General features: G+C 52.2%; 8 protein-coding genes and 1 non-coding gene across 28 annotated transcripts; 7 read left to right on the top strand and 2 right to left on the bottom strand.

Moving 5' to 3' along the window:
* The first annotated feature begins 2,271 nt into the window (after nt 1–2,271).
* EVPL (envoplakin) lies at nt 2,272–19,114 on the top strand. 2 transcript variants are annotated; one of them, XM_027080736.1, is made up of 22 exons: nt 2,272–2,502; nt 4,817–4,916; nt 5,253–5,407; nt 5,518–5,644; nt 6,399–6,524; nt 6,725–6,763; nt 6,891–7,052; nt 7,133–7,240; nt 7,437–7,532; nt 8,495–8,617; nt 9,298–9,444; nt 9,755–9,909; nt 10,072–10,169; nt 10,464–10,636; nt 11,965–12,143; nt 12,231–12,369; nt 12,501–12,694; nt 13,244–13,394; nt 14,152–14,235; nt 14,383–14,493; nt 14,599–14,691; nt 15,421–19,114. In XM_027080736.1, the coding sequence occupies exons 1-22, from the start codon at nt 2,405–2,407 to the stop codon at nt 18,859–18,861; spliced, it is 6,099 nt and encodes a 2,032-aa protein (XP_026936537.1). In that variant the 5' UTR covers nt 2,272–2,404; the 3' UTR covers nt 18,862–19,114. The 2 variants fall into 2 exon arrangements, with proteins under 2 accessions (XP_026936537.1, XP_026936538.1); XM_027080737.1 differs by lacking the exons at nt 2,272–2,502; nt 4,817–4,916; nt 5,253–5,407; nt 5,518–5,644 and having other exon boundaries at nt 5,866–6,528.
* Nucleotides 19,115–19,429: 315 nt separating this feature from the next.
* On the bottom strand, nt 19,430–22,935 carry CDK3 (cyclin dependent kinase 3). 2 transcript variants are annotated; one of them, XM_027080743.1, is made up of 7 exons: nt 22,820–22,935; nt 22,400–22,477; nt 22,200–22,320; nt 21,934–22,104; nt 21,750–21,851; nt 21,278–21,481; nt 19,430–20,274 (listed from the first exon to the last, which is right to left on the bottom strand). In XM_027080743.1, the coding sequence occupies exons 1-7, from the start codon at nt 22,933–22,935 to the stop codon at nt 20,125–20,127; spliced, it is 942 nt and encodes a 313-aa protein (XP_026936544.1). In that variant the 3' UTR covers nt 19,430–20,124. The 2 variants fall into 2 exon arrangements, with proteins under 2 accessions (XP_026936544.1, XP_026936546.1); XM_027080745.1 differs by having other exon boundaries at nt 19,430–20,141.
* Nucleotides 22,936–23,607: 672 nt separating this feature from the next.
* TEN1 (TEN1 subunit of CST complex) lies at nt 23,608–39,654 on the bottom strand. Its single transcript, XM_027080746.1, has 4 exons — nt 39,549–39,654; nt 33,851–33,947; nt 30,034–30,191; nt 23,608–23,978 (listed from the first exon to the last, which is right to left on the bottom strand). The coding sequence occupies exons 2-4, from the start codon at nt 33,940–33,942 to the stop codon at nt 23,857–23,859; spliced, it is 372 nt and encodes a 123-aa protein (XP_026936547.1). The 5' UTR covers nt 33,943–33,947; nt 39,549–39,654; the 3' UTR covers nt 23,608–23,856.
* On the top strand, nt 39,599–63,310 carry ACOX1 (acyl-CoA oxidase 1). Of its 5 annotated transcripts, none has more exons than XM_027080739.1 (14): nt 39,599–40,052; nt 40,330–40,489; nt 45,113–45,273; nt 53,862–53,969; nt 55,155–55,274; nt 55,415–55,530; nt 55,944–56,113; nt 57,035–57,197; nt 57,790–57,980; nt 58,248–58,427; nt 58,566–58,671; nt 58,805–58,948; nt 59,107–59,313; nt 60,316–62,916. In XM_027080739.1, exons 1-14 carry the CDS (start codon nt 39,944–39,946, stop codon nt 60,364–60,366), a joined length of 1,986 nt encoding a protein of 661 aa, XP_026936540.1. In that variant the 5' UTR covers nt 39,599–39,943; the 3' UTR covers nt 60,367–62,916. The 5 variants fall into 5 exon arrangements, with proteins under 5 accessions (XP_026936540.1, XP_026936539.1, XP_026936541.1 ...); XM_027080738.1 differs by lacking the exon at nt 45,113–45,273 and adding an exon at nt 51,100–51,260 and having other exon boundaries at nt 39,762–40,052; nt 60,316–62,888; XM_027080740.1 differs by lacking the exon at nt 39,599–40,052 and adding an exon at nt 51,100–51,260 and having other exon boundaries at nt 60,316–63,310.
* A 2,006-nt stretch (nt 63,311–65,316) lies between these two features.
* FBF1 (Fas binding factor 1) lies at nt 65,317–88,898 on the top strand. Of its 10 annotated transcripts, none has more exons than XM_027080728.1 (30): nt 65,345–65,423; nt 66,979–67,062; nt 67,725–67,752; nt 68,548–68,589; nt 70,637–70,730; nt 71,360–71,420; nt 72,333–72,383; nt 74,245–74,386; nt 74,916–74,993; nt 75,535–75,654; nt 75,996–76,134; nt 76,258–76,391; nt 76,988–77,087; nt 77,357–77,791; nt 79,115–79,213; nt 79,558–79,646; nt 79,816–79,874; nt 80,696–80,851; nt 80,994–81,094; nt 81,222–81,428; nt 82,109–82,216; nt 82,298–82,437; nt 82,521–82,639; nt 83,973–84,095; nt 84,414–84,599; nt 85,047–85,223; nt 85,303–85,440; nt 85,553–85,670; nt 86,030–86,139; nt 86,730–88,898. In XM_027080728.1, exons 2-30 carry the CDS (start codon nt 67,060–67,062, stop codon nt 86,811–86,813), a joined length of 3,441 nt encoding a protein of 1,146 aa, XP_026936529.1. In that variant the 5' UTR covers nt 65,345–65,423; nt 66,979–67,059; the 3' UTR covers nt 86,814–88,898. The 10 variants fall into 10 exon arrangements, with proteins under 10 accessions (XP_026936532.1, XP_026936534.1, XP_026936533.1 ...); XM_027080729.1 differs by lacking the exon at nt 65,345–65,423 and adding an exon at nt 65,441–65,459; XM_027080727.1 differs by lacking the exon at nt 65,345–65,423 and adding an exon at nt 65,491–65,924.
* Nucleotides 82,967–83,070, top strand: LOC113606708 (U6 spliceosomal RNA). Its single transcript, XR_003427670.1, has one exon. It is a non-coding gene; the product is annotated as a U6 spliceosomal RNA (small nuclear RNA).
* A 3,338-nt stretch (nt 88,899–92,236) lies between the features above and the next one.
* On the top strand, nt 92,237–97,248 carry MRPL38 (mitochondrial ribosomal protein L38). The gene is made up of 9 exons (XM_027080724.1): nt 92,237–92,367; nt 92,484–92,663; nt 94,001–94,135; nt 94,215–94,423; nt 94,972–95,044; nt 95,215–95,260; nt 96,192–96,350; nt 96,540–96,676; nt 96,899–97,248. The coding sequence occupies exons 1-9, from the start codon at nt 92,301–92,303 to the stop codon at nt 97,033–97,035; spliced, it is 1,143 nt and encodes a 380-aa protein (XP_026936525.1). The 5' UTR covers nt 92,237–92,300; the 3' UTR covers nt 97,036–97,248.
* Nucleotides 97,249–97,373: 125 nt separating this feature from the next.
* TRIM65 (tripartite motif containing 65) lies at nt 97,374–103,813 on the top strand. 2 transcript variants are annotated; one of them, XM_027080722.1, is made up of 6 exons: nt 97,374–99,184; nt 100,412–100,507; nt 100,754–100,987; nt 101,072–101,246; nt 101,383–101,448; nt 101,971–103,813. In XM_027080722.1, the coding sequence occupies exons 1-6, from the start codon at nt 98,591–98,593 to the stop codon at nt 102,543–102,545; spliced, it is 1,740 nt and encodes a 579-aa protein (XP_026936523.1). In that variant the 5' UTR covers nt 97,374–98,590; the 3' UTR covers nt 102,546–103,813. The 2 variants fall into 2 exon arrangements, with proteins under 2 accessions (XP_026936523.1, XP_026936524.1); XM_027080723.1 differs by lacking the exon at nt 101,383–101,448.
* An 8,435-nt stretch (nt 103,814–112,248) lies between these two features.
* Nucleotides 112,249–116,745, top strand: TRIM47 (tripartite motif containing 47). 4 transcript variants are annotated; one of them, XM_027080717.1, is made up of 6 exons: nt 112,251–112,998; nt 114,030–114,125; nt 114,397–114,627; nt 114,803–115,001; nt 115,448–115,519; nt 115,794–116,745. In XM_027080717.1, the coding sequence occupies exons 1-6, from the start codon at nt 112,306–112,308 to the stop codon at nt 116,432–116,434; spliced, it is 1,932 nt and encodes a 643-aa protein (XP_026936518.1). In that variant the 5' UTR covers nt 112,251–112,305; the 3' UTR covers nt 116,435–116,745. The 4 variants fall into 4 exon arrangements, with proteins under 4 accessions (XP_026936522.1, XP_026936519.1, XP_026936518.1 ...); XM_027080716.1 differs by having other exon boundaries at nt 115,445–115,519; XM_027080721.1 differs by lacking the exon at nt 114,397–114,627 and having other exon boundaries at nt 112,249–112,998; nt 115,445–115,519.
* Nucleotides 116,746–122,997: the final 6,252 nt, after the last annotated feature.

The raw sequence follows: 122,997 nt of genomic DNA, 5'->3' as shown, positions 1-122,997 counted from the left end.
TTTAAAACCCTACATCTTTCTTTGTCCCTATCCTTTCTCCTGTGCCTTCGTCTTGGGGGGCCAGGGTTTCTGCTATCTGAATAGGAGCACCCTGCAATGACAGCCAGCTCAGAGACCTGGGTGTTCATGCCTATGGCACGTCAGCCCTGTCTGGGAGCTGGGGTCTGATTCGATTTGGCTTTAGACAGGCCAGGAATTCAGCCCTTGTTTTTCTTGCAGTGAATCAGTTCGTCTCTGGGGCGGATGAGGGCCCCCTATGGTACTCACTTATTTCCAGGGGAGCTTCTGCAGACAGAAGGCAAAGCTCAAACGTTCCAGATCTCAGTCTCACTGCCTGCCCTCCACCTGGGGGCCACAGCCCAGTGGGGCCTCCCCTGGCTGCTCCCATTCCTGGGGCTGGAGTCTGGACATTTTCCCCCCGGGACCTCCGCCTCCAATGACCACCCCCTCCCAAGAAAGGCCTGGAGTTCTCGGGGAGACAGGACAGTGGACTGAGGGCTGCTGTCTCCTGTCTTGGCTCTCCTGGGATATTGCTATCACTTGCCCAATCTCAAAGATAAGAACATGAGCTGACTCTTGGGTTTGATATGAGAGGCCAGCCGTTAGGGCTGGTGGCTGAATCCGGTAGTCATTTCAACAAACGGGCCCCTTTCTGAGAACAGCAAATGGCAGGCATGCAGCTAGTGGTCAGAAGACAATTGTCACCCAGGAGTAACGGGGAGAGGGGCTGGGGCAGAGGGTGAGTGGCCTCTGGGCCAGGCTTCCTTATCTGGCTCCATCTCACCATCACACTCATCTGGGAGAAGAACAGCTGGAAACCACTACATCCCTGTTGCTACTTGTTGCGTCAAGGCCTCCTGCTGCCCTCCCCACCGCCACTACCACTGTTAGCCCCACCCCCTCCAGGATAGATGGTGACTCCTGTGTCCCTTCTCCAGGGCCAAATTCAATGGGTTGTTCATGAGATGCAGCCAAAAGGGACTCGGGCCTTTTCTGCCCTAGGGGGCACGTGGCCAGTCTCAGACCTCTGTCCCTGATCTCCCTAGTGGGCTGGGACCCTTACCTCTTCTCCGGTTGTTTTCTGTCCTCAGCTGGGCCTGCCAGGATGTCCCAGTGCTCCAAACCCAGCCTGTCTGCATCCCTCCCGCTTTGTTCCCCCTCAAACCCTCCTTCCACCGAAACTGTAATGGTTCCAGGGAATGACTCTAGATCTATAGAAGGGACTTGAGCTGGGGCAGTGAAATGAGTACCTGGAAATGGAGGAACCCACACCTGTCTTGAAGATCCTGGGGGCCACCCCAGGAGAAGGCAGCTACCAAGATGACCTCCCTGGCCCTCAATGTGAGGGAAAGACCAGTAAACTGGCACTGCTGTTAGACACTCCATCTGACTCCAGCAAAGCCGCCAGGGGCCACTTCTCGGGAGAGAGGAGAGGCAGGTAGGAAACCCAAGTACAGTGGGTTCCCAGGAGGCTCCTGCAGACCCTGGGCTCAGCAGCCCCTGAAGGCTAGTGCTGGGGGCCCTTGGGGGGAGGGGCCAGGAGGAGTCCCGGCCCCGCTGGCGCTGTTCTGAAGCTTCCGAGGATCCCAGCAATGCGCATCTGACTGTATCTGGACCCGGAGCCGTGGACAGCTGGGATAACCAGCCCACCAGGAAAAGCGCGCTGCAGGACTGTGGGCTGGTGCTCTGGGGAGCCGGCTGGGTGGTGTCCACTTTTAAAATGTACTTCGTGCCAGTTGCCAGGGGTGAATGCCCCCTAGCTGCCCCATCATGTCGGTGGAGGACGTGGAACAGAGACCTGGACGCCCTGGTGGTGAGCAGAGAGCCCGGGGCCTCCACCCGCCCTGAGCTGGCAGGGAGCAGCCCCCCCACCCACCCCCGGCAGGCTGCGAGCCGTGGGCAGGGGCGTGGGCAGGTTGGAGGTGTTTATTAACCTGGAGCCCAAGCTCTGAGGTCGCCTGGGTCCCTGAGCCTGCGCGTGCATATGCACGCACGTCTGTCTGGAGCCCTGTCCCTCCTGGGCCCCGCGATTTCCGCATCTGGGTGTGATCTCTGCCGACTCCCCTGGCTCTGGGCGTGTGAGTGTAACAAGTCCAAACCTCCTCTGAGAGTCGGGGAGGCTCGGGCGCCCCACCCTCTGGGCTGTGCCCTTTCCTCCCAAACTGGTTGTGCAGGAGCAGGCGTGAGTGGGGTGTGGGCAAGCGTGGGTGCATGCGCACAGCCCCGGCCACTGGCCTGCCTCACCTGCAGGGAGAGGCCGCACAAAAACCGCCTGCCCAGTGCCCGGCCGCCCCACCTCGCCAGAGCCCAGCTGAGCAGCCAGCGAGGACTCACACCTGCTGCCTGCCACCCGCCTGCCATCACCGGCCAAGCCCAGCCCGAACCCGCACCTTCCTTCACGACCATGTTCAAGGGGCTGAGCAAAGGCTCCCAGGAGAAGGGGTCCCCCAAGGCCTCCCTGGCCAAAGGCTCCCCCAAGGGGTCCCCCAACAAGCACAGCCGGTGAGTAGGGCCGGGGGAGGGGCTGGGGCCCGGGTGGTGCCAGACCCAGGTGCTCCAGCCACCTGGGGGAAGCAGCCCAGAGCTGGGGCCAGCCCAGTGCCGGCATTAGGTGTCCTGAGCCCGAGAGCCTGGGGCTGGACTCTCTCTCACGGGCGCAGGCCAAGCTCCAGCCCCGGCAGGAGACCAGAGATGGCCTGGGGCTCCCCACGTTCTCCAGGGGGCCTGAGGGCCACGGGTTAAGGCTGCTCTGCAGACGTGCTGGATGGGGGCCTGAGCAGCTGCCTTCCTCTGCTGGGAGGCTGGGGGACTGTCTCCCTGTCCATGGCTCTGCCCTCAAGGCTCCGCTTGGATTGTGATGACCCTTGGGACCTGGGCACAGCACAGGGTGGGCAGAAGGACTGAGGCTGGAGAAGCCGAGAGGTGGCAGATGGGGTGCCCGGAGGCAGGGCTGTGCTGCCCCCACCTCCAGGCTGCAGCTCTCCCCACCCGGCTCACGCCTCGGGCCTTGAGAGTTTTATTAGAGTTGAGATGATACCTTCACCCTGTGGGTGTGTGGAGGGGGTGCTGGAGGGAAGGCGGAGGGGCCCGTGGGCCCCGGACATCCTCAGAGCCTCTCTCAGTTCCCCCAGCTCCCGGCAGGGTCCAGCCCGGCTCTCCAGAGCTGCACAGTCTGCAGACTTGGCTGGCCTTCTCCCACTCACTGGCCATCAGGCCCCTCTGCAGGGTGGAGGTGGCGGCTCGCGGGGTCCTGGGTGTGGAGGCGGGAGCGGAGATGAAAGGCCCATCACCCCAGTAGGGATCAGGGTGACGACTCCGAGGCTGGGCTTCTCGGCAGACGGGAAGGACGGCAGTTAAGACTCACTGGAGTGAGCTGTCCTCCCTGGGGCTCCTGGGCCCTGCCCAGGGTGGAGTGTGCTTCTCCCAGGGCTCAGGACCCAGAGCTCCCGTCCCCAGGGAGGCTCCCAGGCAGCTCGGTCCCTAGGGCCCTGTCCTCTGGCTGCAGCCGCCCCAAGAGGGCTCATCATTCCCCTCGTGCAATCTGCTTGTTCAACACATATTTATTGAGCACCTACTGTGTGCCAAGACTGTTGTAGGCCCCGGGGATGCCATCGTAAACAGAACCGACAGGTCCCTCCCTGCCTTCAAAGCGCCTACATTCTAGGGGAATAAAAACTAACACTTACTGGGTGTTGACTCTGCACAGGACACTTCAGATGAATCAGTTCTCTTAACACAATGACACGGTGAGGTAGATATTACTAGAGCCTTACTTTACAGGTGAGGAACCTCAGGCACAGAGAGATTAAGTAACTTGCCCAAGACCACACAGCTGTAGTGGAGAAGGATAAAAACCAGGCTGTCTGTCAGAGTTCTTTCAGGCTGTGTCTTTGCGTCACCGCCCCTCTGCTTGGAGGAGGCTTATCCTTTGCCCCCTCGTTTAAGGCCCAGCTCGTGAAGGTTTACCTTCCCCAGGACTGTGACCTCACAGGGTGCTGTGCTCCTGAGGCTTAGACCACTCTGCCTTTTATTAGGTCTGCTCGAGCCTCTGGGCTCCAGAGTGAGCTCAGTTCCACAGCAGGCGCCCTACAGAGGCTGGGAAAGGACCCTGGCAGCCCGGTTCAGGCTCATACTCTGCTCCTGGCTGTGTGGCCTGGGGCAAGTCAGGTCCCAGTTTGGGCTCTGAACCCCCAAATCTGGAAAGGGTTGGGGTGCCCTGGCAGTCTCGTGGCTTCCCCCTGCCCCGGTGCTGTGTGTCTCCTCTGGAAGCTTGTTAGCCTGGGCACAGGAAGAGCCCAGGGCAGCGGTGGGGAGACAGGGTTGGCGTGAATGGAAGTTGGGCTGGGGGACACGCTGCTGCTCCCCTGTCCGCAGCCAGCCCAACTGCCCCTCCCCAAGATCCAGCCATTCCATGTCAGGTATTAGGGGCTGAGCCAGTGATTCACTCACTCCCCTGAGGGCTGCCTGCCCTCCATCCAGAAGGAGCAGCAGGGAGCTAGGCGGGGTTGGGGACACACTTCCAGGACAGGGAGGTTGGTTGGCTCTGCAGTGCCGCGCACACCCGGGACCCCCATTTTCTGAGCCTCCTGTGGAGGCAGCGCTTACCCGCCCAGAACTGGGTATCTCACAGAGCTTCCTACAGAGAGGCCAGAGCTCCCCAGGTCTTGGACTCCTCCCTCCAGGGCAGTGAGCCCGGCTATAGGGCACGACGGGGCAGGCGGAGGAAGGGACACCACCCGGGTGGGCAGACCTCTGCCCAAGGGAAACAGAGGGACCTTCTCTAACCACGCTGCCCTCTGTCCCCACCACCCGTCAGAGCTGCCACCAAGGAGCTGGCCCTGCTCATCTCTCGCATGCAGGCCAAAGCCGACCAGGTGGAGAGGGACATCCTGGAGACCCAGAAGAGGCTGCAGCAGGTGAGGCCTGGGGGCAGATGACGGGGCGTGGGCACGTGGGAGGCCCATGGCCATGCCTGGCGGTCCCTCCTGTGCCCACTTGTCGTGGTGAAGGTGGACAGACAGTCCAGTCCTTCCCTGGCCACTCTCCAAACACAGTGGGAGAGAGGGCTTATCCCTCCTTCTCTGTCGGGCTCCTAACCTGGAGGGTCAAAGGGGCGGGGCCCAGGCCTCCCCTGTGTCCTGAGTCCGCCCCGCAGGTGCCCATGCCCTGCCCTCTGCCAGTGTGGCCAGAGTCCCTCAGGGCGGGGCTCAGGCAGCAGCGGCGGGCAGTGAGGATGCCATCTGCTGCCGCAGGACCGGCAGCACAGCGAGCAGGGCCAGGCCCTGCAGCACCAGGGGGAGGTGGGCTGTAGCCTGAAGGAGGCCGAGGAGCTGCTGAAGAGCCTCTTCCTGGATGTGGACAAGGCCCGGCGGCTCAAGCACCTGCAGGCCGAGGAGATGGAGAAGGAGTGAGTGGGGTGGGGGCGGCGGCGGGGGGCTGGGGCTCAAGGATGGAGGCGCCGGGGGTCCGGGGGGAGCCCCGGGCCCAGCTCCGACCTGTTGGCCACTTCCTTGGCAGCATCAAGCAGCTGCATGAGCGGGTGGCCCAGGAGTGTTCCGAGTACCGCGCCCTGTATGAGAGGATGGTGTTGCCGCCAGACGTGGGGCCCGGGGTCGACTGGGCACGGGTGCTGGAGCAGAAGCAGGTCAGGAGCCATCCCCAAAGTTGGAGACGCCTCAAGGAGCTGGAAGTCACACCCAGCAGCAACCACAGGGCAACCCAGAGCTGCCTTTCGTCAGGGGCTGATGCGTGCTTGGAGCTGGGGGCAGCTAGCCATCTGGGAAGGGAGTGGGCAGAGGCGACGGTGCAGTCAGGGAAGGCTTCCTGCAGGTGGGAGGGCTCGGTTGGGTTGGGGTGAGGTGGTGAGGAGAGGACATTCCAGAGAAAAGGAAGAGACCTGGAGGAAGCCTGGGGTGCGATGGGAAGTGGGGTTTTCTGGGCAGGTAGGCAGAACCAGGTCACGGGCACCCTGAGCATCACGTGAGGAACTGTGCTTTGATGTCACGACAGAAGGGGTGCTGTGATAACAACGAGGGGACAGGGGAGCATGGACAGGGCAGGGTGTGCACAGGCTCCTGGAGCCAGGCTGGAGGTGTCCCAGCAGGAGGCAGGGCAGAGCGTGGAGACTTTTCAGAGGCTGATCCCTGAGTCCTGGGGACCAGTGAGATTCAGGGTCCTCAGTCATGCAATGCTGAGGCCTCGGCCAGGGCCACTGGAGAATAGCATGTTCCCCAGGGTGAGCTGCAGCCATTCACCCAGGCGCCCACCTCTCCACCCTCTGCCCCAGTGACCAGCTCCACCTCTGCCGATGGGGATGCCAGGGGCCAGGGGGAGGGTAGGTGCAGGAGGGCTCCCGCCCCAGGCCCTGCAGCAGAGCTGAGCGGCCAGCCTTTCTGCAGAAGCAGGTCTGTGAGGGCCTGTACGGGCCGGGCATGGTGGACCTGGAGCAGCAGGTCGCCGAGCACAACATCCTGCAGAAGGAGATCGAGGCCTATGGGCAGCAGCTGCGGAGCCCCACAGGGCCGGTGGGTGAGCTGTCGGACGCACATCCCTGCTTGGCCCCAGTCCCAGTTCCCTTTCTCCCATCCGATCCTGAGTGAGGCCTGGCTGGCCCTCTAGGGCCAGGGATGGAGGAGGGGGCATGGGAGGCCCAGGACGTGGGGACATTCTCCCCTGCACCCCATCTCTCACTACGCTTGTGTTCTCTCTCCCTTGGTCGAGGCAGGACGCGGCCAGCATCCAGAGGCAATACCAGGGTCTCCTGGTGAGCAGGGCGGAGGGACAGGCTGGCGGGCTGGTGGGCTGGCGGGCTGGGCGGGCTGGGAGTGGGGCACAGCGTGACGGTGCCTCTTGCTACCCCTTCTCTCTCCCTGCCTCTTGCCCGAGCACAGAAGGCAGCCTCGTGGCGAGGGCAGAGCCTAGACAGCCTGTACACACACCTGCAGGGCTGCACGCGCCAGCTGAGCGCCCTGGCCCAGCAGCAGCAGCGCATCCTGCAGCAGGACTGGAGTGACCTCATGGCAGACCCCGTGGGCGTGCGGAGGGAGTACGAGGTCAGTGTGCGCAAGTGGGGGCGAGGTGGGGGGACGAGGACATCCTCGTCCTCACCGCCCGCTCCCCAACTCTCTCCCAGCACTTCAGGCAGCACGAGCTGCTGAGCCAGGAGCAGTGCGTGAACCAGCTGGAGCGTGACGGGGAGCGCCTGGTGGAGCTCGGGCACCCGGCCGTGGGGCCCATCCGGGTGCGAAGGCCCACACACTCCCTGCTGCCTCGGGGACCCTAACTCCCTCACTTGGGGAGCTTCCCAGGGAGGCTGGGGAGACAGAGAGGGAGACACCAGCCGGGTGGGGGACAGTGGGCAGGGCCAGCAGAGTGGGTGGGCGGGTGGATGGACCAGGTCGGGGCACGGTCTGAGGACTCCGTGCTTCTGCCCCCAGGCCCACCAGGAGGCCCTGAAGTTGGAGTGGCAGAACTTCCTGAACCTGTGCATCTGCCAGGAGAGCCAACTGCAGCACGTGGAGGATTACTGCCGGGTGAGCCTGCGGACAGGGCCGGGCAGGGGGACGGGGGTGTGTCTGGAAGACGCCGGAGGACACGCTCTCATCTCGGGTGTCAAGGCACCGAATAAAAAAGACAGAGCTGTGTTGTTGTGACTAGTTCCCAGGGGGAAAATAATGTCACACATACATTCTCAACAGGGTGATATCACTCCTGGGGGATGAAAGTTGGTTCTCGTGGGAGAAAAAAAAAAATCTTTTTTTATGCATAAATCACAGATATACATACGTAAAGGATATACAACATATCTATAATACTAAAATTTCATGGCGACAATGGGGAAAGTAAGGAAAAAAATGTCTAAAAAACTCCTTAGAAGGGACAATAATGAAACAAGGGTTGACAAACATTGATATAATAGACTTACAGATAAAAAAGAAAAAAAGAAAAAAATTTAAAAATGTATATATACAACAGGGACTTCTTTTTTTTAATAATTTCCAGCTAAAATGGTTTATTATACTTTGAGAAAAACAAAAGCCAAGGATTTTTTTCTTCCCTTTTCTTTTTTTTAAAAGGCATTTTTCTATATATCCACAATACCAGTATCACACCCACTGATGAGAATTCCGTAATATCACCCAACTGTAGGATGTTTCTTTAAAGCACACTCCCAGCTTCTACTCTGAGGCACCCTGGGCACCCGGGGTCCCAGCCAGGACTCCAGGTGCTAGAGTGAGGCGAGAGGGGCACTGCCCTTCATCTGTGCAGGAAGGACGAAAACCAAAGTGTTTTACGACACTAAAAGAAATTAAGTTCAGTGACCTCAAAATGCCTGATTTGCAGAGCACTTTAGTTAAAAAGACTGCACTGCCTGGGTAGAAAGACCGACAGCAAGTGGCAGTTTGGGTTTAAGCGGTTTGCATTTAGCTGCTTTGCGGGGTGCCCTAGGGCAGCGGGTGCCCCAGCTCTGCCCCTGACCACCCACCGACCTCAGTTCCAGGAAGAGGCCGACTCTGTCAGCCAGACCCTGGCAAAGCTCAACTCCAGCCTGGACGCCCAGTACAGCCCTGCCCCGGGGGGCCCACCTGGCGCCCCAACAGAGCTGCTGCAGCTGGAGGTGAGATGGCCCCACCCAGCCCCTGCACCCACTCCTGGGAACGGGGCCTGCCTGTGTGTCTGGGCCTCAGGCCTCCCGGGTACGTAGTCCTGCCCGGAGCCCCAGCCTTGGGAGCAGGAGAAGGAGGTCTGCTGCAGCAGGAGGAGCCTGGTCTGTTACCACCTCTGGACCTCAGTTTCCTCATCGGCAATGTGACAGGGGCTGCCCAGAAGAGCTCTGAGGCCCCTCCAGCTCCCACTCTGCAGGCCTGGGTGATGCTGGGCAGCCCCCTACCCCACCCCACCCCAACCAGCAGGCCCTAGGATCCTGGGTGCCCTGGGAGGGGCTCCTTTTACTTTGCTGACTAAGAGACCCTGTCTTGGGCTTCCCTGGTGGTGCAGTGGTTGAGAGTCCGCCTGCCAATGCAGGGGACGCGGGTTCGTGCCCCGGTCTGGGAAGATCCCACATGCCGCGGAGCGGCTGGGCCCATGAGGCATGGCCGCTGAGCCTGCACGTCTGGAGCCTGTGCTCCGCAACGGGAGAGGCCACAACAGTGAGAGGCATGCATACCGCAAAAAATAATAGTAATAAATTAAAAAAAAAAAAGAGACCTTGTCTTCATGAGGGCCAGACCCCTCCCCGGCCCTCCTGGGGGGCACGTATGGGGCTGGCCTGAGCCCCCATTGTCTGGGTCCCTGCAGGCAGAGGAGAAGCAGCTGGCTGTGGCCGAAAAGGCTGTTGGGGACCTGCAGCTGCGGAGCCGGGAGGTGGCCCCTCTGCCGCAGCGGAGGAAACCACCCCAGCAGTCCCTGCACGTGGACAGCATCTGTGACTGGGACACGGGAGAAGTACAGTCTCTGCCTGCCCAGCTCCTCCGGCCCCGCCCACCCCACCCCTGCCCCCTCCAGTCCCTCCCCTCCCCATCCTACCCACTCCTGCCACTGCCCCCGCCCCCCCCACCCCCCACCCCTGCCCGAGCACTACCCCTCTCCAAGCCCTGTCCTGCCTCTAGCTTGTCCCTGTCCCTACCCCAGCACCCCTGCCCCAGCTCCTGTTCCTCTACCTGTCCCCGTCCCCGGCCTCTACCCACCTTGGCCTTGATCCCTTCTCCATCCTGGCCCCTGAGCCTGCATAAGCCCCTCCCCACCTGCCCCCTAGGTGCAGCTGCTGCAGGGCGAGCGGTATACGCTGATGGACAACACTGATCCGCACACCTGGCTGGTCCAGGGCCCGGCAGGCGAGACCAAATGTGCCCCAGCCGCCTGCTTCTGCATCCCAGCTCCGGACCCTGAAGCCGTGGCCAGGGCCTCCAGGTGAGTCTGCCTGGGGATCCACAGGGGCAGGAGGCAGGCTGTGGGCCCAGAACGGGCCCTGTGGTTTGAGGCCATTGCCCGACCTTCGCCTGGACCAGTGACTGCTGGGGCCGAGGGGAGAGAGTGGAGGGACGTCCTTCTCTGATCTCCTCCTTGTTCCAGGCTGGCCTCGGAGCTGCAGGCCCTGAAGCAGAAACTGACCACAGTCCAGAGCCGCCTGAAGGCCAGTGCTGCGGAGCCCTTACAGCCTAGCCAGAAGGGTACCGAGGGCTGGCCAGGGAACAGGGGGAGGCACTATTGGGACAGAGGGAGTAGACTCGACTCTGGTCACTGTGAGGGCTGCCATGGGCAGGGGGTGACCCTGAATTAAGGGTTTCTGCTCTGGGGATTCCATCTCCTGGGTTGGCAAGCCCCTGGGGATGTCCCTCCCTGCCCATGGCCCTCCCACCCTACCCCACACAGGACCCTCTGCAGGCACTCAGGGAGGGGCCAACCAAGCAGACAGGCAGACGTGAGGTAGGCTCTGGACCCTCACAGGCACTCTTTTCCCCCAGCTCCAACCAGCTCAGCCCCAGCCGACCCACAGGCCCAGAAGCTCCTGACACAGATGACCCGGCTGGAGGAGGACCTGGGGCAGATAGAGAAGCAGGTGCTGACCTGGATCCGGGCCCCGTTGAGCCACACCACACCACTGGAGGACCTGGAGGGCCGCATCCAAAGCCACAAGGTGGGTGAACCAGGGCAGCTGGGATAAGAAGTGGTCCGGCCCTGGGGGCGTGCACAAAGTAAAGACGAGGCAAGTGTGGGAGCAGCCATGGGGCCCCGAGGTGGAAGAAGGGAGTGGACAGTCCATAACTCACGCAAGCTGGTTCCCATCCTGGCTCCTCCACTGACTGGCTCTGTGACTTTGGGCAATTCACTCAGCCTCTCTGGGCCTTGGTTTCCTCATCCCTGAAAAAAGGCACAATAATACCCAGCTCGTCTGGGTGTCCTGAGGATGAAGTATAGCAAGGCCCAGGAAGGTTCTAGAGGGGCAGGGCTCAGAATAAAGGCCCTGTACCCCACGCTGGAGGGGTGTTCTGGCGAGAGTCCTGAGAGCAGCAGGAAGCCTGGAGCATCTCAGGGGTGGTTTCTCCCGGGTGGCTGGCAGGGAGCCTCCCTGGAGAGGCTGCAGGAGTATAAACATGATCACAAAAGGACTCAGAAGTGCTAACAGTGAAAGTTGCCCCTCCCCCCACCTGGGGGGCAGCAGTTTGGATTGTATCCTTCCAAACCGGTTTCTACTCAAATATATCGTTTGGATATAGTTTTTAAAAAGTTGAAGCACGTTCACGTTATTGTGCAACTTGTTATTTTCACTCTGCAGTGTTCCGTAGCATTTCAGCTGGTTCAGAGCGCTGGCTGGGGGCGGGAGGGCTCCAGAGGTGGGAAAGGTGCTGCAGATGGGGTCCTGGGGCGGCACGGGGAGGAAGCAGGAGTGGCAGAAGGAGGCACTGTGTGGTAACACGGCCTCAACGATGCCTCTGCCCACGCCAGGCCCTGGTTACCACTGCGCTGGGACCTGGCAGTCTCCAAATAGGTCCTTAGGTTTTGAAGTCACAGCGTCAGGGGTGTCGGGGGTCCAGTTTACCTGGAAAGGAGGCAGTGCACGGCATGGAGTCGGCACCAGTGGCTTATGGACTAGATGAGTGAATAACTGATAACAGAATCAACGCAATAACCCCAAGTGGATGGAGCTAGGGCTTTGCTGCCTGACCTGGAGCGAGGGGGCAGGGAACTGAAGGTTTTGTGAACAGGAGAGTGACATGAAGACCAAGGTGGGCAAGAGCTCCTGATTCACAGGGTCTCGTCTCAACCTCCCATCGAGCATTCTGTAGATGAGGAGACTGAGGGTCAGAGAGGTTAACCGCCCACAGTCATCTACCTGGGAACTGAGACTGAGCACGTCCGCACCACACTCTCGGGCCTCATGGGCAGAGTTAGGTTGACATGGCAGGAGGGCTGGGTGGAAGCCACCCGCCCAGAGCAGAGATCCTGAGCCCCGCCCCACCCCAGGGCATGGCCCAGCGGCTGCAGAGCCTGGGAGCAGAGAAGGCGGCAGCCCAGCAGGAGTGTGAGGCGTTTCTGTCAGGGCAGCCTGCGGGCCCCGCCGCCCTGCACCTACCCGTGGTCCTCAGCAACGTCAAGAACAAGTACAGTGACGTGCAGGTTCTCTGCAGACTCTACAGGGAGAAGTGAGTGCTCTGGGGATGGGGGCCGCTGGGCGAGGTCATATGGGTGTGGCCAAGGGGGTGTCTGACCCTTGGCCTCCTCTGTGGCAGAGCCAAGGCTGCCCTGGGTCTGGAGCGGCAGATCCGGGATGCGGACAGGGTCATCCGAGGCTTCGAGTCCACCCTGGTGCAGGAGGCCCCCATCCCTGCAGACCCAGGCGCGTTGCAGGAGAGGGTCAGCGAGCTGCAGGTGAGGGGCTGGGTGGCCCCCTGGCAGAAGGGGGCCACAGCCTGACCAAGCATTTGAGGGCAGGTGGAGGGTGGACGTGGCATACGACCGAACCATAAGGGTGCCTCGCGCTGTGTCCCCTCCTGCCCCAGCGCCGGCGGAGGGAGCTGCTGGAGCAGCAGGCCTGCGTGCTGGGGCTGCACCGCCAGCTGAAGGCCGCCGAGCGCACGTGCGGCGCGCTGCACAGTAATTTCCATGAGTTCTGCCAAGACCTGCCGCGCCAGCAGCGCCAGGTGCGGGCCCTCACGGACCGCTACCACTCCGTGGGTGACCAGCTGGACCTGCGGTGAGTGCTGGGCCATCGCGGCTCATGGCACAGCCCCACGGGGCACGGTGGCCACGGCTGGTGAGCTGTGTAACCTTGGACTGGCGACTTCACCTCTCTGAGGTTCAGTTTCCTGACCTCTAAAATGGGATGGAGGACTTCCCTGGCAGTCCAGTGGTTAAAACTCCACGCTCCCGATGCAGGGGGCCCGGGTTTGATCCCTGGTCGGGAAACTAGATCCCACGTGCCGAAACTAAAGATCCCGCATACAGCAACGAAGATCCCATGTGCCACAACTAAGACCCGGCACATCCATATAAATTAAAAAAGGAAGAAAAAAGGGATAATAACGGCACCGACCTCCCAGGTGGTACCTGGCAGAGAGTGTCCGGTCCATCTCTGAATGCCCAGCTCCAGCACAGGGCCAGAGTTAGGGGATCGGCATGGTGGGTCACTCAGCCCTCCTGACCTGTCCCAGGGAGGGAGGCACCCACCAGCCTCCTCCGTGCACCCCTCACCTGTCCCCTGAGGGCAGCTCTCACCTCTGCTCTGGGCCTCGTCCTCCTGCAGGGAGAAGATGGTGCAGGACGCTGGCCTCACCTACCAGCGGTTCAAGAACTGCAGGGACAACCTGAACTCCTGGCTGGAGCACCTGCCCCGCAACGAGATGCGGCCCAGAGACGGGCCCAGCCAGATTGCCTACAAGCTGCAGGTGCAGAAGGTGAGGATCTGGGGCTGCAGGCGACCTGGGAGCCGGTACCCAGAGCTGGGCCCTCAAGCCACATCCCTTTCCCGGGCCACCTCCCCATCAGGGAGAGCTGCCTGTGTGCACGTGGCCCTCTAGTGGCCAGTGTTTTAATGACCTCAAAGCTCAGACCTCAGAGGCCTTGTGTCACACCCGCCACCCCAAATGCTCCAATTTGCCCACAGAAACGGCCAACCCTTCTCTGTCTGGTCCGAGGTGGACAGCGGGCCTTATGCTCCTGAGGGTTCCAACTCCTACTGCATCCTCTTCCTCATACTTGCCAAGCCCCTATTACATGCTGGTAATGAACCAGGGGCGGGGGTACAGCCCGGCCCTCGGGCAGCCCCCAGTCTGAGGCGGAGGCCGGTGCATCCCAGGCCGGTGCATCCAGGCCCACTGCTAAGTGCTTTGGTGGAGAAGCCAGAGCGCTGTGGGAGCCCATTGCGGGACATGCAGGGGGGTCGGGGCAAGCAGTCTGGAAGGAACTGACACCCAGGCTGAGGCTTGAGGAATAACTAGCATGGCCAGGTGTGTGTGTGGAGGGGTGAAACGTCCTGAGCAGAGGCCACGGTGGAGCACACCGGGAAAAGGCAGTTTCCCGCAGAGCCCTTCCCGCCTCTGGGCGGTGCTGGCTGCCTGAGGCCCTGGAGGCGCCCGGCTGGAGGAGAGTCCAGGTGAGTGGAGGAAAGTCCAGGTGAGCGGTGTTTCCTGAATTTCCCTTCTGCCTCGGCAGAGGCTGCTGCAGGAGATCCAGGGCCGAGAGCAGGACAAGGCCATGGCCTCCCGCCTCTCCCAGCAACTGCAGGCGGCCCTCCAGGTAAGCAGTTACTTCGGCTTGTCCCTTTTATCTCCCACCCACCCACCCTCCCTCCCTCCCTCCCTCCCTCTGACAGTCCCCTCCTCCCCCTCCCCCCACCTCCCCCACTGACGGCCAGCCTGTTGTCCTTTCCCCCCCGCTGCTCAGGACTATGAGCTGCAGGCAGACACCTACCGCTGCTCCCTGGAGCCCACCCAGGCGGGGTCGGCCCCCAAGAGACCCCGAGTGGCTCCCCTGCAGGAGAGCATCCAGGCCCAGGTGAGCCCGGGCTCTGTATCCCTCATTCCTCAACACCGCCAGGCTCCGCGGCCTCTCAGGCGGGAGCTGACACCGCCCTCCCCCACCTCCCTGTGGCCTCTCCAGGAGGAGAACCTGATGAAGGCCTACACTGAGGTTGCAGCCGTGCACCAGCAGCAACTGCACCAGCTGGAGTTTGCCGGAAAGATTCTGGAGAAGGTATGGGGGTGAGGCCCATCCGCTCCTGCACTAGGCAGCCTGGCCCGGTGGCTGACCTGGCAGACGCCCCTTCCTCTCCCCACTGCAGCCTGCAGCCCCGGGACAGCTCAGCAGCCTGAGGGAGGTGCTGCTTCCTTCCTCCCCCAGCAGCTCTTACAGGCTGGTGACCATGTCAGAGTTAGTACCAGGAGATGTCATTCAGTGCGGTCGCAGCTTCGCCACTGGGCAGTGCTCCAGTGGGGACGGGAGAGAATCCCCACGAAGTCTTCAGCCTAGGATCCAGCCCCAGTGGGCGAGAGGCCACCTAGGTCTCCATCCCTGAGAGACCAGGAGCCAGGTGCTCTCCATGACTCTTGGTGACTGGCCAAAGGACTGGCCAGCTTCTTCCCACCCAGAGGTGTACTCCAGGGTCCCCCAGAGGAGTGCAGGCCCATTTCTGGGAGCCTGGGTGGAAGTGGAAGGGGGAAAGTTGAGGAAGGGAGGACCTTCCTATTTGCACGTTCTAGTGCAAACGCGGCCTGAACGCTGCCTTGAATCCTAACATCCTGGGCATTGATGGAGCCTCTCAAAATCCCGCCTCCAAGCATCCCAGGTCTTCAGTTCCACCTCCCAGGACCTACTAGGAAGTCTCAGGAAGCAGGGGAGGGTCCTGATCTCAGGAGGGTGTGGTGGGCTTATCCCTTTCCTCCCCTCACCCCAGGACTCCCCCCTCTTCCTCTCACCCTGCAGAAGGAGCTCAGTGAAGACATCCAGGTGACCCGTGACTCACGGCAGGGGTCCGAGAGCCCAGCCCGAGCCCGGAGGGAGTCAGAGGCCCTGAAGTCCCAGCTGGAGGAGGAGAGGAAGCGGGTGGCCCAGGTGCAGCGCGAGCTAGAGGAGCAGAGGAACCAGCTGCTGCAACTGAAGACCCAGCGGCCCTTGGAGAAACTGGAGGAGAAGGAAGTGGTGGAGTTCTCTCGGGGCCCCCAGCTGGAGAGCAACCTGTCCAGGGTGAAGTCCCAGGTGGAGGACGAGGGCAAGAAGCGGGCTGGCCTGCAGGCAGATCTGGAGGCGGCGGCCCAGAAGGTCATGCAGCTAGAGAACCAGAGGAAGGCCACGCAGCCTCACCTGCTGACCAAGGAGGTCACCCAGATCGAGAGGGACCCTGGCCTGGACAGCCAGGCGGCCCAGCTCAGCAGCGAGATCCAGCTCCTGCGGGGGGAGAACTCCGCCATCTTGGCCCAACTGGAGGCGCTGAAGACGGAGCTGCTGGCCCTTGAGCAGAAGGAGGTGAGCGTGAAGGAGAAGGTCGTGCTGAAGGAAGTGGTCAAGGTGGAGAAGGACCTGGAAATGGTCAAGGCAGCCCAGGTCCTGAGGCTGCAGGTGCAGGAGGACGCGGCGCAGAGGAAGGGGGCGGAGGCAGCCGTGGCCGGGCTGCAGGCTCGCATCGCGGAGCTGGAGCAGGCAATCCGCTCCGTGCAGCCGAAGGTGATCGTGAAGGAGGTGAAGAGGGTGGAGCAGGACCCAGGCCTCCTCCAAGAGGCGTCCAGGCTGAGGAGCTGCCTGGAGGCGGAGAGGCGGGAGAACGAGGCGCTGGCCGGGGAGCTGCAGGAGCTGCGCGGCAAGCACAGCGCGGAGGAGAAGCAGAAGCCCAGGGTGGATCTGCAGGAGCGTGTCCACGAGATCTTCCAGGTGGATCCGGAGACGGAGCAGGAGATGGCGCGGCTCAGGGCCCAGCTGCAGGAGACTGCCCGCAGGAGGGGCAGCGTGGAGGAGGCGGCGGGGCGGCTGCTGCCCGAGCTGGCGGTCCTGCGGGCGCAGAAGCCCGTGGTGGAGTACAAGCAGGTGACGCAGGAGGTGGTGAGGCACGAGAGGAGCCCGGAGGTGCTGCGGGAGATGGACCACCTGAAGGCCCAGCTCAACGAGCTGGTCAACGGCAGCGGGCGGGCCCAGGAGCAGCTCATCCGGCTGCAGGGGGAGCGCGACGAGTGGAGACGGGAGCGCTCCAAGGTGGAGACCAAGACGGTGAACAAGGAGGTGGTGCGCTATGAGAAGGACCCGGTCCTGGAGCAGGAGGCCCAGCGGCTGCGCCAGGAGCTGCGGGAGGCGGCCCAGAAGCGACGGACGGCCGAGGACACGGTCTCCGAGCTGCAGAACAAGTACCTGCTGCTGGAGCGGAGGCGGCCCGAGGAGAAGGTGGTGGTGCAGGAGGTGGTGGTCACCCGGAGGGACCCGAAGTGCCGCGAGGAGCACAGCCGGCTGAGCCGGAGCCTCGATGAGGAGGCGGGCCGGCGGCGGCAGCTGGAGCGGGAGGTGCAGCAGCTGCGGGCCGCTGTGCAGGAGGACGAGGGCCTGCTCAGCTCCCGGGAGGACTGCGGCAAGAAGCTAGCCGTGGAGACGGAGCTGCGGCAGCTGACCCTGAGGGTCCAGGAGCTGCAGAAGCGGCCTCCCACAGTGCAGGAGAAGGTCATCATAGAGGAGGTGGTCCAGCTGGAGAAGGACCCGGACCTGGAGAAGTCTGTGGAAGGCCAGCGGCGGGACCTGGACCAGGAGAAGACCCAGGTGACCGAGTTGCGTCGGGAGTGCGAGAAGCTGCAGGTGCAGATCGACGTGCTCCAGAAAACCAAACCGCAGGAGAAGACCATCTACAAGGAAGTGATCAGAGTGGAGAAGGACCCGGTCCTGGAGGGGGAGCGTTCCTGGGTGTGGGAGATGCTCAACAGGGAGCGCGCAACCCGGCAGAGCCGGGAGGAGGCGGCGAGGCGCCTGCGGGAGCAGATAGAGCGGGCGGAGGCGCTGAGGAGGACCTGGTCGCAGGAGGAAGCCGAGCTCCAGGAGGCCCGGGACCAGAAGAGCCAGGAGTGCAGGCAGCTGCAGGAGAAGCTGCGGGAGCTGGAGATGCAGAAGCAGCAGCAGGTGCTGAGCCTGCAGGAGGAGTCGAAGCTGTTCGGCCGGAAGGCAGAGAGCGAGCGGCAGAGGGCAGCCCAGCGGGGCCACGAGCTCTCGCGGCTCGAGACGGCCATCCTCCGCGAGAAGGACCAGATCTACGAGAAGGAGAGGACCCTCCGGGACCTCCACACCAAGGTGAGCCGGGAGGAGCTCAGCCAGGAGACCCAGACGCGAGAGACCAACCTCTCCACCAAGATCTCCATCTTGGAGCCCGAGACGGGGAAGGACATGTCCCCGTACGAGGCCTACAAGAGGGGCATCATCGACCGAGGCCAGTACCTCCAGCTGCAGGAGCTCGAGTGTGACTGGGAGGAGGTCACCACCTTGGGTCCCCGTGGGGAGGAGTCTGTGCTCCTGGACCGCAAGAGCGGGAAGCAGTACTCCATCGAGGCCGCCCTGCGCTGCCGGCGCATCTCCAAGGAGGAGTACCATCTCTACACGGACGGCCACCTGCCCATCAGCGAGTTCGCCCTGCTCGTGGCCGGGGAGACCAAGCCCTGCTCCCCGCTCTCCATCGGCACCATCATCTCCAAGTCCCCACTGGCCTCCCCGGCCCCCCAGAGCACCAGATTCTTCTCTCCCAGCTTCTCTCTCAGGCTCAGCGAGGACAACTTCCCCATCGCCGGCGTCTACGACACAACCACGGACAACAAGGTCACCATCAAGATAGCCGTGGCCAAGAACATGCTGGACCCCATTACCGGGCAGAAGCTGCTGGAGGCACAGGCAGCCACGGGGGGCATCGTGGACCTCCTCAGCCGGGAGCGCTACTCTGTGCACAAGGCTGTGGAGAGGGGACTGATCGAGAACAGCTCCTTGCAGAGGCTGCTCAATGCCCAGAAGGGCTTCACCGGCATCGAGGACCCCGTCACCAAGAAGAGGCTGTCGGTGAGCGAGGCCATCCAGAAGGGCTGGATGCCCCAGGAGAGCATGCTCCCGCACCTGCGGGTGCAGCACCTGACCGGAGGGCTCATCGACCCCAAGAGGACGGGCCGCATCCCCATCGCGCAGGCCATGCTCTCCGGCATGATCAGTGAAGAGCTGGCCCAGCTCCTGCAGGACGAGGCCAGCTACGAGAAGGATTTGACAGACCCCATCTCCAAGGAACGGCTGAACTACAAGGAGGCCATGGGGCGCTGCCGGAAGGACCCCCTGAGCGGCCTGCTGCTCCTCCCAGCCTCGCTGGAGGGGTACCACTGCTACCGCTCGGCCTCCCGCACTGGCCTGCGCTCCCCGCGCTGACGGGGGCCAAAGCAGTCACAGGAGCGTGTGTGAGGGGGGAGGGTAGGATGCATGCACCCCTGCCCCCAGAGCAGCCCGATCGAGGGGCTGGGTCTTCCCTCTGTCTGACTGACTCTCGGTGTTGGGCTCCCTCCCCTGACTTTGGTGCCCAGTCCATCCCCTGACCTGGATGGAGATCAGCAGTTCTGTTTTCCTCCCTCCTCCCTCACCTCAGTGCTTCCAATAAACGAATTCTCCTGGCGTCCTGTTCACATCTGGGAACGTAAGAGTCGACTCGTCTGCGGCATGAGCACGAGGGACAGCACTGCTTGGGTCCTGGGGAGTGGACACGCCCAGCTGGCCCTGCTGGGGACGGGGTGCTTTCGGAGGCCTGTGGCTCCTCTGACTCTAGGAAGGACCTGACGGGGGCAGGCCACGGAGGATGATGCCCTCCCCCCTCCCCCTACCCCCACTCCCCACCGGCTCAGGGCTTCTCAGTTCAGGCCAGGAACTGTCTTCAGCCCGCTGTCAACCTCCCCCTCGTCAGCAAGTCCCTGGTGTCCCCCTGAGCAGAGAAACACTGGAAAACTCAGGAATGCATCAGTTTTATTTCCTGTTCTTAAAGCCAGAAGCAAACAAACGTTAAGCATATCCCAGGTGACGAGACAACTAGTTAGAACACCCAGCCTGCCCCAGGATCAGGAAAATGTCCTCTCTCCCTCACCCCGCTTTCTGTTTAACTTGGGACCCTTAACTGGAACTCAACTCTTCCCCAAAACATTTTAAATCCAGAAGACCAGCCGGGAGAAACTCTTTCCCCCGGGGTCTGGCTCTGCAACTGAGGGCCGGGCAGCGGAAGGGCACTAGGAGGGCTTGCTGGAGGCCCGGGCAGGTTTCCTACTCTCCTTAGCACCTGCCATTCTGGTGCCAGGGGACCCAGCCTCTGACGGACCCCCTCGGACATGGCGCTTCTGTGCCCCCATCTTGAAACGGCACCGGCAAACCCAACAAACAACCCAGGAACTCGCTAACCTGCTGGCAGGACAAACCCAAACTCAGCCCTCTGACGGCTGACGCCAAATTGCTCTCTCCCCAGATGTGTCCTCTTTCTTGGGAAGTGAGTAGGGAGGCAGGGGGGCAGCAGCTGGAGAGAGGCTTTGAGGCCTCACACCTTCTCAGCGGCAGAAACCCTCCAGCACACACTAGCGCGGGGCCAGGGAGGCCTCGGTGGACGAGAAGTACGGATGCACAAGGGCGGCCTTGGCCGACATGCGCCGGCTGGGGTCATACTGCAGGAGTTGCTGCGGAGGAAGAGACAGACTGGGCCCGGGGGTGGCCAGGGCCCCAAGCCCCAAAGCAGAGCTGCCGCCACACCCAGACGGCACAAAGCCAGTACCTCCCAGCTTGAGAACCAGTTCTGGACGCTCCCGGAATCTGGGGACAAAGACTTCATTCTAGTCCAGCCCTAAGTCACCCCCTGTCTCCTTCACGTTACTGAGGCCGAGTCAGGCTCCCCCCTTCCTCAGGGAGCCTTCCAGGCTCCAGCCTAGTTCTAGTTGAGACAGACTTTTCTCTAGGTATCAGGATGAGGGAACCAAACCTGTCCAGGGAGCATGTTGAGGGTGGGGCAGAAACACAAAAATCCCTAAACCTGGCCAGGCTGTGGAAGGACCCCCCTGCCTTAGAGTAGCCAGGATGGAGGGCTAGGAGGCTCCATGGGAAATCCACTCCATCCTCCTGGCCCTGGGTTGGGAGACGCACACAGCCCTCTGGAAAGCTGGATACAGAGCCTGAAGATGAACTTCCTGCCCTGCCTTCCTCTGACCCAACACCAGACTAAAGAGAGAAACGTGCTCTGAGTCTTTGTGGGCAAGAATGGCTAGCTCTGCCTGAGGCCCTCTGGGCAGCCTGGCCTGGGCCAGCCCAAGGGGTCAAGAGGGTACAAGCAGAGGGGTGAGTGAGGACTGGGGCAGGGGCCGCGGCGAGCAGCGAGCAGCCTGCTCTGAACAGCCTCGTGTGAAGAGTAACCGCTGTGGAACGCACTGCGGGAGCACCGAGGCAGTGGGCGGTGTGGTCCCTTCTGGGAAAGCTTACAGCTTAGATGGGGTAATAATGTCCACGAGAAAAAATTACCAAAACACAAGGCAACTAAGAAAAAGGGCACATAGCACAGCATAAAAACAAAGCTAACTAGAGGAGAGAAGTTTTAAAAGGGATGATGAACATTGGACCTATCATGGGAGAGGCTTCCAGGTGGAGCAATGGATACACATGGGGACAAGCGAGCTCTGTATAGGGGTCAGCAAAGAGAAGAGCTGGGACTCAGAAGGAACCAGGGCTGCATAAGAGGCTGGATGACAATGGGACACTTCTAGCAAGAGCAGCAGCTGGCGTGAGGAGGTCTTTCTCAGCCTCCCTGCCGCCCACCTGTACCTACCATGAGCAGGTCCTTGCCCTCTGGCTCCAGGTGGGGCACGATCTCCTCCAGCCCCTTCCTGGTCCACTTGGGGAAACTGCCCTTATAGTCAGGCAGCTGGGTGACTCCTGGCCACATGGCTTCATTGGGTGTCCCCAGGGTCCGAAAGATACGAAAGAGTTGGTCAATCTCAGAGTCGCCAGGAAACAGGGCTTTGCGGGTCACCTGGAACGGGGAAGGGGAGAAGGTGTGGGGTCTACTCCCTTGTCATGCAGAATCCAATACCAGAAAAGAGGCCAGACCAGGGAGGCACTTCCAAGATATCTTTCCCAGGGCTGTGCTAAAAGTCCTGGCCTTTTCTGGAAAAAGACCTTAGCCAGTCCCAAACACCCCTTAATCCACTTCTAACAGGAGAATCAGAGCCCCTTCTACCCCCCACCCCAGAGGACCCTGTCTGTGGCCTCCCTGGGGCCATGTCTGGCCCTCTCTCTACCATCTCTGCAAAGATGCAACCAATGCTCCAGACGTCCACAGCTGTCGAGTAGAACCTGCTTCCCAAGAGGATCTCGGGGGCACGATACCAGAGTGTCACCACCTGTGGGGACAAGAAAACAGCGTCATTCAGGGTAGCTGGGTGCACGGGTGACATCCCTTCTCTCCCCTCTGTCCTGCGGTACCTCATGGGTGTAGGAGCGCAGGGGCACCCCGAAGGCCCGAGCCAGTCCAAAGTCAGCCAGCTTGATGGCTCCCAACTCATTGATGAGCAGATTCTGGGGCTTCAGGTCTCGGTGGATGACCCGATGCGAGTGGCAGAAGTTCACCCCCTGCAGCAGCTGGAAGAGGTAGCTCTGGAACAGCAAGCATGAGAAGGAGCTGGCTGAGCGGAGGCGGGGCCGGCTGAGCAGGCGTTCGCCGCAGGTTGCCCCCGTCCCGCCCCCGGTACCTTGACTACATGCAGGGGGAGCTTGGAGGCTGGGGTGGAGTCCATGTACTTCTTCAGGTCCTGGCTGAGGAACTCAAACACCAGGTAAAGCTTCTTCTCGCTGTGCACCACATCCAGCAGCCTGGCCGGGCGACACCAGTCAGCATGCGGCTCCCAGCCGGGCTGGGAGAGGCCCACTTCCCCGCTCCTTCAGGCCTCACCTGACGATGTTGGGATGCTTAAGCTCTTTGAGCAGGGAGATCTCCCTGATGGCAGTGCTTGGGACCCCCTCCGTCTCCCTGGAGAAGAGAGTGGTACAGCAGTGGAGGCAGCAGCTGAGCAGGCCCTTCTGCTGGGGGGCGGGCGGGGGGTGTCACCTGTGTTCCTTATTCCCTAAGGATGCCCACCCCCTCCCCAGCGATGGGGCTCTGTGCTCCTCGGCACACACCCATCACCCCCACCGGCCGGGGGCAAAGCCTGGTCGGGGTGAGGACGCATGAGGGCTGCACCTCCGTGGCCCCCGTGTAACTGGGGAGCACTCGGAAAAGGAGTGGAACACAAAACCCTGTGATGAGGGACGGATGGGTGGGCTGTGGGTCACCCACGGACCAGGGGGTCTCAGAGGCCGTCCCAGAACTCACAAATCCAGCCTGATCTTCTTGAGAGCCACGAGCTGCCCGGTCTCCTTGTTCTTGGCCTTGTACACCACCCCATAGGTGCCCTCTCCGATCTTCTCCACCTTCTGGAACACATCCATGCCCGCAGAGCCGCCCTGGAAACAGAAGGCGCCTGGGGCGTTCGCCCCCATGCCCAGCACCCCCGCTGCCCCTCCAACCTCCACGGCACAGCCTGTCCAGGGCCCCCAGCCCCGCCCCCGCCCCGGCTCCTGAGGCCTGGGGCCCCCAGGGCTCACCCTGCTCTGCCTGCCAGGCCGCCCAGGCCCAGGCCCGGCTCCCACCACCCACCAAAGCCCCAGCCCCAGCCCCAGGCCATGCCCGAGAACCTGGTGTGGCGCAGGGATGCCCCTCGCCCAGTCCAGGCCAGGCAGAAAGCCCCAGGCCCCAGGAAGCAGCTGCCCTGAGCCGGGCTACGGAGCACAGGAGGGCCCAAACTTCTTCTGCCCCAGCCCCCGCCCCCGCCCCTGCCCAGCCAGGCCTGGACCCCGGGGGGAAGAAGGCTGCCCAGAGGGGCCGCCCAGGGGGGGCCGGGGTCAACTCAGGACAGAGGTCAGAACCTTGGCAGGAGCAGCACCCACTGTATCCCGGGCCCCCCACCAGGTCCTAAGCGTCCCCAGCGCCCTCCCGTCAGGCCCCCAGCCCAGAATTCACCACAAACCCTGCGCTCCCGCAGCCTCACTGCCGGGCCGGCTGCCTGCTCCGAGGCTCCCCCTGCTGGCCCCTGCCGGCGCTGCACCACGTGCACGCACTGCTACGTCACACCACATGGCTTTATTCACGAGGACCTTCTGCAACCCTCCAGGATCCACACGGGGCCCATCCCCCAGGGCCCCAGGGCCCGGCCTCTGATCTCTAGGCTTCCATTTCTGGGGCAATCCCAATGAACAACCCCTCCCCTCTTCTCTCCAGGAAGCTCCTGCATCTTCTCGGCGGCAGCTCCAGCGCGGGGGCGGCGGCGGGGAGGGGGTGGGGCGGTTTGCCAGGAGCTGCTGTTTCGCTTTCTACTGGCTGCTGTCCCTCTCTCGTTGGTACAGCCTCTGCTCCCGGATGGCTTGTTCTAACAAGGGGAGATTCATTCCTTCCACACAAGTCAGCACCCGGGCCTTCACCACGCAGTCTCCATCTGAAAGACACAGACACCAAGGCACAGGCAGTGTCAGCAACACACCCTGCAGATGCATTCCAGCCGTTTCCCCTCGACTTGTTCTCGGGCTTGGGTTTTGACAGAAGAGTCTGACAGGGCACAGGTGAGAAGGATGGTTTACAGGATGATGACCATTTGTCTACTTGGGCCTCAGAACTGCGGGCCCACCATGCACTACAGGCACGTGGCTGAAACTCAGGGGGTAGCCTGAAAATTCCACTCCGGCCCAGAGAGACGTAGCCTCTACTTCCCTCTTTTGTCATCTTAACTCCTACCAGCTTCTCTGTAGCTCCCAAGTGCCCAGAGTTGAGGAGCAGTCTCAGTCACCACCCTAGTTCTCCATTTGTACCAGGGGAAGGGCCCCTTGGCTTCGTAGGGGTCACTGGCATTGGAAATTGGAGCAAAGAGAACCCCATATTTAATCAATCCAAGGGGAGAGTCTGGGCAAGTCATCCCATCCTGGACAAGGGGCTGCAGGCGCTTCTAGCAGATGCTGTGGTGAGCTGATGGAAAGGTTTGTCAATGTTCAGGTGACACCAAATAGGAAGGACATCTGGGGTTTGCCCTTATAGGTTGTTGTGGGGTTTTTTTGCACTATGTTCTCTCTGCTCTCTGGGCACGTCAATGAATACATTCAGTGTTCTAGAACATTATGCCGTCCTTTTTTTATGCCATTTTGAGATAGAGGCTCTCCCTGGTTAAAGTCTATGCCTAACTTTTCCTCTAGTCTAGGCCACTTTACTGATTTAACAGAGCCCGGGGGCAGAATTCAGAGAGCTGGACTGTGTAGATTCCAGGCTTCAACACAGAGAGATGAACTCATTTGAAACATGAGGTTGCCTGTGTGTCGTCAGCTTCTGTCGGCCCCAGCGCTGGACTGCAGGGGCTGCATGGCCTAGAGTGGGGTGGGGGGGAGGGCATGGGACAGTATGTGGATCTGTGGATGGATGTAGACTGTTGATTCTCATCACTCAGGCCTCTTCAGGAATAACTGGCTCATCTATACTAATCAGTCAAACAGGATATTTGCCTAAACTTCATTTGGCACTGAAAGGCCTAGACCTTTTCTTGTGACACATGTGGCCCTAAATGGTTTTCACAGAGCAGCTGCATGTGTTCAGGATGACACAGGGAAAGCAAGGACAAAATCAGAGTGCTCTAATTCGCAGTTAAAAATCTCAAAATAGAAGCATAGGTCAAATGTTTCCAAACTTCCTGTATGAAGATTTTCTTAGTATTGGACTTAATTTCACAGAACTTTCCTTACAATAATAATGCCTGTCAGCTCTTTCCTCCCCTCAGCCTGGGGAAACGTTCTCTTCGAGATATAGTGGAACATGTTTCTTCCTGTGAAGAAAAGTTATTAAAAATGGAAGTGAACTTTAGAAGTATGATTATCACAGGAACAAATTTGGCAATTCTGTTAGTCCATCTGCAAAAGGTCTGTGTAAATGGAATAAAAGAACAGCATTTGAAGAGTGCTGCAGGGGAGGAGAAAGGAGTTTACGAAGCCAGAGAAATAGTCATTTAGGGGAATCTCTTCTTGCAAAGAAAAAGAACCTGCGGCAAAGGAGAAGGGCTGAGGGAATTCCCTGGTGGTCCAGTGGTTAGGACTCTGCGCTTTCACTGCCGAGGGTGTGGGTTCAATTCAGAATGCAGTGGGTTGAGGTGTGAGTCTGAGATAAGGAGGGGTGATGTGGAGAACAGATCTTCTTTTAGGAAGTTTGACTGTGGAGGGAGGAGGGTCACAGCTAGGTAGGGATAGAGCTGAACTTGACATTATTGTTGCTATTATTTTAATACAGAAGAGGCTTGAGCGCTTTATATGCTGGGAGGGAAGAACCAGTGGTATCAGGTTAAGGATTCAGCTGAGAAAGCAAAGCCCCTGCAGGAAGGCAGGCATGCATCACAGCACAGGGGCTGTACTGCAGGCAGGAGGGACCCTCCTCTCTCCCAGACTGGAGGAAAGGGGCTACTGATGGGTGTGGATGCATATAATTTTAGGATAGGCTGCAGCTGTGGCCTCAATTTTACCTGGGATGTAGGAGGTGAGGTAATTTGCTGGAAGGGACGGGGAGGTGATGACGAAGGGGGTCCTGCGTGAATGCCTGAAACAGCTGTTGCGGGTCAGGGGGAGGGGGGACCAGCCAGGACATGTGGAAGGAATTCTAGGCAGCGTGAAGGGCCCGGAAGAGATAAGAGACCTTGAAACCGTTGTGCTAGGAATCCCTGGAGCTTTGTGAACTTTCTCCATCAACAGTTGGGTGAGACCTGAGAGGGTGGGGATTGGGGTTTAATCAGGGAGGAATGATGGAAGATGAGGGGTTGGAACTTCTGCAAGGAAAGTGGTTGAAATGATAGTGAGGTCAAGCTGGAGAGGAGAGAAGGTGGTCCCGATGGGTGACGAGGCAGAAGGATACTGAGGGTGGAACCTAGTTTCAGGCGGCAGAGGGTCCGGGTAAGTCAGGCAGCAGTGGGGCAGAGGTGGCAGAACTGGTGCTGCAGAAGGAGCTGGCAGGATTTCCGCCCCACCTCTAGGTTCTGTAATGGGGCCTGGGAGGCTCCACATGGGAGGGCAGGAGGGGAACTGCTGCCTGGGGGGGAAAGCCAGGTTTCAGGCAAGTCCCAGAGAAGGGGGCTTGAAGGTTTGAGAGGACACAAGGAAGGCCTGTGAGGGCAGGAAGCAGTCAGGTGAACGGAAACCAGAACAGGTGGGATTTATGGTGAGAGCTCTGGGGCAGCTTCTTGCTGTAGGCGAGTAACCTTCAGCCTGGTATTCCACGCGGGCCCCTGGAGCAGAGCGGGGCCGAGGCTGTGTCCTCACATCTTAATCCCTGGACTGGAAGCCCTCGGCCCTGCGGGGTGTCCTGGCCAGCTGGTGTTGGCACATGGCTGGCATTTCTTCTCTTTCGTGTGCAAACATTTCAGAAAGGTGCCTTGAGGGGGCCTCTAGTCCATCCTCAGAACTGCCAACCTTGCCACGGGGCAGGATCCGTGTGTGGTTGACCTTTGTGTCCCCACAGGACTTCAGACCTGGCCGGGGGCCAGACAGGCCACTGCAGGTTGGAGGTCAGCGATGGCTGCCAAGCTCAGCCCACACTCTGCCCTCCCTCCTCACCGTCGTCTTTCTTTCCTTGTGCCAGTCTCGAATGACGAGCATGTAGTCTCAGAAATTAGAAACTGAGGGGAAACATTTTTTTTAAGGAAAAAAAAACCCTATACATTGTGATGAAAATAATGGTGAGTGGTAAACTTGCCAGAGCCTAGGAAGAATCCTGCTGGGTCTGAGGCTTGACTACTGAGGTTCCATGTTTTTTGTTTTTTGGCAAGAACACGTCAGAGCAGTACTGTCTGTGCTCTCCTGGTGCATCACACCAGAGGTACACGATCGATCGGTCCGATTTTTGTAATGTTTGATCACCTGAGCTACAGTGTTCCCGGCAAGCTTCCACCTAATGATTTGAGCGGCCAGTGATAACGATCGTTGCCTGGATTTATTATTTCCTCGGGGCTTTTAACATGGTGACTTTAGAATTTAGTTGTTTCTCCTGCGTTTATTCACTGTGATTCTTCTCTAAAGAACGTTCCCTCCTCCAAACATTTGGTTTCCCTGAAATACAATCCGTTCAGAAAAAGGTAGGATAAACTCAAGGGAAGGAAGAGCAGGTTTAATGCAACCAGGAGGAAGCAATTAGCTAATTCCAGACCCAAGTTCTCCAATAAATGGCATTACAAAAAAGAAAAAAGGAAGACCAGAACCATTATAGAGACTTGGGATATGTAACCCAAAGGCAATGCACGGACTTTGCCTCCTGCTTTTAAACTAACTTTTTGTAAAAAGCCATTTTGGGGCCGAGGAGGGGAATGAACACAGACAAGGTATGTACTAGAGTATATTAAGGAACAGCTATTCATTTTGTTGGGCATGATTGTGATATTAGAGATAGACATTGAGGTATTTATGGGTAAATGAAATGATGTCAGATTTGCTCTAAAATACACCAGCAAAATAAGTAAGTAAATGCGGGCGATGATGACACAACAGTGGAATGTGGATCACTGCTGAATTTGGGTGACGGGTACATGGAGGCTCATTCTACTTTTGTGCTTGTTTGATTTGAAACCATTAAATTGAAAAAGTGATATGGGTTGAATTTGTAAAGTTTTTTCCATTTTTCTTCCCACAAATAATTCTAAATGTCTTCTCCAGGTCCCACCCTGGTCCTGGCCTGATGTCCCACCTTAGTATCAACCCCTCTCTGTATCTGCAATCAGACCTTTGAGTTACAGATACTGGGCAGTTGGCTCCTGAGAGCTCCCAGGACTCCCCTGTAGGGGCCAGGAGTGCAGGAGGGAGTCTCAGGTGAAGTGGGCTGCAGTCAAAGTGGAAGTGATTTATTCAAGGCCCTTTGTACCCGTTTCCACCCCTCCTCCTGATACTTCTCTCAAATCAATGATGAAGCCAGGGACTCTGAGCTCAAAGGCTTAAGCCTGAATAAAGATTAACTTTTATTAAATCAAACGTAATTAAAGTAAGCCCCGTTTACTTTTTTTCTAGTGCATTTCATCCAGAGTTAAAAACCACTGCAACTTTTAGAAGGTAAGTTGGCAGTGTAAATAAAGAAACATAAATGTTCATATCCTTTAATGTAGCAATTCCACTTTCAGGAAACTACCCTAAAGAAATCATCAGAAAATGGACAAAGTTTGGGAATAGTTAAAGGCTATAACTACAGCATTTTTAATATATAGCTAGATAGATTGTTTAAACTGTTTTTTCCCTCTGGCTATAAAGCAATACATTTTCATTGTCAAATAATAAAAGTATAAGGAATCCCACAGCCCCACCACCCAGAAATAATTACTATTAATGTTTTGGTAAATAATATTTCAAACTTTTATGTGTATAAAAAATGTCTAGGGCTTCCCTGGTGGCGCAGTGGTTGAGAGTCTGCCTGCCGATGCAGGGGACACGGGTTCGTGCCCCAGTCCGGGAAGATCCCACATGCAGCGGAGCGGCTGGGCCCGTGAGCCATGGCCGCTGAGCCTGCGCGTCCGGAGCCTGTGCTCCGCAATGGGAAAGGCCACAATAGTGAGAGGCCCGCGTACCGCAAAAAAAAAAAATGTCTGTTTAACAAAAATGAGATCATATGATACATACTGTTTTGTAAACTGCTTTTTCTCAGTAAAATACTACGAACATCTTTTCACGTCAACTGATATAAATTTACAACACCGTTTTTGATGGCTGTATAATATTCTCCTGGCTGAATATCTCATAGTTTCTTTAACCAATTAATGTACAGTGTACTTATAAGAGCAAAAAATGGAAACAATACAAATGTCTAATGCTTGTGTGAATTAGTGCACACATCTAATCTGTAAAATATTATATAGCCATTAAATACTATATCTAGAAAAAATTTTCAAGACATGGGGGAATGCTTATGATATAATGTTAAATTAAAATAACCAGATACAACATGTTATAGTTACATAAAGCAGGTGAAGGAAAATGGCACAGGGACAGCCGGAGAGGGAAGCAAAGAATACAAGTACCTAGGTTTTAAAGGGCAAGCTTCAACCCTTGATGCCATAGAGATTCTCCCAGGTTGCTTCTGTTCCTTCCCTTGTGTTTTATTTCTCTTACCCTGACTTCCTGGCCTGTTACTCCAGCCCCATCCTCTCTGAGCCGTAGTTTTCTCATCTATGGAATAGCCATAAGATGACTCATTAAGGGCTGGTGAGCAGATTCGAAAAGATTTAAGCAAACCTGCTAGTACCAGGCCTGGCATGTTGTAGGCCTTCAGAAATTAATGATTTCTCTCCCCGCTTTCTCGGTTCCCTACGGCAGGTCCACCTCAAGCCCAATCACGTCTCTTTCCTATGAGTCCCTATAACTCGTGGGCTGATTTGGAAGGAATGTTAACCCCAATGAGGGACCCCTGCTGGGTCAGAAGCCAAGCCCAGGCACCCAAAAGACTGCCCCACTCAGGACCCAGAGTGAAAAAGGGTGTGTGAAGCCAAGGCTTACCCTTCTGGTGCTCCAGCTCCCCAAGGACCATGTAGAGGGAGCCCACCTGGGCTTGGAACGGTTCCACCAACTTGGTACAGACGAGGATTGGGTGCTGGTCAGATCTGTGCTGAGCCATCAGGGTCACTCGGGACTTTGTCATGTCGTAGCTGTACAACCTGGAGGTCAGGTAAGTGTGATCATTTCCATCCATAGACAGAACCAACCCAAAGTTCTAAAGGTTCTGGGAGGCCAATACATCCATGGGAAAATGTTCAGCCTCACTCGGGTCAGAGAAATTAAAGTGGCAGCAACAGGAAAGGTTAATTAGGTCTACATAACTGAGGTATAAATTACATGCATTAAAAGGTATAAATTACGTGCATTAAAAGGGACCTGTTCATTGACTGTTGACAGAAGTATACACTGTGTAACCAGCACCCCCATCAAGCTTTGGTACATTTCCATCACCCCCAAAAGTCCCCTTGTGCCCCTCTGAACTCAGTCTCCCCACCTCCCACCCAAGGCAACCACCGATCTGCTCTTGGTCTCCACAGGTGAGTTTTCCTACTCAAGCACCTCATGTAAATGGAATCCTGACAGCATGAATTCTTCTGTGTCTAGCCTCTTTCACTCAGCATAATGGTTTGGAGACCCATTTATGCTGTTGGGTAAATCAGTAGTTTGTTCCTTTTTATTGCTTGGTAGCACTCAGTTGAATGGATCAATAAATTATTATTATCCTCACCAGCTGATCTGGTTTGCTTACGGACTTGTGCTGACATACGTTTTCATTTCTCGTGGGGAAATACCCAAGTGGGATTTCTGGGTCATATGGTCAATCTGTCTGTTTAAAGGAAACTGGCAAATTGTTTTCCAAAGTGGTTGTGCCACTTTCCTTCCCCCAGCAACATATGAGGGTTCTAGTCATTCCAAATCCTTGTCAGCACAGGATACGGTCAGTCTTTTTAGTTTTAGCCACTCTAGTGGGCATGAAATACTGTACCATTGTGGTTTTAACTTGCATTTCCCTAATGACACATGATGTTGAACAAATTTTCATGTGTTTATCTGCCCTCTGCATATCTTCCTTGGCAGTGTCTTGTTTAAATCTTTTACCCATTTAAAAATTAAGTTCTTTGTCTTCTTATTGGGTTATATGGGTTCTTTGTTTATTCTAGGTACAAATCATTTGTTGAATATAGATAATATACACACACATGTTCACTTATTTTTTACCAGTTCGTGGCTTACCTTTTAATCTTCTTAATGGTAGCTTTTGATGAGAAGCTTTTAATTTTGTTGAAGTCCAATTTATTCATTATTTTTCTTTTATGGTTTTTGTTTTGGTTTGTTTTGAATATTTATTTATTTATTTGGCTGCGCCAGGTCTTAGTTGCGGCCTGCAGGATCTAGTTCCCTGACCAGGGGTCGGACCTGGGCCCCCTGCATTGGGAGCTCTGAGTCTTACCCACTGAACCACCAGGGAAGTCCCTATGGTTTTTGTTTTCTGAGTCTAAGAAATCTTTGCCTATCTCAAGGTGTATGTGAAGGTTTTCTCCTGTTTTCTTCTAAAGATTTTATAGTTTAGCTTGTTCATTTATGATCCAGTCAGAATGATTTTTTTTTTTTGGTATGCTGTGGGGTAGGGATCAAGGTGTTTTTTTACCCCCATAAAAATATCCAGTAGTTCCAGCACCATTTGTTGAAATGACTATATTTTCCCCACTCAATTAAATTGATGTCTTTGTTGAAAATCAATTGCTTTTGGTTAAATAAATAGATGTGGTTAAATAAATTATGGTATGTCTATGCAATGAAATAAAATGGATCTATTTAAAGTGATGATATAGATTTACATATTTGGCATGGAACTAGGTCTACCATACACAGTTAAGTATGGTACAATATAGTAACATAATAGGATCTCATCTAGCTTAAAATATTTATACATGTATGTATATATATATGTCTCCAAGATGGTCCCCAATGATTCTTATCTCCTGGCATCCGCATCCCTGTGTAGTCCCTGCCACCCTGACTAGCGCTGACCTGTGTAACCAATAAAACATTGCAGAGATGACCTAGAGTGATTTCTGAGGTTAGGTCATTGACATTGTAGCTTTCTCTTTGCCCTCTCTGTTGAGTCACTCCTTCTGGGGAAAGCCAGCTGCCATGTTATCAAGACTCTCAAGCAGCCATATAGAAAAATCCGTATTGAGGAAGTGAGCCTTCTTGACAACAGGCAGCACAAAATTGCCAAACATGTGAATGAGTCATCGCAGAATCAGACCCTCCGGGTCCACGCCAGCCTTCAGATGCTGGCAGCCCCGGCTAACATCTCGACTGCAATCTTCAAAGTCAATCTGAGACAGAACCACCCAGCGAAGCCACTCCCACATTCCTGACACTCAGTAAGTATGAAAAAATAAGCATTTATTGTTATTTTAAGCCACTTTAATTTTGGGGTGATTTGTTACACAGCAATATGTGACTAACACAGTATATATGTATATACACATATTGTGTATATACACACCCACCCACATACACACACAAACACACATGAAAAAGCAAGTAATCACCAAAAGGTTAGTGGTGGGTGGTTGTCCACACAGTGGAATTACAGGTGATTTTTACTTGCTTGCTTTCTTTTTTTTTTTTTTTTTGCTGTACGCGGGCCTCCCACTGCTGTGGCCTCTCCCGTTGCGGAGCACAGGCTCCAGATGGGCAGGCTTAGCGGCCATGGCTCACAGGCCCAGCCACTCCGCGGCATGTGGGATCTTCCCAGACCGGGGCACGAAACCATGTCCCTTGCATCGGCAGGCGGACTCTCAACCACTGCGCCACCAGGGAAGCCCTTTACTTGCTTTCTTTACACCCTTACGGATTGTCTACATTTTTTACAATGAATATGTATTAATTTTTTAGCATTTAAAAATTATTAGGAACTTCCCTGGTGGCGCAATGGTTAAGAATCCGCATGCCAATGCAAGGGACATGGGTTCGATCCCCAGTCCGGGAAGATCTCACATCCCGCGGAGCAACTAAGCCCCTGCGCCACCAACTACTGAGCCTGTACTCTAGAGCCCGCGAGCCACAACTACTGAAGCCCGCGCGCCTAGAGCCCGTGCTCCACAACAAGAGAAGCCACCGCAATGAGAAGCCCGCACGCTGCAACTAAGAGTAGCCCCCGCTCGCCGCAACTAGAGTAAGCCCGCACGCAGTAACGAAGACGCAATAAATAAAAATAAATAAATAAATTTATTTTAAAAAACAATTAGATAAAAGTATGACTATTTTAATTTTTAAAATAATTTTTAAAATATATAATAATAAATAATTTAAAATGTAAAAATAAGTGATTTTTTAGTAATTAAAAATATGTACTTTAGGGGACTTCCCTGGTGGTGCAGTGGTTGGGAGTCTGCCTGCCGGTGCAGGGGACACGGGTTCCAACCCTGGTCCGGGAGGATCCCACATGCTGCAGAGCGGCTGGGCCCATGCACCACGGTGGCTGATCCTGGGCAGCCGCGGGCCACAGCAGCTGAGCCTGCGCGCCACAACTGCTGGGGCCCGTGTGCCTGGAGCCCGTGCTCCGAACGGGAGAGGCCACCACAGTGAGGGGCCAGCGCACCGCAGCAAGGAGTGGCCCTGGCTCGACGCGGCTGGGGGGAGCCCACGTGCAGCGGCGAGGACCCAACGCAGCCAAAAATAAATAAATTTTTAAAAAATATATATATATACTTTAAAAATAATTTTTAAAATATTATAATTTTTAAAAGACTTTTAATTTTTTTAAAACATCCCCCCCACCATGTGAAAAAAACATTCTCACCTGCCAAACGTTCTCAGTGTGTCCCCATCAGGAACTTGGCCGGCACTGACCTCCCAGGGGAAGTAATAGATCCCAGGTTTGGGCAGCATCATTGCTCCTGTAACCAAATAGTGGAGATGGATTTTTGAAGATTCCTGACAAACCAAGCCAACCACAAGATGGAGATTAACAGACCCGAGACCAGCAACAACTGAAAAGGTAGTTCCAGGGGATGATGTTTCAAAATTTAAAAAGATGTTTTGATAGGTTTATGCATTCACATATTTAAAAAAAAAAAAACCAATATACAAAAGATCTCTGTGGAAAGTGTATGATTCCCACTCTAACTCCCATGCGGCCCGTTCCCTCCCCAAGCCCCTAAACCTGGGATCGGTAAAAAGGCAGACAGTGACATATGACCTCTGTCACAACTACCAAACTCTGCCATTACAGTATGAAAACTCGCAAAGACGATAAATAACGAATGCGTGTACCTTATTTCCTTCAAACTTTATTGACAGAAACATGTCGTGAGTTGTCTTGGCCTTTGCTGCTGTTTGCCAAGCCCTGCCCTGAGGGGACCATTTCCATCAATTTGTATTTAGCTTTCCATTATGCAAATAAGGACAAATATGCATATATATTTATTTCCCTTCTGTACTATAGTATACATACTGTTCTTGATTTTCTTTCACTTAATATATTTGGACACTTTCATAGTTATATATAAAGGGAGTCTTCACGTTTTTTAAATAAACTTTTTATTGGAGAATGGTTTTCATTTATTTTTTTAAATAAACCTGTAAAGATAGTACAGAGAATTCCTATAAACATCACACCCAGTTTTCCCTATAATTAACATCTTACATTAGTATGACACGTTTGTCACAATTAATCAGCCCCTATCAATATGGTACTATTAACTCAACTCCATACTTTATTTGGATTTCACTGGTTTTTCCCTAATGTCCCTTTCCTGTTCCAGAGTCCCCTCCAGAATCCCACATAACATTTTCTTTTTTTTTAAATAAATTTTATTTGTTTATCTTATTTTTGGCTGCGTTGGGTCTTCGTTGCTGCACGCGGGCTTTCTCTAGTTGCGGCGAGCGGGGGCTACTCTTTGTTGCGGTGCGCGGGCTTCTCATTGCGGTGGCTTCTCTTGTTACAGAGCACGGGCTCTAGGCGCACAGGCTTCAGTATTTGCGGCACGCAGGCTCAGTAGTTGTGGCTCTCGGGCTCTTAAAGCGCAGGCTTAGTTGTTGTGGCCCACGGGCTTAGTTGCTCCGCGACATGTGGGATCTTCCTGGACCAGGGCTCGAACCCATGTCCCCTGCATTGGCAGGCAGATTCTTAACCACTGCGCCAGCAGGGAAGTCCTAGAATCGTTTTTAAAGTAATTTTTCTACTCTCACCACGTATAAGCTAAGCTATAAGTAACTATATCATTAAATTTATTTTTTTTTAATTACCATGCAGTAGCATTTGACTCTTTGTGGGGTTAGGGTTGGGGGAGATACTCTTTTGTAAATTTTAACCTCAATTTCTTCTTCAGACAAAAGCTGCTATGTGTTTGTTAAGACACTTCTGTTAAATAAGCACAGCTGGCTCCATAAATCATTATCCATACATTATCACACATTCAAGAAAGTTTCTGAGAAGACATATCAGGACAGGCTTCTCTTGTGGGTCAACTGGATTTCAAATACTCTCTCTAGGAGTCTGAGTAATGGTACAACCTGTACTTCAAGCCTTGCCCTTTTCATTCCCCAAGGCAAAATATTCTAGGACAAAAAAGTCCCTGGTATGAAGAAGAGAAATAGGCTTCTTTTTAACAACTGGGAAGTTTGAAAATACTGTACAGGAAGGATGGTGAACCAATCTGACTGCTGCTTTCATCTTTTCTGAAGAAACTGTCAAGATTGCTGTAGTGGGATTGAAGGTCAGAGAAGTAACACTTATAACTAAGTTCATCATAGCTTTTATCGGCTTTGGGTTTGTTTCTTGGGGACAAGAAACTTGATGGTATACATTTACCATCCCAGAATTAGAATAGGTTACTGGTTTATCATAAAAGGATATAATTCAGGAACAGCCAGAGAGAAGAGGTGCATAGAACACGGTAGGTGGGGAGGGGTGTGGAGCTTCCATGCCCTCTCTGAGCTTTGCCACTTTCCCAGCCCCTCCCTGTGTTCACCAACCCAGAAGCCATTCATCAATGTGTTTAAAGTTACAAGTCTTTGTTAGTCTATATTATACAATGAAACTCCAACATTAAAACTCGAGTGATGCCACATGATTTGACCTATGGCCTCAAAAGATTCTATCACCTGGGGATTATTTCCAATTTTAAGTGTAATCTCAACTAAATGAATTTTACGGTAACCAGATAAAATGATTATTTTACTATGCCTTTAAAAGTTTTGCAATCACCAGAGTAAAAATGAATTCAGGGAAGAATCACCACTGGATGCAAAAAGTACTGGGTAAAAGTTTGATGAAGAACCGGCATATTTACATGGTCTCAACAGTATCTCCCCCACCGATTACTTATTAATTACAAAGGAAAAAATGGTCCACTTCACAGTGAAGAAAATTAGCAAATACAGCCTTCATGTGCCTTCTGCATGTGATGCACTAAGAAGGACACATTGTTTCTGTGATATTCCTGTACAAAAAAAAAGTATAATCTGAATCTAATCACCAAGAAATATCACACAAATCTGAATTGAGACATTCTACACAGCAACTGGTTTATATGCTCTAAAAGTGTCAAAATCACAGAAGATAAAGAAATTGCTCCAGTTAAAGGAGGCGAAAGTGATAGGACAACTGTTATGGGTGGAACTGTGTCCCCGCAAAAAGAGATGTTGAAGTCCTAACCCCCAAGGACCTCAGAATGTGACCTTATTTAGAAAGAGGGTCTTACAGAGGTAACCAAGTTAAAATGAGGTCACTACGGAGGGCCTAATCCAATATAACTAGTGCCCTTATAAAAAGGGGAAAGTTTGGACAGAGACAGACATGCACAAAGGGAGGAGGCCAGGTGAAGGTGAAGGCAGAGATTGGGGTGATATGTATACAAGCCAAGGAAGGCCAAAGATTGCCAGCAAACTATCAGAAGCTAAGAGAGAGAGGCACAGAGCACATCTCACTCACAGCCTCAGAAGGAAGCAACTCTGCCGATGCCTTGATTGTGGACTTCTGGCCTCCAGAACTGTGAGACAACAAATTTCTGTTGTTTAAGCCACCTGGTCTGTGGTACTTTGTTATGGTAGTTCCAGCAAATTAATACAACTAAATATAATTCATGATCCTGGATTGGACCTTGGCTGGGAGAAAAACTTGTGATAAAGGACTTTATTGGACAATTGTAAATTCACAGAAAGGTCTGTAGATTAGGTAATAGTATTGTATCAATGTTAAGTTTCCTTAATTTGATAACTGCTGTTCTCCTGTTCCCTTCGTCCATTTAGGTGGGTCCTTGGGAGGGAGAGGAAGTAGACACAGGAGGACGATGTTTTAACCAGAACCAAGTCCCATGGCTTTAATACCACCTCCAAGCCACCCTTCTCCATCCCTGATCTGCTCAAGCCCAGGAGTCATTCTTTGTTTTTGTTTTTTTTTTCCAGGAGTCATTCTTGATGTGTCCCTCTCTCTCATGGTTGCATCCAATCCATCACAAATTTCTGTCAGTTCTACCTCAAAATACATATTGAATCTATCCACTTTCCTCCATCTCCATGGTCACCACTCCATCCAGGCCTTCACCACCTTTATAACTGGTCTGTTTCCACTTTTTTCCTTCTACAGTCCATTCTCTTCATAACAACCAGGTTGATATTTTATTGTATTTTTAAAATAAATTTATTTTTTATTTATTTTTTATTTATTTAGTTTTGGCTGCGTTGGGTCTTTGTTGCTGCACACAGGCTGTCTCTAGTTGTGGCGAGCGGGGGCTACTCTTTGTTGCAGTGTGTGGGCTTCTCATTACGGTGGCTTCTCTTGTGTGGAGCATGGGCTCTAGGCGCTCGGGCTCAGTAGTTGTGGCTCACAGGCTCTAGAGCACAGGCTCAGTAGTTGTGGCGCACGGGCTTTGTTGCTCCGAAGCATGTGGGATCTTCCTGGACCAGGGATCAAACCATGTCCCCTGCATTAGCAGGTGGATTCTTAACCACTGTGCCACCAGGGAAGTCCCCAGAGTGATATTTTAAAATAGAAAACATGCCACAGGAGTATTTTTTCCTAAAGCCTCAAGCCTGAATCTTATAAAGCCTCTAGATCTAACCAACAGCTTATAGAAAATACAGAAATAGAGGAACGTGTTAAAGATATCACAGAGAGGGAAATTGTGGGCAAGTCACACGAAAAACAACCTAGTTTTTTCAATAAATAAATCGGAGAAAAAAATCAATGTCTAGTGGAAACCTATACATTAAAAGAAGCTTAAGATTCTTATCAACCAACTGCAATGTGTAGACCTTGTTTGGACCCTGATTTGAACGAACCAACTGCAGACAATTTTTTACAAAGCAATCAGAGAAATCTGAATACTGATTGGATCTGTTGAGGAAGGAGATAGATGGGCCCCTGCGCCGGACAGCTGGGGTTTGTCAAGTGGAGTAAAACTGAATCTTTGTTCTCACCCAGACACTCCAAGAAGAAAGCTAGTGGCAGAAGCTGAGCTCTGCTGAAGTAAAGAAATAAGATGACCACTCCTGAGGTCAAGGAAAACTTCCCTGTCTGCACATGCGCAGGAAGGCTCCTTGGGATTCAAAAAGGGAAGGGGTGGCGCAGTGGTTGAGAGTCCGCCTGCCGATGCGGGGGACGCGGGTTCGTGCCCCGGTCCGGAAAGATCCCACATGCCGCGGAGCGGCTGGGCCCGTGAGCCATGGCCGCTGGGCCTGCGCGTCCGGAGCCTGTGCTCCGCAACGGGAGAGGCCATAACAGTGAGAGGCCCACGCAAAAAAAAAATTGATGCGTCAGTTTTACAAACAAGTTTTTTTAAAACTATTAACACTATTAAAAGTGTATAGTTTTAAAACGGGATTAGTATGTTGTTTAAAGTTACAAAGGTAAATGAGAGATAAAGGAGATGGGTAGCGTGCCACATCTTCGTTACCATGGCATGAGGTCAAAAGGTAACAAAAATGAGCAAATCAAGAAATAGCTTGGAAGAATTTTACTTCGATGTTCTTTAGGAAACAAAACTAGAAACAATTTATTATGGTTAAAGTGGCTGCCTCTGAGGATGGGGAACTTCTGCTTTTCATTACAAATCCTCTTATACTAGCTTTTTTCAACGTGTGCTTTTACTACTTTGATGACGATAATTGTGAAAACAAAAAAGTCTCCTTTCAAAGACCTCTAAGCACACTGCAACTCAAGTCCAATTCCACACTCAGCTCCCCGCGGCCCACGCCTCTGGCAGCAAAGATGCCGTTATCTTAACAAACGATAGTTGGAGCCTCTACCCGGTGCGACCCTTGTTCCCGTCCATTTTTTCTCCAATCTTGGAAGGTTTTGGGAAACGCTACAACCTCCCCGATAACTCCGACAAGCACGAGGGTTCCCCGCCCCAAGCCTTGAGTTTCCTCCCCCATCTCATTCCCGGGGATGCCTCGGCGCGCGGACCCGGAAGCGGCGGCGCGGCCGCGTCCCGAGGCTCAGGCGCAGTCCTCCTCAGCCTCGTAGTCCCGCCCCTCACCAACCACTCGCGAACCTTTCTGGGCCTCCTGGCCTTGGGTTCCCTCTTTCCGCCCAGCGTGGCCACGTGACGAGGGAGGGGCGGGTTGCGGAGAACGCTTCGCTTTCCCCCCGGGGCAGTTTCTTGATCTTCTTCCAGGGTCTCCTAGCTGGGCGCCGCTCAAAGGCTCCCCTGGCCGAAAACAGGGGACCCGCCCGCCCCGGCGCCGCCTCCGCCTCGGCCGCGCTCTGTCACGCGCGGAGGGGCCGCGGTGAAGGAGAAAGGGAGGGCCGGGGCGGGCCGAGGCGAACGGGGCGGGGACTCGCGGTGTCCTGGGGAGGCTCTTAGGGCTGGGCCCGCTCTGGAGGTGCGGACACTCGCTGTCGCTGCTGCCGCCGCCTCGGCCTCAGCTGCCTCTGCTGGCCGTCACCATGAACCAGGACCTGCAGAAGGAGCGGGCCGCCGCCAGCTTCAACCCGGAGCTGCTCACGCACGTCCTGGACGGCAGCCCCGAGAACACCCGGCGCCGTCGAGAGATCGGTGAGGGCGGCGGGCCAGGCCTCCTTCCTTCCCCGAGCAAAGCTTGAGACTCCCTCCGGGAGGAATCGGGGGACGCTGTAGGGCGTAGGCCGCAGCCTCTGGCCCAGCTTTAGGGGAGCCTGGACCCCCATTTCCAGGGGCGGCTGTGGCGGGGGGAATCCCCTATAACGAGAGGGGGACCTGTGCCCGTGAGTCTGAAACCTGCTGTGACCCAGGGAGCTTTAACGGAGCCCTGAATTTCTGTCTTCCTCTTGATATCCTTTTAACTCCCTACCAGAGAACCTGATTCTGAAAGACCCAGACTTCCAGCATGAGGACTTGAATTTCCTCAGTCGTAGCCAGCGTTACGAGGTGGCTGTTAGGAAGAGTGCTACCATGGTGGAGAAGATGAGGAAGTTTAACATCGCAGACCCTGCTGAAATCATGTGGTTTAAAAAGTAGGTATGCCTTAGCTTAGATCGAGTGCCTAAGCCCAAACTTCAGATCCGCAATCTGCGGTGTCCTTTTTCATCGTGCTTGACGTTTGAAGACTCGAATTGGCATATTTTCACGCCATTTTAAAGTTATTTGTGTCGAAAATAATGTTTACTTTTGTATTTAAGCCTTTGAAAGGGATGGTATTTGTAAAAAGTTGATCATGGAAATGCTATAATTTTCTATCTCGAGAATCATACAAATTCGGTCCAGATGTCTCAATTTTGAGTGATTTAAATACAGAATGACTTTGCTTTTTGTAAGAAGGAGGCCTGCTAAATTTAGAAGCTGCATTTGGAAGGATGTTTTCAGTTGCAAGGACCAAACATTAAATATTTTGGAGCAGTAACAGGTCGTATTTTCATATGCGTGTAGATCTTGAGTTTAAAATAATGGAAGATGTGGGTGGAGGAAGAAGAACTTTAGTCATACCTTAGAATGAGTATAAAGTATTCTAAGAACCCAGCATTGTTGAATCTGGTGATGGTATTTAAATGGCTCCCCTGTCATACAAGATCTCATAAAAACATGCCTTGGTCCTACTGCTGAAAGAGGATGTTCTTTTTTCAGACCATCTGCTTTTTGTTGTGTTTTTAGAAATAAAACACACTTTTTTTTTTACCTTTATGTAAATAAACAGTATAATTATATGATCTTAGTACAAGATTTCTTTGACTTTCAGCATCTCTTACACTTCTCGCTTATTCCTGGGCATTTCCTGTTTTAGGCCTCTACATTTTAGAAGAACTCCAATATTTTCATCAATAAAGAATAAATGGTGTGAATGGTACATATTTAAGAGCCAAGAAAAATGAAATATGTTACAAGTTCTGCCTTTATGTAGCAGTAGGCATTCCTCCCCATACTACTGCTGCAAATACATATGGTATATAATTATTTTCTATTTGACCTGGTTATTATTGTCAAGAGGAAATGATTTACTCCAGCCCTTAGGACCACACTCAGAACTCCTTTCCATTTTAGTTACAAAAATAGTTAATTTGGTAGTCCGTCAGAGTACTTATTAACTTCCAAATGCTTTTTTTTTATTTTTAAAGTTTGTAACTCATGGCTGTGAGGATATTGAGGTGGAGTAACTCCTAGAAGATTATGTTTCTAATTTTCCTGAGTTCGGTCTGTGAACTTTAAAAAATTAGTAAGATTTTATTCTTCCTTAAAACAACACAAAAGAGGAGGTTTGTTTTGTTTTACTTTAAAATGGCTGATGCCGTGTGTTTCAGAGTTGGTTAGAAGATTTCATGATCTGTGGTGGTGCACAACGTGTAACCAGATTCCGGTGAAGTCACAATGAAATAAAGTCCTTTATGTGAGTTAAAGATCAGTGGACACCAGCCAACTGTTTTGCGTATCATTTTGTATGACATAGACCTCACTATTGGCGAAATACAAAGTACAAACTTTGGCATACCCTTTGACATCTTTCCAGTATTTCTGGGATGTGACAGGGAGATCCATGTATGTTAGAGAAGGGGATTGAAAATTAGTCTTGGCAATTACTGAACGCCATCGATTGTCACTCACACCCATGTCTTATGTATCACTAACAAAGTTAACTATGATGTACCATTAATTGTGAGATGCATCAGATTTCTTAAATGCTAAAATTGGCTGTGAGGAGAAGGATGCTATAATTAATGAAATATAGTAATATTTCTCTGGGGATTTGGGGCATTTACTGGTCTCTTTTACATCCAATTTCTCTATCACAAAATAAAACTCATGAGAGTATGTTGAAATTGACTAAAGTATTAGTAAAGTACTTTGAGATTTCTCAACTTGAGCAATGAAAGAATTCATCTCTCCATTCCTTGAGAAAATAAGACTTTGCTGTTTGGGGAATAGGAGTTACTTTCCTAATCCCCTTTCCTGTAAGTTTGTCTTTTAACTATACTATTTGCTATGCAAAAACTGTAAAATATTCTTAAAAGTACTTTAAAATTCTGATGAGAATCATTCATGGTTTCTGTTATCCTTATTAGGTTTTTAAAGCTAGTTGCTTGAAAAGCATCTTCAGGAAGGATTAAACATAACTTAAAAACAAGCACTCAGATTTTGTTCTTGAGTTAACTTTCTTTTTTTTTTTTTTTTTTTTTTTGCGGTACACGGGCCTCTCACTGTTGTGGCCTCTCCCGCTGTGGAGCGCAGGGTCAGCGGCCATGGCTCACGGGCCCAGCCGCTCCACGGCATGTGGGATCTTCCCGGACCGGGGCACGAACCCGTGTCCCCTGCATCGGCAGGTGGACTCCCAACCACTGCGCCACCAGGGAAGCCCGAGTTAACTTTCAAGTGGCTTCAAAAAAAAAATCTCAGTATGTTTATGAAAACATAAGTATTTGACAGTCTTTATTTTGTGTCATGTATTTTTCCCTCTCAGTTTCCTAGAGTTAATTATTTCGTGTCAGTGTCATCATTTTACCAACCCAGAGCCTCCTCAATTCCGTCAAGGGATTGGGAGTGTCTTATATTGCCACCATTTTTAGCACCTAAATTACTGGTTTTATTTCTCAGAAATTCTCGCAGGTTCATTTGCTCCTTTAGTAAAGCATGGTTGTGAGGGAGTGCTGTGGTGCCCTTGCCGTTGAGAGGCCAGTTTATACATTTATCTCCTCGTTACTTGTCTCCACTTTAGTGATGAATATGTTTTGCAAAGAGCCTTACTTCTCTTTGTAGTACAGCAGCAGGAAGTTGCTGCGGATTGGTATTCCTATACCTCCTTTCCCCTCTTTCTCTCCTTTCAGTTTAAGGTTGTTTTTTTTTTTAAGGTATTTTTTTTAAATTTATTTAATTATTTTATTTTTGGCTGCGTTGGGTCTTTGCTGCTGTGCGTAGGATTTCTCTAGTTGCAGCGAGCGGGGGGCTACTCTTTGTTGCGGTGCACGGGCTTCTCATTGCGGTAGCTTCTCTTGTTGCAGAGCACGGGCTCTAGGGCGTGCAGGCTTCAGTAGTTGTGGCACGTGGGCTCAGTAGTTGTGGCTCACGGGCTCTAGAGCACAGGCTCAGTAGTTGTGGCACACAGGCTTAGTTGCTCCACGGCATGTGGGATCTTCCCGAATCAGGGCTCCAACCCGTGTCCCCTGCATTGGGAGGTGTATTCTTAACTACTGTGCCACCAGGGAAACCCTCAGTTTAAATTAATATTTGATATTTGTGTGAAAATCATAGAACCTTAGGGTTAAAAAGCATTTCTGATGTTGACTAGTCCAGGCATTCCTTGGATGTTTGAATCTGTCCCCAGCACCCCTGAAAGGTGGTGGGATGGTTTCAGGGCCTCCCCAGATGTGAATTGGCAGCCTACCCGCCCCTTTCCCTTAATTCATGCTCTGCTTGTTGTACAAGCCAGGATAGGCTGGCGGTGACACTGCTTCCAATCCATCCCTTGAAAAGTCATGAGGGTCAGTTAGGTGGTACTTACTTTGTACCCTAAGCTCTTTTTTTTTCTTTTTTTAAATAAATTTATTTATTTTTATTTTTGGCCGTGTTGGGTCTTTGTTGCTGCGTGCGGGCTTTCTGTTGCGGCGAGCGAGGGCTACTCTTCCTTGCGGTGCGCGGGCTTCTCACTGCGGTGGCTCCTCTTGTTGTGGAGCACGGGCTCTAGGCGCGTGGGCTTCAGTAGTTGTAGCACACGGGCTCAGTAGTTGTGGCTCACGGGCTCTAGAGTGCAGGCTCAGTAGTTGTGGCGCACGGGCTTAGTGGCTTCGCTGCATGTGGGATCTTCCCGGACCAGGGCTTGAACCCATGTCCCCTGCATTGGCAGGTGGATTCTTAACCACTGCGCCACCTGGGAAGCCCCTGAAGCTCTCTATATAGATAGATCTGACAGAATAGACCCCTAAAAAAGCTACAGCACAATGTAGCCGAGGCTGACTAGTGTACGTAACTCGTATTTTGATCATCTCACAGATTCTCTTTTGTGAGAAAATCGTTGAAGACTGAATTTCATTATGATTAGAGTTCCCTTAATCTGGAATAATTTTCAAAGACCGGTTGTGATAAATTTTTAACACTCACATTACCTACTTAGCCGTTTCTAAGCTCTGAAGACCTGTAGAGATGTGTGCTTTGGCCCCAGAACGTATATGTACCATCCTGGACATTTGCTTCAGTTACTAGGGAAAGATAGTATAAATTATTCTTCTTTGGGACATTTTGTTAACAGGTCAACAAATAAGTGTTCTGTGGAGTGTCTTTTGATTTTCAAAACAAGTAAAACCTGAAAATAATCCAAAAACAAATAGGCAGACCCTCCAAAAACTCAAACCAACAAATAACACCAACAGTATGATAAACAAAAGGGGGTTGAGGCTAAAACATGGTAGAATTTGCTTCCTGGATTAAGTATGAAATTCAGAATTCTGGCCCTGAAATGACTAGGGGGAGAAGAGATTCCACTAGATTCTGCTGTTGGCTTTTTAGGTAGTAAATGATAAATATTAGTCTTAATTTCCTAAGAAAGAGGTTTAAATTTTTCTAACCTTCATCCTCAGGGCCACAGCCATCTGGCAGGATTGGTAGTAGAATGCAGTTTCCAGAGTAAGGCTGAGATCCTTTTCTTTTCTCTCCCGTAGACTACATTTGGTCAATTTTGTGGAACCTGTGGGCCTCAATTACTCCATGTTTATTCCTACCTTGCTGAATCAGGGCACCACTGCTCAGCAAGAGAAATGGCTGCTTTCATCCAAAGGACTCGAGATAATTGGCACCTACGCCCAGACGGAAATGGGCCACGGTTAGTCCACGTTTGAGGCTCAGCGGGTAACCCACCTCAGGACTTCAGTTAACAAATGACTCCTGGCAAAACGAACAAACAAAAATGACTCCTGGCATTTGACTTTTTTCTGCTGCTACACATTTGGGATTTTATTTTTAAATTGTTAAATCTTAAATAAAATTCAGCCTCTTATTTTCTGATAGTTTCTTTCCCCTTAAACTGGTCCAAGACTCTGGCCTGAAGCATCTGTCATTGTTATTTTTTAAGGCTCGTTACCATTGCTGCATACATCCGTTAAAATGGGTGTTGAGCAGTTTGGAAAGATGGGGTTGAAAATACGGCAAAGCGCCCCATTGTATTGGTGTCTGATTAAAGACTTAGTTGCAAATTCTTAAGAGGGTTCATGCCTCAGCAACATCTGGAAGATGCTCTGCTTTAATGAAGTTAAAGATGTGGATTTTAAAGGGGCAGAGGGTTAGAGTGGTGAAGGTTGTGAGATGGTTTGGGAAAAAGTCCACGATGCTCTTCATTGCTTTTTATTCATTTTTCTGTTCATGTCCATGGACTTTATATTACCAGTAATTCTTGGTTAAATTGTTCCTAAAAACCTGGCTACTTTCAAAAAGTTTTGTGTTTAGTCTTGTGAAACAGGTTTGTTTTCATAGATGAGGCCACTGACAGGTTTGAGTGTCTTGGAATTTGAGCTGCCCGGTTCATAATGCTTCCCTTATGTAAATAAAGGAAAGTAAAGAAAAAGAATGAGAAAAGGATGCAGATATCAGGAAGACTTCATTTTTGTGTTTGATTTGGTGCTTTTTGGTTTGCAAATTGGTTTAAGGAAATGTTCTTTCCCATAATGCCTGTGGGAACTGCAGATTCTGGTCATGGTACAGTTTTATGAACACCCTGCCAAACACCATGGCCATCTTCAGGATGGTCAACACTGAGATGACAGACCTGAAGGAAGGTGTCCTAACGGAAGGAATATCACATTCCTACAATGTTCCTCTCTTGGAGTGTGCCCTCGTGTTTTGTTATCTTGAGATAGCTTTGAAATAGGGGGCATAAGAAGTAAACTGTTGTGAGGCTAAGTGAGTCTGATCTGTGTATCTCTTGTTGGTCTAATCCTTCTGCCTCTATCTATAAGGTACATTTCAAATGTATATTTGAAGGAAGAGAGGAGGAAATGAAGACTTGAACTTCACTGGTTTGAGGAGCCCAGAACGTTGGACTGAGGTCCTTTGTTGCTCTGGGCGAGTTTGTATTTGTTAGAGTTTTCTTTCCCTTATTCCTTCTAGTTTTCGAATGCTTTTTTGTATTCGAACCAACTCTGTCTCAATCTTTATGGTTTATTTAGAGAACAGAGTTTTAAGATTAGGTCTTGTTTCTTGCTGGAACTTTGTCAGTTCATATTAGTTGTGCTTCACTGACTGCTGTTCTTTTCCAGAGAAGCCAGTCAGTTTGTTGGCTAATTTGCATCCTGTGACAGTACGGTCTTATGTAGAATATATAAAAAGTACTTCAACACCAACGGGATTGGAAATAGAGCAACTTGTACAGGATGAAGATTTGACCATTTAAATTCTGAGACTTTGGAACATTGGTCAACAGTGATTATCTAAGTGTTCTCACAGAATTGGCTATAACTTCGAGTTTGGGATTCTTTCACCTTTGGGTAGCCGCTGAGAAGTGAGAGACTCAAAATTTCTCAGGCTTATTCCAGAATCCTCAAGAATCTTAAAATTCAACCACTTGCAGAAAGTCTAGGTCACCAGTTTTCTCTCTTCCCTCAAGAATTGTGTCTTCCCTCCTCTAAATACACACCTGTCTGTATAGGCACACAAGCCCCAACACACATTTGGTCTGTGAGTGCGCGAGCCTTAATCAAAGGCAGAGGCCTGGGCCAAGGAGGGCACCCTCTTCCTGGGGTTCTGGTGTTAAAGGGACAGTCTGGGACGTGGTCCAGGGGTATTATCCTGACCATACGTTTCTCCAGGTCACAAAACAAGTAGTGTGTTTGGTCTTCACAGGTATTTGATCATTTCATGTTCTGGCCACTTAATAGGAATTCTTCTTGCCTTTTCTATTATTGTTATTGTTATTTTAATTATTAAGGAAAATAGAGCTTATGTAGTACATACTTACCATCCTTGAAGATGGTGGTGCAGATTCTTTGCAAATTCCGATCACTAATACTCAAATGTGAAAATACTCTTCCTTTGAAACTTGAAAAATAAATAGTAAACTCGATTTTGTAAGTCACTAATCTTTCTCTCCCTGTATCTCACTGCTCTGTCTCTCCGAGAGTCTCCTGTCTTCTTTTTCCAGGAGGGATTCTCTTACCTTTTGGACTTCCCATGAGACTTGCTCCTTGGGTATTCTAATTTCCCCACTGTCAGTAATAACAATATCAGTCTCTTTACAGAAACTGTGTTCTTTGGGTTATGCCTTTGGAATATCTTTCTCAGAAATGAATTACTACATCTGAAGGGAATGAACACTTCATAGCTTCTGTTGCTCAAGACATGGAACAAGTTTTGATGTACTTAGTGTACTCGTGTCTCCATAGTCCTATCAACGTGATTACTTTGTTTTTTTGCTACTTTTATATATATCTAAGAGTTAAAGTTTTAATTCTTCTAGTGCTAGTGAGCCTTGATGTTACATGTTTAGCTTACTGTAAACTGGGTTTTTCTCCTTTGAGTATTGAATACATAGAATCTGCATATTGATCTTACAAGATTTTATTGTATCCTTCCAATATTTCTTTCTGTTGCCTCTGTTTGATTAAGCATTTTGGCCTTATGTATTCAGTGCATCCTTCTCTAAATAGGTATAAGTTTTCTTTTTCCCGTATCTTGGATAATTATCTTCTATTTTATTCCCTTTTTTGTTTGTTTGATTTGTGTTTAATGCTTTGACTTGTGTATGATACAGAGATGAGTGAACCCCATACTATTTTTGTGTTTATTAACTAGTAGCTCTTTCCCCTCGTTATGTTCTTTCTGGTTCATCTTAGAGTTTTGTAATAGTTTCAGTTTATTTATGGAACCTTAAATATATTACATTAATTTTTTTCTTTATTTTTCTCCTAGCATCATAAGCTTGGCTCATTGTTGCTTTTTAAGATATTTAAAAATCTGATAGAATAAGCCTACTATTGCTATATTTCAATTTATATGTATTTGGTGTCCTTGCATACTTATTCTCCTAGATGAATTCTGATTTCAATTTGCCAAGTTCGAAAACATATCCTGTAGGAATTTAAAACCCGTTGCCTTAAATCCCTGTATTTTCTTGGGAAGTATTAATTTTATTTAGTCCTCTCAGCCAAGAATTAGCAATTTCTTTCCTATTGTCCATTTTCATATCTTTTATTCATCCTGTTAGGCATTTATATTTTCTCTTAATTAAATCTGTAATATTCTGAGCTAAATTACTTAACAGATTTTTTAAATATTTTGTTGCTGTTATAAATCACCTTTCTCTTTACCAGGGTTTTCTATTTGAATGGTTCTAATGGATAAGAATGAGTGATTTTTTTTTTTTTAATCCTGGTTTTTCTAAATTCATTTATTATTGATGGTGTTTTGTTTTTGTTGATTTCCTAGGATTATAATCATATTGTCCGTGGAGATGCTATTTTGATTTCTTCCTTTCTCATATATTATTAATCTAATAATTTTGTCCTCAGTATTGACTGCTAGCCTTCCCAGCCCTGTATCATGTAGGAGAGCCTGGGAAGGCCTTCTGGTGTTACGGTTTTGAAAGAATCGACTCCAGCTCTTTACCAAGCAAAATGTTGGTGCTTTGCAATTTTAAAATAAATTAATTAAAAATAATATATGATCTTTATCATGCATAAATGGTATAGCAAATACTTGATTTAAATCAAAAACTATCCAGGTCACTTTCTCCTTGTAACATTTCTGCATTTCATCCACTTCTGAATAATCCTTATCCTAGTCACAAGAGACATTTTTCTCCTGAAAACATTTTTTTGCTTCAAGACAGTTTCTGATTATAAGTAGTTTTACCCCTGCCCTCCTGAGTGTACTCTGTGGTAACCCTTGGTGCCCCTCATTATTCCCGAATACACGCCCACCCATGACGAGTCTGGGCGCCTCTGAATGGCCTCTCCTTCACCAGGAATCGCTCTGGTTTCTAGTCATGGAAAGTAGCCTCTCAGCACCGCGAGTGGCTGGCCCCAGGCCACAGCTTTCAGTCCTGCTTCAGAGTTTTCTTCTTTTAGCTCCTAGGCGCACATTAATTTTTCTTCCTACACATCATTCTTTTAAAAACAGCACAGTTGACATTCCTGTCTGTGCGTGAAAAGTACTCTCTCATCCCTGGAATGTGTTTTTCCAGGGATTTCCACTTTTTTTCTTTTTTTTAACTTTTTATTTTGAAATGATTACAGATTCGTAGGAAGTTGCAAAAATAGCACGGAGACGTCCCGTGAACCTTTCACCCAGTTTGCACCAGTGGTGACATCTTACAGGATTTCCACTTTGATGCTTCCGAGTCTAGATGTGATTTTGGCAAGTCTTTCTAGTGTCCCCACTGTTGTCCTCAGCCCAGGTTGCACTAGAAGACGTGATTAGGAGATGAGATTCTTGTCCTTGTTTTGCCATTATCTTTTTGACCTGAAGACACATAATTCGCCTCAGCTTTAATTTCTCTGTAAAATGAGGAAGTTATTCATGCATTCTTCAATCTTTATGTAATTGGTTAGCTGAAAGCTCAGCCCACCCCCCGCCCTCTTTGGAAAACATCACATGTCAGCCCCTGCCTAGAGCACCCTGTCCTGATTATTCTCCTCCTCAAGTGGAACAATTGGAGAAATTTTGAAACTGAAATGTTTAGGCTCATTTCTAAGATAATGAGCACAGGAAGAGTAACATAGAATTGATTAATTTTGAGCTGGAAGTTAAATAAAATGCCAGTAGCATGCAACAATACAAAGCCATATAGAACTATTTCCTATTAGAAATAAATTCACATAAAAGTCTAAGGCACCTGCAAATTTTAAATGGAAAAGAATGACTTTAGAAAGTGGATTTAAAATGACAACTAACATGTTTATTATCATTTGTGATAATTCCCATATAATTGTAATGGAGAGCTTGTTATGCATGAATCTGTTATTTGTAAATGTTACGGTCTTCACTAAAAATCACATGTCTTTTTATTTCTGAAATTAATTATTGGGATGAAGAGCACTGTCAATTTTTGTATTACATTGTTTCAGTAGCACGTGGCTGGATATTTGTGATGGATCCAAATGAAATGACCAGAATTATGTGAGGAATGTGGATTAATGCTGGATGCTTTATGGACAAACAGAAAAGATTCTAGCCTAGAAGCATTATTGGAATTAGATCCTGGAGAAACTTTTGTCCAAAAGAACCACTATGTTCTCCTGTCTCAACTTTTCATTAGAATAAATAAGTCACTGTACAACTTAAATTCTCCATTCCATCCAGCATTTTCAGGTTTTTTATTTACTTTAATTGCAAGGCTCGAATCCTCTGCCTTGCGCACATGGTCTTGTGCTGCACAGGCTTTGGCATCGGTAGCCAATCCCTACCAAGATTAATTAATTTTAGAGATGAGTAGCCTTAGAAAATACTTCTCGCCAACATAAGAAAAATGGAAATTGCTAAGAGTTATAAAGTAATACAGACAGGGCAGTGCTTCCATCCATGATAAAGTCCACCCATTAATTCATACTTAACAGAAGGGTTTTTTTTCTCCTTCCTTTGCTCTGTTTGTTCAAATTGCTGATTCTCTCACACCTGATGACTCTTCTCTCAAATGCCCATCCTTGGTATTTCTTTGAAGCCTTGTGCACCGAGGGCAGTCTGGGCCTCTGGATCTTCACTTGGGCATGTTCCTGCCCACCTTGCTTCACCAGGCAACCGAGGAACAGCAGGAACGCTTCTTCGTGCCCACCTGGAACTTGGAGATCATTGGCACTTATGCCCAGACAGAGATGGGTCATGGTACGGTGCATTCAGTCTACCTTCTGGGTTGGGCGGGGCTCTTTGAGCTTAGCATGCATGGAGTGTCCACCACGTGTCAGCAGTGGCATATCCACGTGCTGTGTAAGATCTGTTTAAATGCAGTCTTTCTGCAGCGGCCAGGGTTTTCACACATACAAGTCTCGGCATAGACAATGCTTTGGTCGGTGGAAATAAAAGCTTATATTATCACAGACATGCTGATTGATTATTCATGGTTCCCCTTCAGAAGGTCAAGGATTACAAGTCAGGCCTTCCTTAATAAGTGATTTTTCAAGTTTACTGAAGTTGTACGGAATTTGTGTGTATATAGAGCCTGAACCCATCTCTTTTTCTTCATTACTCTCTGGTTATCTTTGCTACTGATACCTTAATGAACTTGCACAGATTGCAGAAGAAATACAGATTAATAGAATGTGTGCTCTTTGACTTGCTGAAGGGAAATGAGTGGCTTATATAACCAAAACATGCAGCATTTTGTACCTTGACTTTATTTGTGCCTTGATTCAGTAAATTCAGTAAAGTTCTGAAAGTGGCTTTGGCCACAGTTTAGAAAAAATAAGATAAGTTGTACTTCCGGGCAGTTGATTTCATACTCTGTATGTACTGCCTTTCTGCTTTTTAAAATATATATATATATATTTATTTATTTTTGGCTGCGTTGGGTCTTCGTTGCTGTGCATGGGCTTTCTCTAGCTGCGGAGAGTTGGGCTACCCTTCATTGTGGTGCATGGGCTTCTCATTGCGTGGCTTCTCTTATTGTGGAGCACGGGCTCTAGGTGTGCGGGCTTCAATAGTTGTGGCACGTGGGCTCAATAGTTGTGGCACGTGGGCTCAGTATTTGTGGCTCGCAGGCTCTAGAGCGCAGGCTCAGTAGTTGTGGTGCACAGACTTAGTTGCTCCGCGGCATGTGAGATCTTCTCGGACCAGGGATGGAATCTGTGTCCCCTGCATTGGCAGGCGGATTCTTAACCAGTGCACCACCAGGGAAGTCCCTGTACCACCTTTCTTTTTCTTTCCATCCCTCACCTGTCTTTTCCTGGATGAACTGGATGGGGCTGGAGGTGGTGGCTGTGCCTGGTAGCATCCGTTCCACATTGGTATCTGTGTTTACCATTTGTTTACTTCTGGCTTCTCTTTTCCTACTCAGACATTTCAGAACAGCTGGTCTAGTGTATATTTTCCACTTGCTCCTTATTCCTGTACAACTTCATCTTCATTTGATTGCTAATTTGGCTTTCAGCTTCCGTGGTAAATAGTATTTTAGAGGATTTTCCTAAAACTCGAAGTGGAATACTGTTTGGTTCAGTTGTGCATTTGAAAACGTTTTGTCATTACCTGTTCTGTTTAATATGCTACCTCGTTTTCTATAAAAGTTTCTTCTTTGGTGAAAGGAGTCTTAGTGTCTGATTCCTTGATTCCCACACAGGGAAAGGTTGTGGATCACACATAAACTGTCCATTTCTGTTATTTAACTCGGGAGTTTCTAAGTGTTTCACAGTTTAAGTGTTTAATGAGATCTGGCATTATCAAAGCAGTTTGGTAAAAGGTTCTCAGCATTGGCTACAGGATAGTATTACTAAGGAGGGTGTCACTTAGAACATTTTTCTGTAACTTTTTTCAAATAATTTTGGCACGTTTGTATTAGGATTTAAAACACGAATCCCTGTCTGTCTCCATTATACATAAAATGGAAACTCTTCTTAGTCACACTAGTGAACCAGCCAGGAATAAGTTAAGGCTTAGTGTTGAGTCTGCAGGGTGAACTTGGACCTTATTATTGGACTTTTAGAAATTAAAAAAAGTGACTGTTCCAGGTCTTTTCTGCATAATGATTATAACTTTTTTTTTTTTTTTTTTTTTTTTTTGCCGCACTGCAAGGCATGTGGGATCTCAGTTCCCCAACCAGGGATCGAACCCGCGCCCCCTGCATTGGAAGCGCAGAGTCTTAACCACTGGACCGCCAGTGAAGTCCTGGTTATAACTTTTTAAGTTCTTGTTTTCCTTTCTAGCATTCATTCTGAAATAAATTCTCAGTTTACAAGAACTTTAGCCGAGTCTCTTCCTGTCACGTGTTCTCATTCTTTGTTATAATACAGAATTCCAGAACACTGCATTGGTGTGGTAGACGCAATACCAATGAGTTGAAATTGGCACACTAACAGCTTAGATATGCCTTTAAAAGGTCAGTTAACTTCCCTGTTAAATTCGTATCCTGTGACCTTACGAAACTATGATTCTAATGTGCCTTTATTTTACATTTTCTTTTGGGTGATCTAAATACATGTTCCGTGTCCACTGCCACAGAAGTGCACTAAACCAAGTACAGAAATGGAACGTGCTTGACATTCGTATTTTCAGCTTAACAGGAACAGATCAGGAAATGACATATTAATTAATTAAGCTTAGGAAATTACGTATCTTGGTTATCAACCATTTGTAGTTCATCTGCAGATGTTTTATTGTTGTTAGATTTTGTTACTCTCTGAGATGCTAGAGCTTTAAAGGACTGGGCAGGAGATTTTACCCTGTACCTGTTTTTTCCTGTATTCTATCTGAAGTAGGTGTAATTCATTTTCTTAGGAACTCATCTTCGAGGCTTGGAAACCACAGCCACTTATGACCCCGAAACCCAGGAGTTCATTCTTAACAGTCCTACTGTGACCTCCATCAAGTGGTGGCCTGGTGGGCGTAAGTGAATTTTTTAACAGTTATTGGATGTTTTAAGATTTATTATAACGTGTTTAGAATGTAGAGCTTATATGAGAATATAATTTTGAAATATAGAAAAAGCTTCTTAGAGCTTAAACCATTCTAAGATATTTCACATTCTCTTGTGTTGCATGTTACAGATATTTATATGTTTTACAAAGCGCAGAAAGGGCAGCTATCTTACTCTGCTTTTCGTGGTTTTTCATTTAAATATTCTCGTGTGTTAGCATAGTTTCCATAGTCATCATTTAAAGTAATTTAGTTTTCCCTGTTTGGTTAGTCATTTCCATACTGGAAAGCATTTGAGTTGTTTTCAAATTTTTATTATAAATAGCTTTGACATGAAATTTATTTAATATCGTCTTCCATTCTGAGTTATTGTTTTAGGATATATATTTCAGATGAGATTAGTGGTTGAAGGATTTTGTTATTCACGTTATATATTTTGATATGGGATGTTACGTTTTGATAGGAAAAAACTAGCATGCAAAAAAAGAAATATTTCTGGATGCACTAACCAAAAATCTCTTAAAGCAGCTGTATCCCATAGTACTTTCTGCAGTGATGGAATATTCTCTGTCTTTGCTGTTCAGTGTGGTAGCTACTAGCCACTTTCAGCTTTTGAGCACTTGAAATGTAGCTAGCTGACCTGAGGGACTGAATCTTTTATTTAATTATAATTAATTTAAATGTAAACAGCCACGTGTGGCTAGTGGCTACTGTTTTCGAAAGCCCTGCCTTAAGGGAGAAAAAGGATGTAATTTAAAGTAATGTTCTAGAATTATCCTAAAAATTTATTTATGTAAATGAATGAAAAATAAGTAGAAAAGCCTACTTTTTAAAAATGCTATCAAATTAACATACTGTACACTTTAACTTAGACGTTATATGTCAATTACATCTCAATTAAAAATGTGTTTATATATATTTAAAAAATGAAGGATCGCTTTGCCAAAATTCAATGAATTTTAATAACTATCAGCTTAACTGGATTTCCTTCTGAAAACTAGGCATGACACTGTCATAAGAAAAGCTCTCTGGGCACACTTTATTGATGGAATCTAGTGTTATATTTAACATATGCTTTTTTTCCCCCTCTTTTGTTTCTATGAAAATGTAAAAATGTTTGCTCACTTCCCTCTCTTGTTCTCTTTGATGTTGCAGTTGGAAAGACTTCAAATCATGCAATAGTACTCGCCCAACTCATCACTCAGGGGAAATGCTATGGATTACATGCCTTCATTGTACCTATTCGTGAACTTGGGACGCATAAGCCTTTACCAGGTTAGAACTGTTCATCTGATGTTGAGGTGAAAATTAAACCAATCACTTTCTTCTGCAAAAAGTATAATACATAACTAAAGAAGAGGAGGGAAGCCAGGAATTCCAGAGCATAAACACCTTGTGACTTTCATCTGCGGTAGGTATTACTGTTGGAGACATTGGCCCCAAATTTGGCTATGATGAGATGGATAACGGCTACCTGAAGATGGACAATTATCGCATTCCCAGGGAAAACATGCTGATGAAGCACGCTCAGGTATATTTAGACAGAAAATAGGAGGAGAGGTATCAGACGGGGATTTCAGTGGCTGTTGATAATCACGGGGTTAGAAGGATCTGTTCTTTTAGAAGGTACTAACAGATTTTTACTTCTGAAGCTGCTTTTATTATGACCATGAAATCAAAAGCAGTTGGCAGGTATGAAGAGCATGTTTTGTTTTGCAAAACCAGTGGGGCTCAAACTTTAGCATGCATTAGAATCACCTGGAGGGCTGGCTAAAACCTAGAGTGCTTAGCCCCCAGAGTTTCTGATTTAGGAGGTCAGGGTGGGGACTGAGCATCAGGTGATGCTGATGCTGCCTTTCTGGGGACCACACTTTGAGAACGACTTGCCTAAACTGCCACTTGGTTTTAACAGAGGGAAGCATCCATCTCATATTCTTTTTCCAGGTGAAACCTGATGGCACATACGTGAAACCCCTGAGTAACAAGCTGACCTACGGGACCATGGTGTTTATCAGGTCCTTCCTTGTGGGAGAATCCGCCCGGTGTCTGTCTAAGGCATGCACCATTGCCATCCGCTACAGTGCTGTGAGGCATCAGTCTGAAATCAAGCCAGGGTAAGGGTGGAGTCGGAGATGAGCTTGGTACTGAAGACCTGGCTTGGACCCCATCCAAATATCAAAATTCCCAAATGTGTTGTGGAGAAAGTGCATTTGCTGTAAAATTAGCTAGGATGGCAGCGTACTGAGTCTGAGAACCTAGACTTCCCTTAAGTGGAAAGTTGAGAATAACCACCTAATTATTACTTTTAACCTTCTAAGAAAAACAGTAATATTATTTGAGCTTTATAAATGAAATGTTGAAAACACTGAAGGTGGTGTGAAGATTCTAGTTGCTACTAACAGTTACAAATCGGATATAGTGAAAGTGACATTAAACTTGATTCTCTGTTGTGTTCGTGGACATGGTTTATTCTTACAACTGCCTATTACTTGGGCATGACTCTTTGATAAACTTTTTACTCTTAAAGAAGGAATAAAGAAATTGATAAGAGCAGACCTGCTTAGACTTCAAATATTTAACTCAGTGCATTGGGTCTCCTCAAATTGTGGTCAGAATATAGTTTATTCAGCCATCTAGACCCCTTTAATGTTGTCTTCCTCCTGTGAAGTTAATGAACTTTGGTTCCGGAAGTTGCCATGAGATACAATTTTCTTAGATTGGAAAGACTAAGAAAAATATGAAAGTCAGCTAGAAAATCCTGTCCAACTAAGGCAGCTCATCAAGGTGGTTAAGCACGTGGTCTTCTATAGCCAGATACCCTAGATTTAAATCAAGGATCTGCCACTTATTAGCTCTCTAGGTTCTTAACCTCTCATTTTCTCCATCTGTAAAATGGGGGTAATAAAAGTTAACCTCACAGGATCTTTATAAGGATTCGATAAATTAGGCTTTCAAAGTGCTTAGACCAGAACCTGGCACATAGTAAGCTCTGTGTAGGCATTTAATTTTTTCTCCCCTCTTTTTATATGCTTTAGTGAACCAGAACCACAGATTTTGGATTATCAAACCCAGCAGTATAAACTCTTTCCCCTCCTGGCCACTGCCTATGCCTTCCAGTTTGTAGGCGCATACATGAAAGAGACCTATCATCGGATTAATGAAGACATCAGCCAAGGGGACCTGAGTGAGCTGCCTGAGGTCTGCGTCATGTCTTGCTCCCTTGTGGGCACCCTTCTAGGTCACATTTGCCCATTGGATCATGTCCAGAGAAAATTAAACATTGGGATATCTTGAAAAGAATCCATATATTCTCAAAATACAGAGAGAGTTTGCTAATTGAGAGTGGATCAAAGGTGAAGATGCGTGGGTTTGTTTTTAAGTTTCAGAATTACTGTACCATGTTGGTCATTTATTAATCAAAGGAACTTAAGTGGCGCCACTTTTGCCAAGTAGAACAGTTCAGAAGGGAGTGGGGGAATGTTGCTGGCTCAGGCCAATCAGATGAGCTTGCTTTTCAGTTTACATGGCATAGAAAGTGATTTTGTTTGCTGTTTGTTTGTTTGGTTTTTTTTTGGCTACGCCACGTGGCTTGTGGGATCTTAGTTCCCTGACCAGGAACCCAGGCCCCTGGCAGTGAAAGCGTGGAGTCCTAACCACTGGACCGCCAGGGACGTCCCTGCCAAGTGATTTTGAAAGTGACAAGTCCTGTTAAGTGAGGCTAAGTGTGTCTCATTGGAATGCGGGCTGTCAGCACCACAGATGTTCTGATGGCCTGTGCTTCCCTCTTCAGCTTCACGCCCTCACTGCCGGGCTGAAGGCTTTCACGTCCTGGACGACTAACACTGGTATTGAAGCATGTCGGATGGCTTGTGGCGGGCATGGCTATTCTCACTGCAGTGGACTTCCAAATATTTATGTCAATTTTACCCCAACCTGCACCTTCGAGGGAGAAAACACTGTCATGATGCTACAGACGGCCCGGTGAGAATCTAATTCATGATTTCTCATATGTGTTCTCAAGAGTGTTTGAGTCCTTTCCATTGGTTCTTATTCCCATGTTTTCTCTTCTCATTATATTTGTTCCAGAAAGATGTCATTTTTGCCTTCCATCCTGACCCACGGTTTTTTCTTGGGGTCAGGCTAGTATGAAACAGTTGTCCCACAGCTTAAAGTCATTTCAGGAGTTCGTTTTATTTCTGTTTCACGAGAAGCATAGTTGCTGAAAGCATGTGTCCTGGTGACTTTCAGGTTCCTGATGAAAAGTTATGACCAGGTGCACTCAGGCAAGTTGGTGTGTGGCATGGTGTCCTACTTGAATGACCTGCCCAGCCAGCACATCCAGCCACAGCAGGTGGCCGTCTGGCCAACCGTGGTGGATATCAACAGCCCTGACAGCCTGACAGAAGCGTACAAGCTTCGTGCGGCCAGGTGAGTACACCCTCAAGAGCTGGGACAGGGCCACAGGGGCCTCTGTGGCCAGGGGCTTGATGGGAGAGGCGGGAGGCACAAGTCCTAGCGATCACTTCCTTGAGCTCCAGTTTTCTAGTTCTTTTCTTTTTTTAACAGATTAGTAGAAATTGCTGCAAAAAACCTTCAAACTGAAGTGATTCGCAGAAAAAGCAAGGAGGTAGCATGGAACCTAACTTCCGTTGACCTCGTTCAAGCAAGTGAGGTCAGCGATGGTCCTCTCTCCCCCTCCCCTTCTCCGTCCTTCACCACCCGCCTCATTTTCTTAGTGCAGAAACTGTATCACTGTTGAGTCTTTTTCAAAGGTTCTTGCACTCTGGTGTTTTCTTTTTTTCTAGGCACATTGCCACTATGTGGCAGTTAAGCTCTTTTCAGAAAAACTCCTCCAAATTCAAGAGAAATCCATCCAAGCCGTCTTAAGGAATTTGTGTCTCTTGTATTGTCTGTATGGAATCAGTCGGAACGCAGGGGATTTTCTTCAGGTATTTTCTAAGTTTAAGTCCTTTTATTAATGTATTTCTTAATTTTTTATAGAAAAATAATTGTGGTTTACTTCGTGGTTGTATGTGTATATATACACGTATGAATAGATTTATACGTACCTATGTAATATCTCTGTTTGCTTGCTTGTTTCTTTTAGGGGAGCATCATGACAGAGTCTCAAATCACCCAAGTGAACGAGCGCGTAAAGGAGTTACTGACTGTGATTCGCCCTGACGCTGTTGCTCTGGTTGATGCATTTGATTTTCAGGATGTGACACTGGGCTCTGTGCTTGGCCGCTATGATGGGAATGTGTACGAAAACTTGTTTGAATGGGCCAAGAAATCCCCACTGAACAACACAGAGGTAAAAAAAAAAAAAAGTCTTTTCACCTTTTGAAATTGTTCATTTAAATATTAAGGCAGGAAAGGCCTCTGAGTGATCATCTGTGAAAGCTTTGAAAGCTCTCATGGCCACTTCGGACAGTCTCTTTATTTGAGCAGCAGGTTCTGAAGGGAACAAGGTCTTCCTGCAGTGTGCAGGTTTTTAGTTTTCCCCAACTATTTAGCAACAATTGAAAATTTTCAAATGTATACACAAATAGCATACTCCAGTGCATCTCCCCCGTACCCTTTGTCCTGTTTCAGCAACTGTCTGCTCATGGCCAGTTGCATTTCATCTGAACCTCCCAGCTAAGAATTATTTTGAAGCAAACCCGAGATATCAGATAATTTTATTCATAGATATTTCAGTATGTATCTCTAAAAGATAAGGACTCTTCTTAAAAAACATAAACACAATGCCATTCTCACACCTAAACAAATTAACAGTAATTCTTTAATATCATGAACGGCTACCCAGCCAGTGTCCAGATTTCCCCAGTTAGCTCAATTCTTCTTTTCTCCCCACTTCAGATTTTTTGAATCAGGATCCAAATAAGGTTCAGATAATTTCTTGATTAAAAGTATGCTATTTTATTTTATTTTACTAATATATTTATTTATTTTTGGCTGTGTTGGGTCTTTGCTGCTGCGCGCAGGCTTTCTCTAGTTGCGGCAAGCAGGGTCTCCTCTTCGTTGCAGTACGCGGGCTTCTCGCTGCGGTGGCTTCTCTTTTTGCGGAGCACGGGCTCTAGGCACACGGGCTTCAGTAGTTGTGGCTCGCAGGCTCTAGAGCGCAGGCTCAGTAGTTGTGGTGCATGGGCTTGGTTGCTCTGCGACACGTGGGATCTTTCCAGACCAGGGCTTGAACCCGTGTCCCCTGAATTGGCAGGCGGATTCTTAACCAGTGCGCCACTAGGGAAGTCCAGGTATGCTATTTTAAATTGCAAACTCCGTATCAGTAATTTTTTCTCTCCCTTCCCTGCAGGTCCATGAATCTTACTACAAGCACCTAAAGTCACTGCAGTCCAAGCTCTGAAGTGTCTTGAGGACAAGTTCAATCTCCCGAAAGTAACTGTACTCTACTCCCCTTATACCTGTCACACAAATTCGTGTGGAATCTGTATCAAATTTAGAAAAGCTAGAGCAAATGATAAATTGACCCTTTTCTTTTTATAAATGAAAAAAAAAAAAGAACAGATTTGAGATTAAAGGAAAAAAACAGTTGTGTTTTACAAGTGCAATTAACACTGAAAGAGACCTGTTAAGCGTTCAGAAAAAGCTTTAAGAAATGCCGTGTGACTCCATCTGCAATGCTGATCCCAGGAGGCCAGGCCTTTTGATAATTCCTAGAATTTAACTACTAAGTAGTTAATTATTTTCACATCTTAATTGCTAATCACTGGATATGCAAGTGTTCTTAAGCAAAGGTATTTTTTAAGTGGGGGTAGAACCCTTCCAAGCTTTCCTGCTAATTGTCCTACCACTCCTGCCGTGGGCGCTGGCTAGAAAGCAGGACTGAAGAAGAGGGATTGGGGAAAGAAACTAATCAGGAAACTTGGTGTGTGTGTGTGTGTGTGTGTGTGTGTGTGTGTGTGTGTGTGCGCGCGCGCGCGTGCTTGATACATTGACATATTTCCTGCCTGTTTGCCCTCCTTTGCTGTTGTATAGTTCCTGTCTGCCTGTTCACAGTAGCATTTTTCTAACACAAGGATTTCTTCAGCACAGGCTACTGCAGGATCACTGCCCCATGTGATTAGGAACTAATCTTCCATTCGAGGGTTCCCCTAAATTGTTGCTCTCGTAGCAGTATAACTCGCTTCACCCCGACTTCTTGGGAAGGGGTAGACAGCAAAGTTATCTCTACATATAACTTCTGGCAACTGGTGGGATCTCCAGATCAGTGGTCTTGATCTCCCTCTCTCTGTCTCCCTCTCTCTCCCTCTCCTGAGAGAGATGCAAAAAAAAGGAGAAAAAGAGAGTCACATTTCCTTCTTAGTAGAATAAGGGCAGGAAGAGCTATCAGTTATGGTTACTGTAACTTTGGTGACCATATTAACTAACTTTCCTGGAACAATCCAGATTCCCTCTATTCTGTCACTTTGGTGCAAGCTGTTAAAATGCTCGGTGGTTACAGTGTCTGGCCTCACAAAAATAAAAGCACCACTCGCCGCCTCTTACACCCAGGAGTCTCACAGAGAGATCCTTTGACAAACCACGTGTTCTGATTTTTGGATCAGAAAATATAATCATTGAAACTGTGGCTAAAGGATAAATGGAAGTTCCATAGAAAATCCGTTTCTTATTGTATATCTGGCATTATTTTCAGTATGTTTCTGGGAGCTTTTTCTGACTTGCTAAATTGTCCTTTCAGCTGAAATCTAATTTATACAATCATTCTATATTTAAAGGCTAAACATGTATCTCTTAATGAATTTTTTCTTAAAATCAGTGTAAAACAAGTCACTTGATTTTTTGTTTTTGTTAACTCTTTGTGACATCTGCCTCATGAAACCAGTTGTTCTAACATCAGTCTTGAGAATGTAGTATGTAATTCAGTGGAAATGTAGTTCCTGTCTTGGGACCTGCCATAAAATCTATCCCCATGGAACGGGTAATAGGAGATAAGGTCCAGCAGAAGAAATACTGTCAGTTGACACAAGCCGTAATCTTTCCACCAGGAGCACTGATTGGTCATTGTGTTAAGACTGAAGTGAAAAAGCACTGTGTTAATCTCATTTGGGTGTATCTTTGACTAGATCAGATTCTGGGAAATAACAGAGAGTAAATTCAAATTCCTTAATATTGACCTGTTAAATGTAGAATAGTTTCCAATTAGGGGTTAAAAATCTTATTCACAGAGGGATATCCATAGTCAGGATCTAAGGTGTTTGAAATGACACCCACCCAATCCAGCTGCATAGATCTGGGATCTAAGCAGGTTGGAACAGGTGGTGACTCTGCAGAGCCACCTTCAGTCCAGCACCTTGAGTTTCATTTAAAAACAATCTAATATTGACGGTATTTTTATTCACATTGGAATGTTTTGTCTTGAACTTTGTCCTCTGTAATTAAAGAATAAAGATATCGTAAAACCTCACTAATTTGTTACTATCAAGATGGAAAGAACGTGCCACATAACTAAACATAAGTTTAAATTATGAAGAATTTTAAGATGCAGGTGTAGGTAACACTAAACAAAAAAAGGAAGGGGTGAGAACTGCCTAAGCAGATAAGGCTGAATGGGCCGTGATGCTGTCATTGCAGCGTATCTGAGTGCTCTGTCCATGCAGGAATACAGGTTTCTTGGCTGCTCGTAAGGAAGCAGCAGACCCAGCCTGTTGTCCCTTAGAAGCCAGACTTTGCCACAGAGAAGTTTGGTTCTGTTGGGTTCTTTTATGAGCCGTTTTCACAAAGAGTACAGATAAATTTCAACCTAATCTCCAAAATGATAATAAATCTCAGTAGAATTAATGAGATTTTTCTGTTAGATGATACTTATATAAGCCTTTGAAGTTTCATAGAGGTTTTTTCTATTTGTAATGGATGAAGGTTGATACTTCCTCACGTATTTGGAGTTCTACTTCATGCTCTACTCAGTAGATCCCGAGGTGTACTTAAGTGTTTGGATATTGGTGACCTCAAAGCACAGTTGGCCCCAAAGCCTTTGGGGGCCTTCACGTTCTTGTCTTCAGAACATAGTACTGCTAAGTAACAGCTTATCTTCAGAACATTCACTTAATTGCAACATTAACCACATTCAGGTACTTTCTGAGAACTCACTGCTTGTAATTTCAGATGCCATATACCTAGAGGTGTTTAACAGTTCCTAAAGTTACCAATGTTAGATCTTAATTCTTGGATTCTCGTCAGTGCAGGGCATGGTCGGGGAAATATATTCAGGTTCATCATCCTCGAGTCCTCTGGGGAACAAAAATTCCTTAGACGATTGACTGTTGGTCAAAGTTCCTCCTACCCCTTTCTGAGTTTTTTCCATCCATCCTAGTAGAAAGGGAGAGGATTAGATGCAGATGGCCTGTAACACCCACTAATCTTTTTATACATGTGGAAGGAATTACAGCTTTTCTTCGAGCAGTAGCTCTGCTGCAGCTGGAGAGAGGACCAGTGCCAGGAGAATGATGATTCTGCTTGAGAGAAGAGTTTTTTTGAGTCTCCTCAGATAAAGGTTTTGATCATTTTCATGGAATAACAAAGAGATCATCTCAGCTAATTGAATATTTACTGATCCATTCCTGGAGGATTAGACCAAGTCATTGTAAATGATGAAAATGTATTTTCATTTTAAAATATTGGTGGAGTTTTGCTTATAGTTGTCCAAACTAAAACTTTCAGTACCTATTTTTGTGGTCCATGATAGTAAACTTAGAAACATAAGGAAATTTTAGAGTTACTGGATGTTAGCTGTTGCAGACCTGCAAATTCCTAGATTTGAAGGGATTTTTGTTTGATTTTGATTTTGCCTTAAATTTAAGTGAGCCACTGATTATCTCTGGAAGATCACGGATAATTGGGAGGGGTTTTAAGAATTCCAAACCAGGGACTTCCCTGGTGGCACAGTGGTTAAGAATTCGCCTGCCAGTGCAGGGGACATGGGTTCAAGCCCTGGTCCTGGAAGACACCACATGCCGCGGAGCAACTAAGCCCGTGCACCACAACTACTGAGCCTGCGCTGTAGAGCCCGCGAGCCACAACTGCTGAAGGCCGCACACCTAGAGCCCATGCTCCGCAACAACAGAAGCCACCACAATGAGAAGCCCACGCACCGCAACGAAGAGTAGCCCCTGCTTGCCGCAACTAGTGAACGACGGCGCGCAGCAACAAAGACCCAATACAGCCAAAAATTACTAAAAAATAATAAATTTTTTAATTTATAAAAAGAATTCTGAACCAAAGTAACTTGTTCTGCCACATTACTGTCAACTGTTTCACAGATTAGGTAACAAATATGTGATCTTACGCATAATATTCCAACTGATGATTGCTACTTTGTAAACACCATTTTATTTCCAATTGCTGTGGATTCGAGGAAATGACTTGTATCTTTTGGAATGTGTAAATTACTTTGCTACCTTTTCCCCTTTAACTCTTGTGGTTTGAGTTTGGTTCCTAGCTGACGAGATGCATTTAGCATGTATTGTTACCCATCCCTGGCAGGACGTGTCAGTGAGGGTGGGGGTACCAAGGAGGCGCGGGGGGTCCAAAGCGTGAGAATCATGGTTGGACAGCAGTGACCCACCAGCTTTGCTGGGCCTGCGAATAAGCCAAACCACTAACCTCTCCTTTTGTAAAACTGAAAAACCCTTAATAAAATCTGTAATCAACACAAAAAGTGTCTTTATTAGGTGATGGTGTTGGGTTTCATTCTGGCTTCCCAGCTTTGATTTTCATAATTGAACAGGAAAGTCACAGCTACTTTCCTAAGCTTTGGGGTGTGGAATAAATGCATATTTATAGTTTCACCACGTCCGTCTTCTACTCTTGACACATTTCTCACGCCCTCCACCTCTCCGCAAGTCAGCGCTCAGAAGAGAGCTGGAAAAAATTGATTTCCGTGCGCAAGGGGGGATGCTAGTTCCCCGACCAGGGATCGAACCCATGCCCCCTGCAGTGGAAGCGCAGAGTCCTAACCACTGGACCCCCAGGGAAGTCCCTGGAAGTGTTCGGTCGTGGAGCCCAGGCCCCCGGCAGTTCCCCAGGGAAACCGGGAGGAAGAAGCTCACCGGCCTTGGATCCCGGTAGCGACCGCTTCGCAAAGGAGCGTTCAGGCAGCTCCTAGCAACGTGTCAAGCCGCAAACAACAGGCCGGGCGCCAACTAACGGCCGCGGCGAGCCACCCTGGGAAATGTAGTTCATCTCGGTGCCCCAGGTTCCCTTGGCTCCGGCAGGTGAGCGGGCCTAGGACTACAACCCCCAGAACGCTTCGCGCCTTGCCTTGCTTCCGGAGGCCGGGCGACTGAGAGATTGGCGATCTAGAGGCTCCGAAGCGGGAGGCCTGATTGAGCTGGGCTCGAGTGGAGCCTGGAGCAGCGGATATGTCTGGGACACGTCCAAGCGGCTGCGCCTCCAAGGGGAATGGCGCGTAACGGGGGGGATTCAGGGGCTGGAAGGATCGTAGGTTGCGCTCGGGATCGAGACGGGCTGGGCGCGCGGAGGGGGTGGCGCATGGAGGGGCGGGGAGTCTCGAGACCGAGGGGGTGATTCCGGGAGGGCGCTAACTAAGGGGCGGCCTCGGGATCTTAAAACGCCTGGCAGGAAGTTGGCTGAGCAGATGCAATGACGCGATGGTCTTTGTGGCCCTGAGGCCTTTGCAATGCTCCCTTAGAAATTCCCACGGTCTGGGAGGCTGGGAGAGGATCGCTAGGAGATGGCAGACGCCCCTGGATGTGATAAGAGACAAAACGTGTTGAGACTTGTAGGCCGTGAACATTGCATTACAGAGAAAGAGAAACACAACCATTCAGAGTGGCCCCTATACAGTAACCTCACATAAACTTTGCATTCTAATAACAGGACAGGCCGACACCAGAGAACTAGAGAGGCCCACCTCCCACTCCTTTCTTCCAAGCTGTGCCAAAGGTCAGTTTTGGCAACGTTGAGGAGGAGGTGGGAGAGAATGATAATTCTGGGGAAAACAGTTCTCTATTAATGGAGTGAGTCGGATTTACAGTTAGTGTGAAGGGAAGTTTTTCCACCGACAGTGAAAATACTATCAAGGAGTAACCAGCATTTGCAGCCGCTCTTTGCTCTGAACGCTGCCAGGAAAGTAGTCAGGGTGTTGCCTGGGAAGGTGTATTGGCCTTAGTGCTAGGCACCCACCTCCCTCCTGAGATGGGTACCTGCCATTTTCCGCATTCTCTTTCAGAGTAAGGGATGAGGACCACTGCACTTTTTTCGAATAATCTCCAGGCCTCAAAAAGTTACCAAAGGGACTTCCCTGGTGGTCCAGAGGCTAAGGCTCTGCGCTTCCGATGCAGGGGGCCTGGGTTCGATCCCTGGTCAGGGAACTAGATCCCACATACCGCAACTAAGAGTTCCCACGTGCTGCAACTAAGACCCGGTGCAGCCAGATAAATAAATAAATATTGAAAAGAAGAGAAGAAAAGAGAAGAGTTACCCAGAACACTTCGCTTCTCATCTGAATTGCTCACCCTACAAGGAATTTTTTAATTTATTTTTGTCTGCGTTGGGTCTTCGTTGCTGCATGCGGGCTTTCTCTAGTTGCGGCGAGCGGGGGCTACTCTTCTTTGCGGTGCGCGGGCTTCTCATTGCGGTGGCTTTTCTTGTGGAGCACGGGCTCTAGGTGCATGGGCTTCAGTAGTTGTGGCACGCGGGCTCAGTAGTTGTGGCTCGGAGGTTCTAGAGCGCAGGCTCAGTAGTTGTGGCTCACAGGCTTAGTTGCCCCACGGCATGTGGGATTTTCCCGGACCAGGGCTCGAACCCGTGTCCCTTGCATTGGCAGGTGGATTCTTAACCACTGCACCACCAGGGAAGCCCTACAAGGAATTTTTAATTGATGGAAATGTTTTGATCTCTTGAATGGGTAAAGTGAGAGAAGGCTTGATCAACCTTGGACTCAACCACTGTTAAATCCAAATAATTTTTAAGCAGCCACTTTAATTTTCTTCACTAGGGAGGATGAGCCTGATGGGCGGAATTCAAATGAGCTGGACAGCACTGTGAAGGAGCTGCAGACAGCCCCCAGAGCCTTGAGATGGTAGGCAGAATGCAGAGTAGGTGTGTGGAAATGGGAGCCTGTGCTCACCCCTACTCCCACCTCCAAGATCTTAACTGCATGAAGTACTTTGGGGGCTGGGTGGGCCCAAAGAAGAGTGATGGTTAGGAGCATTGATAGCAAACTTATTAATGGGACTTCCCTGGCGGTCCAGTGGTTAAGACTCCACGCTTCCAATGCAGGGGCGTGGGTTTGATCCCTGGTCCAGGGAACTAAGATCCTGCGTGTCATGTGACTCGGCCAGAGGGGAAAAAAAAACTTCTTATTAAACAGTAAGCAAGCATCTTTTTTGAGCCTCTGAATGTTCATCTGAAAGCATCCTTACATGAAAACTTTACATCCTGGCTGGCTGGGAGGGTTTGCGTGTGGCGTCTGGAAATCTGAGGGAAAAAGAGAGACTTCTGCCCACCGGATGGCACCCAGAGTGGTGTCCACTGCTGGTTAGTGGGGGCCCTTTTCATGCTCTGAATGAGTCTATTCTCAAAAACTCAGAAAACCATAAAGGGCCTCTGTCTATAAATGCCATTGGTGCGCCTTTTCCTCTGGTGACTTGGCAAAAGGCAAAGCAGTTCATTCTGCATTGTTGGTTTCAGTACACGTTCACTGTGTCATCTTGTTAACGTGATTTGTTTTTCCCATTTTAGGCACCAAAAACCAAGAAGGGATTGAAAGGTGAGTGGAGATGGAACACCACCCTTACGCCAAAAATATTTCCCCCACTTTGGGTCCACACATAACTTAGACGTGTCTGTCTGAATGTTCTCAGTGTGAGTCTTGCTTATTTCCCCATAATCCCATAGGCAGCTTTGGTTTTCCTAGGGAATTCCTTATGCTGCCTCATTGGCCCTTGGAGTAATTCAGAAATAAACAACAGATGGGACTTGGGGGGAAAAAATCCTTCTTGTTGAAGTATTTGTATCTAGAAGTATACCGTTGGGGTTAAGGGTGGTAAAGGCACTGAAGCTTGAGCTGAGAACTAATTCGGTACTCGCACCTGGGTTTCCCCTACATGCTGCATCGGAAAGTGGCCAAGGTGGTGTGTCTTCAAACCAGCTTGGCAGGGGCGGGCGCTCAGCTGGAAGGGGACAAGGAGACTGGTGGTATGAAAGAAGCTTGTATATGTGCCTAGAAATCCTGAACACTTTCCCCAGAGAAGCATCTGGGCTTTGTTCAGAGTCTGGAAGACTGGCTTGTTGGCCAGTGTGTCACGTAGCATGTAGGTTCTACTGAAAAATCTTCACCATCATCCTTTGAGAAAGTTATTTTCAAATTCCACCCTGGGGTCTTTCAACAAAGCATTGTGACTTGTTGCCAGGAGTTAGAAAACATCTCATGGCCAGTGAAGAGAGAGCCAAGCCTAAGTCCCAACCTCTGAGGGCTCTGAGGTCCCGGATGAGGTCTCAAGACATGAGGCCCTAAGGACCATTCTTTCCTCCTGAAGTCACAGTGGCCCCTTTTCTGTTCCAGGTTCCATCGATGATGTCCTTGGTGACCTCCTGGGAGATGAGAGTAAGTGCCCCTTTGCTGGAATCCCCTGATTTAGGCTTGCTCTTTTTTTTTTGAATTGAGATAAAATCCACATAAAGTTCACTTTTTTTTTTTAATTTATTTATTTTTGGCTGCATTTGGTCTTCGTTGCTGTGCGTGGGCTTTCTCTAGTTGAGGCGAGTGGGGACTACTCTTCGTTGCAGCGCACGTGCTTCTCATTGCCGTGACTTGTCTTTGCTAATGGAGCACGGGCTCTAGGTGTGCGGGCTTCAGTAGTTGTGGCACATGGGCTCAGTAGTTGTGGCTCGCAGGCTCTAGAGCACAGGCTCAGTAGTTGTAGCGCACAGGCTTTGTTGCTCCGTGGCATGTGGGGTCTTCCTGGAGCAGGGCTCGAACCCTAGTCCCCTGCATTGGCAGGCGGATTCTTAACCACTGCCCCACCGGGGAAGTCCAAAGTTCACTCTTTTAAAGTGTACAATTCAGTGGCATTTAGTATATTCACAGAGTTGTGCAACCATCACCACAGTCAAATTCCAGAACTTTTTCATCACCCCATGAAGAAACTCCATACCATTAGTGTCACTCCTCATTCTCCCCTCCCCGACCCCTAGGCAACCACTTATTGAACTTTCTTTCTCTATGAATTTGCCTAGTCTGGGCATTTTACGTGAAATGGAATCGTACAGTGTGAGGCTTTTGCATTTGGCTTCTTTCACTTTCCGTAATGTTTTCGAGGTCTGTCCACATTGTAGCATTCCTCTCTTCATTCCTTTCCACGGCTGGACGATAATATCCCATTGTATGGTATATCTCGTTCTGTTTGGTCATTCGTCAGTTGATAGACATTTGGGTGGCTTCCACATTTTGGCTAGGCTATTATGAAGAATGCTGTTATGAACCTCCAGGTACAAGCTTTTGTGTGGGCATATGTGTTCAGTTCTTTTGGGTGTGAATTTAGGAGTTGAATTACTGGGGTATGTGGTAACTCTATGTTTAACTTTTTGAGGACCCGCCAAACTATTTTCCACAGCACCTGTATCATTTTACATTCCCACCAGCAGTGTAAGAGGTTTCCAGTTTCTCCACATCCTTGCCAATACTTGTTATTTTCATTTTGATTATAGCCATTTTAGTGGGTGAAAGTTGCATCTCGTGATTTCCATGGGCATTTCCCTAATGACTAATTGTTGCTGAACATGTTTTCATGTGTTTCCTGGCCGTTTATATCTTTGGAGAAAGGTCCATTCAGATCTTTGCCCAGTTTTCTTTTTTTTAAATTTTTATAAATTTATTTTATTTATTTTTGGCTGCGTTGGGTCTTCGTTGCTGGGCGCAGGCTTTTCTCTGATTGCGGTGAGCGGGGGCTACTCTTCATTGCGGTGCGCGGGCTTCTCATTGCGGTGGCTTCTCTTTGTTGTGGAGCACGGGCTCTAGGCGCAGGGGCTTCAGTAGTTGCGGCACGCGGGCTTAGTTGCTCCACAGCATGTGGGATCTTCCTGGACCAGGGCTCGAACCCGTGTCCCCTGCATTGGCAGGCGGATTCTTAACCACTGCGCTACCAGGGAAGCCCTGCCCAGTTTTTAAATTGGGTTGTTTATCTTTTTATTGTTGAGTTGTACGAGTTCCTTCTATATTCTGGACATTAGTCCCTTACCCTGTGTGTCCGTGTCTGCTGCACTGAGAAGCAGGGCTTCAGGGTCATGCACAGCTCACCAGGGACAACAAGGTCGAGGTTCCCCGCACCTGGCCCATAAGAACCCACAAAGCACAAGCCCGTGGACGATGGCAGTGCCTTGCTGTTCCTGCATTTCCATGGGGCTGCGGTGGCATGGGAGTAGCCTCTTCATTTGGCACCAGTTGGGTTGACTTCCTGCTTGGAAACATACCGCTCCCTCCCCCATTCTGGCTTTTAAGGGACCTGCCTACAGGGCCAGTTTCCTTCCTCCAAAAAGGCCCCTCTTTCAGTAGGAAGGTGTGGGAGACAGCTTGGTGGGGAACTTGCAATCCTTTTCCCCTTGACTCCAGTTCTCTGTGACCGAATCACATCTTTTGTTTTCTTTTTTTCCAGCGACACCGCCTGAGAAGCCTGTTAAACTAGCTTCACGTGCCAGAGACGCCACAGGTGCAGCTCAGGCGCTCCCTCCCTCAAGGGCTAGAGCAAAGTGAGCACACGGGGCTGGCCTGGGCATCCAAGCCCCGTTTCAGGCCCAATGCTCCTCCCCCTCCCCCACCCACCGACCACTTTCCACTCACTGTGGGCCCCGCTTGTAGTGTCACCACCTCCCGGTCCTCCCGTCAGCTCCTGGGCAGTGAAGGAGCCTGGAGGAGTGTGAAGAGAACTGAACTGGAGGTCGGAGGTTCTGGCTTCTAGTCCTACATCGGTTATTTACTGTGTCAACTTGGGCAATTCCTGAACCTCTCTGAGCCTCAATTTTCTTACCCTCAGAATAAGAGGATAGGCCTAGATAGGTGCCTCCCAGATTGTGTCTGTCCTCCTGAGAGTTGCGAGATAGGGAGACACTTTGTGAGCTCTCTGCCCTCCACCTTCATTTTAGCCCAAGCAGTTCTGTTTTTCTCTCTTACCTGTTGTTTTTAAAGGGCTCTACTGCTTTAAAAAAGTTTTAAAATCACTGCATTAGGTGACCTGTGAAATTCCTTTGAGCAACTCTGTTCTTCCAGAGAAGAGTCTATTCAGGTTCACTTGGACTCTTTAAGCCACTTCTCCCTCCTTAGAATCATCTAGTGCCCTGGGGACCATTCGTGGGTGGGTGCTGACTCTGCCCCTTTGCAGGTCCCTCTTGGAAGATGATGCCTTCAGCACCAGGGCAGGCCTGGCAGGAGCTGATGCTGAGGTGAGCCTGGCGCATTCCCTGCTCCTCACTGACCCTACTTATCCCCAGAGACAGTGAGATGAGTGTTGTGCCGAGGGGCTGCCCACGGAGGTTTAGAAGTCCCTGCGAAGCCAGTTCGTTCTTCAAAGGGCTGCTGGGGCTTCCCTGGTGGCGCAGTGGTTAAGAATCCACCTGCCAATGCAGGGGACACGGGTTCGAGCCCTGGTCCGGGAAGATCCCACATGCCGCGGAGCAACTAAGCCCGCGAGCCACAGCTACTGAGCCTGCGCTGTAGAGCCTGCGAGCCACAACTACTGAGCCCTCGTGCCACAACTACTGAGCCCATGGGCCACAACTACTGAAGCCTGCGTGCCTAGAGCCCGTGCTCTGCAGCAAGAGAAGCCACCACAATGAGAAGACTGCGTACTGCAACGAAGAGTAGCCCCCGCTTGCTGCAACTAGAGAAAGCCTGTGCACAGCAACGAAGACCCAACACAGCCATAAATGAATGAATGAATGAATGAATGGCTGCTGAGTGGACCCAAGGCAGCATCCTTTTCCTTTCTACCAGTGAGATGAGCTAGAAAGTAGAGCTCCGAGCAACTGCTTTAGGCTCGATGTTGCCACTTCTAACTGTGCTTCCCATAATAAACTCCACGCTGTCCAATCACGTGGATGGAAAGTAGCCTAATTTGAGTCCTATGATGGCTGTGCACTTACTGCTGGGAGGACCGGAAAGTGGCAGTGCTTCCTGGGTGTCCACAACTGGGCAGGCTTGACTTCCTACAATACCTGAGCCCCAAGTGAGGGCAGGACCCTCCAGTTTATGCCCCCTGACCCAGCTCTGCTCCTGCCCTAACAGAAGCAAGGCAACAAGGGCCCTGAGCTTTGTTGGACCTTGACTAACACACCTCGTTACCTCCCATCTTGTAGGTTTCAGACATCTCCGATGCAGACCCGCAGGCTCTGCTCCAGGCCATGAAGGTAAGGAAACAGCTTGCACGATGCGGGGAGCCGGGGACACGGGGTGGGATACTATTTTGTGCCAAGCCTTCATTCTCCCTCTCATTTCTTCTTTTACAATTTGTATTTCTGAGCCCCACCTCATGCAAGAATGGCATTCATGAGCTCTTACCCTCTCTGCCCCTCTGGGTATACATCAGTTTTCCTGGTTTATGGAAATTCACCCACCCAGAGACACAGTCACGTCACAGGCCTCTGGTGAAATAGGGCTGCCTTCCCCCGTGAGGAAAGGGGGAGACCGTTTCCCCTAAATCTTATTCTTTTTTTTTTTTTTTTGGCCACACTGCCCTCACCAGGGATTGAACCCGGGCCATGGCAGTGAAAGCCCAGAATCTTAACCACTGGGCCACCAGGGAATTCCCTCCTAAATCTTGCTCTTAATCTTTCTCCAGATTTCTCCTCACATCCCCTGCCAAGTCCCCTTTAGTACAGCTGTCCTGTTGTCAGATCGAGCCCCAAGCTGATCTTTGCAATGGAATTTTAAGACATAAATTCATAAGCACCATCTCATGGGGCTCGGGTGGCCTGGCTGGGGTCTAAAATGTTGAGTGGTCCTGTTTTCTCCCTCCCCTTCTGTCCAGCAGCATCCTCCCACCTGACCTCCGCTTCATGTCCCTTCTGGTTAACCCATGCTGCCACAGGCCAGGGCTGAGCGCTTGCTTTCAGCCCTGTGGGACCCTGAAGGGTTGGAGTCTGTTTCCTTCTTGGCTCCGGAATCAGCTTCTTTAACCTCAGTTTGAAATTGCTCCTCCCCAAGACCAGGCAGCTGGGCCCCCTGGGCGTGACCCTCGAGTCCTCTGACTAGTCGATAGTGGTGGCTCTGAGTCTCTCATTCCAGAACCACGAGCTGAACCCTCCACCCACTCTGCTTACCTTTGGTTCCATTATCTTTCCCAACTCACCTTTCTTCTGAATAGTTGTCTCATTCTTTTGTTTCCTCACATTTCTGCCAATCGCCCTTGGAGCGCCAACCGCACTTATCAAAATCGCCATGCTCCCAGTCTGTACCAAGGGCTTGTGGCAACCAGGGAGTCCCTGACCATCTTCCTCTCCCAGCATGCTTATGGTGGTTTTTAATGCCCTTACCGTAGACCATTCATTGACCCAGAATAGCATCCTTCTCATACCTCTGCCTCTGTTGTCAGTTTGCTTCTCCCGACCCAGGCAGGCTAAGGAATCCAGATGAAAAAGACATTTTTTTAAAGGCTTTGTATTTTGCAGGCTTCTTCATGCCTCTTTTTTTTTTTTTTTTCCAGGCCGAGCTGCTCGGCTTGCGGTATCTTGGTTCTCTGACCAGGAAGCGATTGAACCCGGGCCCCCTGCAGTGGAGGCACGGAGTCCTAACCACCAGACCACCAGGGAATTCCTGAGATCAAATTTTTCTTGACTTTGGACAGAGGGTTATCTTCTTGCCTCAGGTCCCTTGTCACTGCCCAGTGGTAGTCCCTTGGGGAGTCTTAAACCCCAGGATCCTGCTGTTTTGTTTCTACTGCAAATAGCTTTGACATTCGCTAAGCCTTTGTGAGAAGCTGCTGAAAGCAGGTTTTAGGCACCCTCTCATTCTAGCATCAAGGCAGGAGCTGCCGGTGGGGCTGATAGGAGTACCAACCTGAGACCTTTCAGCTTATCTGAGATCGACTATGTTGAGTCTTTGGGCTTTGGCCCTGCCTCTGTCCGTGTTCAGTCCCCCACCCCAAGTCCCCATTTGTTCCATATGGAAGTTGGAGGCAACACCCTCACCAGGCTACTCAGAGCATGAGGGTGTTTAGCACCCACTGGCTGAGCACCTGTGGGGATTCCTCCCCCCTCCCTGCTTTTCCAGGATCTGGATGAAATGGATGCTGACCTCCTGGGTCTGAAGAAGTCTAATCTAGCCTCAAGCAAAAGGTCTGCAAAGGGTTCTGGGAAAGAAGAGCAGCCTAGTCCTCTTAAACCTGCTGGTGTGTTAACAGCCAATGAGAAACGTGAGTGAGACATAGGTCCGCGAATCAAGGGACATTTTGGGGATGTGGGAGGTGCTTAGAGGGTAGCTCTCAGCCCTGTGGGTTTTCTCTGCCTGGGATGGAGAGGCCAGGAGCTCATTGTGTGCGTGTGTGTTAGAGTATTTATAGTGGGGGAGGGAGACAGGTTGAGCTTTCCTCCTTCCTACGGCTCTTCCAGTCCCTCTAAGTCCAACATGGCAGCTCCTGGAGAAGCCATTTGAGTTAAGTTGGAGAATTTTATGGTAGCCTGTGCATCTCCCAAACCTATGTCCCTGTTGGAGCAACTTGTGAATAGGGGGCCAGAGGTAGCTTCCAGACCACATTTCCCGGCCAGAAGCCTGTTTGAGAACCGGAGAGGTGTAGACCCATCCCATGGCTGTGTCCACGGCCACAAGCCCTCAGCCTCCAGGTAGAAGTGTGCGCCAGCCCAGTGGTCCCAGTCTTGGTCTGGCAGAACGTAGGCCAGGAGAGATCCAGGCCTGTGACCTTGCCTTCTCTTTGCGCCCTGCAGGAGATGCCATTCCCACCAAGAAGCTATCTCCCTCTCCCACCAGCCTTGGGCATCAGTACAGGAAGTTCTCCTTCGAAGGTACCACAGGCCCTGCAGTCACACCTCTGGGGTGCTTCAGTTTTGAGAGTGCAGTAGGCTGGGCGACGCTTACTTGCTTGCCCGAGGCCGGGCCACTGTGTATGTCAGAAGAGGAGCAGAGAGCTCCTGCCGCTGGTTTTGTTCCTCATGAATTCAGGGAGGGACTAATTATGTTCTACTGGCTGGCATGTCTGGGGCACTTATTTGCAAGGACTTTGAAGCCAGGTGTCAAACTGAAGCCTTCATAAAGTGTGGGGAAAAGTTCCTTTTCCTTCATGAATGCGTGGAAGTTTTACTTCTCTTCTCATGCCTCAGTGCAGGCCCTGAAGCCCGGGCCACTCTCCCTGCTTCCTCTCCCCTGGCCCAGCCTGGTCTGTGTCCGAGCCCCGCTAACCCAGGCCCCCAGATGCCGAGCGGCTTGTATAGATATCAGAGCGGCTAGAAATCTCCAGTAGAGCAATAACTCCCCTAGCACAGCACAGCGCTTGTTTTCCTGAACGAAGTGTGCAGTCTTCCCTTTGCTTCCCCTTCTGGCCGTGAGACTTGGAAGACCCGTTGGCAGGACTTCTCTCTGATGATGAGGAAGGAATCGCCAAGAAGCTGCCGGGGACGGAGAGTAAAACAGCTTCCGTAAAGAGCCCAGCCCCGGCCAGAGATCAAGGTGGGGTGGGCGTGTTACCCATTCCCGGGGCAGGTGCAGTTGGCTAACTGAACTTTCCCGTGCAGAGCCAGACACCCCACCAGGCAGGGACCACAGGTCTCAGATCCTGGACCAAGAGGTTATCAGTCTCTGGGAACGGGGAGGGGGGATGCAGGAGCCCGGGGGTGGGGCTGTGGGAGTGGGGCTGGGGAAGCTGGGTGCTGTGGGCAGACCAGACACTGCCGTGCCCGCTCTTCCACCCAAAGGCCAGGGTTGCAGGGAAACACCCCCCTCGACCCATTCAAACATCACCGTTGCAGCCAGAAGGCTGTGGGCATTGTGCCCTGTGTTCTGTCCCTTAGCGCCCTCTATCACTCTAACTCCTGGGAACACTCCAGTCCGAAAGAAAGAAGAGTTGCTCTTTGACGATGGGGACGACATCATGGCCACCCTGGGGTTTGGAGACAGCCCCAAAGCGGAGAGGAGGCACACGGGAGACCAGTAAGGGTCCCTGTGAGCGGAGAGTCCCTCCCTGGCCAGGGAAAAGTGAGAGGGAGGGTACAGTATGGGTCCCCCAGGAGCCCCTTGTGTTCACATGTACCAGCCCTATGTCCCATCCTGCAGGGAAGGGCCCCTCCCTGCCCGCTCCAAGCTGGATGAGCTGCTGGGTCGGGGCACTGCCACCAAACTCCTGGCCCGTCCGGGCACCAGGGAGCACAGGGAATTCAAGCTGGACAAGAAGTATCAGCGGCCACAGGGTGAGGAGCTTGTGGGGCAGGGGCGGTGGGGAGTGGACCCCCAGAACAGATTTTACCACAAGCCATGATAAGAAATAAGCTTTACATCATGACACACATTTAATTATTCACGTTTATTACTGAGACAAAAAATGTCAGGAAATAATAGTCACCACATTCAATTTATGTGTTCTTTGACTAATAAATACATTGGTTGCGACTCATTGAATTAGTATTTCCACCTGCTAATAGGCAGCAGCTCACAGTTTGAAAAACACTGCCCTGGACCAGTGTTCCTCCGTTCAGAGCATCGGCCCACGGGCCATCTGTTGAGAATCACGCTCGTGACACGCACGGCTCACCACGCCTCACCTGCAGGGGGTCTGCGGCAGGGCCCGCTGGTACACTCTTAACAGCTCCTGGGTGATGTTTTGTAGGCTGGAGCCTGAGTGTTGACAGACGCCCAGCCCCTCACCCTGCTTTCTCCACAGCAGCTTCCCTATCACTCGTCTTACCCATCAGGCTGCCAGTTCAGCTTTTCTTAAACAAAGAATTCTGCAGCTGCAGAGAAGAGTTTGAGTCCCCCTGCTCTAGATCACAGGTTCCTTCATTCACAGACAAAGAAGACCCCGGGGGTGACGAGGACTTCACCTTTGGGGCCTATCAGCCCACCGTGGGCTCCTCCGAGGGCCGGCAGTCCCGCCGGCAGTCCGTCAGGTAAGCGGGGCCTGCAAGGAACTTGGCCTTGGAGGCAGGTTGCCCGCTGGGAAAATGGGCGGAATCCAAGATGTCTTTCATGGGTGTTCATGGTGTTCTACGGACATCACTCAGCTTGCCGCGGCTCTGGCTGTGCAGGGCCCCGGGCATCACGACTTCTTAGCATGGGCCCCATAGTCACCCCCAGCAGTGGAGGGAAAGGCCCGTCAGTGGCCTCTTGGGACAGGCTGCTTGCCCTGCCTTAGACCCCCCACTTCTCTGTCTTGAAGTAGGTTCTTTGAAGGCGGCACAGACCCCAAGGGAGAACCAGGCTCCAGACAGAGCACCCCAGCAGCATCCAGCCCTACCCAGCCCAGGAGGGGAGGTGCTGACTGGCTGGGCCTCAAGGACGAAGGCCTGGACCTGCTCCCTACCTCCCCGACCAGGGAGGCTCGGAGGGGCCCCCCTCCCGCCAGCCAGCATTCTGCTCCCAGCCACCACTCTGCCCCGGCCGGGCTGCCCTCCTTGGGGGCACAGCCACCAACCGAGGGTACCGGTTCTCCTGCCGAAGGCAGCCAGCCTTCCCAGCCAGGAGCGTCTGGGAAGAAGGAGGAGGACTGGCTGAGCCATGCCCTGTCTCGGAAGAAGTCCCAAGGTCTGTCCGGAGAGGAGCACGACGCAGCCTGTAAGGGCCAGCACTCGGTAGGGGCGCTGCCTTCCGACAGGTAGGGGCTTGGGCCGCTGTCCCTTTAATTTTCTTTTTTTTAATATTTATTTATTTGGCTGTGCTGGGTATTAGCTGCAGCACGAGGTATCTTTGTTGCCACGTGCGGGATCTTCGTTGAGGCGTGCGGGATCTTTTTTAGTTGCAGCACGCGAACTCTTAGTTGCGGCAAGTCGGATCTAGTTCTCTGACCAGGAATCAAACCCACTCCCCCCTGCATTGGGAGCGCGGAGTCTTAGCCACTGTGCCACCAACGAAATCCTAGGGCTGCTGTCTCCAGTGGAAGGAGGACCCTGCTGTCTTGGTGCCTCAGTCGGGAGTGCCCACAGCGTGCCTCAGAGCAGAGCACCGCCTCTCGGCCGTGCTTCTCCCCTTCTTTAGGTGCTGGGGAGAGTGTCCAGCTCCCTGCCTTTGCTCAGATGAAAGCACGAGGGAGCTGGGGGGCTGCCGACGCTCACTCCCTGACTGCTGTGGGGACAGGTGCTGAGCTGATCGGGCAGGAGACCAAGGGCGCCCTTATGGCAAACACACAGCCATCCCGGTGCCTCTGAGCAGGGGCTCTGTCCACAGCGCCCTCGGGCTGGTGGGACACCCAGTGTCCAACTGCCCTGCTGACCGAGCTAAGGCAGGCAATGCGTGCGCGGGTCGGAGCCGCTCGTGCTCCTGGGGACCCGCGCGTGCTCTTGGGGACCCGCTCGTGCTCCTGGGGAGTGTTCGAGAAGGGGAGGCCGCAGGATGTGAGCGGCCCTGAGGGGGCTGGCGAGGCCGGGACTGTCCAGAGGAAGCAGCAGGATGCTCTGTGGCTGGAACGAAGGGGAGGCGAGGCGGGGCGCTCATGTGACAGGCCAGGGATGTCACCCAGCCCTGGGGTTGGGGTGAATGAGGAGGGCGGTTTGGACCTGGACCTGAAACCGAGGTGATCCCGAGAGCCGAGAAGGAAGGGGGAGCACCAGACAGGAGAAGCGAGGAGCCCAAAGGGTGCTGGAGCCGGCGGGAGGGTGAGTGAGCAGGCCCTCCGCCAAAGCTGAGCGAGCCGCGTGGACCGGCGCACGGCCTTGCTGCCCATAACAGGCCTGTGGTCGCTCCTGGGACATCATCAGGGGCTCCCAGTGAGCACTGAGGCCAGGATGGGCTACGGAAGGCCAGGCGCTCAGACTTGGGAGGAGAATTACCAAGACGGGATGGTTAGGAACAGGAGGAAGGCTGAGGGGAGGCGGGAGGAGGGGCGGCCACACAGCTTCACTCGTGGGCTTTGTCCCAGCCCGTCTTGGTCCAGCCTAACCCGGACCTTCTGCCTCCTTCACTTTAACATTTACTTCCTCAGCCAGCCTGCTGCCGGCACCCAAGGGCTCGAGCCAGCAGCCGCCGGGGGGACCCCAGGCACGCCAGCACAGAGGCCGCCTGCCCGGCCTGCCGCCTCAGGGTACATTCATGGCGGGGCTGCGGCTAGGGGAGGTGCGGCGGGGTGGCCCGGGCCCCCTTCCCTAGAGCGGCGGACGGCTGTGCTGGGCTCCTCGTGGTCAGCGTGGCGTGTGGTATCCCAGACCACGTAGCAGGCCCACGGAGTAAGGGGCCCACGGAGTAAGGGGGTCCCCGTCCCCTTTTCCCAGCTGAGACCTCACTCTTAGTAAACTACCAGCCTCCAGGCCTTTGCAGTCAGTGACTTGAACCTGACATTTTCCTTTCCTGCTGGGCCAACCCTCCCCTGCTCCCGGCGTCCTACACAGAAGGCTCTTCAGCTTGCCACCCCCATTCCTGTGTCCTCAGGTCCCCCGTGACTTGGAGCCCCGCTGCCTCGGCCCTCCACGCGGGTGACCCAAAGAGGGGAGCAGCCCCTGGAGATTGCTCCGGCACTGGTTTGTCTTCTGCTTTGTTCGAGGGGTGTAACTCTGGGCAGAGGAGAGACACTGAGAGCTTCCTTCGGGGGCCCTGGCAGACGAGGGAAGCTGGGCTCTCCCGAGCACACACCCAGCCCGCGGGGCCTCCCTGCACCCCCTGCTCATTGCTCTGCTGTTGATTTTTCAGAGCCTGCAATTGGTTTCCCAAGCTCCCAGGAAGCCCCAGGGCTCTCTGTGCCTGTCCAGGTAGGGAGGGTGAACCAACAGGTGTAGGTTTCGGGCCCATGGAACAATTCTCACGTGCTCTGAGGCAACACCTGCCAAACCTGACAAGCTGCTGGGAGGCACGCGTCGTGCTATCAGCTAGCTCCCCCGGCGCTCCCCGCCAGCACTTTCTGTGCCACTCCCGGGCAGGTTTGGGCGCGGATTCGCCAGCGTCAGTAGGGAAGTGAGGTGGCACCCGGGTGGGGGCAGCTGGGAAGGCTCTAATCAGAAAGCAGGGCCGCGGGTGTCCTGCTGCTCTGTCTAGAAAGCCTCCTCCATCCTTGCCCTCCTCCCACTGCACCGCCTCTGTTTCCCAGGTGCAGCGGCGCCGGTGACCCCCGGGCCTGAGGAGGCCTAGCCCCACGGGGGCACCTCCCGGGTAACCCGGAAGTGCCTTTGAGATGGTGGGTGGTGGGCAGCCTTCGGGAACCAGAACGGCTGTCTGCGTTGGGGCTTCAGGCCTGACAGAAAGGGCCAGGGTCACAACCTTTTGTTGTAGCCAAGGCTCTGCTGGGACTCGGCTGTTTATCCAGGGATCTGGAACCCTTTCTGGGAGGATGCTGTTCTGAGGGCGGAAGGGAGACTCATCTTCCCCAGTGAGACCTGCGAGGGGAGGGGCAGTGACCATTTGACGCTCCCGGGCCTCATCCTTGGCCTCTCGGTGTCACGACCTTGTCCCCGTCTACAGCCCCAGATCAGACACAGGGCCTGGGAGGTCCAGTGAGTGAGGGCCAGAGGTGGGTGAGCTCAGCTGAGTCCCTGTCCCCTACCTGACAGGGAACATCCCTCCCCTTCTCCTCCAGTCCCTGCTCCCAGAGTCCCTGGCCTGGAGCCTGCTGCCCGGCTCCGAGTACCAGCAGCAGCTCCTGGCGGCACAGGCTCAGCTTCAGAGGGGCACTGCCGAGCTCCAGGCCGACCTCCTGCAGAGCCAGGCCCGGCTGGCGGAGCTCGAGGCCCAGGTGCGGGGCAGAGGGGCAGCCGGCTCCGGGGGCAGGGCTGAAGTGGGAGCGGGCCACGTGATGGCCGGACGGCTTCCCCAGGCGGTCTGAGGGACCCTGCCCCCCACAACACACACACCCCGTCCCTCCCGCCGTCTCCCAGGTGCGGAAGCTTGAGCTGGAGCGGACGCAGCACATGCTGCTGCTGGAAAGTTTGCAGCAGAGGCACCAGGCAGACCTGGAGCTCATCGACAGCGCCCACAGGTACCCCCCGCTCCTCCGGCCCGGACTTCCGGTGGCTCATGGCCGGCCCCCGCTCCCGTGCTCTGAGAGGCCCTTCGGGTGGCCGCCGGCACCTCCTGAGCCCCGCAATTGGGTGTGCTGTTGGCAGGAGCCGAGTCAAGGTGCTAGAAACATCGTACCAGCAACGGGAAGAGCGTCTGCGGAGAGAGAACGAGGAGCTGTGTGCCCAGTATCTGTCGCGCTGCCAGGAGGCTGAGCAGGCCCGCGCCGAGCTCACAGCCCAGCACCAGCGGCGCTTGGCGGCCACCGTGCAGGAGAAGGACCAGGAGATGGAGCGGCTCCGGGAGCTGCAGCGGTGAGGGGGAGGCCCGGGGCAGGGGGGCTGCCTGCAAGGGTGGCCAGGGAAAGCCAATTGCTGTGAGACCCCAAGCCATGGGCTCAGCAGCCTCTGGACCGAGGCTCAACCCCTTCCATTCTGGGAAAGGACCTAGGCCGAGCTCACTGCCGCATCGCCCCACCAGTGGGACCCATCACTCCTACAGAGCAGGGAGGGCATACCGGCAGGGCCCAAGGTCACTAGCTGTTCGGGCAGGGCCTGGCAGCAGTAAGCAACCCGAGGGCTAACTCAGCACTGGTGAACCCACTCACCGGCCCCATTTCTCGAGCCTAGTAACTAGTTGGCCCTGGAAAAGGTCGTGCCTGGCGCGTTGATCTGGTTACCTTTCTAGATGAGAGCAAAACTAAGAAAAAGCACGTGAGGGAGTTGGCCGACGGGGGCACAGCCGGCCTTTTCACACGGCTCAGACTGGCCAGGCACGAAAGGGTTGTCGGCACACCTGTCGAGTGTCCTTTGCTGCATAACAAGGAATCTGCCCCCAGAGAGTGGATGTGGCACTGAGGCAGCAAGACAGATAAGGCGGAGGAGCCGGGGAAAGTGAGGCAGTGCCCGGAGATGGGGAGGAGAGGCCCACGGAGCATGGAGCACCCGGAGGCAGGCCCCTCCCACGCAGAGCCGCCCTCCCCGCTGTCCCCCAGGGCCTCCATCCTGGAGATGCGCAAGGACCACGAGGAGCAGCTGCAGCGGCTGAAGCTGCTGAAGGACCGGGAGATCGACGCCGTCACCAGCGCCACCTCCCATACGCGGTAGGCGCGCCATCCAGGCCCTGCCCGCCTGGCGCGGCCCTGCTGGGCTCCACAGGCCGCCGTGACCTGAGCCCCCCGCAGGTCCCTGAATGGCATCATCGAGCAGATGGAGAAGTTCTCCAGCAGCCTGCACGAGCTGTCCTCCCGCGTGGAGGCCTCGCACCTCAGCACTGCCCAGGAGCGGGAGCTGGGGATCCGGCAGCGAGACGAGCAGCTCCGAGGTACCGCAGGCCACACGTGCCTCTCTCCTGTCCCCCGTGGTGGGAAGGTGGACGGGCAGTGAGTGCCCTGTGGCCGCCCCCAGCACTGCAGGAGAGGCTGAGCCGGCAGCAGCGGGACATGGAGGAGGAGCGGAGCCGGCTGCAGGAGGTCATCGGGAAGATGGAGGCGCGCCTGGGCGAGCAGAGCCGGCTGCTGGAGCAGGTGGGGCGCGTCCTCCTGCCGCAGGGCCTGTCTCCCCCGGGCACCCAGAGGATGGCAGCTGTACTCTGACCTCACCTCCTGGGCCTCGGGACTCTCCTCTGGAATGTCTCTCCTGCCCTTTCCTGCCTCTGCAGGGGCTCCCACCTCCCCACCTCCAGAAGCGCCCCAGGCCTACCCCATCCAGCTCCTACCTGCTCATCAGGGATGCCTGGGACTTTTGGAGAAGTGCTCTTGCCTTCTGAGCTGTAACAGATAACGTATTTAAACTCCCTACGTATCTTCCAGGTATGAGAGCGAGCTTCGTTCTTTAGAAAATCATGGCTTTTCGTGCTCACGTCAGCAGCACATGTACTAAAACTGGCACAACACAGAGAAGATTAGCATGGCCCTGCGCAAGGATGACGCAAATTCGTGAGGTGTTCCATATTTTAATAAGCGTGCTTAAACAGTTGGCTGTACTTATGGGGACTTCCCTGGCGGTCCAGGGGTTAGGACTCCATGCTTTCACTGCAAGGGGCCCGGGTTCAATCCCTGGTCAGAAAACTAACATCCCACAAGCTGGGCAGCACAGCAAAAAAAAAAAATTAAAATAAAACAATTGGCTGTACTTATAAAAAAACTCAAATTGACCCCTACCTTATGCCAAACAAAAAAGCAATCCCTGATGGAATTGATCCAATAAATATTTGATGAATTCAGAAATAATAATAATACCTTTTCCTTTTCTGTACAAGGTTATAAGGTGATACATCTCGTTGAAAAAATTAAAAGAACAGGCAACAATAAAGAAAATAAAAATTACCCACTAGCCAGAGATAGCCATTGATGACATCACATGTATCCTGTAGACATGAGTACATAGACACAGATGTGTTTACATCGTGAACCACATTTATTCAGCCCTTCATTCGGTGCTGTATTCAGCGCCTGTCTCGGGCCAGGCTTGTGTGTGCCCTGAGTCCCCTGGCATACGGGGTCATGCCCACCCTGGTGCTCTTTCCCTGTTGGATGACAAGAGACAGGCAGGCAGTGCTGTAGTTGGCGATTCAGGGAGCAGGGATGTTGCTGTTCTTTGGCCCTTTGGAGCCGCAAGGTGCCTCTCTCAGCAGCGGTTCCCGAGCCATCAGCCTCAGCACAGTTAATCCCAGCAGCTGGGCCCCGGCAGGCCTCAGGCTCCTTCCCATTTTCACCGCTCAGGAAAGGATGTGTTTGTGGGAGAAGCCAGAGGAGGGTGGTTTGCACGGCTCCCCAGGGCACGTTCCGGCCTGAATGGGGGCAGGCAGAGCATCCAGGGGGGCGCGAGCCCTCAGCCCTGACCCTGCCCGGCCCGCAGGAACGCTGGCGGGTGAACGCCGAGCAGTCCAAGGCCGAGTCCGCGCAGCGCGCTCTGGAGGAGCAGAGGAAGGTGGTGGCCCAGCAGATGGCCGTGGAGCGGGAGGAGATGGAGAGGGCCAGGGTGAGCCCGGCCACAGCGCGTTCAGCTCCGTCCCTGCCACTGCACCCAGGGGTGCTCACCTGTGCCCTCACGCCCTCGCCCCAGAGTGCCTGCGCCCAGGGATGCTCACCTGTGCCCTCACGCCCTCGCCCCAGAGTGCCTGCGTCCAGGGATGCTCACCTGTGCCCTCACCCCAGAGTGCCTGCACCCAGGGATGCTCACCTGTGCCCTCGCCCCAGAGTGCCTGCGCCCAGGGATGCTCACCTGTGCCCTCACGCCCTCGCCCCAGAGTGCCTGCGCCCAGGGATGCTCACCTGTGCCCTCACGCCCTCGCCCCAGAGTGCCCTGCTGGAGGAGCAGAAGTCCGTCATGCACAAATGTGGGGAGGAGCGGCGGCGCCTGGCGGCCGAGTGGGCTGAGTTCTGTGCACAGCAGAAGCTGAGTAAGGAGCGGGCCGAGCGTGCGGTGGAGCGGGCGCTGCAGGTGGACACCCAGCGGGAGGGCACCCTCGTCAGCCTGGCCAAGGTAAGACCCAGAGCCTCCCCGGACAGCGGGAAGCCCAGGCAGCCCTGCCCCTCTCCCCACCCCTGGGCCTCACAGCCCCTCCGTCAGGACGTGTCAGCTTAGTAAAGAGCGCAGCGGTAACGGGAGTATAGGAATTAAAACAACAGTCATCGTAATAACTACTTCCTTTTATCGTATCATCGCAGGTACTTTCTACACATTTGCTCATTAACTCCTCATCACGTTCCCGTGACTTAGATATTCCAGAAATCGGATTCCGAGAAGTTGAGCGCGGGGGCGAGGGGCTGCAGCGGGGCTTGGCCCCAGGTCTCCCACCACCTCCTCCCAGAGTCAGGGCGGAGCCGAGCCACAGCCATGAGGCAGGGTGGCCAGCGGGTCCTCGGAACCCTGAGCAGAGCCCAGTTCAGCTCCGGGGAGGAGGCTGCAGAGAGGCTTTGCTGTCTCCAGGAACAGGCAGAGCTGAAGCTCAGGGCAAGTGAGCTCCGGGCCAAAGAGGACCAGCTGGCGGCCGAGAGGGAGGCTCTGGAACAGGAGCGTCGGGAGCTGCGGCTGGAGAAGGAGAGGGTCGGCGCCGCCGCCCAGCGCATCAGGCTGCGCGCTGAGGAGGTGGAGAGCATGAGCCAGGTGCCCAGCGGCTCAGCCCCTGGGCGTGGGCAGTGCACCCACCCCACCAGCCCAGCTGACCCAGGCGGCCTCCCCGCAGGTGGCCTCGCAGAAGTACGAGGAGGGGGAGCGGGCCCTGCGCGAGGCCCGGCAGGTGCAGGCGGAGCAGCAGGCCCGGCTGCAGCTGGTGCAGCGGCAGCAGGAGCAGCTGCGGCAGCAGGAGCGGCACGTGCACCAGGCAAGGCTCTTCCTGCCTCCCGCTCCCCCCGCTCCCGGAGCATCCTTACCCCCACCCCTGCCCCCAGCCTTCTGCCCTCACAGCTGTGTCCTCTCTGGGGGGACGGGGACAGGAGAATCTGAGTCTGGCCCAGCAGCGGCTGCAGCTGGATCGTATCCGACAGGACCTGCCCTCCGGGCCCGTGGGGCTGCTCTCCAGGGCCCAGGGCTCGGCAGCCTCTGGTCTGAGTGGTAAGTGGCTGCAGGCGGGTGGGACTTTGGCTCGGCCGGCCCACTTGGCAGGGCAGGGCCAGCAACACCCTGCCCACGCCTCCTGTGTGCTCAGGTTAGGGGGCAGCTGGGTTTTAAAGTCATCTTGGGTTTTTTGTTTGTTTATTTATTTCTGGCTGCGTTGGGTCTTCGTTGCTGTGCGCGGGCTTTCTCTAGTTGCTGCGAGCGGGGGCTACTCTTCGTCGTGGTGCGCGGGCTTCTCATTGCGGTGGCTTCTCTTGTTGCGGAGCACGGGCTCTAGGCACGCGGGCTTCGGTAGTTGTGCCTCAGGGGCTCTAGAGCGCTGCAGTCCCTGACTCCGTCCTCCTTGGCCTTTACAGCCATCATGGCTCCTGTCCCCCCGGCTCCTCAGTGCAGCCAGCTGCCAGCCAGCCTGGGCCCCTCGCACCTCTACGCCAAGCTGGTGCTGCTGAAACACACAGCTGAGCAGGTGAGCTTCCCAGAGCAGATGCCGCCCCGGCCCAGGCCCACCTACTCCCCCTGGACTTAGGGCTCCTCGTGTTCACACTGGGGACAAGCAGCTCAGGCAGAGGCAGGAGGGAGCACAGCCTGGCCCCGGGGAGGGCTGAGCCGACCCCCTGGAGGAGAGCAGCAGCGCAGACTGCTTAGAGGACACGTCTCAGAGATGCTCACCGCGTCACTGATGGAGCATTTCCTACATGCCAGGCTCTGTGCCGTGCCTGATAAGCTTGTACCCTCCCACAGCCCTACCAGGCAGGTCATGTTATTGTCTCCAGTTTACAGACAGGCTTTGAGGGATGAAGTCACGTGCGAACACGTGGCCCCACTGGGCGTGAGCGCTGGTGTCTCACTCCAGTGCGTGTGCTCGTTCCCTGCCCCACCCCCACTGACTCCCAGAGCCAGGCTGAGCTAGGATGCGAGTGAGAGGGGCCCCGAGGGAGGGCTGCTCGGCTGGCACCCAGGGTCCAGCTCACTCTCAGTCCAGCAACCCCGCGTCCCTGCGCACAGAAACGGGGCAGGAGGGAACCAGAGGGTGGTTCACTCAGCCCTGCCTTTCAGGACCGTGACTTCCTGGAGAACGAGCAGTTCTTCCTGGAGACCCTGAAGAAAGCCTCCTACAACGTGACGTCGCATTCAGCCTGAAGGCCCCACTGCCTCCTCAGCAGAGGCCTGACTCTAGAACCGTCCCACTGCCCACTGGCCTCCAGCGCCGAGCAGGGGGGCCAGGGAGAGCCCTGCAATGCCCAGGGCCTGATTACAGCTCTTCCTGTGGACAGGGTGCCAGCGCGTTCTTTCTGACACTCTGGCCCGTGCGGAGGCAGGCAGGCGCCCCCGTGCCTCTCAGACTCCCCAGGAGGCAGCAGCCTCTGGGGACACGCGAGGCTGAGGACATCTCAGCCCGACGACACCGTCAGCGACGGCGTCGGTGCTCCAGCCCCGCAGACGTCCGGCTCAGGGCCCAGCGTCTGACTGGGCTCTGTGGGCCCCTCGGCCCCTCAGCCCATCGATGGTCTGGGGATCTTTTCGCCTGGGCCTCTTCTGAGGCGGGGGGTCTTCTCGACTCCCTTGCCACAAGGAGTCTGCTGCCCTCCCTGCCTGAGAGGCCAGCAGAGGGAGCGCCGGGTCTCCTCCCTGATGGGGACATAGAGTCAGGCCGCAAATTTTCAAGAGCCTTCTAGCCTCCTGGCCAAGGGAGTGGGAGGTGCTGCAGGGGCAGGAAGGGCGCTGTGCCCGGAGGCTTTTACCTCACAGACTGACCTGCCCTTGGGACTCAGCCAGCCCTTCCTGCTCCCAAGCTGGCACACAAAGCCCCCGCCTTGTTCCCAGCTGCCGCGGCAGCGGACTCACCAGCACAGACGCTGGCCTCATCGGCGTCTTCTAATGCGCTCCGCAGAGGCAAAGAGGGGGCTGCGGGTGACAGTGGGGTGTGGGGAGGGACAGAAGGCTTTTCTCCATGCTGTTCACTTGCCACAAAACCCCGGCCAGTGGGAACAAAGATGACAGAGCAAGAGCCCCTGCCTTGGAGGATACAGAGCGCCGAGGACCATGAGGGGCCGCACCCCGGCTGCTGTCCCAGGTGGGGGGCTCCGCCCTTCTCCACGTGTGGGCAGAGGGCCAAGGCCGGCCAGAGGGGTGCCAGGAGAGGGGTGGGAGGATTGGTAGTTGTTTCCTGCAGACCCAAGGACTCAACTAATAAAATCACAATTAACCTCTAGAGCGGCTTCTCTCACCTCCCATCAGAGGGGACCGTCTGGGGAGCAGGAAGGTGGTGGAGGAGAGGGTAGTGCCGAGTGGGGTGTGAGCGGGCACAGGTGCATCTCTGCTCTTTTAGAGCAGCTTGCAGAGGGAGCTCATTTATATACAGCCTCTTGGACCCACTAAATTGCTATGTTCTTCTTTTTTTTTTTTGGCCGTGAGGCTTGTGGGATCTTAGTTCCCCAACCAGGGATTGAACCCGGGCCCTCAGCAGTGAACGCTCAGAGTCCTAACCACTGGACCGCCAGGGAATTCCCTAAATTGCAGTATTCTTAATGATTGGATTCTTAGAATCTGCCATGGCTCATGAGAGTTTGAACCTATTTCTTGGAAATGTTTGCTCTGTAGGGCTGTTATTTGCTGTAATAACTCTCCAGCCCCATACTCCCCTGGCTGGACCACAAGCAGGAGAAGGGTGTGATTATCACCCCTACTTCGCAGATGAAGGGACTGAGACTCAGAGGTTCAATAATCTGCCGAAGGTGACGCAGCAAACAGCAGAACCTGGATTTGAGTTCTGCTTGGACAGATTCCAAAGCCCCAGGCGCTCAGCCACATCACTGCTGGCTCCTTCTAGAAAAGCTGCTGCACACGGTGCTTCTGTGAAGTAGAAGATCCCCGAGCCGCTGCGTGGGGTGGTGCCCACACAGAGGAGGGAAGCATTCGCGTCCCATTAGAAGCCTTGTCGAAGCTTGGAATTCAATCCTCTCAACACACACTTAACGAATTCCCACCTGTGTGAAGGGCCGGAGGTGGGTCTGAGGTTGGGCCCAGCCTGGGAGCAGCTGGCATTTAAGCAGTCACCTGACAGATATGTGGGCAATCACAGGCACATATTGAGGGAGGGTGCAGGGAGACCCAACAGGAATGAGTTTAGAATTAGGGGGCAGGTCGAGGAGGCTCTGTTTACCTTGTTAAAGTTTGAATTTTTATCTTCAGGGCAATGGGTATTCATTGAAGGGTTTGTTGTTTTGTTTGTTTGTTTGTTTGTTTTTGCGGTACGCGGGCCTCTCACTGTTGTGGCCTCTCCCGTTGCGGAGCACAGGCTCTGGATGCACGGGCTCAGCGGCCATAGCTCACGGGCCCAGCCGCTCCGCGGCACGTGCGATCTTCCCGGACCGGGGCAGGAACCCGTGTCGCCTGCATCGGCAGGCGGACTCTCAACCACTGCGCCACCAGGAAAGCCCCATTGAAGGGTTTTAAACAGGGTGGAACCATCTTTGTGTTTTAGAAAAAGTACTGTGGCTTTGGGTGGAGAACAGACCAACCAGAGTGGGGCGAGAGTGGGGGCAGGGAAGCGGGCAGAAGGCTGTCTGCCGTGGTATAGGGGAGCCGGGACAGCACAGCACCGGGCGTGGCACTGAGGGACCTGGTGCCTGATGTGCAGGCAGGGTCAGGAAGAAAGACGTGTCGAGGACGACCCCCAGGTTGCTGTCTTGGGCAACTGGGTGCCCATGGAACAGCCAAGTAGACACTTTCCACGGGCACTTAGTTACGGTGACACGTTACCCAGTGCCTGTAACTGCTCTGGATCCCTGTCACTGGCGTTGAGGTGTGGCAGGTGGCTTACACACCCCCTTTTCATTAACGTTCTCCCACGCCACAGGTGGGAGACGGCTGCACACAGGAGTGAGTGTTAACGTATCTGCTGATCTTTCTTTTTCCCTTCAAAATTATAAACAACTCCTCAAGGTCATAAACCCAGATGTTCCCTGTAGAAAGAGAAATATTGGTGGAAAGTAATGATGATCAAAGACACTGGCTGGGCTAATACTTCCAGTTTCAAGAGTTATTCATGTTTATTATTTGCCTCAAGTTGATACCAGTGGGAATCCCTGCTAGGCCTTTCAAACAGTTAAAATCCCAGCAAGCCCCATTCTTAGAGGGTTCTAGGGCAGCGAGAGAACAGGAGTGTTTTTCAAAAGTAAGGAATAATGGACAAATAACAGTCATCTGATTGACTAGCAAGCCCTGTGCCTCTGCCCCGGAGGTCCCATGAGTCTTCATCTCTAGAGGGGCAGGCTGGGGTGGGGGTGGGTTTAGAGGCATGTAGAAGAGGATTCAGAAACAAAAGGAGAAGATAAAATAGCAAAGGAGGCCAGATTCAAACACGCGCAGGACATTAAGCATACAGGAGCCCTGTGTTCCTCCCGGCCTGAGGCACAGTCCCGGTCTGCTCACAACCTTCAGCTCTGCTCTTCCATCAGCAGAATTTCACAAATTAATAAGCAGTGCCTCCAGGAACTTCCCTGGGGGGTCCAGTGGTTAAGACTCTGCGCTTCCACTGCAGGGGGTACGAGTTAGATCCCCGGTCGGCGGTCGGTCGGGGAACTAAGATCCCACATGCCACACGGCGCGCCCAAAATAATAAAATAAGTAACATCTGAATAAAAATGAAAATATTAAAAATAAGCAATGACTGGGTCTTACGGGCCTTAACATACAGTAGCTGTGCACTGATGGGTGAGTTGGCAGTGACAGTGAGTTTAGCTGTTTGGTTGCTGTTTATGAAAACCAAATTCAAGGTGTGGCCACTTCCTGCTGAATTAAGAGACCCCGCCCCCCCATGCCATTTCAGTGTGAATGTGAGGGTCAAGCTTCTGCTAGTACCAGAGCAACTGAATGGGTCAGCAGCCCTGGTTGAGACATCAGGGAAGGCTTCCTGGAGGGACCACTTCACGGGGTCTAGGAGGTAGCCAAGCAACAGGGGGAAAGGTAAGGAGTGCAAGGCAGAAGTAACAGCATGTGCAAAGGTCCGGTGCCAGGGGGAGAAAAGTGCTAAGTAAGTGAAAAATGTGAAACCGAGTCCCTGTAAAACCATGTTCCCTTACCGAGTTTATGATTAATCTCTCTATCCAAAACTTTATTCCCTTTCTTATCCCCTCTGATCTCAATCCTGTGCTAACTGAACAGTAATCAACCAGAGTCAGATGACTAAAACTGCTGCTGTTGATAACATCGTTAATGTACTAAAATTGCTATTATTATAGATATCTCCATTCATGTGCAAACTCAGGCCGTTTCTCCAGGGCAAGATGAGCTCACAGACCCCCCCAAGCCATGGACTACCTGGCCAGAGAGTCGTAAACCAGAAACATCCTGATTCCCAAAACTTTGATTAAGAAATGTAGGGACTAAAAAATTAAAAAATAAAAAATAAATAAAAATTAAAAAAAAAGAAATGTAGGGACTTCCCTGGTGGTCCAGTGGTTAAGACTTCGCCTTTCAATGCAGGGGGTGCAGGTTCCATCCCTGGTCAGGGAGCTAAGATCCCAAATGCCTTGCAGTCAAAAACCAAAACATAAAACAGAAGCAATATTGTAACAAATTCAATAAAGACTTTAAAAGTGGTCCATATTAAAAAAAATGTCAAAAAATGATGATTAACCCCAGCTTCCTTTTTCCTCCCCTAAAAAAACCCCCACAAAACAAAACTCAAAGACCAAGTTGGGGTGGATCTGAGGTTTGTCTCCCACTCCCTTGCTTGGTGTCCTGCAATAAATCTACTCTGCTGCAAATCCAGTGTCAAGAGTCTGGCTTTCTGCATCACAGGCACAAGAGCCCTTTGCTGGGTTACAAAAGGTTGGTGTCACAGAAGCTTGAATTCCAGGACAGAGGGACCAGAGCAGAAGCGGGTCCAGATCACCAGGGGTACCAAGTTTCATCTTGTTAGAACTGAATCCCAAGAACAACACAACCCTGAAAAGGTTTAGGCAAAGGCAAAAACTTGGAGGTGATCAAAAGCTAACACATATCCCACAGTTAAGTGCTTTATATATGTTAATTAACATTTAATCCTTCTAACAATCCTATGAGGTAAGCACTATTACTACGTGCTTTTTTTTTTCCAAATGAGGAAACTGCAAGGGCGACAGCAAGGTCACAATCTGGAATCTGAACCCAAGTAGGAGGACTCCTGAATCCCTGCTCGCAACCCCTTCCCCTGCCCGTGCTGCCGGGGGTGCTCAGGATGCCGCCTTCAGGGACTGGGTGACCCTTGAGAGAGAGCAGCACCCAGAGCCCCGCAAAGCGCCTACCTCGTTGAGCCGAGGTGGCTGCGGGCCCGGCCGACCGTCCCCAGTCTGTGCCGCCCCCTGGTGGCTGGACGCGGGAAGGGGTCCGGACCGCTCGCAGCTCCGCCTCGCCGTTCACCGGTCACTTCCGGAGCCAGGGCGCTCGAGGTCCGCAGCCACCTCCCGGAGGGAGGAGCTCGCGGATCCCAGGAAGTAAGACTGCTGGGCCTAGGAGGGGGCGTGGCTCCTATGATGCTGGGGCGGGGCCTGAGGGCGGGGCTTCCGCCGTGCGCTCAGGCGCTGCTGCGGCCGCCTCTTTCAGGTCTTAGGAGCCGCGGCGGCGACGGCGGCTTGGGGGAAGATGGCGGCGACCTGGTGGCGAGTCGCGTTGTACGGGAGTCGGAGGTGGCGGGGCTTCAGCACCTCAGGTGAGGGCTCTTGGAGGTCTCCGTATAGCCGAACCCTGGGGATCAAGACAGCTCCCGCCCCCGACCTCCGTGGGGCCGGGCCGGGGCCGGCCTGACGTCCCGCTCTCTGCCCGCAGCCGCCCTGAGCCGCCGGACCGCTCCTCTGGGGCCCATGCCCAACGAGGTCATCGACGTGAGCAACCTGGAGCGGCTGAAGAAGTACCGCAGCTTCGACCGCTACCGGCGCCGGGCGGAGCAGGAGGCTCGGGACCCGCACTGGTGGCGGACCTACCGGGAGCATTTCGGAGAGGAGTCAGGTGCGGGGCGACCGGAGCTGGGCGGTGACCCCGTCGCCTTGGGACTCGGGGGCGCCCCGCCGGCGTCCTCCCCGAGCTTGGGGGAGGGGGCCTGCCAGCGGTCCCGTGCGCACCGGTGGCGATTTAGTCCCACCAGGATTTTTCACACCTTTCGGTCCCCCTACTTTGGAACATTCCCTTCTCTCATTATTAGAGTTCCACCTTGGATATTTCTACACCTAAAGCCCTTTCCTGACCAGCTGCCCACGGCCCAGTTCCGGGTTAGAACGCCCCTCTCTGCTCCTACAATACTGTTCATGTAGCCTTGGCCACACCGTATCCTGACTCTTTTCGCTGCCTCCCTCCCAGTTCATGAGCTCCCTAAGGGTGGGGATCCTGCCTGTCTTGACCACCATTGGATCCTTGCACCCGCACAGTGCTTGGCACGTAAGTGTGCAATACTTTGCTGAATTAAATTGAAAGCCCTGGGCAAGGTGACTCAGGGACCCTGCTCCTGAGAGACTGACTACACTTAAGGAGTTTGTTCTTTGGAAAGCGTTTATAAAGGCATTTTAATGATGGTTAAGGGCACACGTGTGGAATCTTACTTAAACCCAAGTCAGTCTCTTGGGAGTGACTTCCCTGAGGTTCAGTTTCCTCAACTATAAAATAAAACGATTGTGTCTGTGTCACAAGATCGTTGTGAGGATTAAAGGATACAGTTAATCGGAATTCTTAGACTAATGTCACTCTTGATGTGGGCTCAGTGTCTGTTTCTTATTGTCATAGTCTAACGTAAATGGGAAAGGGTGCTGGATTGAAAGTTTTCTAGGGTCTTGCTCCTCAGAGTGTGTTCTGGGAACAGCAGCATGGGCATTACCTAGGAGCTTGTTAGGAATGCAGAGTCTCAGGCCCCACGCTAACTTGCTGATTCAGAATCTGAATTTAAACAAGTTTCCCAGGTGACTTGTGTGGTTTTGTGCATTAAGTGTGAGAAGTGCTTCTTTCCTTCTAGCTTCAGCTCTGAATTCTGCCAGGTACACAGGTGCGAGTCCATGGCCAGCTGTGAACAGGCTTGAAGGTGATCCCAAGTATAATTGGGATGGCCATCCGCCTCGATTTCCCATGACCGAGACAGATGATGTAACCTGGTTTAGGGATCAGTCTCAAGTTGTATCCAATTTGCTTAGCAACTGGACCCTGTTCATGTCTGTGAAGCTGACTACACAGTATATTTTAGTTTTGTGAATTAAATGGTAAGCTTTAGCAGCAGAGCTTGCCCAGTGAAAGGAAAGGTATGGACAGGCAGCTTAACCAAGACCTGATCCTACTTTCTCTAATACCCCTTCCCTCCCCAGATCCCAAAGACAAGATTGACATTGGGTTGCCTGCACCTAAGGTCTGCCGGACCCAACAGCTGTTGGAGCGGAAGCGGGTCCTCCAGGCACTGCGGGCCAATGTGGAGGAGGAACGGGCCGCTCGCCTCCGCACAGGTAAGCCTTCCCAGGGGAGAGGGTCCTGGGTGTGTCCCTGCCCTGACCCTAAATCCCAGCTGGCATCATTCCTTCCCAGCACGCATCCCACTGGAGGCAGTGAGGGCTGAGTGGGAGAGGACCTGTGGCCCCTACCACAAGCAGCGTCTGGCTGAACACTACGGCCTCTATCGAGACCTGTTCCACGGGGCCACCTTCGTGCCCCGAGTCCCCCTGCATGTGGCCTACGCTATAGGCGAGGACGACTTGGTGCCTGTGTACTACGGCAATGAGGTCACTCCAACTGAGGTAACTGCTGGCCTGTGCCCCTCCCCACCCTGTGTACACAGACATATCCCACCATGGGGCCACAGACAACAACTCCTTTTTGAAAGCATTTATAGAGGCAGTTTTTATGGTGGTTAAGGACACAAGCACGGCATCTGTGTAGACTGATCTGGGGTCTTCTTGTTCTCTGTCTCCTCTTTTTGATTTCCTGATAAACAACACCATGATACAGTAATTACAAAGAAGAGGATGTAAAGTGAAAGGAAAAGAAGCCGCATCTTGGCATACTGCTGTGACTGACCCTCTGTCTTCAGAGTGCCCTCCTAGCCCCTGGTCCTTGGCCTTCTTGTGGTTCAGATCTCGGGATAGTCAACTCTGTAGAGTTCTATAAGTCTATAAGTCTCTGTTTGCCCACCTGCCTCTCAAGGGGCTGTCACGGGCATTTGTTTCAGAATGGACTCTTCTTTCTCCAAGGTTTCTCAGGCTCCTGACCTCCAGAACGAAGGTCTGTTTAGAACAGCTTGTCCATCCCTGATGGGGTGACAGCTCCATCGTTCTTTCCCCACCAGGCTGCCCAGGCCCCGGAGGTGACCTATAAGGCAGACGAGGGCTCCATGTGGACACTGCTGCTCACCAACTTGGGTAGGTGTCTGGGGCTCACTGGGACTCCTGCCTCCTTCACCTCCCGGGAGCCAGGGCCCTGGGGAGCTGGGGGAGGGGCCAGATGGAAAGCTCCAGCCCCAGCTCCTTCCAAGGGAGGAGGTGGGAAGGGGCGGCAGTTCCCGCAGTCAGTGGGGTGTGTTTATGTGCAGATGGACACCTGCTGGAACCGGATGCCGAGTATTTGCACTGGCTGGTGTGAGTACCTGGGGTAGGGGAATGGGTCGGAAGCGTTCCAGGAGGCCCTGGCACCCTGGAAAGATCTGCACCTGAATTTCAGTCGTGGCTCCACCATGGACTAACCACCATCTCCCATCCCTGGAGGTGGTTCGTCACCTCTGCTTCCTGAGGGTGTCAGGGGCCCTGTGATCCAGTGGCTGAAGACAGGTGCAGAAGGAAAGCAGGCAGCAGTGGGCCTTGGCCTCTCCCACAGGCCTCCTGGTCTCCCTGAACTCCTTTCCTTACCTGTAAAACGAGGATGATGCCACCACGTGCCTTAGCCACCCTGAGGGGCTCTGTGACAATCAAATGGGAAAGGAGTCCAGGAGAGGCCTCTGGTACCTGTGGGCTACCTCTTGTTTTCTCGGTGGCCTTTGGTTCTGAGCACCAGGCCAAGGGGAGGAGGTCAGGCATTTTTATTCAACTGCAGTTGTAACAGGACCCTCTGGGGAGTTGTAACTGCCTGTGTAACAGGACCCTCTGGGGAGTTGTACCTGGGGCAGGTACAGCGGCCATCCCAGTGCCAGGCTGGGCAAACACTCCCTGACAAACCTAGAGGCTTTGGGAAACCGGGAGAGAAACAGCCCAAGGTCGCATGGCTCTCCAGCGTGCACGGCTGTGGCATCCCCACAGCTCCCCAGGGCCAGTCAACGGGCTGCTTGACCTAGCTCTCATCTTGACAGTTCCTGGGGCCCTTGTCGGCCTCTGAGCCCCTACTGTTCCCTCCACAAGTTTGCAGTCCATCCGAGGGTTTACAGAGCTCTACTTCCTACTTGATTGTACAATAGAGATCATTTTAGGGTCTCTCTTCCCGGGGAGGTATATCAGTCTCTAGGGAGCACACGGGTGGGGATGTTCCTGCTGCCACCTCCCGCGAGTGGTAATTAACAGATGCTTTTTCTCCCACCAGAACCAACATCCCAGGCAACAGGGTGGCTGAAGGACAGGAGACGTGTCCCTACCTGCCCCCCTTCCCTGCCCGAGGCTCCGGCTTCCACCGCTTTGCCTTTCTGCTCTTCAAGCAGGACAAGCCAATCGACTTCTCTGGGGACACCCGGCCCTCACCCTGGTAATCTGTGCCCCTCCCCCACACACAGCTACCCCCAGCCTCAGGCCAGCTTCCCAGCAGTGGTCAGTCTTTCTCAGTTCTCTCTCGTAACTTGAGCTGTGCTAGGCAGACCCTAAGGGGCTTCTCAGCATTGCCTGTGGGGCTCTGGTGCCCCCTTCCCCACTCTCTAATGCTCCGCTCTTCCTCCAGCTACCAGCTTGCCCAGCGGACCTTCCACACTTTTGATTTCTACAAGAAACACCAAGATGCCATGACTCCAGCTGGCCTGGCCTTCTTCCAGTGCCGCTGGGATGACTCGGTCACCCACATCTTCCACCAGCTCCTGGGTAAGGGCAGAGTGGGCTGGAGGAGGGGGCGGCTGGCCTGAGCTCACAGACCTCTCCTGACTTGCCAGGAGGAGCGCCTGTCAGGAGAGGGCCACCAGCAGGCGTGCCACTCCTGGGGTGGGCTGGCTGGGTGGTGCCAGCCTGGGCAGTCCCACCTGGCAGACGCGAGAGGGGCTCAGGCCAGCAGCAGTCCACACACACGCCCCTTCACTCTTCTTGCAGACATGCGAGAGCCTGTGTTTGAGTTTATGCGGCCGCCCCCTTATCACCCTAAGCAGAAGCGCTTCCCCCACCGGCAGCCCCTGCGCTACCTGGACCGGTACAGAGACAGTCACGAACCCACCTATGGCATCTACTGAGTGGCTGGAGTGCCACCCCCCTCAGAGAGTGGACTGGGCCTCTCAGGCCACCCTGTCAGGCTCCACAGGCGGGAGCAATAGAGACACAGTGCCAAGGGGGGCAAGCATTGGGGTTCTCCGGCCTGCCTGAGGCAGCCCCTCTGCTGCCCTCCCAGCAGGCCCAGTGAAGAAGGCTGGGGAGTTGGGGGTATGAATATATTGATTTTTGCTGTAGCTGGTCTGGGTCTGTGTTCTGGGAGCAGCCAGAATGCCCCCTGGTGGGACTCTTGCTTTATGGGTGGGAAGAAGGCTGCCTCCCACCCCAGGAGGTGACCCCTCACCTCTGTTTCCTGAGGGTGTCAGAGGCCCTGCGATCCACTGGCTGAAGACGGGTGCAGAAGAAAAGCAGGCAGGGGACCCTGGCTGCTCCCACAGGCCTCTTGAAAGAAATTTGCCAGCCCTGGGCATTGGCCCCTTGCCGGCTGTTCACAGGCTCCTGGCCTCCAGATGCTTTGAATAAGAAGCCTTGTCAGGTGGGGCAAAGGCAGGTCTCAGAGATCTCTGGGCACGCCCCCTGCTCAGGACCCAGAAAGCTCCCGAGTGCTTGCTGGATGGTTAGGGTATTTCTCCTCTCTAAAGGCAGAGACTGCCTAGTAGCCAGTCAGGAGATCAATGCACCTTGTCCAGCAAGAGAAACTTCACATACTGTCACCCAGAAGACAATACGCTTGCTGTATCAAAGGGAGAGGACGCCCCGCCTCAAAATTAGGCCAGCTCCTTTGGAAAGAAAGAGTTAACCCTCCTCCAGCTCACGCTGGCCCAGCACACACTGCCCCCAGGGCAGGTGGGTTAGCAGTCAGGATCCTTCTGTGCTCAGCTGCAGGGGAACCACCTCTCTAAAAAGTGAGGTTCCAGAACAGTTGGGACCTGCAGACAAGGAACTCTCCCCAGCAGAGGGCTGACACCCAGAGGGGCTTCCAAGTGCAGGTTAAGCTTGCTTTAGTTTCCATTAAAGGGGGTAGGAAGGAACCACTGTTTTTTGGTCTCTGTCTCTTGGTAACCAGAAATTTCCACCTCACTGTTTGCTTTAAAAGAACCGAAATTAGGCATAACCTAGAGAAGGGAGACACCCTAATCCGGCAAGTGCCTGAAATTCAGCTCAAGGAAAAAGTGCAGCAGGGCCCCTCGGGTCAGGAGAGAGCATTTAATGAGCACTAGCTGTGTGCCCCATGCTCATTGCCAGGCATTCCCATGTGCGGTCCTGTTCCATTTAATCGCCAAAACCCCTGGGAGGTAGATAACAACAGCCCTTGTTGTTGTTAGTAGTATTTGCATGAGATTTTCAGATTAGGGGCTCAGAAGAGGTTCTGGTGGTGGCCCTCAGCCAGGAGGAGGCCAGGAGGCCCGATGGGTTTCCCAAGCCTCTTGTGTCCAGATTCCCGGCACGGGAGCTGCTGGACTGAGGATCTAGGGAAGCAGGATGGAGGTCCCAGAGAGAGCTGGACCCCAACTCCCAGTTTCGGGTGGTAAAAGGCAGGCAGGGGTGGCTCGGAGTTGACAGGGGCCGAGCACCGGAATGGGAAGCCAATCCCGCAGCCGTCGGCGCAGGGTGGAGCGAGCGCACTGGGAGTGGCGGCTGGTCGGGGCGGAAGAAGGGCTGTCAAGTTCGTCTTCCCAGGCGGGTCCTGGCTCCGCCCGCCGCACCTACACCCGGGCGCCGGCGGTCCCTTTAAGAGGCCCCGGCCTTCCGCCCGTGCGTCTGGGGCCGCCCGCCGCCGCCATGGCCGCGCCGTGGCTGGAGGACAGGCTGACCTGTGCCATCTGCCTGGGCCTCTACCGGGACCCGGTGACGCTTTTCTGCGGCCACAACTTCTGCAGGGCCTGTATCCAGGACTGGTTGGGCCGCAGCGAGAAGGTGTGCCCCGAGTGCCGGGAGCCCTTCCCCGACAGCGCCGAGCTGCGCCGCAACGTGGCTCTGAGCGGCGTGCTGGAGGATCTGCGCGTCCGGCCGGCGCCCGAACCCGGCCCCGGCGCGTGCTGCCCCCGGCACGGGAGGCCGCTCGAGCTTTTCTGCCGCACCGAGGGCCTCTGCGTGTGCAGCGTGTGCACCGTGCGCGAGTGTCGCCTCCACGAGCGGACGCTGCTGGACGCCGAGCGCCGAGAGCGCGAGGTGACCCTCGGGGGACCCCGCCCTGCTCTCTGCGCCCGGGCGGGGCTGGCAGCTTCAGCAGCTTCGCTTGGTCCTGTTTTTATTCTGGTTTGAAAGGAGGTGGTGGTCAGAAAACAGATGCTTGGAATAGAGATGTTAGAGCTGGTGACGGGTCCAGGGTGAAGTTACAGGGGTGAGTGGCCGAGATGGAATGAGGAGGTCAAGGAGCCCAGAGCCAGAATGTGGAGGATAATCCCTGTGGCTGCTGAAGGCACAGAGTAAGGACAGGGTGTTACTGCTTGTGGGACCAAAGACCTTGCACTAAGCATCGAAGTTTGCAGTGGAGGGCAGCAACAGGGAGAGAGGGGGGAACAGGTGGTACAGCCAGCGGCAGATGCACTGCAGGAGCTAGAATTTGGCTAGGGAGAGGGGAAGTGACGCTGGGGTGTGAGGGGCTGGATGTGTGCCCTTGGGGGAGAGTCAGGGTGAACCAGAAAAGTCTGCCCTGCCCCCTCCTAGTTCAGCATGTTTTACCGTGCCGGAGGCGGTGAGGCCTGAACAGAGGCACAAGTGTTGCACTTAGGAAGACCTGATTACTTTGACCAAGTTGTCAACTTCTCTGACCTGTGAATCGGGGATAATATCAGTCCTTCCATCAAAGTGTTGCTGGGACAAGAAGAATCAAGACAGGCTCTTGACCTGGTACAGGGAACCAAATCCTAGCAGATGCGCAGTCCTGAACTACGAGAGTATAGCATTTTGATCCTCGAGGAGACCAGACAGGTCACAACCAAATAGGGGTGCCCCCTTCCCCCTCATGTCCAAAGCTGGGCCTGAGGACTGGCCAGGCATTTGGAAGAACCCAACTCATACCTGCGGTGCACTGCCCACCTGTCAAAAAACTTCGGTGCTTTGGGTCGTCGCCCCTTCCCCTCAAGGCCGCGTAAGCTCCCATTTATTGACTGGGGGTAGTGGGGGGCTACTCCGCCCCAGGTTGCTCGTCTTCAGCCCAAGGCCTCTGCACCACCCTGCTCCGGGTGGGGAAGGGGCCTTGTCCAGGCCTCCCTGGGACTCTGACCCAATTCTCCCGGGGCACACACCAAGGCTGATGCTCTGCGTGCTGGCCTCACCTGGGGTGGCATGAGGAGGGGATGCCCAGCATCTGCAGGTGTTTTGACTGGCTGAGGGGGGAACTTCACAGCCGATCCTGGACCCCTCTTGTTACTTGTCCCCCGGTGGGCACCACAGGCCCAGCTGAGAGCCACACTGGAGGTCACCCAGCAGCAGGCCACCCAGGCTGAGAGCCAGCTACAGGAGCTGCAGCAGCGAAGCAGCCAGATCCAGGTATGAGGCCTGTCTGCTCCACGCCCCCCACGTCCTCATGCCGTGTCCTTCGAGCAGCCACTGGCCGGTCCCTGGGATACCGGGCAGTAGGTGTAAGCTGCCTTGAAAATGCCTCCTGGCAGCAGGAAAGGAAGGGCTGAACAGAGGGAGAGATTCCAGGGACCATGGCTCCCCACATTCCCACCCCTCAGGCCAGCGGGCAGCCCAGGGACTTGGCTGCCCTCGACTTCTCCTGTGCCCACCCAGAGCTCAGCCTGCACCCTGACCTCCGTGATCTCTGGCAAGTTCAACCGCCTGCTGCAGGCCCTGGAGATGCAGCGGGACTTGGCCCTGAGGAACATCGAGGTGGCCAAGACACAGGCGCTGGAACAGGCCCGGGACGAGAAACAGCGACTGCAGGGCCACCTGGAGGCCTTGTCTTGCTGTGACCACAGGATTCGCAACCTCCTGGAGCAGTTGGACGACCGGACCTTCCTCCAGGTACCAGGCCTTGGGGCGGCAGGGTGGGGACCGGGGTGCCTGCCCCTCGTGCTCTGGCTTACTGCAGCTGTCCCCGGGGCTCAGGAATCACAGCTCCTGGCGCCCCCAGGCCCGCTCGGGCCACTGACTCTCCCGCACTGGGACGAAGATCAGCAGCTGGGCGGCCTGAAGGAGTCCCTGAGCCAGCTGTGTGCCCTCCTCCTGGAAGAGGGGGGCCACCCCGGAGCACCAGCCGAGGCTGCTGACTTTGGCTCCATGGGTAAGGCTGACCCCAGATCTCTCTCCACCCCTCTGGGCCCAGCTGTTCTTCCCACTGGGGTGGTAATGGAGTCAGGGCCCAGCCCCCATGAGCTCCCCTCCAGGTCACTCCCCTAAAACACTGCTTTGCCCCCTAGAGGCCCCGGGTCCCCCGGCACCAGTCGCGAGCCTCGTCTGTCCACTGAGGAGGAAACTCTGGCAGAGTAAGAAGGCCCATCGCATGTGTGTGTGCACCTGTGTGAGCGTGTGCGTGTGAGTGCGCTGTGTGTACACGTGGGTCTGTGCGTGTGCACGGCACGTGCTATGACTGCTCTGTACAGGAAGTCTGTTTCCCTCCCCTCCCTGGGGCTAGCCTCGCCCCTCTGCACACCTGTTGCAGGATGCACACCTCTTACACGTGCAGCCCGTGTAGAGTTTAAGGAGATTCTGGGCACACAAATCTGGGACTGATCACAGTTCTTCCACTTTACGAAGTTAGGTGACCTTTCTGAACCTCCGTTTTCTCATCTGTGAAACAAGGCTGATGGAAGGTTCCACCTCAGGGGTTGCATGGAGGGTCGGATGCTGAGATGATGTCCACGTTAACTCAGCTTGCAGTCGCCCCGGCAGATGTCTGGCGATCCGCCCGTGGACCTTCAGTTGCTGTCTCTCCCCTCTGGGGACAGGATGGTGGCCAGGCACAGGCACCCTTGCCCGCTCACCTTCCGTCCATCTCTGCCCAACAGATTATCGCAACCTGACCTTCGACCCCATCAGCGCCAACCGTCACTTCTACCTGTCTCAGCAGGACCGGCAGGTAAAGCACTGTCGCAAGCCCCGGGGCCCAGATGGGCCAGGCAGCTTCGAGCTCTGGCAAGTGCAGTGTGCCCAGAGCTTCCAGGCCGGGCAGCACTACTGGGAGGTACGTGTGTCCAACCACTCGGTGACGCTGGGCGTTGCCTACTCAGAACTAACGAGGCGCAAGCTGGGGCCCCACACGGACAACATCGGCCGTGGGCCCAGCTCCTGGGGGCTCTGCATTCAGGAGGACAGCACCCAGGCCTGGCACAACGGGGAGGCCCGGCGCCTCCCGGGGGTATCAGGGCGGCTCCTGGGCATGGATTTGGACCTGACCTCTGGCTGCCTCACCTTCTACAGCCTGGAGCCCGAGACCCAACACTTGTATACCTTTCATGCCATCTTCTCCCGGCCCCTCCACCCCGTTTTCTGGCTCCTCGAGGGTAGGACCCTGACCCTGTGCCATCGGCCCGAGGCCAAGCTCCCTCCAGGGCTCCAGGAAGAGGCCTCAGGGCTCAGCTGAGGAAGGCACGGGATGGAGCTCAGGGTCAGGACCGGGTGCCACCAGGCCTGTGGGCCCAAGAACTGCCCCAGCCCCTGGCCTGGGGGCCTGAGGCCACAGCTCTAACGGGACCAGTTGGTGGCCAGAAGACCGAGTCAGGACCAGGCTGGGCCACTTGGAGAGAGAGGTGGGTGGAGCCTCCAAACTGGAGTTTACTTTTCCAGCCTCTCTGAACGGGACGGGGGCTAAAGGAAGTAAAATGGGAGCCCAGTTCTAGGCACTGCCTGGACCTCAGAGGCTAGTGCAGTGCCCAGGGCTCCTGGTCCTTCAGGAGAGCGAGTGTGGTGCGGGACACACCACAGGGTGGGACAGACAAAATCATACATGCAACAGCCCCAGAGGAAAAAACGATTCCTAGAGGAAATCTTGGGAAAATTGATATTTACCTTTTCCCTCCTCATCTTTATCTCTTTTCTTTTTGTTATTTTCCTTAACATTTCGTATAGTTTGGTCTTTTTTTCTTTTACTTTGTACATCCTTGTGATCGTATTCTATAAACAATTGTGTTTTCTGCGTGTTTTACTTAACAAGCATTTTTCACATTGTTATAAACCTTTCTCTGAATGACTACAGTATAGACAGTCATTCTAATGACAAAGACAAATTCTAATCAGAATTTGTTTACCCATTATTGGACATTCAAAACGTTTTATTTGAGGGCTCTAAAAATATGGCCGTGATGACTGTTTTTGAACAGGAAGCTTTGGCCATATTTATTGTTACGTACGTAGGCTACATTTCCTAAAGAGGAATTGCTCAACAGAGAAACAATGAACACTTGAAGATTTTTTATTTTTATACAAAGGACCAAAATAAAGAAACCTTGAGTCAGACCAGCTAGTGCCCCTGCCCCCCCCATCCCACCAGGCAAGTTGTTGTGGCAGAGCCTCAGCTGCCATCTTCCCCACCTTATCCCCAGCGGGGGTGTGGGGATTAAGCACAGTCATTCGTGTAGGTGCCAGCACACTGCCAACTCCTTTTATTTTGGTTTTTGCTCTTTGGAACATGTTTCTGCGAAGATCCTTGTACATGTTTTTGCTTGTGTTTCTGGAAGTGAGGGTGCTGGGCCATAGGGGAGCAGTAGTTTTGTGCTTGAAATGTTCCACTTCTTGATCTGGGTGGCGGTTCCAAGGGTGTTTGCTTTATAACTTTTCCCGCTGCACACACATGTTTTATGTACTCACGTGTAAGTATCTGACAATAAAAGTTTTATTAAAGTATAACACATACTCCAAAAGTTACATAATATTTTTATATAAAGTGTACCTCCCTCCCCACATGGTAACCTGGCCTCAGCCGCTGCCACAGTCGCAGACTCCATCTTGTGGCCTCACTCCTCAGCCGTTTGGCTCTCTGTTCAAGGGCAGGGCCAGGCCTCTGATTGGTGCAGCCTGGGCAAGGAGCTTCCGGTAAGATTCCTAAGGTGGGGAGGTCCCCAAACATGGGAAGGAGGTTGTGACACTGGACAGCCCAACAGTGTGACAGCTGGGTTAACAGCAGGAGCTGAAAGGCCGGGCAGGGCAGGATGCAGGACTGAGCTGGCCAGGTAGCCATCATCACTGGCTGTCCCGGCGCACAGATTCTAACTGTCCCTCTTGATCCCAGAGCCCCAGCACCTGACACAAGTGTCCAGCCAGCCGAGCCCATGTTCTGAAAGGGGCAGAGAAAGGAAGAACAGCCCCCTTTCTGCTTCCATGGTGGGGAGTGCCTTGGGTCATTTATTCTGTGGATTTACTTTTTTATTGGGTTGTTAGTCCTTTCCGTGTTGCCCTGTGGGAAGGTTCTATATTGTGATCATTAACCTTTGTTTACATATAACACTACTGCCATTTTTCTTTCTTTTTTTTTTTTTTTTTTGCCGTGATGCTTGTGGGATCTTAGTTCCCCAACTGGGGATTGAACCTGGGCCCCCGCAGTGCAAGCGCTGAGTCCTAACCACTGGACCACCAGGGAAGTCCCTATTTTTATAGAGTGGTATGGAGAAGTGCTTCCCAAGTAGGTCTGGAGGCAAGCATTGACAAATCTCCTGGACAGCTACTTCAGATTAAATTCGCTGGGTCCTCCGGATTCTAACAGGACTCTCTGCCTCCTCTCCAGGAAAAATGCCTTGGTGTAGAGGGAGAAAGAAGCATGGGCTTTGGGGTGTAACTTTTACAAAGAGGACACATTTGATGAGCCTAGGGGTGTTGCCAGCATCTCTGCCCCACTCCTCACGGTTTCTGGGTGTCTGTGAGGCAGAATCAGCAGGGTGGGCACAGGGACAGAAAAAGAGCAGGGGAGGGTGGGAGAGATTTTAAAAGACAGGGGCCTCTGGGCCAGTGGAGTTGGAGGGAGTTGGATTGGAGGCCAGAGAGGGGAGTGGTAAAGAGAATAAGAGGCTGCTTTTGCCCAGGCAGTAAGGGATGGAAGGGAGCAGCGTGGTGACAGTAGGAAATGTGGCTTCAAGTAACAAGGGGCTGGAAGCTAGAAGACAATGGAGCCAGGCCATTGAGACTCTGAGGGGGAAAGATTTCCATTTAGAATTCCATACACGGGACTTCCCTGATGGTCCAGTGGTTGAGAATCTGCCTTCCAATGCAGGGGACACGGGTTCAATCCCTTGTCGGGGAACTAAGATCCCACATGCCACGGGGCAACTAAGCCCGCGCACCACAACTGCTGAGCCCACATGCTCTGGAGCCCGCGCACCACAACCAAAGATCCCGCATGCCACAAGAAAGACCCGACGCAGCCATAAATAAATAAATAAATATTAGAATTCCACACGCAGCCAAACTGTCAATCATGGGCAAAGCCTGAACCAAGACATTTGCAGACACTTCCGCATCCATTCCCAGGAAGCCCCCAGAGCACCCACTTTTCAAAAATGAAAGAAATCAGTGAAGGGAAAGGGAGACCTGGGATCCAAGCAACAGGGAGCTCAACACTAAGGAGAAGCGATAAAGAATCAAAATTTCCAGAAATACGAGCACAGACATTCACGTATTCAAGGCTTATAAGCACGTGCTTTAGAGACGAGGAGGTAAGTGCTGGAAGAGACGGTTAAGAGTTGAACCTGGTTGTCCACGGGAGCAAGAATCTGGAGGAGGTAGGACATGGGACTGCCAGTTTTTGTTATAAGCCTGATTAAATTGTTTAGTTTTTAGATACTCCTAAATATAGTACTTTGAAATAAACAAGTGTTTTAAAGCACGTCAGTAGCATAAAGAAGACGTGCTACTGTGGGACATGTCTTGGATCCCATTTCCATTTTTTTTCAGAGATGCAAGCAAAGCCAGGCGTGGCTTGCTAAGTGCTATCATTTGCTCAACTGCTTTTGCTTGTTTGTTTTTGTTTCTGTTTGACTTTTTTGTTGTTTTTTTTTTTTGGTAAGCAGTACTGCAGCCAGACAAGGTCATTTATGATATGAGGTTTAGGATTACTTTCAGGTTGCACCTTCTGGGTTTAAATTCCACCTCCTCCACAGGACTAGTTATGTGACCTCTGGCAAGATATGTAACCTATTGGAATTCTATTTCCCCTCCTTCGTGACAGTCCTGGCAAGGGCAGAGTGAGATGCAGGCATGAGCAGAGTGTCAGTTGCCCTTTCCCCTTAAGAGCCAAGTCATTTCAAGAATAATGAATATATTGGGCAACTTAAAGCTACCGTAATGGAAATGAAGTGTCAAAATGCAGCCACCCTGGCAAATCACATCTCCAAGCTTTCCTGAGGGAGCACATCTTCCTGAACAGGCTGTGGGGTGGGGAGCAGAGGGCTGGCTGGGCCTCATCCCTGAGCACCCCCAAACCTGAGTGGCACCCTTCTTTCCCCTCCAGAGCCAGGCGGGTCTGTGGTCTCAGCAAGCCCAGGCATCCTCGCTGCCAGGCTGCCGAGCAGGGTGGCGCTGATGCCTGAGCCTCTGAACTGTTGCTGGGTCTCGGCAAACAAGGGACCGTCCAGATCAAGTGCTCCTGGTGGAAACCAACTTATGGAACTCATTACCTGCCTTCCTGCCAAACTAGGCACACCCAGCCTGGGTCCCTCTGCTGCTCTGCCCAGAAGATCTTTTCCCACCCTAGTTTCTGCATGCCTGAGCCCTAGCAGTCTGTGAATGCCCAGCTCAAATGCTACTTCCTCCATGCAGACCTTCATGGTTTCCTGCCCTCCCCCCACTTCCCACAAATCCCCCAGGAGTGGATCCCACCTCTCTTAATACGTAATAGATCTTAGTTTTCTTCTCTCTTTCCAGGAGGCTCTGCATAGCATCTTTCTAAATTAGACTTTTTTTTTTTTTTTCTTGGCCGTGCTGCAGGATCTTAGCTCCCCAACCAGGGATTGAACCCAGGCCATGGCAATGAAACTGCCACGTCCTAACCACTGGACTGCCAGGGAATTCTCCCTAAATTAGACATTTTTAACCCGGGGTCTTAGGGGGGAAATCCTCTTTATTTTCACTGTCCTCTAACAGATACTTAGCATTTCTATTACAAATGGAGAAAACACACTGCAGTGATATTAGCAACAGCTGTGACTTGTCACCAATAGAAATTACAGATTTTTTTCAAAAAATACCTAGAGACAAATTACAACGAAAATACGATAATCTAAAACCTATGGGATGCAACAAAAGCAGTTCTAGGAGGGAAATTTATAGCAATACAAGCCTACCTCAAGTAACAAGAAAAATCTCAAATAAACAATCTAAACTTACACCTAAAGGAACTAGAGAAAGAAGAACAAACAAAACCCAAAGTTAGCAGAAGGAAAGAAATCATAAAGATCAGAGCAGAAATAAATAGAAACAAAGAAAACAATAGCAAAGATCAATAAACCTAAAACCTGGTTCTTTGAGAAGATAAACAAAATTGAAAAACCATTAGCCAGACTCATCAAGGAAAAGAGGGAGAGGACTCAAATAAAATTAGAAATGAAAAAGGAGAAGTTACGACACTGCAGAAATACAAAACATCATAAGAGACTACTACAAGCAACTCTATGCCAATAAAATGGACAACCTGGAAGAAATGGACAAATTCTTAGAGAGGTATAACCTTCCAAGACTGAACAGGAAGAAATAGAAAATATGAACAGACCAATCACAAGTAATTAAATTGAAACTGTGATTAAAAATCTTCCAACAAACAAAAACTCCAGGACCAGATGGCTTCACAGGTGAATTCTATCAAACATTTAGAGAAGAGCTAACAGCTATCCTTCTCAAACTCTTCCAAAAAATTGCAGAGGAAGGAGCACTCCCAAACTCATTCTATGAGGCCACCATCACCCTGATACCAAAACCAGACAAAGATACTACAAAAAAAGAAAATTACGGGCTTCCCTGGTGGCACAGTGGTTGAGAGTCTGCCTGCCAATGCAGGGGACATGGGTTCATGCCCTGGTCTGGGAAGATCCCACATGCCATGGAGTGGGGCCCGTGAGACATGGCCGCTGAGCCTGTGCGTCCAGAGCCTGTGCTCCGCAACAGGAGAGGCCACAACAGTGAGAGGCCTGCGTACCGCAAAAAAAAAAAAAAAAGAAAATTACAGACCAATATCATTGATGAATATAGATGCAAAAATCCTCAACAAAATACTAGCAAACGGAATCCAACAACACATTAAAAGGATTGTACACCATGATAAAGTGGGATTTATCCCAGGGATGCAAGGATTCTTCAATATATGCAAATCAATCAATGTGATACACCTTATTAACAAATTGAAGAAGAAAAACCATATGATCATCTCAATAGATGCAGAAAAAGCTTTTGACAAAATTCAACACCAATTTATGATAAAAACTCTCCAGAAAGTGGGCATAGAGGGAAACTACCTCAACATAATAAAGGCCATATATGACAAACCCACAGCAAACATCATTCTCAATGGTGAAAAACTGAAAGCATTTCCTCTCAGATCAGGAAAAAGACAAGGATGTCCACTCTCACCACTATTATTCAACATAGTTTTGGAAGTCCTAGCCACAGCAATCAGAGAAGAAAAAGAAATAAAAGGAATACAAATTGGAAAAGAAGAAGTAAAACAGTCACTGTTTGCAGATGACATGATACTATACATAGAGAATCCTAAAGATGCTACCAGAAAACTACTAGAGCTAATCAATGAATTTGGTAAAGTTGCAGTATACAAAATTAATGTACAGAAATCTCTTGCATTCCTATACACTAATGATGAAAAATCTGAAAGAGAAATTAAGGAAACACTCCCATTTACCATTGCAACAAAAAGAATAAAATACCCAGGAATAAACCTACCTAGGGAGACAAAAGACCTGTATGCAGAAAACTATAAGACACTAATGAAAGAAATTAAAGATGATACCAACAGATGGAGAGATATACCATGCTCTTGGATTGGAAGAATCAATATTGTGAAAATGACTATACTACCCAAAGCAATCTACAAACTCAATGCAATCCCTATCAAATTACAAATGGCATTTTTTATGGAACTAGAACACAACATCTTAGAATTTGTATGGAGACACAAAAGACCCCGAATAGCCAAAGCAGTCTTGAGGGAAAAAAACGGAGGTGGAGGAATCAGACTCCCTGACTTCAGACTATACTACAAAGCTACAGTAATCAAGACAATATGGTACTGGCACAAAAACAGAACTATAGATCAATGGAACAGGATAGAAAGCCCAGAGATAAACCCACACACCTATGGTCAACTAATCTATGACAAAGGAGGCAAGGATTTACAATGGAGAAAAGACAGTCTCTTCAATACGTGGTGCTGGGAAAACTGGACAGCTATGTGTAAAAGAATGAAATTAGAACACTCCTTAATACCATACAGAAAAATAAACTCAAAATAGATTCGAGACCTAAATGTAAGACCAGACACTATAAAACTCTTAGAGGAAAACATAGGAAGAACATTCTTTGACATAAATCACAGCAAGATCTTTTTTGATCCACCTCCTAGAGTAATGGAAATAAAAACAAAAATAAACAAATGGGACCTAATGAAAACTTCAAAGCTTTTGCACAGCAAAGGAAACCATAAACAAGACGAAAAGACAACCCTCAGAATGGGAGAAAATATTTGCAAATGAATCAACAGACAAAGGATTAATCTCCAAAATATATAAACAGCTCATGCAGCTCAATATTAAAGAAACAAACAACCCAATCCAAAAATGGGCAGAAGACCTAAATAGACACTTCTCCAAAGAAGACATACAGATGGCCAAGAAGTACATGAAAAGCTGCTCAACATCACTAATTATTCGAGAAATGCAAATCAAAACTACAATGAGGTATCACCTCACACCAGTTAGAATGGGTATCATCAGAAAATCTACAAACAACAAATGTTGGAGAGGGTGTGGAGAAAAGGGAACCCTCTTGCACTGTTGGTGGGAATGTAAATTGATACAGCCACTATGGAGGTTCCTTAAAAAACTAAAAATAGAATTACCATATGATCCAGCAATCCCACTACTGGGCATATATACCCAGAGAAAACCATAATTCAAAAAGACACATGCATCCCAGTGTTCATTGCAGCACTATTTACAATAGCCAGGTCATGGAAGCAACCTAAATGCCCATCGACAGAAGAATGGATAAAGAAGATGTGGTACATATGTACAATGGAATATTACTCAGCCATAAAAAGGAACAAAATTGAGTCATTTGTTGAGACGTGGATGGATCTAGAGACTGTCATACAGAGTGAAGTAAGTCAGAAAGAGAAAAACAAATATCGTATATTAACGCATGTTTGTGGAACCTAGGAAAATGGTACAGATGAACCGGTTTGCAGGGCAGAAATTGAGACACAGATGTCGAGAACAAACATATGGACACCAAGGGGGGAAGTGGCGGGGGGTGGGGATGAATTGGGAGATTGGATTGACATGTATACACTAATATGTGTAAAATAGATAACTAATAAGAACCTTCTGCATAAAAACTAAATAAAATTAAATTAAAAAAAAACTTACAGATTTTTCATTGCACATTACAGAGGTGACAGAGAACTTGAAATATGTTTACATTCATCACTATTTCAAAAATACAGTAATTCTTAGGCCTCCATCAGATCTTGTTATTTGTTCTTGTGTTAAAGAAACACATATATTACTTTATCACAAATTTCTTTCTTTGTATTTTGAACCTGTATTTCAATGTAATTGGTTGCCATGGAATCTTCTGCATTTTATTTTGTGCATTTAAAAGCATTATTCTGGAAAGGCTTCTGAGACTACACCAGGCTTCAAGAGGGCCCCCTGGCAGAGCAAGAAAGGCTAATCCCCACCTCTAGGTGGATCAATCCTCTCCACCACTTTATTCCTTCCACTTTGGCCTCTCATCAGCAGAAGTCTGCAGGCCTGGGGGTAGGAAGCATTGCCCCAATTAGCTATATTCCATAATTTATTCAAATTGCCTTAGTTTCCCCCTAACATCCTTTTTCTCTCTCAGGAACACGTCCAGAATACACATTACATTTAGTTATCATGTCTCCTTGGGCTTCTCTTGGCTGTGACAATTTTTCAGACTTTCCCTGCTTTTGTTTGATGACCTTGACAGTTTCAAGGGGTTCTGGTCAGGTGCTGTGTAGTCTGTGTCTTATTGGGATTTGTCTAAAGTTTTAGTCATAATTAGAGTGGGATTATGGACTTCTGGGTAGGAAGACCACATCATATCAAGGGTACTTACTGCCGACATGACTTATCACTGTTGACGTTGACCTTGATGTGGTTTTCATCAGGTTTCTCCATTGTAAAGTTACTCTTCTGCTCCCTTTGGAAGAAAGTCACTATGCACCGTCTATACTTAAGGAGTGGGAAGCCATTCTCCACCTTGGAGTATTTACCAAAACTTTTTGGAATTCCTCTGAATGGGAAATTTGTCCATTCTCCCTCATTTATTTATTTATCCAGTCATTTATTTACACCAGCATGAACTCATGGATGTTTATTTTATACTTTGGGTTACAACCCAATGCTACTTTTGTTATTTTGTTGCCATTCTATTTTTTTAAATTTAACATTATCGAGGTATAGTTTATGTATAATAAAATGCACCATTTTGAGTGCATAGTTGAAGGAGTCTCAGCAAATGCCTCCACTTGGGGAACCCACATCCCTAGCCCCAGGCACACCACATGAGTGTCGGTGGACCGTAACTGAATTCCCAGGACGTTGGACCTGGAGGATATCAACTTCCCATTTCAAGTTTAGAGAAGCCCAAGTTTCCCACCCGGGTTAAACAGGGGCAAAAACATGCGCATATCAGCAGTTTCCCCCCACCCCCGCCTTCAGCAGCTCAGCAACTTTGCTTAAAGGTGCTGCGGAGGGGTCTGGAGTGCAAAGGTGCCTGCGGAACACAGTGGGGTCACCCAGCCCCTCCTGGCTGGCCACGGGGTGGGGGAGTTTATGGGGGGTCATGGAGGAGTGAACTCCTTCCCTGCTTTCAGCGTGTCCCCCGCATTGCCTTCTCAGCTCTCTGCCCTCTCTCTCTCACAGCCCTTTCGTCCAGGAACCCTTAGGGGTCAGACGGGGCCCAGAGGCCACTCCGCGCTTTCCGGGCTGGGGCTGGGTGTCAGGGCCGGCGGGCGGGCCTGTGGCGCTGGGGGGCGGTCCGAGCCGGGCGGCGGGCGGGGGCCGGATCCTTGGCCTCGGTCCCAGGGGCGGCGCCGCATCGCGAACAGTCCGGGTCCCTCCCAGACGGGAGCAGCACAGGCGGTGCCTCGCGACCGAGGAGCCATGGACGGCAGCGGCCCCTTCAGCTGCCCCATCTGCCTGGAGTCGCTCCGGGAGCCAGTGACGCTGCCCTGCGGCCACAACTTCTGCCTCGCCTGCCTGGGCGCGCTTTGGCCGCACCGCGGCGCGGGTGGCGCCGGCGGGCCAGGAGGCACGGCCCGCTGCCCGCTGTGCCAGGAGCCCTTCCCCGACGGCCTGCAGCTCCGCAAGAACCACACGCTGTCTGAGTTGCTGCAGCTCCGCCAGGGCTCCGGCCCGGGGCCCGGCCCCGGCCCGGCCCGGGCCCCCGACCCGGTGGCGCCCAGTGCGCCGCCCAGTGTGGCGCCCAGTGCGCCGCCCAGCGCCCCGGAGCCGTCGGCTCCCTGTGCGCCGGAGCCGTGGCCGGCGGGCGAAGAGCCGGTGCGCTGCGACGCGTGCCCCGAGGGCGCCGCCCTACCCGCCGCGCTCTCCTGCCTCTCCTGCTTCGCCTCCTTCTGCCCCGCGCACCTAGGCCCGCACGAGCGCAGCCCCGCGCTGCGCGGACACCGCCTGGTGCCGCCGCTGCGCCGGCTGGAGGAGAGCCTGTGCCCGCGCCACCTGCGGCCGCTCGAGCGCTACTGCCGCGCGGAGCGAGTGTGCCTGTGTGAGGCCTGTGCCGCCCAGGAGCACCGGGGCCACGAACTCGTGTCGCTGGAGCAGGAGCGCGCGCTCCAGGAGGTGGGGCGCGGGCGCGGAGGGCGGGCGGGCGACGGGCCTCGCGTGGCGGCCGAGGGCCGGGGACCCCTCACCCTCATCCTTAATTCCCTCCTCTAATCTGAGGATTTTTGCGGTCCCTTCCAGCCCTGACGGCCTCCTCTCGCTGTGGGACATTGCGCTCGGGACAAGAATGGGGGTTGGAGGGACCCAGTGAGAACTCGAAAAAGATGGGCGGGCTGGGGGCCTGAGGCTGGAGCGGGGGCCCTTGGGGGTTTAAACAGCCGGGAACCGGGTTAAGCCCACGTGGTCCCAGGCGGCTGATTTCCGCCGCGCAGCTGCTGCGCCGGCCGGCCGAGCTCCTGCAGATCCCCGTTTGCCTGGGCTGAGGGTTTGGATGGGTGTGGCAGGCGAAAGGAGTGCTGCAGAGGGTGGTCCGAGCACACAGACCGCTCTGTCCAGCTGTTCCGGGGGCCGTGGCGGGAGCATGTACACGCTGCCTGGCCGATTACCTCCGCCCCCAGTTTCCTTTGGCCCCCAGCCCGGTCTTGGCGCCTCTGCCTTGGGATTTTCCGTCTCTCCTGCCTGGCGTGGTGACTCATAAGACCCAGGGGATTTGCCCGGAATCCCTATTTTTCAGGCCTGGGCTGGGGGCACAGACTCTTTGGGGACAATGATGCCCGGGACAGCTGAATGCCATCTTGTGCAGGGCCCCCTCCTCACTCTCTTTCTCTGCCTCTTCCCCGCTGAAGGAAGTTCTCAAATGCATGTGAGCAACACTGAGGACCGTAGATGGCCCTCTACTTGCACCCCAGTCAAAGGGGGGAGGCAGGCAACCCACAGCTGGCCAGCCTGCCCTCTCCCTGGGCATTCGGGAATGGCACCAGCCTGGGCTTGAGGCACCTCTGGCATATCATGGCCACTCCCAGTCCCACCTATACCCAGATACCACTCCCTCCCAGGTCACCCCTCTCCTCCCCCCTTGGTGAGACCTGGGACCCCAGTGCAGGGTTGTGACCTCTGCCAGACCCCATACTCAAGGGTGTCATTCACAGGCCGAGCAGCCCAAAGTCCTGAGCGCTGTGGAGGACCGCATGGACGAGCTGGGCGCGGGCATCGCACAGTCCCGGCGCACGGTGGCCCTCATCAAGGTCCGATCCCATCCTAACCCCCGCCCCCGTTCACTCCTGCAGTATCCTCCTGGCAGTGTGAGCTTTCAGCATGGTACCGTCCACTCTAAAGAAGCCCACGCTCAAGGCATTGCCCGGCTCCAGTGAGCACAAGTGTCTCCCCTGACCTGACATAGATCCAGGGCAGCTGGGGCTGGTGCTTCTGTCCCCCCGAGAGGACAGGGGGGGAAAGTGGGGTATGGGAAGTGATGTTCTTTGCCTTCATCACCGCCACCTCTGTCCTCCTGTGCAGAGTGCAGCCGTGGCAGAGCGGGAAAGGGTGAGCCGGCTGTTTGCCGAGGCTGCAGCCGTCCTGCAGGGGTTTCAGGCAGAGGTGCTGTCCTTCATCGACGAGGGGGAGGCGACCATGCTGGGCCGCTCCCAGGGCGACCTGCGGCGGCAGGAGGGACAGCGCAGCCGGCTCAGCCGGGCCCGCCGCAACCTCGGTCAGGTCCCTGAAGCCGACTCGGTCAGCTTCCTGCAGGTGAGGGCAGCTCTGCATGCCAGAGAGGACGTGGAAGGGGGTAGGCGGGAAGCGGAGGGAGAAGGCAGCGGGTGCCTGGGCTTCAGGGCTGTGCCAGCCCCCTGGCGGCGCCGTGTCACCCCAGCCAGGAGGAGCTGTGGCCAGCAGGGCCTTAATGGGCGTTTGTCTGGCACAGGAGCTCCTGGAGCTCAGGCTGGCCCTGGAGGAGGGGTGCGGCCCTGGGCCCGGGCCCCCAAGGGAGCTCAGCTTCACCAAGTCATCCCAGGCCGTGCAGGTGGTACGAGATGGCCTGGCTTCAGCCTGCACCAGCCAGTGGGAGCAGCTGCAGGGGCTGGGCAGCGACGAGGATGGGCTGCAGAAGCCAGGCACGGAAGGTGGGTGCCCCCCGCAAGTGACTCATCCTTCCCCAGACTCCCCGCACGGGCCCCCAGGCCTGGTGCCCGTTCAGGAGTGGAGGATGGAAACTGCCAGGCTCAGGGTGGGACCCAAAATCCTGCCGATGGCTGGAGCACAAGTCAGCCCCTTTGGCCACAGCCCAGGGGGCAGAGCAGGCCTCTCCTAGACCACCCTCTAGCTTCAGAAGGGCTGAGGCCCAGGGAGGAAGTGGAGCGGGGGCAGAGCCCGAGGACCAGGCATGTGTGTGAACACAGTGTACCATATTTGGGGGTGTGCCTGTCCCCAGGTGGCCTGGGGTGCTGGGAGGAAGGGGGAGGAGGGGAAGTTCAGTCATAGGTTCGGTGGGGGGCGGTCACCTTGCACAGCAGCCCAGCCACGGGCAGCTGGGGAGACCCCCTCTGCACTGTCTCTTCTTCTGCAGCAGATGCTGAGTCCCAGGACCCCGAAAGCGCCAACAGCCTGGAGAGTGAGGCTCCCAGGGATTACTTCCTCAAGTGTAAGTCGACACCTGGGCTCGCCCCACTGCTCATAAGGGGCCCTCCCAAGGCTTCTGGGCTGGGCCCTGGCGCATGAGGTCTTCGATTCCTGTCCCTCATTCATGCAGTGAACTAGGTTAGCTCATGGGGTGCTCCCCAGGGTGGCCTGCTTGCAGAGGGCCAGTTGCAGAGGAGGGGAGAGGCTGTGTTTGGGGAGGTGGGCCCCTAGGGGAGGGACTGTCCCACCTGACCTTGGACCTGAGCCCTGCATCTCTCTCTGTTCCGTGGGAGCAGTTGCGTACATCGTGGACCTGGACAGCGACACGGCAGACAAGTTCCTGCAGCTGTTTGGAACCAAGGGTGTGAAGAGGGTGCTGTGTCCCATCAACTACCCCGAGTCGCCCACCCGCTTCACCCACTGCGAGCAGGTGCTGGGCGAGGGCGCCCTGGACCGGGGCACCTACTACTGGGAGGTGGAGATCATTGAGGGCTGGGTCAGCGTGGGAGTCATGGCTGAAGACTTCTCCCCGCAAGAGCCCTACGACCGGGGCCGGCTTGGACGCAATGCTCACTCCTGCTGCCTGCAGTGGAACGGACGCAGCTTCTCCGTCTGGTTCCACGGGCTGGAGTTGCTCCTGCCCCACCCCTTCTCGCCCACCGTCGGGATCTGCCTGGAATATGCTGACCGAACCCTGGCCTTCTATGCCGTGCGGGATGGCAAGATGAGCCTTCTGCGGAGGCTGAAGACCTCCCGGGCCCGCCGCAGTGGCACCCCAGCCTCCCCGGTTGACCCCTTCCAGAGCCGCCTGGACAGCCACTTTGCGGGGCTCTTCACACACAGGCTCAAGCCCGCCTTCTTCCTGGAGAGCGTGGATGCCCATCTGCAGATCGGGCCCCTCAAGAAGTCCTGCATATCCGTGCTGAAGAGGAGGTGATGCAGGGGGCACGGGGCCTCCTCCCGCTGCAGTCGCAGCTCCTGGGAAGCTTGCTTCTCTGCACCCCTGCTTTGCCCCAGGGAAGACACCAGCCTTGGAGTCCCACACATTCCCCAGGCTTCTCATTTCTAGAGGCCTCCACCTTCCATATACAAGGCCTTCCACCTCTCAGGGAGGAGGCTCCCCAGACCCTGTCCCCCTGCAGGCCTTGTTTCTGGGAGAAGGGTTACCCTGACCCCTCCTCTCCCAGGTTCTTGGGACAGTGCCTGGGACATAGTAGGTGCTCAATAAACAATTGTCGAATGAATGACTCCCTTTTCTACCCTTCTCTCCACCCACCAAGGATTCCCAATACTTCTCATCTTTCAAGAGCAGGTCTTGAAAGGCAGGACAAGGGAACAAGCCCCTAGTCCCAGATTCCTATTGGGAGGGAGAACCCTGGCCCAGGAAGAGGAGGCTGAAATGGGGTGCCTACCCTTCGGGGCACACCTGCTTCCTGGTTCTGGACAGGGAGAGGTAGAGGTGGCTTCTCCCGGAGGGGTCCAGCCCCACAGTCATTCTGGCTGCCCGAGTGTTTGCTCCGGACAGCCTGGTTCCCACCCACTGTTTTCATCCTTGATAGCACAGCCTCGTTCTGGACCTGCCTAATGGTGTTTGTGCCCAGGAGTAAATACAGACGTCACATCCCCAAGAGCAGGGCATAACTCCTGGGCATGGGCAAGAAAGTTTGAGACCTAGAGCTTCTTTCATACACATACCTTCTCAGCCCATGAGAGATGTGGTTGAACTGACCTCCGGGTGCGGCTGGAGCGGAGAACGTCTACGCTAAAATGACCTGTGTCCTCCTTTGGAAGCTGCCTGCCATCTCCGCACCAGCTGTGCGGCTGGAACGGTGCTTCGCCTCCATGCGGGGGGAGACCCTGGGCCCTGGGCCCCAGCAGAACCTCCATCTCTCTCCCAAGAAGGCCCAGTGCCCCTGCTGCTCCAGAACCCCCATCCTAGCTTGGGATGCCCGCGTTCTGCTTTCAAGGCGAAGGCTTGCTCCCTGAGGCTACGAGGTGAGTGTGTTCCCAGGCCAGCCCCCTCCTCCTGGGGTTGTCTGTGACTCAGGTGCACCCCAGGGAGGGCCGTGCCTGGAGAGCAGAGGCAGGCAGAGAGCCCAAGGTCGGGTGGGACAATGGGTGAGTTATGCAGCCAGACGGCAAGGCCATACAAGTCCTGCCCTGGCTGCCTCACCAGCTAAAAATAACCCCTCCCACAGAGCCTGCTGGTGCCCCAGAAGCCAGGATGTTGTTTTTCCGGGCGGGGCCTGCTGGCTCCTGGGGCTCTGTGTTCTCAACACGGTTTCCTTGACAGCCAAGGGCCCCAACTCCCCGGGCCTGGGGTGGATGGGGGAGGCTGCTCCTGTCGCTGTCACAACGTGGACCAATGGGAGCCTCCCACCTTTCCCAGAGCCCCTCCCACCCCCCACCCTGGCACGCCCCACCCCACACACTCCCCTTACAGAGAACCCTCGGGTCCCTGATCCTGCAAGGTCTGGCATGTCACGGAACGTGAGTTAGATGGACATGGCCCCTACACAGGACTGCGCTTCCTGGTTGGAATTCGGGCCTGACTAGTCAAGTCTGCAGCCACAAAGGCCCTGCCACTTGCAGAGTGACTGCCAGCTTCCAAAGACTCATGGAACCTTGTGCATCTTTTTTTTTTTTTTTGGCTGCGTTGGGTCTTCATTGCTTCACGCGGGCTTTCTCTAGTTGCCGCGAGCGGGGGCTACTCTTCCTTGCAGTGTGCGGGCTTCTCATTGCGGTGGCTTCTCTTGTTGCGGAGCACGGGCTCTAGGCACGTGGGCTGCGGTAGTTGTGGCTCACAGGCTCTAGAACTCAGGCTCAGTAATTGTGGTACACGGGCTTAGTTGCTTCGAGGCATGTGGGATCTTCCCGGACCAGGGCTCGAACCTGTGTCCCCTGCACTGGCAGGCAGATCCTTAACCACTGCGCCACCAGGGAAGTCCCGAACCTTATGCATCCTAATCCTACTTCCCAGTGTTGACAGATTTACAGCTCAAAGCAGGGGACTGGCTCACCCAGGGCTGCACAGCTCGCAAGGGGCTGGCTGAGCCCGCCCCTAGGTTTCAGTGTTAGCCCCAGAATGGAGTGTTAGCTGCAACCCTGAACTTCCTCTGTGACTCTAGGAAAATACTAGAGCCGGAGAGATGGGGTGTATGTGAGAGTCTGTGTTTTCGGGTGTATCTCTTTGCCTATGTGTGTGTTTGTGTGTCTGTGTGTATCTATGTTATGTCTCTGCCTCTGTGTGTGTGTCTGTGCTTGTATGTTGTGTGTGCATTAGTGTATAGGTCTTCATGCCTGCCTGGGTGTATGTCTGTGTATTTGTGTGTGTGGATCCAGCCCAGTGACTTTTCAAACATGCTCTGAGGACACCTGGAGTTCTGAAGAGGTATAATGAGGCAGGGCAGGCTGGAGGGGTGGGAGGGGAAACCAGGGGTCGAGCCCCTCACTGCCCCTAACAACACTTTAATCAGAGCAGATTTTACCCAAGATGACTTGCAAAAAGAGAAGCTGTTAAAAAGACGAAAGTTTAGAAAACCATCGATCTAGTCCAAGTCTTCTTTTACCACTACCGTTTCCAGATGAAGAAATTGAGGCGTGTGCTTAAAAGTGTCCAAACACACATGCACATACGCGCCCGCGCTGCTTCCCAAAGCTAAGCCTGTGTAAGAGCTGCCCTCGGCCCAGTTTCCACGGCCACCAGAGCCCTTCCTCCAGAGCTGCCTGAGGATCTGTGAGCCCCGCCAGTCACAGACAATGGCAGTGTGTGAAGAAGGTGAAGGGTCTTCTGAGGCTGTGCTGCTATTAGCTGAGTCTGGCTCCTTTGGGCCAGGCGGGGAGCCTGCCGCCACTTGAGCTTTGTTTCTGTGGGAAAATGAGCTCCGGAATTCCAAACGACAGACTGACCAACGGACTTGAGCATCTCTCCCCTCTCGGCAACTAAGGACAGCTGGGTCCCGTACCCCTCACCCCTCCCACTATCCCCCCCCAACCCCCAACTCCAGGAGGAAAGGGACAGACGCATCCTTTCCCCTCCCTCTCCTCCTCCGACCCACTCAGGGGACTCACAGAAGTGCCTTTCTTCACCTCCCCTCCTTCCAGGCACAGGGTGAGGCTGGACTGAGACTGTGGCTAAAAAGGAGGGCCTGGCCAGGAAGATGGGGCTGAACTGGGAGGGGCAGAGGTTTGCAGACGGCTCTACTGGTGCTGGGTTTTCTCCCCTGGGAAGAAAATAGCATTTAACTGCAGGGTCTGTGACCCAGTCAGCCCCACACCCAACACACACATTCCCATTTGATGCCAACGTTCAAAATGTGGAACACGAGGTCACTCCCTTTCTGCACCATCACATCCTCCAGAAGATGCCTGAGAACTGCAGGAGGCCGTGGGTGGTCCTCATGGTCTCCACCTGGATAGAAGCCTCAACCTCCTCCTTCCCAGCGTCCTCAGAGAAGGGGCCAGGGAGGGAGTTCACACCCCGAGCACTGAGGCAGGTAGGACACATTCTTTGCTGCCTTGTGTACTTTGTCTTTAAATGACATTCAATTTTTGAATTTTACTCGGTAATATCTCTGATTTTGCTTCTCTGCCCAACAGTGGAGAATGGTTTTTGTGTGTGAGTTCCGGAATCAGAAAGTCTTGGCTAAAAATTCCACTTTAGCCATTTCCCAGCTGCTATGGCTTTGGGCAGGGTGCTTAGTCCCCTCCATGCCTCGGTCCCCTCACTTGTAAAATAGGGATAATAATAGAACTGCAAATACAGAGACAGAGAACAAACAGGTGGCTGCCAGAGGGGAGTGGGTTGGGGGAGGCCAGAAACACGTGAGGGAGATACAGAGTAAACTGCCTAGGGTTATTTTTTATTTTTTTTTAATGAAATAAAATTATGGAATATAGTTTTTAAATTTTTATTTATTTATTTTTGGCTGCGTTGGGCCTTTGTTGCTGGGTGCAGGCTTTCTCTCATTGTGGCGAGCGGGGCCTACTCTTCATTGCAGTGCGTGGGCTTCTCATTGCTGTGGCTTCTCTTGTTGCGGAGCACGGGCTCTAGGCCTGCGGGCTCAGTAGTTGTGGCACACGGGTTTAGTTGCTCCGTGGCATGTGGGATATTCCCGGACCATGGCTCGAAACCGTGTCCCCTGCATTGGAAGGCGGATTCTTAACCATTGCGCCACCAGGGAAGTCTGTGTTATTTTGAGGATTAAATGAGGTAATTTAGGCAAAGTGCTTGTCACAAGTCTGGCACAGAGTGAGCTTTCAATAAGTGTTATTGGTATTCTTCTTCTTCTCTTGAACGATGAGTAAAATTGATATTCTTGGAAGTTTCGTCAATCCTTGGGGGATCCATGGATTTGTTCTTTGGGGGCTAAGATTAACCCAGACCTAAATTCGTCAGGATACTTACATTTTGCCCCACCCACTAAGGTTGGACACTTTCACTCACTCATTCAACAATGTTTATTCAGTGTGGTGTACTGTTCTCCGGGGCTGCGGATACAGGGGTGAGTGACCCAAACAGAGATGCCTGTGCCACACAACCGGCTGTGTGATCATTGCAGCTGTAGTAAGTACTGTACAAGAAAAGGGCAGCAACTCCACCCCTGCGGATACACCCCAAAGAACTGAAAGCAGGCACTCAAACAGATGCTGGTACACCCACGTTCACAGCAGCACTATTCACAACAGCCAAAGGGTGGAAGCAACCCAAGTGTCCATCAGTGGACGAATGGATAAACACAATGTGCTCTGAATATACAATGGCCTTAAAAAGGAATGAAATTCTGACACATGCTATCACATGAATAAACTTTGAAGACATTATGCTAAGTGAAATAAACCAAAGGCAAAAGGACAAATCTTGTATGTTTCCACTTCTATGAGGCACCTAGAATAGACAAATTCATAGAGACAGAAAGTAGGAGGGGGGTTCCCAGCGGCTGGGGGAGGGGGCATTGAGGAGCTCGTGTTTAATGGGGTCAGAATTTCAGTTTGAGATGATGAAAAAGTTCTAGAGATGGATCGTGGTAATGGTCTCACAACAATGTGATTGTACTTAGTGCCACCGAACTGTACACTTACAATGGTAAATTGTATGTGATGTATCCAGTGTATTTTACTACTGAGGGGAAGAAAAGTTTTGCCTCTGCTATATTACAAAACAAAACAAAACACAAATTTCCCAGGGACAGAAATTAAAAAAAAAAAAAAGAAAGAAGGAAGGAAAAAGACAGTGGTCACGAGAAGGGGCCCTACTGGGTGTGGGGCAGGCTCATTTCCAGGGAGGACCTCCCTGAAGGGACAGCTGAGGCCTGGAGGACAAGGAGTTAGCAAGACAAAGAGGACGGGTGTGCGCTCTGGAAGGGGCCAAGCACTCCAGGGGACCAAAGTGTTTTAAGGAAGGCAAGTGACATGAGGTGGCAGTGCAGAGCCTGGTAAGGATTCTAGACTTAGGAGGAATGGGAAGCCAAGGCAGGGTTTCGCATGGGTAAACAATACAATCGGATTTGAAAGTTTAAAATCACTCTATAGGGACTTCCCTGGTGGTCCAGTGGTTAGGGCTCCACGCATCCACTGCAGGGGGCGCGTGTTCGATCCTTGGTTGGGGAACTAAGATCCCGCATGCCACACACAGTGCGGCAAAAAAAAAAAAAAAAAAAATCTGTAATTTAAGTGAGAAATGGGTTTAAGGAGGGATAAAAGAGGATGAGAGAGACCATGCATGTTTCCAGGGAGATGGAGATGATCCCACCCACCCCGGACTGTTGGAAGGAGGACCCAGAAATAGCAGGGAAGGGCCCAGACCCACTAGAGCCCCTCCTAGCCCCTCCCTGAGCTCCCTCCTGCAGAAGGGTCCCTCCAGGCGTGGCTCCTCCCTGCTTCGAAGGTGATGCCTGTGTGTTTCTGGCTTTCTGGGATCACGGAGGGGAAATGGACAGCAGGGGCGTTGTGTAAACACTCCTACAGCAGGAATCACTCAGAACAGGCCTTGCAGCTGTGCCAGGGGATATTGAACACCACAGAGCGGGGAGGTCTGGACTGGGAGCCACTGGGTGGGGCTCATCTCCGTAGCAACCAGAAACAGCCCCAGACAAGCCCTGGCTGGGCTTACTGATGGAGGAGCAAGGAACTTGTGTTACTGAAATACCCGTGGCCAAAACGACACGCCCTGAAATAGCTCACTTTCCCATCACCAGCGCCCCATGTGGCATCTCCCACTCTGTCTTCGAAGCCCAAACAAACAACAGCAAATGGCACAAAGTTGAGGGTTACCAAGAGTTTTCTTTCTCTTGCTGGCTTATTGGAAGATGGTGACTGGCTGAGTGATAAAAAAAAAAAATACGGTGTATCAAGCATGAACTGGGTCCATACACTCAGGTACAAAAAATGTCAAATTTGGTATTTTTCCTAAATCATAAAATTTGATTATGAGCTGCCCTTTGCCAAGAGGGAAAGGAATTCAACCTCAGGCATGTTTTGGGGTTGGGGTCTTCTGTCCAC

The sequence above is a fragment of the Aethalodelphis obliquidens genome, unplaced genomic scaffold (genome assembly GCF_003676395.1).
Source record: "Aethalodelphis obliquidens isolate GAN/ISIS:26980383/991018 unplaced genomic scaffold, ASM367639v1 scaffold44, whole genome shotgun sequence".
NCBI classification, from domain to species: Eukaryota; Metazoa; Chordata; class Mammalia; order Artiodactyla; family Delphinidae; genus Aethalodelphis; species Aethalodelphis obliquidens.
Note: the sequence above shows the minus strand (reverse complement) of the source record. Positions and strands in the feature narration are given on the sequence as shown.

Coding starts and splice junctions, on each gene's coding strand:
- CDK3 (XM_027080743.1), bottom strand. CDS start 22,935: ATGGATGTGTTCCAGAAGGTGGAGAAGATCGGAGAGGGCACCTATGGG. Junction 22,478..22,819: donor AAGAAGATCAGGCTGGATTT/GTGAGTTCTGGG, acceptor TCTCTTCTCCAG/GGAGACGGAGGGGGTCCCAA. Junction 20,275..21,277: donor AGGGCAAGGACCTGCTCATG/GTAGGTACAGGT, acceptor CTTTGTCCCCAG/ATTCCGGGAGCGTCCAGAAC.
- TEN1 (XM_027080746.1), bottom strand. CDS start 33,942: ATGATGCTGCCCAAACCTGGGATCTATTACTTCCCCTGGGAGGTCAGT. Junction 30,192..33,850: donor ACACTGAGAACGTTTGGCAG/GTGAGAATGTTT, acceptor CCTGACCTCCAG/GTTGTACAGCTACGACATGA. Junction 23,979..30,033: donor GGAGCTGGAGCACCAGAAGG/GTAAGCCTTGGC, acceptor TGTGTCTTTCAG/ATGGAGACTGCGTGGTGAAG.
- TRIM65 (XM_027080722.1), top strand. CDS start 98,591: ATGGGAAGCCAATCCCGCAGCCGTCGGCGCAGGGTGGAGCGAGCGCAC. Junction 99,185..100,411: donor CCGAGCGCCGAGAGCGCGAG/GTGACCCTCGGG, acceptor TGGGCACCACAG/GCCCAGCTGAGAGCCACACT. Junction 101,247..101,382: donor TGCTGACTTTGGCTCCATGG/GTAAGGCTGACC, acceptor TTTGCCCCCTAG/AGGCCCCGGGTCCCCCGGCA.
- EVPL (XM_027080736.1), top strand. CDS start 2,405: ATGTTCAAGGGGCTGAGCAAAGGCTCCCAGGAGAAGGGGTCCCCCAAG. Junction 8,618..9,297: donor CAGAGCTGCTGCAGCTGGAG/GTGAGATGGCCC, acceptor GGGTCCCTGCAG/GCAGAGGAGAAGCAGCTGGC. Junction 14,236..14,382: donor AACTGCAGGCGGCCCTCCAG/GTAAGCAGTTAC, acceptor CCCGCTGCTCAG/GACTATGAGCTGCAGGCAGA.
- TRIM47 (XM_027080716.1), top strand. CDS start 112,306: ATGGACGGCAGCGGCCCCTTCAGCTGCCCCATCTGCCTGGAGTCGCTC. Junction 114,628..114,802: donor ACTCGGTCAGCTTCCTGCAG/GTGAGGGCAGCT, acceptor TGTCTGGCACAG/GAGCTCCTGGAGCTCAGGCT. Junction 115,520..115,793: donor CAGGGATTACTTCCTCAAGT/GTAAGTCGACAC, acceptor CCGTGGGAGCAG/TTGCGTACATCGTGGACCTG.
- FBF1 (XM_027080725.1), top strand. CDS start 65,421: ATGGCGCGTAACGGGGGGGATTCAGGGGCTGGAAGGATC. Junction 65,460..67,724: donor ATTCAGGGGCTGGAAGGATC/GTAGGTTGCGCT, acceptor TTCCCATTTTAG/GCACCAAAAACCAAGAAGGG. Junction 82,217..82,297: donor AGCGCCACCTCCCATACGCG/GTAGGCGCGCCA, acceptor AGCCCCCCGCAG/GTCCCTGAATGGCATCATCG.
- MRPL38 (XM_027080724.1), top strand. CDS start 92,301: ATGGCGGCGACCTGGTGGCGAGTCGCGTTGTACGGGAGTCGGAGGTGG. Junction 92,664..94,000: donor GCATTTCGGAGAGGAGTCAG/GTGCGGGGCGAC, acceptor TTCCCTCCCCAG/ATCCCAAAGACAAGATTGAC. Junction 95,045..95,214: donor ACTGCTGCTCACCAACTTGG/GTAGGTGTCTGG, acceptor GTTTATGTGCAG/ATGGACACCTGCTGGAACCG.
- ACOX1 (XM_027080739.1), top strand. CDS start 39,944: ATGAACCAGGACCTGCAGAAGGAGCGGGCCGCCGCCAGCTTCAACCCG. Junction 40,490..45,112: donor GAAATCATGTGGTTTAAAAA/GTAGGTATGCCT, acceptor TCTCTCCCGTAG/ACTACATTTGGTCAATTTTG. Junction 55,275..55,414: donor GACGCATAAGCCTTTACCAG/GTTAGAACTGTT, acceptor CATCTGCGGTAG/GTATTACTGTTGGAGACATT.